The sequence below is a fragment of the Phoxinus phoxinus genome, assembly GCF_949152265.1.
Source record: "Phoxinus phoxinus genome assembly, chromosome: 1".
Taxonomy (NCBI): Eukaryota; Metazoa; Chordata; class Actinopteri; order Cypriniformes; family Leuciscidae; genus Phoxinus; species Phoxinus phoxinus.
In genome coordinates, this window is record NC_136876.1 from 3,974,116 (window position 1) to 4,118,294 (window position 144,179).

Genomic DNA, 144,179 nt, shown 5'->3' on the forward strand with positions numbered 1-144,179 from the left:
TTACTATGGTAATGGTTAGCGCGCATAGTCTTTTGCATCGCGTATTTATACTATATTAAATATTTCTACCTTATACAGAATTCACATCGGATCACAAACAGAAGGCATTCAAACATGAAAGTGAGTTAAATTATTTGAAAAGTCTTTAATGCTGACAGAATTATCAGGCGCTCCCGTCTCCCGACTCAGGGAAACCCCGCCTCTGCTTGTAGCCACTCCTCTAGCCCGAGCTGGCCCGCTTTGGACCAAGGTATTCGACGGGCCAGAAATCCTGGCCGCTGGCCTCGAGTAAGCCCCGATCAAGCCCCGGAAGTGGCAGTGGAAACGCGACTGGCCCTGGCACGCACTAGCCCGGCCCGGCCCGGCCCGACCCGACAGTGGAAACGCGGCTATTGATGCTTTTCTGTTCCATTTCGAATAACGTGGCGCTTCCATAACACGTTGTTTCCCATAACAGAGAAGTAAAGCGCTGTTTCTCTGGCTTTTTCCAAGGCTCATTAAAATTGTGGCTTGACTTGATACACAGTCTAGTGGTCTAATTCTAAAATAATCTAAATTTTAAAAATTGCTGTAGCAATTGTATGGGCCTTATGCGTATTCCTATTTGAGCCAATGCAGATGGGTGAGGAATGAGCAAAGTTATTTCAGAGCAAGATCACCCCGAGTGTAAAGCCAAACGTGATTGGTTGTAGCGAGAACGTGCTGCGATTGGCCAGCACAATGTGGCCGTTATCTGATTGGCTTGAGTACACTGAAAAAAGGGAGACTGGTCACCTGTTAGATTTATCCAATTATATTTAGTATGTTTTACTAAATGGTTTTATGTTCTTAAGTAAAACGTGATAGCATTGTGTTGACTAGACTTTATGTGCAGAAAGAGGGCACGAACATATTTTGCTCATGTTGGGATAAAGTGATTCAATCAAGTGAATACCAGTTCTCGTTTTATCTCACGATATTCACGCACGGGTGCAATGCATTTTGGGAAGAAAGAAAAGTTCGCGCATTTTTCAACGGTCCCAGACCCACTTGCAACTTCCAGCTCAACTTGCCCATTCCACCATCGTTCAGCTCAACTCTGTAAGTATGCTTTGCTTATAGCCTGCTGGTAACTGCAATTAAATAATGTGAGACCCCCATTTTCGAATAGAGAAAGAAAAAAAGCAGTTTTTACAAGATGAAAGTGTGAATGCGTGGACCGCAATGGTCGCTTGTTAAGCACCTGCAACAAACTTCAGATTAGCAGCTTAATTTACAGACAGTGGTTCGTTGCTGCAAAACTGAAATTTGTGAGGTTTTGGTAGGTTTTATTTGTTTTTTTGTCGAATTTGAATGAAGTGTGTTTTAACCATAGATATTATATAGAGTAACGTTAGGGCTGTCACTTTTATTCGATATTCGAATATACATTCGAAATATATGTAACGTTAATCGAACTATAAATAAACTATCCGGTTATTTTTAAAGTGACATGTAATGGCGCATTTTTACAGTCTATTGATTAGTTAATGCCATTTTCCCTCTCTGGCGGATACTCCGCTCTCCCTCCCCCCGGGGATTCCCCCTTTTTCCCTCTTGAACCATATTTTTTAACCGTTTTTGAACATCTTTGACGGATCGTGAGATAGGTGGGTTGAACTTGACACTAGTTAACTCTTTCCGTTATTGTGGTCCAAGCTTTGTGTTTTTTTTTGCTGTTGCGTTTGTAATCGTTAAATTTGTTCATTAAAGTTGATTTAGCAGCATTGTATTCCTCTAATATACAAATATTTTCCACAAAGGAAAACTCAAAGACTGTATAGAAGTGTGACGAGCTGAGCGCGAAATATCGGCCATTTTGTTTAAAGACCCACTCCGATGAAAATCATGTTTTTCTAGGTGTTAACATGTTCTTGTGGCATTTTTCTGATGTTAGAGGACATATCTTGAGAAAAATAAGCTCAAAGTTGTATTTCTGAGTATTTCTACATTCAAATGTCTGTGAATCAGTAGCAGACGCAAAAATGCCGTTTAAAATAGACTGGAGTTATGACGTAGTAACTCCACTGGGCGGGGCCACGAGCTCATACTCAAATTGGAACACATACTGTAACAAATAAGTCACTTTTCACCGTCTATTAATCGTCAAAACTAAAGTTTGGAGAGCACAGACTGATACCGTCAGTAATTACATCATTACATAAAGAGAGAGGGCAGCCAGCCTCCTCCAGCCAAGCAACAGGCGACATTCGTGCATGTGAAATTCCGCGCTCGTCCAAGTAGACTTGCACACGCCGGGTGGCGACGAGTTTCGCCTGTTGCAGTCGTTTGTCCTCTCGTGTGTCAAGCCCATCACTCGTGAGAGAGTCAGTCAGTTTTTCAGATATAGCGGTGACATTAGCATCATAATAATCCCGAAATTCCGAGCAATCCACTGATACTAAATATGTCCTGATTGATCACTGTGGGAGGGATGAAATATTGAGACGAAGTCGAGCTGTTTTTTACCGCGACGTCTCGGAGTGAAATAATGATCGGTGATCGGTGATAACTTTGATTAACTTCGGATAATAATAATTAACGTGTATATATAATACTGTAATGCTTCTCCGTGCCAACGGCTCCGCCCACAACGCAGAGGCGAATTGCTAATGAGCTACTGCCGCTCTGCTGAAGCGAAGTCCCAGAAAACGGCACAGGTTTTGAGATTTTGGCTAAAAATGGCATAATCATAATTTAAAGACCACTGGGAATGTTTCAAAATAGCTCAAAATATGATCGGAGTGGGACTTTATGTTGTTCAGTCTTATTTTTCCCTCAAAGAAAAGCGCAATGGTCTTTCTTCAGTGACTTTAGTTAGTCAGACTATTTCTTAGACAGTCTTAAGATGATGACTATGTTTATGCAACCTGCCCCAGTTCTGGAAGCCAGAGGTAACGTTAGGCTAATGTTACTTCATTTCAGAAAGTTCACAGTTGTAACGTTATTTCCTGTGATTTACTGGGTAAGTTAACCGTTTTAACTTTATACAGTCTATTGGTATACTTTGGGGGTGAGGTAGGCTACTTAGCCCCAGCCATGTTAACTTTTGTGGCGCAAACACCCAAAATACTGCTTTGCCAGGAACTACATTAATGTTTTAAGTTGTATGGTAACGTTACATTTTGAGTGAGTTTAACCTTTTAGAAAAAAACAAAGGGTCGCTTAATCTACAAAATGTGTTTTTAATAGTTCTTAGCTGTTCATCTTAAATAAGGAAGAGTTTAACTTGAAAGGCTTAGGATTTGACATTAACATATAATCTAGTTTGAACATTAACATTAATTTATGTTCTTGCTCTTTGTTGTTGCAGGTAAACACTAAACTCACACTCTGTATCTTCATGTGGAGTCAGCTTTTTCACTGTGGGCTCAGGTTTGTTTGGTGAGTAAAGTTAATGTTTAATTTTTTTTTTGCCTCACAGGGCAGGCTTCTGTAGTAGTTTATTTAACAGAATGTCATTCTAAAATGTTTAATTGCATTTTGCAACCATTTTTTGAGAGAGTGCCAGTAGTTTTTACAATTTGTGCAACCTACAAATTTGACTACTTTTTTTGATGTTTATTTCATTTTTAAAAACATGAGGGAGTCTAGGGCTGGACGATTTTGGCTATAATCATAATCACGATTAATCAAACAAGTTTATTTTATTTTAAAAAATCGTTCTCATATGTCATTTTGGCAAGGCTTATACTGTAAATATGTTCATGGTTATTTTTTACTCTCACGCATATTGGTTTTACACGCCACACCCCCGATTTTTCTCAAGCTGAATTGTCAACCCGGTCGGTCACATGCCTGAAAGATGAGTTTATATATAGATCTACCGGCTTCCTGATGCACGCATATCAGTTTAAATCTCCCGCAATCTAGAGCGCGCGCATGAAAGACAGAGACTGTCCTCTGCAGCGCACGTGCGCCAGAGAGGGAGAATGGCATTCAACTAATCATAGACTGTAAAATGCGCTATTACACGTCACTTTAAAAACCGAATAGTTTATTTATAGTTCGATTACGGATATCTCACGTCATGTTCGAATGTACATTCGAATATCGAATAAAAAGTGACAGCCCTAGTTAATTTTAATACTTAATAAAGCCAACATTGTTGTAGAGAATATTTAAGTAAAAATAGAATTCCACAGGCTTCATTAGACAGTAATTTGTTTCGGACTATACTGTGTCCATAGCCTGGGAAAACCCAGACCACTCTCAGTTGTAACTGAGTAAGGGTCTGGCAAAGCTCCATAGACAATTTATTTCCACAGGGGCGTCACCAACGGACGTCGGATAGATCTAAAACCAATCAGAGCGATGAATGACATGACGTATGCAGAGCGACGGAGAAACATCTCGAGACTCAGCAATTCTCTGTTTGTGTTAACGAAAATGACCATTTTAAATCGCTTGAAACAGACGCGATCGCTGATTCGAACGAGGGATGTTGTGATGTTCCACGGCGGCATCCATCTTTGTAATGTACAAAATCTGCGTCACCGTCTCTGCTCTGTCGTCATCGTGTAAAGCCCGCCCCAACGTTTCTGATTGGTGCCGCGATTTCGACGGATTGGAAATGGGTTTCAATGGGCTCTTTGCCAGACCCACTTGCAGAGCAAATCTAAATTAGCCGGAAGTGGTCTGGGTTTTCCCAGGCTACTGTGTCCAGGAAATGTTCATTGTCCCCCAAAATCCTGATAGGAGTACCCCTAGCATGTTTTGTTGTTGTTGTTGTTGTTTGATATTTCATAATTTGACTGCATGTTTATTTTTAATTAGAAATACCTGTATATGTGAAACTTTTCTTTGATTTATTCTTATTTATTTTATTTTTTATGTCTCTTTTTCAGTGACGAGTGATGCAGAAAATGCTTTGAATGTGGCGTTGCAAAGCCTGCCCCTCAGTTTTACCAAGTAGGTCCCATGTATTAAAGCATTATCGGGTAAAACATAGTTTTTATGGGAATAATAATAGATTTCCATGTGCATATGTAACCTGCCCGTGCACTTTTAGAACATGGAATGCACTTTTAATTCATTTGAATAGATTCCATGTGGCTGAAACCTCTCATCAAACAGATAGCTGTATATTTAGATGCCATTTATGTCTTTGTCAGGATCTTGTCTCTGAAAGGGATTACTGGGTTCACATTAATGCACACCTGAAGAAAAATGAGGTTGTAACTTGCATGTTTTTAGGTTGCGACTTTAAAACAAATATCTACGGAACATTTAGATCCCACAAGTGCAGAACACACAATTCCTATTCATTAACTGATTTTAAACCAGGCATTGTGACATCTACCAGCTTTGTTTCCCTAAATTCAGCTGAAAATACTTCAAACAATGATATAGGTGAGGTATACTTGGATGCACAACCAGGTTCAAGTGTAGATGCCCCAGAAGACCTTCCAAATGTAATCGAACGCACTTTTGCAGCAGCTCTGTTAAAGTTAGAACATTTTACTCATGTACCAAGCTCAGCAATCAGTGATTTTTTGTCGGACCTTAACCACTTAACTAGCTCTCTCTCAAGTTCCCACACTGATGGTGTTCTAGTTGATATTTTTCAGAAGCACAACCTTCAGGTTGACAGAGATGTCATAGAGGAAATAACCACTGCTTTATGCACAGGGAATCCTATAAATAAAGCCATAGCTAAGGATGGTACTTTGAGTTCTGCATATAAACGTAAGCAGTATTATAAGGCAAACTTTAATGTAATAGAACCAGTTGAATATATTTTGGATTCTAAAGAGAACAAAACCTTTCAGTATGTCCCCATTCTTGAATCCCTACAAGTGCTTTTGAATAGGCAAGATATCTTGGACAAGATAGTTTGTAATCACCAAACAGAAGCGGAGACTTCAGGTGAAATTGTGTACAGGTCTTTCAGGGACGGTCTGCACTTTAAGCAAAACACTTTTTTGTCAGGGGAGGAGTTAAGACTATCTTTAAGTTTGTATGTTGATGACTTTGAGGTCTGCAACCCTCTAGGCACCTCCCGTAAAACACACAAACTTTGTGCTGTGTATTGGGTGCTGAGCAACCTTCCTCCTGGGTGTAATTCGTCTTTGACCTCCATCTACTTAGCACTGTTGTGCAAAACAGACAATGTAAAGTGCTATGGCTATGACAAGGTTTTAGAACCACTTGTTAGAGATCTCAGGTCTTTGGAAGTTAATGGAATATTTGTTCCACATCTGGGCAGATCGCTTAAAGGTACAGTTCAATCAGTTGCTGCAGACAATTTAGGAGCTCACGGAATAGCAGGCTTTGTTGAGAGTTTTTCAGGCCCCTATTTTTGTCGTTTTTGTACTGCAACAGCCACAGAAATTGCATTGAATGAGGTGAGATCAGATACTTTTATCCTCAGAACAAAAGAAACACACGAGGCTCATGTCAAAGCAGCCTTAGATAGTGGCAGTAACTGTTTTGGAGTTAAACGAGCGTGTCCTTTGACTAAAGCCCTTTGTCATTTTCATGTTGTCAGTGGCTACCCTCCTGACATTGCCCATGACCTCTTTGAAGGCATTGTGCCTGTTGAAATTGCAAGTTGTCTCAACATACTAATATCAAAGAAGTATATCAGCTTGGGTGATATCAACAATTCCATTCTTCACTTTCCATACAAGTGGACAGACAAAACAAATAAGCCTCATGTTTTGCCACAAAATCTGTCAAGCAGGAAAACCATAGGCGGTAATGCCCATGAAAACTGGAACTTGCTAAGATTGCTCCCCTTTTTAATTGGGCCCCAAATTCCTGAGCATGATCCTGTATGGCAAGTTTTGTTGGATCTAAAACAGATTGTGGAGTTTGTGGTTGCCCCAGTCCACAACGATGATTCTATTGCATTCCTTGAAAGCAAAATTTCTGACCATAGACAAAGGCATCAAGAGGTGTTTCCACAGAATAGACTGCTGCCCAAACATCATTATCTAGAACATTATCCAAAACTAATAAAGTTGTTTGGACCTCTTGTGGGTCTTTGGACCATGAGGTTTGAGGCAAAGCACAGTTTCTTCAAAAGGGTAATTAAACACACCAGTTGCTTTAAAAATGTGCCCCTCTCTCTGGCTGTGAAACATCAGTATATGATTGGCTATCACTTGTCGTCTCCAAGTATTGATAAACCAATTCTGGATGTGTCAAATGCATCTCTTGTCCCATTAGGGTTTTTGAAGGAAGAGTTGGCTCAATCTTTCAAACTAAGATATCCTGATCTATCTGAAATACACCTTTCAAAAAATGTTTGGAGCAAGGGAATAAACTACAGGGCAGGTATGGTAGTTGTCCATGGGTCTGAAGGTGGACTGCCTGAGTTTGGGGAAATCCATCAAATATGCATTTTGCATTCAAACATTTTTTTTTGTTTTGAAACTGCTGTGTGGATGGTATAGAGAGCACTATGGAGCCTATGAGCTGACTCCATCTCCAGCACAAGAACTTGCTCTTGTTGAGGTCTCTGAACTGGTTGATGAGTATCCCTTGGCTGCCTATCTGGTTGGTTGTGTGCGGATGGTGACCTTGAAGAGATCCATCTGCGTTTAAAGCAAGGTAATAAGTTGGACATGATGATTGGATGCATAACATGAACATAACATCCTATTAAAACTAGAAAATACTAAACTATAATGACCTTGGTCTATATGTTTTTATGTCTTGGGTGTCTTTCCTCCTTAGCATGGTGTTTGACAAACTTGCATACTTGTACATTTGATCTCAACAGTTTACTCTTTCAGAGGACAAATATGTTATTGTTCTTTTTCTTAACAGACCATGACAGCGATTCTCAGAGTAATCCTGGGGCCAGACAGCTGCCAGAGGGTGGTGTTTCCTTCTGGTCTGCCGTCAACTGTAACTGACCTAGAGACTGAGATAAAGACTCAATGTAAAATAAACCAAGACTTTCGACTGCAGTTTATGGATACCCTTTTTGGCAACGACTTCATGAACCTAACTTCTATGGACGAAGTACAAGACAAAGCTACAGTCAAGGTCATATACACATTTTGCAGACCTTTCGATGGAGATCACTGTGCTGACGTTGACTCCCCAACCACTCACAATAATGACTCCTTATGTTCTTCTGGTGATAGCTCCATAATTCTCTCATCGCCACAGTCCACATCTTCAAGGTCTTTGTGGCCAGATTTTTTCAATATTCCTCGTTTTTCATTTGATGCAGAGTTAAAGCTTGAACAAGCCGACACAGCTTTCAGAGAAAAGGGGACCCTGCTCATTCCTGATCCAAAGCTGAAGTCCGATATACTAGAGGGGTTGATACAAGCGATAGTCCAGCACAAAGTCTATGTCACAGACAGGGAGTTTGACCAAGTTGCTGAGGCGCTCATCAAGAGGCATCCATGTTTACAAGAGAGAGGCTCAGCTACTGGTTATGGAGGATGGAAGACCAGCCTCAAATACAAGCTGTCCAATTACCGCACGCATCTCCGAAAAATAGGATGTCCTGAAGTGTGTGTAAATGCTTTGAAACATAAACCTGATGGTAAACGTAGTCCTGCCTTTGATGTTAAGAAACCAAAGAGGGGTGAAGTGGCCTACTATCCCTCCTTTCCACTTGGGGAGTGCGAAGAGTCCCTGGAGACGATGAGGGTTGAACTCATTTCAGATATCAAGCAGCGTAATAACAGAGAGACAGTTAGGGCTAAAATGGAGAAAACGTTTGCATTAAGAAGACAAGAAGTAATACGTTGTGCTCCGATGATCAGCGACTTTCAAGAGAGATGGCCAGCTCTATTTGATGTAATGGAGGCAAGTAAAAAAACGTATCAGGAAAATTGTGAAATCTTTGTGATAGATTAAGGTTAACTAACACTTGGCTCCACTTTGCATCCAATGATGTGGCTTGCAGGCTCATTTTAATGCTTACACAGGTTTATGTATTGTAGTTTGTCTGATGTGAAACTGTGGTGGGTGATGTAGTAAAAATTCTCTAAGAAAAGAAGCATGAAAATATAAAGATGGTATTTGACAAATGGAGGGATTGTTGCAGTTAAGAAATAATTATATAATAACTTTACATTTTTGTTGAATTCAGTTGAACCACAGGTAACACTTTAACTAATGTTTAATAAATTAACCTTATTGTAATGTATTAACTAACATGAACTAACAATGAGCAATACATTTGTTACAGTATTTATTAATCTGTTAATGTTAGTTAATAGAAATAAAGCTGTTCATGTTAGTTCACAATGCATTAATTCATGTTAACAAGATTTTAATAAAGTATTAGTAAATGTTGAAATTAACATTAACAAAGATGAATAAATGCTGTAATAAGTGCAGTTCATTATTAGTTAATGTTAACTAATGTAGTTAACTAACGAACCTTATTGTAAAGTGGAACCGAACCACATTTAAAGGGTTAGCCTAGTTCACTTTGAAATTAAATTTTGGTATGTTTTAGCTTACCTCAGGGCATCCAAGATGCCTGCGTCTTTGTTTTTGCAGTAGTTTAAATTTATATTTTTATGACTGACAGACAAGAACGGTTTGACCTAAAAATATCAAAATTGAAACTACTGCGGAAACAAAGACACTTACATCTTGGATGCCCTGAGGTAAGCTAAAACATACCAAAATTTTATTTCAAAGTGAACCATCCCTTTAAATTATACTTTTTTCCCAACCTCAGTTTTAGGTCTAACTAATATTTTGTACGCATGTCCCTGTACTGTTTCAGATAAATGCAGAGTTTAAACGGATCACCACAGTCCCATTACAGTCAAGGTTCCTCTCACAGCTGGACCTATTCACTGCAAATCTATTAAAAATGTTTGAAAAGAGATCGGGGCAGGCGGGAAGGAAACTTAGAGACATGTCTGCCATGATGACGGTAAGAATTCTAACTATTTAACTTTCAGTTGCATTTTTCCCATGTTGGGAATATGTTGGCAGAGGTGGGTAGAGAATAAAAAGCTTAAAGGTAGGGTAGGTCAGAATTGTCAAAAAATTGGTCGGTGTGGTATTTGTCCCGCCCCTCCTCCACAGTGATTGGTCGGTTGGGTAAAAAGTGACAGTGATGAGTGCTGCGTTTAACCCAAAGTTGAATTTTTTTTTTTAAACGCTCAGCGCATCACTACGCTCATGGCGTTTCAAAAACGCGGCGCTCCCATTTGAATCAATTGAAAAAAACACGCCAGCCACGTGAAAAACGCTTTGGTGGACACACGGCCTAAGTATGCCAATAAGTAATTATTAATTGAAATGTTCTTTTTGTCTACTGTAATTTATTATAAGGCAAACAAATTAAACAAACCTATGTATTATGTCCACTGGTAGTCAATTGATGATGAAGTGTCTTTACCTTTGCATTCAAATTAAACAACTATCTGTAACTTGGAACAGCTTTGTGTTAAAATGCAGTCATATGCTTTTGTTTTATTCTCTAAGGAAGACATTGATGCTGGTCGGGAATGTGTCATCAAAGGACTCTGCATTTACCTAAATGAAGATCCTGATGATCTTGTCCAGGAGTATGTGGTGAGTGTATAGTAAAGTAATAGTATAACATTGTTAGGCCCAGATCAGACAGTACTGTACTTTTTGTTGAAGCCTACTTTAAAAAAAATAAAGAGCAATTCATAGTTTTCAGTCATGTGACATGCACGGTGACCTGGAGGGCAAAACAACAGATCATCATAGCAGCTCACAAAGCGACCGCACAACCCCTATAATAATTAGCTGTAATTTTGCTGTTAATTGAAATTTCACATCTGAAAAAACATCTACATAAAAATAAATGAATGGGCAGAGAGAACTACAGAAGTTGAATAGTAGAAGATACTTTTTAATCTAAATGTAAAAATGTTAACTACAAATGTTTTATCTGCTTAAACAAAACAATACTACCGGTATTTAGCTTGCCCTTTAACTTAAAATAATGTAAATAAAATTAGGCCGTCTATCCCATGAAATTATTTTTGCCAGGGTAGCAAACAAAATCTTAAATATAAGTAAAAAGAAAAAAAATGGATCACAAAAGCCCTGGCACATTTCAACTGTAGCCATTTTTATACACTTTCACACCTACCAAACAGACTAAATTTGGTCAGACAAAAAGAGCCAACTAACCGAATGTATCAAAACATGACCCTTCATTCAGGTGTGAAAGCCGCCTTTAAAGGAACACTCCGACTTTTTGGGACTTTAGCCTATTCAACGTATCCCCCAGAGTTAGATAAGTCCATACATACCTTTTTCATCTCCGTGCGTGTTATAAGTCTGTTTGAAGAGAATATAGTTCCCAGTATTTATACGGTAAAATATGGCTGTGTCTCATTTGACTTTGTTTTTTGTACACTCTGTGACTATACAAATCACAACATGTAAATAGGAAAATGTTTGCGTTATTTTGTCACTTATTTGGATTAGTATGCTAGCTGCAACCATTTACATACAGTCTTTGTGCTAAGCTAGGCTAGCGGTGGGTGCGTCAAACAGACTCATAGCACGCACGGAGATGAAAAAGGTATGTATGGACTTATCTAACTCTGGGGGATAAGGTGAATAGGCTAAAGTCCCAAACAGTCGGAGTGTTCCTTTAAGAGTGTTCGCTATAGTTTGGGTACTGGTCATCTGGAATTCTGTATCAGTACCCAAACAGTAAATTTTAAGGTACTTAACTGTCTCTGTAATAACAAATGTAGTGTAATTTCAGATAATCAAAACATTAGTGTGTCTGCTGTTTCTTTATGCAAAAAGTAATGTTGAAAGTAATTTTGGTGTAGTTTAAAAGATGCTCTATGTCCTAATGAGGTCGCAGTTTAAATAATTGTGTCCTTTTCACCAGGAAATGTCTGAGACCAATTTCTTCGGTGCCATAGAGATGACGACAGTGGGGATCTATGTTGTGAAAGAAACTGCCAACAGCGAACCCTCTGACGTCGGAATAGTCATTGAGGGTGTGGTGGCACTTCGTGATCTTGAAAATGTAGCCCTTGCATCTGCAATGTTGTTTGGACTCTTTTATGCCTTGAACATGCAGTACCCTACAAAGCTCCGCTACACTTTTGAGGTAATTCAAAAGACAATCATGGAGACGGATGCAGGTGAACTGTCAGGAAAAGCTCAAAGCTTGAAAACTAAGCTCCACCAGTGAAGAGACCTCATTGTTCTTGAGTGATCTCTTCCAGTGATCCAGTGAAGTCCAGTGATTTTTCTTTTACAGTTGTGATTACTTCACAGTAAAGGAACATTTGCATTTTACCTTTCCATGTGTTGAAACATAATACATACCTGTAGTTCAAAAACATATTTTCCCATTGCACATTAGGAGTAAATTGTTTTATAAATGCAGTTTGCAGTTATAATTTATATTCCTTGATATGAGTGGTGTTGCAGCCTGGTTTTGTTATCACCTATCCGGTGATATTCAAGTTTGAAAAAGCTCTGGCATGTTTTAGCCAAACTAAGCTGATGGTACACACTGATGGTAAAGAAGCACATTATTCTTACATTGATTAGACCATTTGTTCTTTGATACAATATGCAGTACACACCAAGTGCACATCTTACATTGTTAACAAATCTTGACATCCCCATTGTACATTATGGTGAACTTTTAATTTAGGAAAACATTGTTTTCTAGCCATACCTGTGCAGTACATTCATTTGTTGAATAAAATGTCAGAATTGAACAGGCTTATCGTTTTTAATGAATAATTGTTGATAATTTTTACAATTGACAATATGTTTGTGAAGTCATCCAGGTAATGGTTATCCTAGAAATGTTGAAATCAATGGCAACTGGACTGATTAGGATTTCCTTGAAGACATTTCACTTCTCATCCAGGACCAAGAGGCTTCTTCAGTCGTGGCTGAATGACAGTTGTTCAGTCAGAAATGAGCCTCTCAAATGAGAAGCAAAACCCCTTCAAGATATCTTAACCAGTCCAGTTGCCCTTGATTTCCTTACCACTTTCCTTGGTTAACTGTAATTTATTTTATTAATACATATAGATTTAGAACATGTAAATTACAATTTAACCATGTAAAAAGAATATTGAAAACAAATTCCATAACACATTCCATTAACTTTATCAATATAAAGTACTTGTGTTGATTGAACATGAATAGTTTGCGTTGATTGAACATGATGGAACATGAATAGTTTGCGTTGATTGAACATGATGGAACATGAATAGTTTGCGTTGATTGAACATGAATAGTTTGCGTTGATTGAACATGATTGAACATGAATAGTTTGCGTTGATTGAACATGATTGAACATGAATACCCTTACGAAAATTAACCATGGTTTTACTACAGTAAAACTGTAGTTAACTATGACTGTAGTATTTCGTGGTATTTTGGTGCGAACCATGGTTTTTAAAAACCATGGTTTTGATACCATGGTTTTACTACAGTAAAATCATAGTAACCAAACCATGACTGTAGTAACTGGTATTTTTTAAAAACCATGGTTTTGATACCATGGTTTTACTACAGTAAAATCATAGTAACCATGACTGTAGTAACTGGTATTTTTAAAAACCATGGTTTTGATTCCATGGTTCTACTACAGTTATATTGTAGTAATACTATAGTAAAACTGCAGTTTTACTAAATTCTTGAAATTACATTTAAGCCATTCTGTCACAACAAACATCTACAAAATAACAACAGAAAGAAGATGATACAGATGAATTCAATGATATAGACTTTATTACAAAAATTACATAATCTGAAAGAAAATATAAACTTGCATTTGTTCTCACATGTGACAAAACAATAAACTACAAAGTTATAAAAAAAATTGGTGATAAAGTGGTGCTGTGCAATGGTTAAAAATTTAGTTTCTAATTTACAAATAAATAAATAGCAATTTGTTCCACTGTAATAATGATTTAGATACAAAAATAACATCTTGTACAAATAAACATGACTTAGAGCACCTTTAAATACACAGCATCTACCTCTAAAATGTCTATAACCTGTGAACAAGTGTCCAACACAAGCATGTTTGCAATTTATACTGTATATACATTAACACAATTACAACAATATTACTTCACAAGAACGATAAATACTATAAATTCAGAAGAAATGAGCAGTTCTTTCAAGAAAGTTTTAAATGATATCCACTCACAAGAGATGAAGACATTGAGTCTCCTCATGATGAATACTCCACACTTTAAATTCTAGGTGAAAGTTCTTGTTGAAAAGCATGTGATGCAGCATCCATGCCCGTAGTTGTCAGTGTGAAGTCTGTCATATGGCCAGTAGATTACAGTCCAGCTTTGGTTTGGTTCTGTCTCGACCTTCTGCCCAAATGAACGCAGGAGCTAAAATGAGAAGAACACACCACATTAACACACAAGCTGGAATACTCAACTGTTATTGGTCACTATACATCTTCGTCTAGTTTTTATTCGTTGACGAAAATGACAATAGATTTTTGTCATTCAAAACTAGTTTTTATAATTTACTTTATCGTTTCGTTTTCGTCTGAAAAATGTTGTTCATGAAAATAATGATTAGGTAATAAACCTAATGCGGTCTGTGTCCTTATATTGATCAAGCAACACAAGAAAACGAAAAGCATTAGCTTTAATATTAATAGCTTTAATAAGGATTAATTATATTGAATTCATTTAAATATGTCTGCTTGAAAGAATAAAGAATGATGTATGCAAGTAGTTATAAAGAATGCATATATCATTAATTGAAAAGAAGGCCGTGTTCTACTTTAGGAAAGGAAAACCTTTTAGAAAACCCTTTTCAGACCTTCTGAGTTTGCAGGTATGATTAATGAACATCAGAAGGAATGTGGTTTTAACCGCGTAAAGACGTCAGTACACTCCGCTTCTCAAGTTCAAATCCTCCCATGTTAATCGACCAAGTTAACTCTCCTGACTGCTTTGTCGGACAAAAATGGTGGATTCGGGAATGGAGTTGTGCAAACAGCTGGAAACTATATCTGTGCAGTGAGCATGTCAAAAAAAATCTATTCTGATTTGAAGCTTGTGACAAACACGCACAACAATCCGATCACGTGTTTAGCGTTCATGTAAACACTACATTCAGATTCATCAATCAAAATTAATTCAGTGCGTCATCAACACTCAATGTCCCTCAGCAGCAACATGTTTGTTGTAGCTCACTTTTTTTTTCTGCAGCAACTCTTCATATTCTTTATCCTGGCTGAAGCACTTTTTTCAATCTATAAGAATAATATAATCAATGTTAGCCTATAGCTTATTAACTTATGTTTATTTGACAGTGATTTTACATTTCTTGTATGAAGGCTAAATACAAATAAAATATTAACAATAATTTATTAATATATAATTATCATAAGTTTTATAGGTTTCAGAGACTTGGCAAATAATTTTTTCAGAAGTTTGTAGGTAGGCCTACAGACATTAATTGTGGACGTTCTTGGCAGTTTTTTCTGAGGCTTTTATATTGTTCATATCGATATCGGAATTATATCGTATTGACCGAAATGAATAAATATATTGTGATATAAATTTTGCCCATATCATCCAGCCCTATGTTCCACAGAGTCATAAAGGTCTGAAAAAACATGAGAGTACATGATAGATATAAAATATTTTTTGGTAAGTTATTTATCCCTTTAATGTTTACCATATTTTATTTGGGGAGTTATACTGACATTTGTTAGACAAAGATTAATTGGTTTGTAAATGTACTTACCACTAATACACTCGAATTGCCAATCACACACACACACACACGATTTTAAAAGAAAACAAATTGAGATATACAGTACATACCATATAATCATTATATGTTAATTAATGGTATTCACTACGACTTCACTATTTGCCTGGCAGCTGATGGTTTCACACTCTCTCTTGTCTGTATTAAAGAAGATTATAATTAGAAATTACATTTTTGTAATTTATCCACAATTCTGTGTGGATGTCAAAATATATTAACAATACAGAAGAAGATTTTAGATTCAAATTCAATTTGTATTGGTTATAGATCTGCCAGGTTCTCACACCAGCCAATCACAGCGCACTCCCTCTCCCACTTCGGTTCACCTTCGGAACACAAATGAAGAGGGCTTTGAATTCTGAGGGCTTTCTGTCCCTCCATTGGGAGCAATGCAACTAACCCATTCATGGCCCAGAACGATAGGAAAGACATCATTTAAGTAATCCATGTGACTGCAGTGGTTTAACCAATTTTATGAAGCGATGCGGGTGCTTTTTTTTTCAAATTTTCTTTTTTTTACCATTTTATTTAGGAAAATACTGACCTGCAATCCAGTAGGAGGAGCACTGTGGATTGTGTTGACTCAAGAACGGAAGTTGTTCCGTGAATGTGCTTTAGATAATATTAATTTGTACATAGAGGTAAATGATATTGTTGTTTTTTGCGCAAAACAAAGAACTTGCATCGCTTTATAAAATTGAAGTTAAACTACTGGAGTCACATGGATTACTTTAATGGTGTCGTTACTACCTTTCTGTGGCTTGAATTTATTAGTTGCGTAGGCTCCCAATGGAGGAACAGAAAGCTCTTGGAGTTCATCAAAAATATCTTCATTTGTGTTCCGAAGATAAACGAAGGTCTTACGGGTTTGGGCATGAGGGTGAATAATTAATGACAGAGTTTTCATTTTTAGCTGAACTATACCTTTAAGGAATCCTGGAAACACCTTAAATCAACCACAGCATGCACACGTCCATTTTCTGGAAGAACTGAAATTCAGAACTGAAAAAAGAGTTTCACAAAAAAAAAAGCATTTTTAAATGATTCACTTAAAGCTTCATATAGAGTACCCAGAAAAGTAAAATGTAGCTACAGCCCTGTTTTACAGTGTAAATCCTCCATACTTTGCACTTCTATGAGACGCTTGTTCCCATGTTTGAGAAATTGTGTTAACACAAATATATTTCACTTTAGCATAATTTAAGCATGGCCATTGTGAACAGGATTTATCATGCACTCTTCAATGTGCAAAGTAGAGCTAGGGCTACTGTATGGTGAAAGGCAAGATGTTCACTAAAAAATAAGATAAGTCATATGGACAATATTTTTGATACTTTCAGAATTTAAATTAGGTTAATAAAGGTTTAGTACACCCACAAATGGAAATTCTGTTATTAATTACTCACCCTCATGTAGTTTAAACGTGTAAGACTTTAGTTCATCGTTTGAACACAAATGAAGATCTTTTAATGATATGGGAGAGTTTTCTGTCCCTCCATTGACAGCTATGCAACTACCACTCTGACGCTTCAAAAAGTTCATAGAGATTGTAAAACTAATCCATTTGAATTAAGAGACTATACCCCTTTATATAATTGAATTAATATAAGATTGAATGTAGGATTTTATTCACATGTAAACATTGCCCAAATAGAAGCTCAACCGCACTTGCTTTGACAAGCGACAACAAACCTCATTGGTTCTTGCTGAACTCAAACGAGCTGTGAAACACACGAGAGTGAACCTCATCAGTTTACACACGTCAAGCAAACACGCTTGAGCTTCCGTTTACCACAACAACTGATGTGCGAATTGATGAATATGTGAATAAAAGCCTAAATTAAATCTGTTCATCACATAAAACGATTGTATCTCTACAGAAAAATGTTGACTAAACTGCTTGATTTAGATTATTTTACAATCTCTTTAGAATGGTAGCATACAGGTAGCAAAAGACTATTTGAAATGTAATATGTAAAATGGCAAAGTATTATTTAAATTAAAATTTTCCATACTATGCAATGTTTAGGGCAAAGTGACAATTCAAATTCAATAATATAATTAAATTAGCCATTTCCTACACTTGTTTTAACATATAATTTAAACATACATTTAAAAAAAAAAAGTTGTAAAATTAAAACAAAAATGTATTACAAAAATGATTAGAGATGTTTAAAGGCATAGTTCACCCAAAAATGAAAACTCTGTCATTAATTACTCACCCTCATGTCGTTCCAAACCTGTAAGACTTTCGTTCATCTTCAGAACACAAATGAAGATCTTTTTAATTAAATCAGAGAGCTTTCTGACCCCCCATAGACAGTTAAGCAACTACCACTTTAACGCTTTTAAAAGTTCATAAAGAGATTGTAAGACCAATCCATTTGAATAGAGCAGTTTAGTTAAAATTTTCTGAAGAGACACGATCGCTTTATATGATGAACAGATTTTTAATTTAGTCTTTTCTTCACATTTAAACAATGATCAGCGAACATAAACAGAAGCTCAACCGAACATGCTTGACAAGTGAGAACAAACCTCTTCCTCAAACGTGCTGCGCAACACACGAGAGTGAACCTCATTTGCGCTCGCATGTCAAGCGAACCTGCTTGAGCTTCCGTTTACCGTAACTGATGTGTGAATGTATTAATATTTATGTGAATAAAAGTCTAAATTCAACCTGTTCATCATAAAGGAAGCAATCATGTCTTCACAAAATTTAGACTAAACCATTCAATTCATATGGATTGGTTTTACAATCACTTTATGAACTTTTTAAAGTGATAAAGTAGTAGTAGCTTAGCTGTCTATGGGGGATCAGAAAGCTCTCATATTTCATTATTAAGATCTTCATTTGTGTTCCAAAGATGAACGAAAGTCTTACAGGTTTGGAACGACACGAGGGTGAATATTAATGAAATAATTTTTGGGTGAATTATGCCTTTAACATGTTCAAGCTAAAATTGTAGCAAAATGATAATTTAAATGCTTTTTTTTCTTAATTGCATTTACACTCACAGTTAAGACACTTACGATTACATTTTTATTAAATACCCGCGATGAACGTAGCAAAATTCAATGTGGATTTGAAAATGCAATCATTGCATCAAGCGCCTTAACTTTGAGTGTAAAAGCAACTAGGAAAAATAACTTAATTATCATTTTGCTACAATATTTGCTTGAACATGTTAAACATCTAATTTATGCAACACATTTTTTATGTAATTTTTAAAAACTTATAAAAATGTTCAGATGTATGTTTCAATTATATGTTAAAGCTATAGTGTAGTAATGCAAATTATTATATTATTGATTTATTATTATTATTATTTTTGCTCCAGATGTTGCGCATATACTATGGAAAATGTAAATGAATTGTACATGTTACATTTATATACTTTATAAATGTCAGAGTTTTATGTGAATATAATTAGGTGACAGAAATCTTTCAGATTTCATTTGAAGTGCAGTTTTACTGTGCTTTATCAAGATTTACATCACTCTGTCTTTATGGCAAACAAACTCTTAGGACTAAAAATTCAACCTCATCAGAAAAAATCATATCATAAGATTAAGAAACTAAAATAACTGATTGTACTGATAGCAAAAATAGTAACTTACTGATGCTACTTGACTCACAGCTGAGGATGCAGTCAGACTTTCAGATGTGTAATCAGTGAGACAGTTTACCCCATCATCTTCATGATCTAAAAATCAAAGACACATTTGCTGAGTTTCAACAAAGTTTTCTGATCAAATGAATGACATGTATATGACTTAGGGCAGAATCAGGTAACGTTAAGTTAATCGCATTCATTTAAGCACAGAGAACAGTGCACTGTTCGGTGGCGTTCAATCACGTTCTTCAACAACTGCATACAGTATTATGGACTAATGTAAAGTACATGGCACCTCTGGTTAAGCATTCGTTTTCAATAATTACGTATTAAATGTGTACGTTACTTATGACACATAAATTCAATAGCTTTAAAATATATTTTCAGACGGCTAATATCACTGGATTCGTAACTTACCTAACGTTAATTACGCTATTTACGCTCGCTAATGTCATGTTGAGTGGCTGTATAAAACGCTTTTTACTTTTTTTTATTTGGTTAAACATAAAACCCACCTTTGAATCTTCTCTTTGTCTTGTAATTCGAGTCCAAGCTCCAAAGTTCTTCTGGATAAAGAGGGCGACGCCATGGTGGTGCTCGTGCTCGGCTTCCCGCTCTCCGGTCTATTTGAAAATGCAGTAACAGCTGCAGCGACCCGGGCAATCAGTGTCATGTTGCTTGCTATACCTAATAGCAAAGCTAACAGTTAACAGTTATAGTGGACAATGGAGAACAAACGCCATATTATGTATACGCGATGACTAATACTAGTCAATAACTGCATTAAAAATATTAAAAAGTGTATACAAGTCAAATGGCTAAAAAGCATTTGATGCGAAGCTAATTTAATTCGCTAAATTAACGTTAAGTGGCTGAAACATTTATATTTTCGACTTGTGAACTAAATATAAACATAAATTATCAGAACTCACCTTTAAATTTGGTCTTCTTCAAGTTTGATATTTAAAATAAACCCTGCTTGGACCGCTGCAGTCGTGTAGCCTGCTTCCCGCTGTCAGCTCGGAAAATTCTACAGCTGAAGTGATTTCGACCAATCAGCGTCTTGTTGCTATGCCAAATACTCAACACAGCAACCAATCATGAATGAAACAGTAATTGCCTATCACTCTACCCTTGATGTGAGAACAATTATGTCCCTGTGAATTATGTACCTTCACTTCAGTTACCTTTTTTTTCTGAGAGTGAATTTTAACTAAATTAACCATGTTTTTTTTGAAAAGGTACAAAACTGTTATTTGAGGAACATTATTTGCACCATTTGGTACCTTTTTTTTCTGAGAGTGAATTTTAATAAAATTAATCATGTTTTTTTTGAAAAGGTACAAAACTGTTCTTTAAGGAACATTATTTGTGTACCTTTTTTCTGAGAGTGAATTTTAACAAAATGAACCATGGTTTTTACTATGGTAAAACCATGGTTAATTTTGTGGTTACTATGGCTTTACTACAAAAACCATGGTTAATTTTATCGTTACTATGGTTTTACCACAAAAACCATGTCTAAACCAAGGTTATTGTAATAAAACCATGGTTCATTTTGTAGTTACTACAAAAACCATAGTTAAACCATGGTTACTACAAAACAAACCATGGTTACTACAAAAAAACCATGGTTACTACAAAACAAACCATGGTTACTACAAAAAAACCATGGTTAAACCACGGTTATTGTAGTAAAACCGTGGTTCATTTACTAGTTACTATGGTTTTACTACAAAAACCATAGTTAAATCATGGTTACTACAAAAAAACCATAGTAACTACAAAAAAACCATGGTTAATTTTCGTAAGGGTAGTTTGCGTTGATTTAACATGAATAGTTTGGGTTGATTGAACATGAATTGTTTGCGTTGATTGAACATGAATAGTTTGCGTTGATTGAACATGAATAGTTTGTGTCGATTGAACACAATTGAATTGTGTGCAACCAATGTCCACTATTCAATTGAGTAAATCCAATGGATTATTTTTTTCAGTGTACGCGGTGGGTGGAGTCCACTTATTTGTGGATTTCTCTGCACGTGGACGCTAGAAGTGTTTCAAAATCCACAAATGCGTGCAGCTTTTTACAAATGCAAAGGTTCACAAATAAATGCCAGGCAGAGTTGTGTTTGTAAAATAATAAAACATTAATAAATATTTTTTTATCTGCAAATCTCATTTAATTTATTTGTGAATTTCATAATTTTTTGTGAAACTCTTTACATTTAGGCTATTTGTGGATCTTAATCTATTTATTTGTGAATTAGATTTGTGTGTGTGTGTGTGTGTGTGTGTGTGTGTGTGTGTGTGTGAGAGAGAGAGAAACTCTTTACATTCATTTGCAGGTCTTAATCTATTTATTTGTGAATTTGATACATTTTTGACTTTTTTAAACTTTAAAAAAGTTCCTTTCACCTTTAGTAACTGGAGTCACTTCAGTTCTAAAATAATAATAATGGAAGGCTACTAGTAAAGCTGAATCTGCGTGGCCCTGATTGGCTGCAGGGGTGTCCCGTGCGCGCGTGCGTTGGAGGCCGATGACGTCACCGCTCGCTCACGCCGACTCTTCAGCGTCGAGTCTTCTGAGGCGAGGAGAGCAGTTCACGGTATTTCTCATATTTACACACCCATCAAACACACTTTATACAGTTTGATTAAGTGACAGACTCATTTCTGTGTTGTTTTCATCGATCACAGCGATACTTGAGCGTCTTTTCTGGCGTCTTCCTTCTGAAATAAACATGTAGTGCAGCAGCAGCGAGCATGAGGAGAACACGTTGAGTTCATTCAGACCTGAGCGAGTGTGTGTTCGTTTGTGTGATTGTCTCGATGTTTGGACTGAAAACTGTTCCTGAATGTCAAGTCAAGAGGTAAAGTTTGAGATCTGTGAGGGGAATTGATGGGAAACGATCTCAAGTGTTACACTGATATAAGTTATTTACATTGAGCCTATAATGAGCAACGTGAGACATTTAAATCAACTCTTAAATGTTAATAAATGAATAGCGTTTTACTCTTGGAACAATATTGCTTTGTGATGCTATTTATTTTTAAACTTTTTATGATCGTTATCAGTTTCAGCGCCCATAAAATGTAATATTTTAATGATTTAGGCTAAGTACTTCGTGATTGTCATAAAATCTAACTATATTTAGATTCAAATGTACATATAATGCTGCTGTGATTATTTATCTGTAGTGGTTTTATGAAGATAAATATCATATTAGTGATTGATGTTTTATCAATGTCATATTTTTTCTTTCAGTAGAGCAGTTTTACAGGCTTTTATCATCTATCCTGACTCAAATAATGTGTTTCTAACAGCAAACACTCAGAATAAAGTGAGATGATCTGCTGATGATCCTGAATGGCTTGTTGATTGAGTGTTGATAGTCTGAGGCTCATCAATAGTAACAGGTCTGCTGAAAACACTCTGTATTTCATGACAATAGTTCCTGTTTTCTCATTTATTAGATCTCCTGAATCACATCTGTTTCATTCTATCCTTTAGCTATAAATAGAATGGACAGTTAACGCCAATATAGTTGCGTACACTTAATACAGTCTGTACTGCAACACTAACCATCCCAACAACATCATCAGTGAAGCTCCTCCAGCAATTCCCCAATAAATGCTGTAAATCCCCGTCAGCTACAAGTGAAGACGAGCATGAAAGCATCAGGAAGAGCTGAAATCTGCAGAGACTGAGTTTATTAAAGAGGACAGTGAGAACACGAGTGATCCAGAACCCTGCAGAATGAAACACACTGAAGATCCTGAAGAACAAAGAGGTTGGTGTTTATTCTTCATTCATTCATGATGCTGAAGAACATTCATGTTAGAAACATTCAAGCACTTCATCACATTTAGATAAACAGTTCAACTAATGGTACAGAATGTTCTGGGTTTTTCTTCAACAAATGGTCAGTAAAAGGGAGATTTGAGACATTTTTACATTGATTGTTAACATCAGATCAGGCTAAATACTATTTAACATTTATTTTATATCTGGTTTCCAATTTGCATCAGCATTACCAGAATTTTAGTCATTTTCAACATAATTTTTTATTTTTTTTAGGAATAATCAGTAAACACCAAGTTACTGATAAAGTTGTATTTGTCAAATATCATACAAGTTATTCATAGTTATAGAGATTCTTCTTACAGTAACTTTGGTAACAGGGTCGATGCATGTAGTCAATGCTACATGTAACCCGCAGCTACCCGTCTTATGGCGTAATAACTTGGGTACATGTGATCTATTTGTGTCTCGGACCAGATTACAGAAGGTAGGTTCGACTCACTGGAGTATAGGAAATTTATAACAGAAACTAAAGAAAGAAAGCAACTCAGACTCAAATGTAAATGTTAATTACTAAGAAATTAAATATATTGTTATTACGGAAAAAAATGAATTGAATCTTTTGACAAATAAAATGATATAAATAAACAAATAAACAGCAATAATAAACAGTAGTTCAGTTCACAATTGACACCTCAGTTCAATTTGGACATTTAGATTTCAAAAATCAAGATTTAAAACCAGATTTCACAATTCAAAAAACTGTGTCCAGATTAACAAAAGAAAAACAACTTCGGGAATCAGATTCAATGTTCAGCTGTCACTGAATATTTTTAGTTCAGTTCCGGTTCAATAGGAAAAATCCAACGATTGATCCAGGGAAAATCCAGAAGAGCAAAAAAAAACAATATAGCACAGTTCAGGGTGAGTATATTTTGTAGGGGTGGCTCTATACCACTTTTTCATGTCCGATACCGATACCACACACTTGAGTATCTGTCGATACCGATCTATACCGATACAATACCATATATTCCACACAGCTGACATGATAACTTAATAATTAAGTCCCTCCAGAAAAATGCTGAGTTTTTTTGTGATTGTTGCGGGCAAAAATCCTTGATTATGCGGCACGTTTTCTTGAAAAAATTGTGATGGAATATGCGGGATATTTATGCAATTTTATGCGATGAAATTGCGGGAACTTGCAAAAATTGCGGTTTGATGAAAAAGAGAGAAAAAAAATGTTCCCCCAACACCCTATTCATTAGGCTACTACTTTAATGTTAAGAGTCATTTCTTATTACATCCTATGATAAGCAAGCATACTACCTCACATAAAGTGCTGGGAATATTTCAGTTCTCATCTTGTTTTATTTCAGACCTTAATAAACACATGGCTCAAACTTACAAAACATTGATGAGTCGAACAAGTTCTGTAGCTTTACAAAATGAATATGCTACAACTTCTGTAAAAATGACAAAGTGGCAAAGTGGTTGTCCAGCGTCGACTTCCGCCTGTGGTCCGACACGCAGTTGCACGGGGTACAAAATAATTTGCCTTACGGGGTTTGCAGCTTTTCAATGATGTCGCGCAATTACATCACTTCATAACGTTCCCATGGCAACAAGGCAATGACTGCGCTTGTGTGAAGTAAACGCAACATTTTTCAACTTTCTGCTAAGATATGTGACTTTTTGCAACGAAAATGCTGGGATTATGAAATCATGCAAGCCCGCATATTTTGCGCGCGGAAATCTGCAATTTATGCGGCGAAAGTGCGGCGTATTTGAAAAAATGCACCCCCCGCATAAATATGCGGACTTTAACTGATTTTGCATTGAATCATGCGATCGCATAATCGCGTTTTTCCGGAGGGACAATTGCTGAGAGGGCTCGCTTACCTCACTCACCTCTAGCTACCGTTCACGTGATGCCAGTGTTGCCAAGTCCACGGTCTCTCCCACCCCGAAACGCGATTAGCTATTTTTAAGAAGCAATTGGGCGGGATTTGTATGTGAAAATCTGGCAACTTTTGGCCAGTATCGGACAGTTCAGCAAAACAATAGATGTTTTAATTTTCCAGGTACGCTCAAGTAGATGGTTGGCTCGCCATGTCCAAACCACAGACAGAACATCCACGGCAGGGACAGATCAGGACTCAATAGGCAACGATCTCGATGAATTCAGAAACAGAAGAAAAACGAGAGAAAACAAAAAAAACCTGGCCTTGCAGAAACAAAGCCAAAAATAATCATTATTCAGCTGTTCAATAAACTTTAGATTAAATAAATTGTCTGGTTTATCACTCAATTTCCTATTCACTTAACATACATGCTAATCAACCACATGTTCACTTTTAGTACATTGAAACCTATGTACACAGCTAGCAAAGCTAGCGTCCCATGTAACATGTCTTCATAAATAACATAACTACTTAAACAAATATACATAATAATATGAACCGTTAAACTTTATTTACACAGTTATCATGAAACCGTCTTTAGATGCATGTCTGTCACATTACATTTTAAATGATAACTTTCCATATTTCAAAACCACTTGATGTATGTATATATATATATATATATATATATATATATATATAGCCTACAATAGCAAAAATGGTACTCACCAAGGAAAAAGTAAGTGAAAGAGAAAAATAAAATAGTTTTCTTTTGGTTTGGCCTTAATCTAGATGGTTTCAGTCTTCTTTTAATGTGCGTTTCTAACTTTTCCCATTCGTCTCAATCTCTTCTTCTGTCGGCTTCCACTACATTTAAAGTGTGACTTGTAAGGATATTTTTCACTAAAATAATCTATTTTTAAAATTATTTTGATTTTCTTTCAGGAGTTATGAACAAGATGCACTGTCTTGCGTCAATCTGCGTCTTTTTCTCATTAGTCACACTCTCTGCTGCTCTCGTTTTGGTTTCTTCGCGCTGTAAAAACGAACTCACTTCCCGGAGGCGGGACTAACCTCCGACCTCATCCAATCAAATCTTTCTTTGGCCAATTTCTTTTTCTAGATTTACTTTTGTAATATCATATAATACTTAAATTATTTATCTGTGTTCTTTTGTTATTAATACTAAACAGATATTAATAGTCAAGTCAAGAATATTTGTATAGCGCTTTTCACAATACAGATTGTATCAAAGCAGCTTCACAGTATTAAATTAAAATAATAATAAAACGTCTATGTTTGGTAATGCTAATCAATAGTATTATTCATTGATTAATTAAATTGAATATCCCCAATAATAAAAATAAAATAATTATAATTACTTTTAATTTAGTCCGTGACCTGGGTTACATGCAATTTGTGTAAAATGGACTGAGATTATTTTCTTGTCTTCCCATCATGTATCAGAAAGAGCCCAGATGATGTCACTTCCTGAGTGTCACAGTTTTAAGAAATGCTCTGTTTTTGAAAAGAGGAAAATCATGCCAGGAGTAACAGTATTGAGTGGAACATGTAGGACTAACATGTTAATTTAAAACTAGTTAAAGCCACAGCCACTCACTTCGCTCTACACTTTGAGCATGTGAAGTTTTCTACAGACACTGCAATGATCGTGAAATTACGTCACATTCTGTGGCAGCTTTTTCACGAACATAAATTGAACGTATAATAATAATAATAAAAATAAACAATGCCACTTGAATGCTAAATGCTTGTTATTTCTCACAGGGTTATTCACTTGAGCTTGTGTTTCTGGTGTCCCACTTTCACATGCGCATGAATGGAAGTCTATGAAGGAAAAGTCTAGTGTGAACGACCATTAATAATTAAAACGTTTTTAGTAAAATAAATATCAATCTCAAAGTTGGTGTCAAAACATGGCAGTATTGTATATTTTAATGTTAATATGTTAGATAATTGTGTCATTGATCAAATATATTTAATAGTTCTTGCTAAAGAAACATGGGATCTGTGCCTATAATGTTTTAAAATTAATAATTGGAAGATAAATTTCCCTCATTCATGGAAAGTTTCAAGGACATATAATCAAATTATAAAAAGGCATGAAATTATCATAATTTATTATAACAGTTGTCTACTTTCTACCATTACATCAGGGCTCACTTTCATGTCCTTTTTACTTTATATTTCTCTCTTTGAAGATAATTATTTTGATGTACTAAAAATTAAATGTAAAACATTTTCTTTGATTTTAGACCTGATGGAAGTGAAGGAGGAGAGTGAAGAACTGAGAGAAGTGGAGGAGGAGAGTGAAGAACTGAGTGAAGTGAAGGAGGAGAGTGAAGAACTGAGAGAAGTGGAGGAGGAGAGTGAAGAACTGAGAGAAGTGAAGGAGGAACATCATGTCCAACCTGGAGAAAAACCTTTGAGTCGCTCAAAGACTAAACAGACTAAAAATACATTTCTAAAGAAAAGAAGAGCCAATAAATCTTTCACCTGCACTCAGTGTGGAAACAGTTTCACAGCCAAACAATGTCTTGAGAAACACATGAGGATCCACACCGGAGAGAAGCCGTTCCCATGTGATCAATGCGGGAAGAGATTCAGTCAATCATCACACCTTAATCTTCACATGAGGATCCACACTGGAGAGAAGCCGTTCACATGTGATCAGTGCGGGAAGAGTTTCAATCAATCATCATCCCTTAATCTTCACATGAGGATCCACACTGGAGAGAAGCCGTTCTCATGTGATCAGTGCGGGAAGAGTTTCAGTCGATCATCATCCCTTAATCTTCACATGAGGATCCACACTGGAGAGAAGCCGTTCACATGTGATCAATGCGGCAAAACATTTCTCTGTGCAGCAGCCCTGAAGATACACCTGACAGTTCATACGGAGGAGAAGCCGCATTCATGTTCTGTGTGTGGAAAGAGTTTTTCACGGCTGAACACTTTACGTGCACATGAGAAAACTCACACTGGTGTAAGAGAGTACATGTGCTTTGAGTGTGAGAATACTTTTACTACAGCAAACAGTTTAAAACAGCACCAGAGAATTCACACTGGAGAAAAACCTTACAAGTGTTCACACTGTGACAAGAGATTCAGTCGATCATCATCTCTGAAATCACATGAGATGATCCACACTGGAGAAAAACCTTACAAGTGTTCACACTGTGACATGAGATTTAGTGTGTCATCAACTCTGAAAACACATGAGAGGATCCACACTGGAAAAAAACCTTACAAGTGTTCACACTGTGACAATAGTTTCAGTGTGTCAGCACATCTGAAAACACATGAGAGGATCCACACTGGAGAAAAACCTTACAAGTGTTCACACTGTGACAATAGATTCAGTGTGTCAGCACATCTGAAAACACATGAGAGGATCCACACTGGAGAAAAACCTTACAAGTGTTCACACTGTGACAATAGATTCAGTCAGTCATCATCTCTGAAAAGACATGAGAGGATCCACACTGGAGAGAAACCTTACAAGTGTTCACACTGTGACAATAGATTCAGTCAATCATCATATCTGAAAACACATGAGAGGATCCACACTGGAGAGAAACCTTACAAGTGTTCACACTGTGACAATAGATTCAGTCAATCATCATATCTGAAAACACATGAGAGGATCCACACTGGAGAGAAGCCGCACACGTGTGATCAGTGTGGAAAGAGTTTCTCTATTAAAATGAACCTGAAGCGACACATGAAGATCCATACAGTGGAGAAACCACATAAGAACTACAACCTGGTTAAGAACTACAGGAAACTATGATCTCTGTAATTGCAAACAAAGGTTTCTGTAACAAATATTAAGTTCTGCTTTTCTGATGTATCAAATACTTGTGTCATGCAATAAAATGCAAATTAATTATTTAAAAATCATACAATGGGATTTTCTGGATTTTTGTTTTAGATTCCGTCTCTCACAGTTGAAGAGTACCTGTGATACAAATGACAGACCTCTACATGCTGTGTAAGTAGGAAAGCCTGCAAAATCCCCACTGTATTTGCTTGAATGTAAACCGGAGATTGTGATCAATAAACCGCAGGTTTTTGTTGTTTTGACTGCATCTCCGTGTGTGCTTTATGGACATGTGTATCGGGAGAGACTGCTCCGCTAACCTCAAAGGGCTAAAGAAAGTTTTAAAGAAGATTAGCCTCAACAATTATTGAAGAAAACTCGCACTAGAGATTGATCGACGAGATCAAAAGGACTGTACTATGAATTATCTTCTCAAGAAATCTTGGAAGCTGTGCTGTTCACAGCCGAAATGAATCGGCGATTTATGAATAAACAACGCATCAGCTGTGAGTACGAGAGTGTAAACAAGCAGCACAACTGATCAATGAATCTTTAGCCGCGTTTCCACCGAAATTACCCGGAACAATTTGTCCCAGGAACTTTTTTTTGCCCCAGACCGGTTGCCAGAAAGCACTCAATACTTAGTTGGGGCTCCTTTTGCCTGAATTACTGCAGCAATGCGGCGTGGCATGGGGTCGATCGGTCTGTGGCACTGCTCAGGTGTTAGGAGAGCCCAGGTTGCTCTGATAGTGGCCTTCAGCTCTTCTGCATTGTTGGGTCTGGCGTATCGCATCTTCCTCTTCACAATACCCCATAGATTTTCTATAGGGTTAAGGTCAGGTGAGTTTGCTGGCCAATTAAGAACAGGGGATACCATGGTCCTTCAACCATCAGGTACTGGTAGCTTTGGCACTGTGTGCAGGAACAGTCACAGTCACTGACTGTGGAAACTTTACACTGGACTTCAAGCAACGTGGATTGTGTGCCTCTCTATTCTTCCTCCGGACTCTGGGACCTTGGTTTCCAAATGAGATGCAAAATTTGCTCTCATCAGAAAAGAGGACTTTGGTCCACTGTGCTTTATTAAATCCAGAGTCAACGCAGCCGTCAACCAGGACATTTTCAGAGCACTTCATGCTTCCTTCATTTTCCAGCAGGATTTGCACCTGCCCACACTGCCCAAAGAACTAAAACCTGGTTCAATGACCATGGTATTACTGTGTAAGTACTGTGTGATTTCATGTAATATTCTAATTTTCTGGGATTTTCATTTTGTGGGTTTCATAAGCTGTAAGCCATAAACATCAAAATGATAACAAATAAAATTTTACGCCATCCAGTCTTCGGAGATATCAAAGATCCTACTCCTGCTAAAGGTACAGTTGTAAAATTCAGAGCAACCAGCGTGAGGATACCTACAAGGGGCAGCAGCTTCGTTACTACAGTGAAACGAGCCGATGACCAAACTAGCAGAGAGGCATCTAAAGTGTAGCTGCAAGCAGGCACCCATGTTGCTGTTTTGACCTCATGTAGTTTTTGCCAAGGTAACCATGCACTGACTGCAAAATACACACACACACACACACACACACACATAAATCTACATTTGAAAGAAACTACTTGTGGATTGATTGGAATAAATCAATGCGTGGGAATTGAAGCTGTCATGAACTCTTCTTGCTTACAAACCTTCTGATCGAGGTTGAGAATTAGATGTTGACAAACCAGTACATCAATGCACATACATCTTTACCATTGTCAATGGAAATTCAAAAAAGCAGATTTTGCAAACCCGAACTTCACAGAACCAAAAGAAACGCCAGTCAATAGTGGACTATTATCAGCTGATCGTGCAACAGGGGCCAGTTGGGAATGTGCACTAGAAATCGTGCCAGTCCAAGTTAAAGTTGCTAAAGGCAATAAGATCATCAAAACGTACGTCTTTCTTGATCCAGGCAGTTTGGTGACGTTCTGCACTGAGAATCTCATGAATCAGGTGAATGCCAAAGAACTGAAATTCTTCTGAGAACAAGCTGCACACAGGACAGGACTGCACACATTTTATACCCATTTCAAGGTCTTCAGTTGCTCTTCCTAGTAGTTTTCCACAGACCAAGAACCCATTACTGCTAGCTTTGATTTATCGCTAGCTGATCCTTAAGCCCCCTGAATATTTAGTCTTCAGCTGACATTTACCTTTTCTCCTCATAATCCTTTTCAGGAAAGTCATGATTATATTGCCTGATAAGCAGATCTTAAATATTTTAATTCCAAACAAGATTTCAATGTCAGCGTTGATTCTTTTCAGTTCGATTTCATTCAAATAAGGCCATTTTTCAAGATCATGGTGAGTGAGTAGGTTCTCTTTTGACACAGGGATCTTGGGTTGAGTGTATACTTTAGGCCAGGGGTCGGCAATATTTTCTGGCCCGCCGGATTATTTTGGAAGTCCGTTTTTATTATTTTTTATTTTATTTTATTTTTTTACTATAACGGTTTACAAATAGGCCCCGTGAATCAGTGATGCGCGGAATGATCCAAAATGAGCGACGAGTGCCTGCGGTCACCCGCGGTTATGAGTCATCCAAAAATATTTTTAATGATATTCGGGTCGCGGTCGGTCGGGTCGTTTGAAATAAAGATGCCAATTAAACCATTGTAATTTATATAGTACTAGACATAATGTTCTATGAAATACATAGGTCTACACTTTATTGGCTGAATAACTGCGCGAGGATGACGCACGAGCTCAGTCTGCAGAGATGACAGTGGGAAATCCTTATTTACCTGAATGTTGAGCGCGTTATTAACTTTTGAATAAGAGCTGAAGCGGGACAAAATGCCCGATTTCCCAAAACGTTGAACTGAGCAATGCCATTGTGCCATTTTAATAGGCTACTTTTAAACGCATATAGCTCAGTAATGCGAGTTTTATGTATTTTCTGAGAGGGGGCGGGGTTTTTGTTGGGAAATTCGGAGGAGAGACGCACACGTCGATTAGACTGGATAAACACATGCAGCATCTTAATTGTTAAGAAAATGAAACGAAATAAATGAATAAATCAAGCCTTTATTACAAAACACAGCATTCAGAAAAATGCGCACCCCTAGTTCCTCCGTCTATGGCCCAATATGCGGGCCAGGAAGCGGGTCGGGTACAATATTTTCTTTCTTTTGTTTGCGGTCTGAGTTGCGGGCGGGTTGAAAACGTCGGTCGGGTGCGGGTTGTTTATACATTGACCCGCGCATCACTGCCGTGTATCATTCGTTCAATCGTTTTTTTCCCCCCAAATTAAAACCAAAAATAAAAAAATGAAAAACGACTTGTTTTTGAGATTTTAGATTCTGAAAACGAGATCTAAATTTTTTAAAGCAGGTGAACACTTTTAAGCTTTTACTTTTAAGTATTTTAAGCGGTTGCTGAATTGAACCTTGTGGGAGCGGGACGGAAAAAAACAGTCCCGCGCAGACCTCTTGTGTCCTGAATAAATAATAATTTAAAAAAAGGAATAAAGTTCAAAAGTTGTACAGTCCATTGGTAATACAATGCTAAATCAGATATATGTACAATAACATGTCCAACAATCGATTTAAATAGTACATGGGGTTTAAGTGGGCATTTTCTCGTGTGCTTAAATGGTCCAGTGGTAGAACTTTCGTCAAGTGTGTAAAAGGTTCTGGGTTCTAATCTGCATTTGTATAGTTTTTTTTTTTTTTTCTTCTTCAAAACCGATTATGCTCATCAGTGGTTGTATATAAGTAGTAGGGACACGTTTGTGTGCATTATATTTTGTGATTTCACCGTAACGAATAGGCCTATTCCATGTAGCTGGCCCGCCATCTACTGGATAAAAATGTAAAATGTAAGTTTGGCCCGCGGCCAAAGTTACTTGCCGACCCCTGCTTTAGGCTATTTGGGTCTCACTCACTTCACAGTGTAATTTCTGTGTGGTAACGGGGAACTTCTTGCGAGAATAAATACTTTTATAAAAGACAATTTGACTCGGAGTGTCTCTTACGCAGTGATGATGATTAAGGGACCGTTCGGTATTTATGGAAGGGGCCACCGGAGGAAAATAGGGGAGGGTCATGACTTTTTTTTCTTTGTTGAGGGGAGGGTCATCCAACTTTTTTTTAGTCTAGGGGGAGGGTCACTCAACTTTTTTTATTCATGAAAAAATATAAAAAACATAAAAAAGTGGCTTGTTCAGTGCATATTTTCCATTTCCATGCAGCCCCCCTAGCAAAATGGTCTGACCCAATAAAAATCGCACCATCCCCCAACCCAATCACAACACCTGACCCCACCCCAATAATCACAGGTAGGCTAAGCGACTATGAACAACGAGCTAGCTCTTGTGAATGCGCTTTATTTCAAAATGGATCACAACAATCTGAGGACGAAAGTACGGACCGCTAGCTGGAATCACAAAAACCTAAGGGTTTCACTCCAGACGCTGTCGGGTGAGGAAACGTTAAACAAAATTAATTATTTTATAGATAAATTAGACAATCCAAAATTACGGGGAATCCAGAGAGTGTTGGAGGAGTTGCTGGTAACGTTACCCTATGAAGACAAGCCATGTGGTGTACTGCACATGGATTTTGCCTTCGAACTGTTTGGGTCATTTTTCGATAGACAAACAGTCGAAAAAGAATGGTTCCGGGACTGCATACTGAATCCCGATTATGGGATTCCTGTTTTAATATATAATCGATCGGGCAAGCAGTGGATTATATTGAACGACGGGTCGGCGTCAATGGAAAACATTTTCCTGCAGCTTGTCAAAGACGAGGACGAAAAACATGAGCAAGACATCGAGGACGTCAATACTGAAACGGTACGTACAGTTTGGTTTTGAGCTACGCATGTGTTTTGTTGAAGTTTCTGGTTGCGACTAGATCGCAGTATAACAGAACAGAATAGTATGCCTATTCCACACAGCCTATAGCCTAACGTTACCAGGTAGAAGTACATAGTACAAAACATAAGAGCCAGAGCTGCTGCTGATTCTGTTTACGTCGTACTCATCCAGGTTTGGTCAAAGTAAGAGACATTTGAAGGGAACTGACAGGTTGACCCCCAAAGGAATTGTAATATTTTATGTTTTCACTTTCATTTGTCGATTTCATGACACCAACATCCAGAAACGTATGGATGACGTATACAGCCTCAGTTTTCAGATATATGAAAATGGGGTGATTCGGGTGAAGAAATTTAAACAAATCCTTAAATGTATCCATGTATATAAAACTCTTGTGGGATCACATTCATTTTCATTTTAAGATGATTAAAAAGTGTGTGTGTGTCTGAGAGAGAATTGTGTGTATTCTATTTCACATCAAAACTGACATGTTCCTACAATATTACCATAAAACAGATACAGATTGTTTCCCTCCTTTCATGCCCTGTCTGTGTTGACACCTCTGCAGTTTTTTCTCCGCATTTGCATTTAGTATTAAAGCAGCTCAGCAAATACAAAAAAAAACACTTTTTCTATGCATAAAAACATCATGAAATTGTTTCTAGGATTTCAAACATGACAGAAATGAGTGACAGTGTGTGCTATTAAATCAGTGTACCGGTTTTACCTCTCTACCAAGTATCACAGCCTATTACAACGCAAGTGTTACACTGCATTCATACAATACTCAATATTGATATTGTTATTCTTTCCATTAGATACACCGGCTTATTGAATCAATGACCAATGAATATGATCGATGGGTTGCCTCTGCTCTGTTAGTCTGTGCTGGAAAAATGCATGGCATGACTACCAAGAGAGCGAGACGACTCTTGCAAGATCTTGAGGAACGACTGGACAAGTGGGAGGCCAGCAAATCAGCTGCAGAGGTCTTTGTCTCCCAGAGGCTTGATCACCGCATAGAGAACCTGGAGGCCAGGGTTAAAGCTTTGACGGAGCAGATACAAATAGCTTCCATAAGATGGACGCCAGAAAGGGTTGGTGATCTAGAGAATGAGAGGAGCTTTCTGCAGGAGTCATTAGAGAATGTGAAAAAACTCAAAGTGAGTAGCCTCCTATTTCAGAGACATTTAAAGTGGAATAATCAGCACTATTTCATAATGATGCCTATTGAATGTAATGTGTTCACTACAGCTTAAAGGTGATTCAATATAATAATAAATATTAAGCATTTGTGCTATTTTTCCATATACAGGCAGCTGAGACACCGTACACCAGACAGTGTTTGAAACAAGCTGTGAAAAGGAAGGCAGACCAGATTGCGGAAGACGAACACATTAAGAAGAGGGCACGTGGTGCGGGTCACACAACCATGATGGATGAGGAGGATGAGAAGTGGCTGGCTCAGTGTATAGGTAAGTAAATTACATGCATACTTGTTTTGTTTTTTCCAAATAAATGTAAACCTTTATCATTATACTGTTTTTATAGTGAACTATGGCTATTGAAAACTTAGCAACCAGGATTTTTGTATTCTCTGCTATTTTCAGAGGACAAAACTACAGTTCATGGTCGTCGGCATGAAAGCGTACTCTACACCCATCATAGAGTGAAGTCCCGGGATCTGCTGAAACTGGCAAACTACAGAAGGCTGAGACTAGGTCTGCCGTTGATTCGTGCTGTGTCCACAGTGCATAGCAGAGCAAGAGCAAGACGTCTAAAATCCCTTCAGAGCAGGAGACATGTAGGTCTCAATATACATTTCTAGGGCTTTATTGTGTGCACATGTGACTGCAGTTTCGTGTGAGTCAGTGTTAGTGCATGTGTGGTTTGCATTTAAATGTATTCATTTAAATTATTGATGTATGCCACTATTTTTCATTAAACTATGTAATGTTTAATTCTTTACAGATAAATATGATAGTATATTTTTGTTTTAATGTTTTCTTCAGAAGGGTTTAGGACTCTGGTGCTCAAAGAAACCTCCGAAAACCGAGGAAAGAGATAACGAATGCACTCATCATCAGAGGAAACACGTTTCTCTTGCCAAAGAACATCTGTTTGGAGTTGAGGCTGGGGAAAGGAGAAAGTTTGCTCTGGCCATCAGCATGGACGACAAGGCTTACCTTCGCCCTGGAACCTCAGGTTTGTTGCTATGTTGAAACGGTATTATTAATGTGCACCATTGTAAATGGGTGGGTGAATCACACAACTATTTATATTTTCAGAGGGATTTCATGGGTCAAGGAGACAATCGGTTCTCCAACCCACAGATGATCAGGTTGCAAAAAGGCTACCAGTTCATGACTTCCCAGAGCCTTCCATGTACATCACACCCTCTGCTTTTCGTCTGCTCAAGAAAGAACCTTCTCAGTTGGAGGCCACTACCTTGGTATCTTCAGATGATTCCAGTATTGCAGTAGTCCACCCAAAGGCCTACATCGGGACCCATGGGACAACTTGGGCCTCCAATTATATGCGTCTCAGGAGGGAGTGCCCGGATGATTTTGAGGTTCCTGGTACAGCGGTCCATAAGGATGTGAGAAAGCTCTTCTGTCGGACCAGAGATGCCACAAAATACTTCCTTGACACCGCAATGGAAGCTGATGTAAAGTGTGTTACAGAGAGACCAGACTGCCCTTTCCGCTCATACACCAACCTGCAATTGAAGTCATTTGAACAGCAACTGGAAAAAGGCACACAGGACTGGTTTCAAGTCAAAGACTGTCTGTCTGCTGCTTACATTGCATTAGGGAGTGAGGTCATTAGTCAGGTATCTGGTGTAGTGACTGCAGTTGAGAATGCTGTAGCGACACTGGCTTGCAGTTCAAAAAAGAATGCATGGGACTGCTACAAGCCATTAATGAAGTCCTGCCAAGATTTGCTGAAACATCTGGATATCACCCCAATGCCCATGGTTTGTCCCCAGATCATTGAGCTGACAGATGCTGGACCTGGAGTTGGTGTTTCAAATTTTGAGGTACATTTTTCAGTCAACAGACTACAGAAAGATTTATTTAATATTTTATCTGTCTGTGAAAATGTCCTCAATACAAATATTGACAGTTTGAAAATGGAAATGTCTTTCAGGTACGTTTCAGAGCAGCAGAAAAAATCCGGATTCATTCAACGGACCTATTGTGTCGAATTCACAGAGCTCGGGAGGATTCTGGGCAAAATGAAGCTGAAAGGCTGAATGCTTGCCTGGGTAAATGTGCTATAGTCATATCCTACAAAACTCATTTCATCCTGATGGACTTTCAAGCAACAGTGCCCATCTATACTCAGCCGGCCCTTCACAAATTTCCTTTACAAACTGCTCCCTGAGACCAAGGGGGAATTCATTGTTTGTGGAGGGAAAGAGGCGTAGTGGGCAGAAGAGGGTAGAGGGAATAAAAGTACATTTGTGAGTGAACTGGCTTATTATTTTTTAATTGTTAATTTCAGGTGAAGCGATATGTGATGGAGGTACAATCCAGTGGCAGATCTTTTCTGAGACCCATGGTTTGACAGAAACTGACATATCCACAATGACCAGATCAGCCCTTGAGGATCATGCACAGAAGATGATGGAAAACAATGCTTGGGCTGTGGCAGAAGAAGTCAGACTCAGAATCGACCAGTCACCTGCCCCAGCAGGATTTACCAGAGCATTAACTGTGGAAAAAACAGGTACGTGGTTCATTAATTCCCATTTCTGCATTTTTTTCCAAAAGGAAAATAAACCTTGGAGGTACACTGCGCTTCAGCCTTGATTAACAGATAAGTTTGGTGCTCACGTTGGAGCTATAAAGTAATAAAAGCTCAAACAGTAGAGCGTTGGCGTTTGCAAGGTCATGGGTTCAATTCCCAGGGAAAGCAAGAACTGATAAGAACATAAAATGTGTACGTTGAAATGCAATGTAAGACGCTTTGGATAAAAGCGTCTCCCAAATGCGTAAATGTAAAACCTGGGCTTTTCAGCTCACTGACTACCAAAGTAAAAGTCTGGGGCAATCTGCAACAATCTGCTATTCATTCTTGAACCGATGTATTGACTGTGAGAAGTTAAAGGACCAATATGTGTGTACATCTTTTTCAGAACTACAGTTCTTTTACAACCGTGAGTATCTACAGCGGTACATGACAAGTGGCAAGACCCAGAGATCAGCTGTTCCAGGGCATAATTACTTTCAGAAGATAGAAAGCTTCATTGACAGACATTTTGAGATTGGTGAACTGTACATGGAGTTCCTCAAGGGAAGTTGCAAAGGTGAGTTTGCTGCATAATTTCATTTGGCTGAATGTTGCGGAGTCCATTATTGGCTTTTTCTAGAATTCCATTGTCAAGGGACCAGAAGTGGCATTGTTTATTTACTGCCAAATGCTTATCTAACATTGTAGCTAGAAACCAAACAAGGCCTATTCTATATTGTCATAATGAAAATAGATGGGGGTTAAATCTGACCCACGTCTGTGCTGCAGCATCTTCCCATCCCTGTCTCTTGTTTGCTATCTCTTCCTCTTGACACAATTTACAATCTTGGGGGAAAAAATGAATTGGTTTATAAATCAGATGGAAAACACTGTAGGACATGAGTTTTGTAAAGGGAATGTTATACTGACATTTGCTTTTCCCCAATCCTCAGGCTCAGGGGCTCTCTGTGACTTCTGCTCTTCAAATCCCCTCTCTGGACCACCAATTACAAGGATCCCTAGACCTTATCCAGACCACCAACAACTTCCAGCTCTGAAGTACTGCCCTTACAACAGAACCCCAGTTGATGGTCGACTTCCAGATGACTTTCAACCGCGTGCTCAACTTAAGAAGGCTGTTGGACGCAGGGATGTCCAGCTAGACAATCCAGTCTCCATCTCAGAATTCTCACAGAAGTATGTGGTCAATGAGCGTTGTGTACGTGAATATGTGCAGCACATGAAACGTATGGACTTGATGAAAGCCAAGCGATCTGCTGAAATAGACGACAGAAAAGTGCAGTCAAATGCGAAAACATATGATGACTATGACTGGGAGGAACTATACAGACAGGGTCAGTTATCCAAACTGCGTGTTTCAGACTTGGACAAGTATTTGTCCAAACACGGGTTGCAGCAGACTTGCAGAAAGGGCATCAAGCTAGAGATGGTGGGAGCTCACATAGGCAAAACTGTTTGCTCAAGTGTTCTCAGTGATCTTGCAGCTCTTCCAACCGATGACCCTGCCTCAGACACTGAGTCAGAGATAGACTTGTCTAGTGACGAGATTGAAGATGAAGTAGTTTTAGAGGTTGGCGACAGTGATGCTGCTGATGTTGACTGTGATGTTGGAGAAAAGGAGCCAAATGTATCAAGATTTGGTAGACTGAGGCAGAAGGTAGTGAACACAGATTATATCTTTTTCTAAGTTTTTTTGAGACCTCTTATAATGCCCTCAAAATTTAAAAAAAATATGTTAAATTAAAGGGATAGTTCACTTTAAAATTAAAATGATGTCATCATATATTCACCCTCAAGTTGTTTCAAACCTGTATGAGTTTCTTTATTCTGCTGAACACAAAGGAAGATATTTTGAAGAATGTCAGTAACCAAACAGTTAACTGGTCCCATTGACTGCCATAGTATTTTCTTTTCTACTATGGCAGTCAATGGGACCAGTTAACTGTTTGGTTACTGACATTCTTCAAAATATCTTTCTTTGTGTTCAGCAGAAGAAAGAAACTCATACAAGTTTGAAACAACTTGAGGGTGAGTATATGATGACATCATTTTCATTTAAAAATTAACTGTCCCTTTAAGAACTTTTGTGCATTGTGCACTAATGTTGTATTGTTCATTACGTACCTGCTGTGTTTGTGAACACATTTGTCTGTATTTCTACAGATCTTCTTTCCCAGACATGCATAACCTCTTAATAAAACTATATGCTTTACTGCACTACTGTTTCCCAATAGTTATTTGTGCTGTATGAGATATTTGAACACTTGCTGTGTATTGTAGTAATGTTTGTATACTATTTTTGCTAGATTTTTCCAAGACTGTTAACCAGAACATGTCTCCATCTGCACTGTCCCTATACATTCCCAAACTAAAACATATTTGTACAGTAGATAAAAAGCTTGCTAGGTTCTGGCAGAATCTGTGCATGCCAATGGAGGAGCAACAATACTCTTGTTTTTTCACTGTGAAGCCAGGCTTTCCATCTCTGATTGCCCGATGTATAGACATAAGGAGCAGACCATATTTATGGCATACAAAGAAATTTTCATACTGCCACAAGTCTCACAACAGAAAGTGATGAGGCCTCTCACACAACTAAAGGATAAGGCATACAGATGCATGACATTTGGCTTTAATCAACCATTTGTGCAAAAAGGTGACTGGTGATTTATAAAACAAAAGAACATTTTGTCTGTTAGACCATCTTCATTTTTACTATCACAAAAATACAACTTTAATAACAATGAACATTGCTTTGGGCTTTGTCTCGCTGGCCCACTACTTTGGGCTCGTCTGGTTTCCCTCTCATTTTTTTTAAACTCTAAATATAAAGTGCAGCACTGTAAACAGTGTATCATTCAAATGAACGAAAAGACATTAACAAAAACACAAATGCTGAAACATTAACCCTGACAAAACTTGAGTTTAGAGTGCATTGATTAACTGTTCTACTTCCTCTGCAAAGCAACCTACTGAAAGTAGATGGGCTAATTCTGCGGTGCTCTCTGTAGTCTCAAATACCTCTCTGTCCAGTTCTGCCATACCCAGCTGTGGCAAGCCTGTAGCAGAGGGAGCATACATGTTCCGGTGAGTCTGGCCCCCAAGGCTGCGGAAAAGAGCTGCAGCCCTTTCAAAGAAGGGACAGTCTTCAGACTCACACTCTCCCGTACATGTTGCATGGTAACTGAGATGAGTCACCTGGTAGCCTTGTCTACCTGTCTTGCTAAGGTTGGTCAGGATCATGGCATGGGCTTCTGTAGTGATGTTTAACTTTTTCAGCAGACTGTAGAGGAGAGTGCCTTGCTGGTGGTTCAGCGCAGCCACAGCGCCTACGTACACCTGCTGAACACCAGGGTCAGACGCTTCCGGAAAAATGGCCTCGATCAACATCTTCTCCTGTTTCTCCCTCCGCAGAGCCTTCTTCTTCTCTGCCTTCTTCTTGGCTTGCTTCTTCATTCTTTTCATTCGAGATAGATCCCTGTCCTCAGAGCGGAAGAAGGTCTTGAGTCTCTGCAGTGCAGCCTCCAACCTTGCCCGGTCACTTTCGGCACAGGAAATCAGGCTTGTCATCCTGGCCTTGGCTTGGATATTGTACGCATGCTTGCTCTCTTGCCCTGCTTTGAGTCCTATCCCATCCTGTCTGAATAGTGAATTGTCATGAACCTGAATGTGCTGTCTGTCGTATTTTATTTCTGATATAACTCTGTCCATTTTGTCTAAATTATTCTCACAGGTGACCAAGTCATGCCTAGACTTAATGTTGAAGTCAGTTTTAAGGAAGCGGCCCCCGGCAGCAGGATTATTTCCTCTGATGAACGAGAGTCTGCTCTCATGTTTATCTAGGTTTTCTAATATTTCAAAAGCTCGATTGCGTTCAATGATAAAATCCTTTTTGAAAAGCTTGTCGTCAGGAACAGGGTATGAAGCTTCGTAGAGGGCTGGCAGGATCTCGTTGTTAAAACGGGTCTTTGCTGCCTTGGGGTGGGGAACCCATCCCAAAGATAGCTTCCTCTTTTCAGAGAGCTGTGAAAAGAATAGACCAAATAATTTAAATGATCTAAAAACACTTTTTTTATTGCCTTTTTGGGGAACAGCAATACAGCATTTCTTGTTAAATTCTACATTCTATATAATCCAAACATTGCAACAGGAAACCAAATGAGGGATTTTTGGAATTGTTACATTGTCACAATGAAAAAGTATTCATGTCCATATTCAACAGGATGCTCAGTCAATGGGAAAACTAGTCCAGTTGCCATATAGCAACAGAGCATAGGCCACACAGCTGTTTTGAAAATAAACATTCCATGTAGGCACTTAACATGCACCGCTATAGAGTTTTGAAAATCAATATTCTATGAACAGGTCTACTAAACTTTTTAGTTAACTTTTTTGCACATAGCACTGGTGCTACAGAGGATACAAGTTTTGTAGCACAGGCCAAACAGTTGTAGCACAAGAAGAGGGTTGGGTGATATGGCAAAAATATCACATCACGATAGTTTTCAGACGATTATTTTTCATGATGGTTTAACTATTTTGTAAGTGACTGAGCAAGACAGCCAAAATAATTTCCCTATTTTAAAAAACAAAACGTATACAAAATATATAATAAAAAAGAATGGCAGACATTTAGGCCAAAGTGGGCGAAGATAAACATCTCTGTCATTATATTTTATCTTTGTTTTTAAAAATAAGAACAAAGATACACAACATAATATACAAATAAAATAAACTGCTTTTTTTCAGCTACATGAGATGTATTTAACAGTAGCATTTAAGAAAGAAATGTATGAACAATATAAAAATAAAACGCTACACTTCACTGTATACATGATACATTGGCAGGACCCTTTTTAATGAACATTTGGTGTAGGTCTACTAGGCATAGAGATAGGCCTTCAACATGAAAGCAACACGATTTTGGAGTTGCTTTCTTTGAGAATGCAACAAATTGTGCCACCTGTTTCTGAAGTATCATCACTGACATGACGCTGGAATGTAGCTGACTAGCTCAAAGGTTTCACGTTGCCTAGCAACAATTCCTTTAAAGCTTCAAACCAACAGCAGAAACGTTAGAAACATAAACCATCTCAAATGTAGACAATACCTGGTCGAATTTCTGGCAACTTTCACATTTCTGACCCAACTCGGTCTCTGGGACTTGAAGGTGGTGTACTGGTGTGCATCCACAGTAGCTGCAGGCATTGCCCTGTGCTGGCAGGTCGTAATCGTCGCATTCTTCACACTTCAGGCACCTACCCCTCTGCACACCACGTTTATCCTTCATTTCCTTTTTTCTGGAAGAGTAGGGGGAGTAAAATAAAGGCCTCGCGCTGTGGGTTTCGAGTGGTGAGACTGCGCGCGATTACGCGCGACCCTCGGAGAAAAAAAAAAATAGGTCGCCAGTGATTTTTTTTCAAATGTTTTAATTCCGTTTTTTAATAACAATAGTATTGATAATATTAACTTTGAATAGTTTTGATTAATCAGCTCGTAAAAAAAAAAAAAGGTCGCCCTAGAAAAAGTTTGAAAACCATTGAGAGGGCACTAGCAGCAAAGAGCGAATGTGATTTCTGGCGCCAATACGTAGGCAACTCTTCAAATATCCTTTCGGTCCCGGTGATTTGAAATCGTGCAAACGACAGCCTTTTCAAGGCATTTTTTGAGAAGGAAAGAGTGGAACATGCAAGCTCCCAAATTGACGCTCGTCTGAGAAAATTGAGTTTTGGATAATGTTCAGCTTCGGCAGCTTTTAAAGGTAGGCTATACATATGCTCAAATGTACAATGACTGAGGAAGCCTAGTGACGAGTCCATAGCAACCAGTTGTGTTGAATTTATTATAGCCACTGTGCTTTGTTGAATGGTCTCAATGTTTTATTGTTATATTTCATGTGAATACTATAACGTTTATGAGGAGTATGCAAATGGCCACAGAGTGTGATGTGTAACGTACGCAGAGGTTTGTCATAGTTGTAAAAAAAAACAATGGCTTCTGAACATCTTTGCCAAGCGCAAGCCAGTACAGAAATCAACAAATTATCGGGGAGGGTCATGCATTTTTTCGCAATCATTTTGGAGGGTCATAGAAAAATTTATTGCTGGCGAAGGGAGGGTCAAGTCTTTTTTGACAACAGATCTCAAAACTCCTCCGGTGGCCCCTTAAATAAATAACGAACAGTCCCTAAAGACAAAGTTTTTGCCACAACAGGCTTGCTAAGTCTGGACTTTCTGATGGCCTTCAGTGTTATTGACTCGACCACACTTATTGCTCTAAGTTTCAAATTGATTCAAATCTACATTAAAAACTTGGCACAATATTTTAAAGTGGGGAATATGTTTATCAGACACCTAAAGCATTACAAATATATAACAGTTTGAAAAAGACATTTGTCATTACATAATGTACATGTAATTATGTAAAGATTATGTAAATGTTCTTTTTTGCTTTTTTGGAAATCCAGGGAGGCAAACAATATAGCCAGAAAAGACATACATGTGAGAATATTTCAGTTGGGGATCATCAACGTTTGTTTATTAGACATCTTACAGCCTAAAAATACAAAAGTTAGAAAACATATATTAATAGGGTCCATAGGGGAGGAGTTCAAGTGATCCAATGTCACCATTTTTTTAAATTGTTTGGTGTTTATTTGAGTTTTTATGCACTATACATCATCTAATCATGACAATCCTCATATCTATCAATGCAAAGATGAAGATAAAATGGGGTGGATTGTGTCCAGGATGTACTGTTCAGATTCTATGTAGATTTAAAGTTTTAATTTTTCACAGCCGAAAATCAAGCACGGACAAAAAAGATGATACAAAAAATCACATATGGGGCAATAATTTGCGTGGGGAACATCAAAATTTTCTATATCATTTTCTAGACACCTTAAAGGAGAACTCCGGTGCAAAATGAACCTTTGGTCTAATTACACATTATTACCTAGTCAACCGTTATCTGAGATTTGTTTTCATGATTATCGAATGTAAATAGTTTTATCTCTAAAAACAGTTTAGCCTATAACGCTAGTATAACGCTAGTATATGGGGCATGGAGTAATGACAAATAAAAATCGCTTGTTAATACCACTAACAAGGCTCAAAATAGCCCCACACTAACACGGTAGCATAATGAGGGTCCCTACATGCAAACCGAAGCATTGAGAACTGTGTAAGTGTCCAGACAGTTTAATAAGAAGATATTTTATACATACAGTCAACTTCACGTATATAAGCAGAATCCATCTTTGAAAAACAGACTCTATCAGTCGATCTACGAACCACCGATCCAAATGCGCTGGACCATATGAGATTCTACATAGTTCAGCGCATTTGGATCGGTGGTTCGTAGATCGAACCCTCTGTTTGATTGACAAAAAACCCCTTTGTTTGCCCTAGACGGTAGTTCCCTCTGTCTGTTGACAAAAAAAACCTTTGTTTGCCCTAGACGGTAGTTCCCTTCCTAGGGTACAGAAGAGGACTTCTCCATTGACTCTTACTGTTTCAGGAAATCACAGAGAGACTATTTCTTTTCTTATTTTCCATTCCCCTTTTTCTCCGGTGGTATTAGGCCACCCGTGGTTAGTTCTCCACAACCCCCAGCTTAACTGGGCAGATGGAGCTATTCTGTCTTGGAAATTGTCTTGTCATGTTGATTGTTTGTCTTCTGCTGTGCCCCCTGTCTCGTCAGTAACTGTTTTTCAGGAGGAGCCAGGTGATTTGTCTGGAGTACCGGAGGAGTATCGCGATTTGCGGGAGGTTTTCAGCCGTTCCCGGGCCGCTTCTCTCCCCCCTCATCGCCCATATGACTGTTGTATAGATCTTCTCTCGGGAACCACGCCCCCCCGGGGAAGACTATACTCGTTATCCGCTCCCGAACGGGAGGCGCTCGAGACATATCTTTCTGACTCACTCAACGCCGGTACTATCGTTCCATCCTCGTCTCCTGCGGGAGCCGGTTTCTTCTTTGTTAAAAAGAAAGACGGCTCCCTGCGTCCCTGTATAGACTATCGGGGGTTAAATGATATCACGGTCAAGAATCGTTATCCTTTGCCACTGATGTCATCTGCCTTCGAAGTCTTACAGGGAGCAAAGGTTTTTACGAAACTCGATTTACGCAACGCCTATCACCTGGTGCGTATAAGAGAGGGGGATGAATGGAAGACCGCGTTTAATACGCCCCTCGGGCACTTTGAATACCGGGTCCTTCCTTTCGGACTAGTAAACGCCCCCGCGGTTTTTCAAGCCTTAGTCAATGACGTCCTACGGGACATGCTCAACGTCTTTGTGTTTGTCTACCTCGACGATATTTTGATCTTTTCGCCATCTCTCCAGGTGCACGTCCAACATGTTCGTCGTGTCCTTCAGCGCCTTCTTGAGAATCGACTTTTTGTAAAGGCAGAGAAATGCTCTTTCCACGCCCCCTCAGTAACGTTTCTCGGTTCGGTCATCTCGGCAGAGGGGATCAATATGGACCCGGCTAAGGTTCAGGCGGTCACTGACTGGCCCGTTCCCGAGTCTCGCCTCGCGTTACAACGTTTTCTCGGTTTTGCAAATTTTTACCGTCGTTTTATTCGAGGTTTCAGTCAAGTGGCCGCTCCCCTTACAGCTCTGACCTCAGTAAAGTCTCAGTTTAAGTGGTCAGAATCTACACAGACTGCGTTTGACGTTCTGAAGTCTCTTTTCACTACCGCGCCTATCCTCCTCACTCCTGATTTCACTAAACAATTTATAGACGAGGTCGACGCCTCTGAGGTGGGGGTCGGGGCTGTTCTTCCCCAGCGTTCCACCACTGATGGAAAGATACATCCCTGCGCTTTTTTTTCTCACCGTCTTTCCCCCGCTGAGCGCAATTACGACGTGGGCAACCGCGAATTGCTCGCCATCCGTCTAGCTTTAGGCGAGTGGCGACAGTGGCTAGAGGGAGCTCCCGTTCCTTTTATTGTTTGGACAGATCACCGAAACCTAGAATATATCCGTAAGGCCAAGAGACTTAACGCTCGTCAAGCCCGCTGGGCTCTGTTCTTTACCCGTTTCGATTTTACCATCTCGTATCGCCCGGGGTCCAAGAACGTCAAGCCTGACGCGTTATCTCGTCTTTTTGATTCCTCTTCATCGACTGAACCTGAGGAGATTATTCCCCCGGGTCGTGTTGTTTGCACGACCGTCTGGGGAATAGAGAAGCAGGTTAAGCGTTCTCTTTCTCGAGCCATAGTCCCGCGCTATTGTCCTAAGGGGCTTCTTTTTGTTCCCGTATCCGCGCGTCGTGCTGTCCTTCAGTGGGGACACACCTCTAAATTGACTGCCCATCCCGGCGTTCGGGGCACCCTCGCTTTCATCCGTCAGCGCTTTTGGTGGTCCTCTTTGGAACGAGATGTGCGGCGGTTTATTGCCTCTTGCGTTACGTGCGCGCAAACTAAAGCTGGCAATTCCCCTCCAGCCGGTCTGCTTCGTCCGTTACCGGTTCCTACACGTCCGTGGTCTCACTTAGCTCTCGACTTTATCACTGGGCTCCCTCCCTCGGCGGGTAACACCGTTATATTGACCGTGGTAGATCGTTTTTCTAAGTCGGCCCATTTTATCCCGCTCGCTAAACTCCCCTCTGCCAAGGAGACCGCACAGATCATGGTTGATCATGTTTTTAAGCTACATGGTTTACCAACTGATATCGTGTCTGATAGAGGCCCCCAATTTTCTTCTCAATTCTGGAAGGAGTTTTGTCGCCTGATTGGGGCTTCCGTTAGCCTCTCGTCCGGTTATCACCCCCAAACGAACGGTCAAGCAGAACGGACCAATCAAATTGTCGCCCGCATCCTTCGCAGTCTCACTCATCAGAATCCCGCGTCCTGGTCACAGCACCTTTCCTGGGCTGAATACGCTCATAATTCGCTTCCGTCCTCTGCCACCGGTCTTTCACCCTTCCATTGCTGCCTTGGCTATCAACCTCAGTTATTTGAGTCCCAAGACTCTGAGTCAAATGTTCCGTCAATACAAGCTTTTGTTAGCCGTTGTAAGCGCACCTGGAAGAGAGTGCGGTCTGCTCTCTGTTGAGCTAGAAAGCGCATGACATTTGCGGCCAATAAGCGCAGAATTAGAAGCCCTCGCTATGTTCGCGGTCAGAGAGTGTGGTTATCCACTTCAAATTTACCTCTCCAGTCCGAATCACGCAAGCTGTCTCCCCGTTTTATTGGACCATTCCGCATTTTAAGGGTTTTGAATCCTGTCACTGTAAGGCTTCGCCTTCCGCCTAACCTACGCCGGGTCCATCCCGTGTTTCATGTCTCCTGCGTCAAACCAGTTATCCGTCCCCCTTCCCGCCCGGTTCGCGCTCCTTGTCTTGTCAATGACACCCCTATCTACAGGGTTCGTCGGATTCTCAACTGGCGCTCGTTGAGAGAGGGGTACTGTCATGATCCTGGGTTCTTTCTTCTTTCTCTGTCTCCCTCTTGTGGTCACACACACACTCACACACGCACACTCATCTTCTCCTTCACTCATTATCCCCTACAGCTGTTTCCCCTTTCGTTCCTGTTTCCTCGCCTGTTCCCTCTTTTCCTCTTGATTATCTCAGTCTCTTATTCCCTCTTCCTAGCCCTGTCTTGTTGTCGGATTATTCGATGTCTTCACGTGTGAAACGTCTGTGCTCGCACTTCTCGTCTTGTCTTGTCCTGTCCTGTGTCATCAGCTAGAAGTGATACTATTTATTCTACTGTGAGTTTTGCTATCTTCAGACTGTGTATTATCCAGCTGTGCCTGTTTGCAGAGTACCTGTTCAGCGTCTGCTCTCGGCTGATCATCCTCCCTGCTGTCATCACAAGCCCTGACTGGCTCAGCGTCTCGCTGTTCCCGGACCGCCGTCCTCGTGGGAGTTTGTGTTTACCTGTTATCCAGTGATCTGGCAGTTTCTGTTCTGGCGCTGATTAATGCCTGAGATTTGTGTTCTGTTTCTTCATTGAGGACTATCTTCCTTTATTCATTAAAGACTGTAAACTGCACTCCGCCCTGGTCTTCCATAATTCATACTCCCTAACAACTTCTTCAGTCGCGTCTGTTTCTGTTTATTTGGTAGTTACAGTCACATTTAGAAAGAATGATAATTTCTACAAATATATGCCACCAAAAATACGAGCTGAGGAGCTTTAGCACTCTCTCCCAGTAGGCTACAGATATATCCAGTCAGAGAAACAGAGGAAGCTCCCCAAAAAAAATGTTGCTTTATTTTATGATTTTATTTTATTTTATTTTATGATAGTCCGGCATAACGAGATGAGTAGGCTACTGACAGATAAAATAAAAACATGATTGTGATGGCCTTCATGATTGGTCTGATTTCAAGCGTTCACTGTTTTTTTTACTATGCGTATATTGAAGCGTTTACTATGGTAATGGTTAGCGCGCATAGTCTTTTGCATCGCGTATTTATACTATATTAAAGGGCACCTATTATGGAATTTTGAAATTTACCTTTCATGTAGTGTGTAACATAGATCTAAGTGAACAAAAACATCCTGCAAAGTTTGAAATATGAAAGTGCACCGTATATAAAGTTATTGTCTTTCAAAAGTGAGAGTCGACTCTGAGTCATTTTTATGAATCGTTAGAAGACCGAAGCTTTTTCTCTGACTAGATGACGTCAACTTGTCAAGTTATTTGAATACGATACGCCCACTTATTGCTCTCCAAGGCCAGGGGAAAATATCATGGCGACGAGACGCTGTGTTCTGAAATGCGGCTCAAAAGCAAACTTTTTTCATCTGCCCAAGGAGGAGCATTTGAAGACTAAGTGGCTACAATTCATATATACAACTATACCACAGAAGTATTAGTCCGAGCCTTGTGCTTTGTTCGCGTCATTTTGAAGACGATTGCTTTTTAAATGCAATCAAACTTGGATTCGCGAGCTGGCTGATATTGAAGGAAGGTTCAGTTCCAAGTGTATTTGCATCAGCTTCCTCCTCCGTATCACAACCTGTAAGTGTTATTAATAATTTTTGCTTTTATATTTTATGTAGCATGCTTAATAATTATTTTGTTTGTTGTGTAAGCACCGTTTAGCTTCTAGGTCTTCAATGACAATTGTATTGAGATATGTGAAGTGTTTGTCGTTGTTTTCGGAGTTGTCTAAAGAATAGAGTAATAACTGTAACGTAACTGCATTTTTTTTGTAAAAACGTTATGTTTATGCATCGGGCTAACGCAAACAAAGACTGATTGTGCTTTTACAATATGAACTCTGGGCTATGCTCGCTAACATAACATTAAATTATTTATCTTATTTTTCGTTTTTTACTACAAACTATAAAGCAGTGGACTATAATCATTATTATAATACAATTTAATTGATAAAAGCATCATTGTACTCCGTGTTAAAAATAAGTATTATCTCTGTAAACACTGCTGGGTCATCTGACCAATCAACGCAGATTAGCGTCGCGCAAAGGAGGGGTTTGAAAAACGAGTCGTTAAACGAATCATTTGGGAGTCGGTGAGCAAATCAGGTAAAAATAAATGCATATTATACGAAAACAAAAGTGTTTTTTGTCATTGCATGCATGTAAAACTGTTGTTGGGGACTCCCTAAACAACATTAGGAACATTTTAAATGTCATAATAGGTGCCCTTTAAATATTTCTACCTTATACAGAATCCACATCGGATCACAAACAGAAGGCATTCAAACATGAAAGTGAGTTAAATTATTTGAAAAGTCTTTAATGCTGACAGAATTATCAGGCGCTCCCGTCTCCCGACTCAGGGAAACCCCGCCTCTGCTTGTAGCCACTCCTCTAGCCCGAGCTGGCCCGCTTTGGACCAAGGTATTCGACGGGCCGCTGGCCTCGAGTAAGCCCGATCAAACCCCGGAAGTGGCAGTGGAAACGCAACTGGCCCTGGCACGCATTAGCACGGCCCGGCCCGACAGTGGAAACACGGCTATTGATGCTTTTCTATCTTAAATAACGTGGCGTTTCCATAACACGTTGTTTCCCATAACAGAGAAGTAAAGCGCTGTTGCTCTGGCTTTTTCCAAGGCTCATTAAAATTGTGGCTTGACTTGATACACAGTCTAATGGTCTAATTCTAAAATAATCAAAATTTTCAAAATTGCTGTAGCAATTGTATGGGCCTTATGCGTATTCCTATTTGAGCCAATGCAGATGGATGAGGAATGAGCAAAGTTATTTCAGAGCAAGATCACCCCGAGTGTAAAGCCAAACGTGATTGGTTGTAGCGAGAACGTGCTGCGATTGGCCAGCTCAATGTGGCCGTTATCTGATTGGCTTGAGTACGCGGTGGGTGGAGTCCACTTATTTGTGGATTTCTCTGCACGTGGACGCTAGAAGTGTTTCAAAATCCACAAATGCGTGCAGCTTTTTACAAATGCACAGGTTCACAAATAAATGCCAGGCAGAGTTGTGTTTGTAAAATAATAAAACATTAATAAATATTTTTTTATCTGCAAATCTCATTTAATTTATTTGTGAATTTCATATTTTTTTGTGAAACTCTTTACATTTGTTTGTGGATCTTAATCTATTTATTTGTGAATTAGATTTTTTTTTGTGTGTGTTGTGTGTGTGTGTGTGTGTGTGTGTGTGTGTGTGTGTGTGTGTGTGTGTGTGTGTGTGTGTGTGTGTGTGTGTGTGTGTGAGAAACTCTTTACATTCATTTGCAGGTCTTAATCTATTTATTTGTGAATTTGATACATTTTTGACTTTTTAAACTTTAAAAAAGTTCCTTTCACCTTTAGTAACTGGAGTCACTTCAGTTCTAAAATAATAATAATGGAAGGCTACTAGTAAAGCTGAATCTGCGTGGCCCTGATTGGCTGCAGGGGTGTCCCGTGCGCGCGTGCGTTGGAGGCTGATGACGTCACTGCTCGCTCACGCCGACTCTTCAGCGTCGAGACTTCTGAGGTGAGGAGAGCAGTTCACGGTATTTCTCATATTTACCAGTGTTGTAATGTAACGGAGTACAAATACTTCGTTACTGTACTTAAGTAGAAATTTCACGTATCTGTACTTTACTTCGCTATTTAAATTTATGTCAACTTTTACTTTTACTTCACTACATTTCCTAGATAAAATGTATACTTTTACTCCGCTACATTTCCACTAAGCATCTTCGTTACTCGTTACTACAAAATAAAATCAAAAGAAATGTGGGTTTGAGGTTTGGCGAATCACTGCTCCTAGATTGCATGACGCACGCTCTATTTCAGCGTAAAGCTTGTTTGTTGCCATGGAGGAGGATGCACAACTGAACCCGTGGAAGCGGAGCCGCGGCCGCGCGCGAATCCCAAACGCGACGCTTCACGAGATAAGATGCAAGTGGCTAAACTAAACCGCTGATTTACGATAGAAGTTTTAAACGACCGACATAAATAATCAGTTTGCAAAGCTCATCTTCGGTAAGGGGAGATTTACAGGTAAAGATAAAGAGACTGAGGGAAGAAGAACGAGAGATGGAGATGAGAAAGGAGAGCAGGTAGAGCAATAGCCTTTTGCATACTGTGCCCAGAATGAGAATAACTTTATTACAATATATTCCTATTTAACACAGATATACAAATGTTTTTTGCCAATGACAGTGGAAAAATAATATGCCCCCGAACGCCCTAGCAAGATCACTTTTGGGACCTCTGTATTTATAAAACCCTGTGTACGGCTATTGCACTGAATATAACATTATATTTTTGAAAAATACAATGAATTATAAGGCTGTACAGAACAGTGCACTATTGCAGACTGATTTTTTCTTAGTAGAGCAGCTAACTTAAAGTAGGCCTATATGCAGTGCGAGATAAACGATAACAGAAGTACAGTAGGCTACAGGCTACAAAACACAAACAACAGCAGGTTGTACCAGTTAATAGTATGCCTAGTATAAGAAATCCACAATAAAGTTCACAATCAAAGTTAACCGCTTGCTTTAAAAAAAAAAAAAACTTTTTACTTTTACTTAAAATACTTAAGTACATTAAATATCAGAAAATTACTTTTCATACTTAAGTACAGTATAAATCAGATACTTTAAGACTTTTACTTAAGTAATATTCTAAAAGGTAACTTTTACTTCTACCAAAGTCTTTTTCTAGTACCATACTTGTACTTTTACTCAAGTATTGCTTTCTAGTACTTTATACAACACTGATATTTACACACCCATCAAACACACTTTATACAGTTTGTTTAAGCGACAGACTCATTTCTGTATTGTTTTCATCGATCACAGCGATACTTGAGCGTCTTTTCTGGCGTCTTCCTTCTGAAATAAACATGTAGTTCAGCAGCAGCGAGCATGAGGAGAACATGTCGAGTTCATTCAGACCTGAGCGAGTGTGTGTTCGTTTGTGTGATTGTCTCGATGTTTGGACTGAAAACTGTTCCTGAATGTCAAGAAAAGAGGTAAAGTTTGAGATCTGTGAGGGGAATTGATGGGAAACGATCTCAAGTGTTACACTGATATAAGTTATTTACATTGATTGAGCCAACGTGAGACATTTAAATCAACTCTTAAATGTTAATAAATGAATAGCGTTTTACTCTTGGAACAATATTGCTTTGTGATGCTATTCATTTTTAAACGTTTTATGATCGTTATCAGTTTCAGCGCCCATAAAATGTAATATTTTAATGATTTAAGTACTTCGTGATTGTCATACAATCTAACTATATTTAGATTCAAATGTACATATTATGCTGCTGTGATTATTTATCTGTAGTGGTTTATGAAGATAAATATCATATTAGTGATTGATGTTTTATCAATGTCATATTTTTTCTTTCAGTAGAGCAGTTTTACAGGCTTTTATCATCTATCCTGACTCAAATAATGTGTTTCTAACAGCAAACACTCAGAATAAAGTGAGATGATCTGCTGATGATCCTGAATGGCTTGTTGAATGAGTGTTGATTGAGTGTTGATAGTCTGAGGCTCATCAATATTAACAGATCTGATGAAAACACTCTTTATTTCATGACAATAGTTTATGTTTTCACCTCATTTATTATGCTGATGTCTTCAGATCTCCTGTAAATTGTCACTTAAAGCTCATTTCATTGGTGTCAGCAGACTGAGGGGATTTGTTGGCTACTGTATACGTTTATTTCTGTGTGTTTTCTTACTAATACTGAGTGTTGGCTACTATGTACGTTTATGTTTTTAACTGTTTTTCTTACCATTATTTATATTTGGAAGAATTTAAATTATTTATTATTTTCTATATTTCTAGACACCTGTATTTTAATGAAGAAGCAGAATAAAGTTAGGATTAGCAATAAAAATAATGAATTAATTGGCATCACTGTGTATGATGAATAGATAGACAGAGATAAATGCTTAGAAGTGTAATTTATTATAAAAACAAACTCAGTGATTTATATTTTTGATTTTGGCAGATCAGCTCCTCCCACACTGGAATTCATTATCAGTGAAGCTCCTCCCTCTGTAATTCATCATCAGTGAAGCTCCTCCCACAGTAATTCTCCAATAAATGCTGTAAATTCCCGTCAGCTACAAGTGGAGACGAGCATGAAAGCATCAGGAAGAGCTGAAATCTGCAGAGACTGAGTTTATTAAAGAGGACAGTGAGAACACGAGTGATCCAGAACCCTGCAGAATGAAACACACTGAAGATCCTGAAGAACAAAGAGGTTGGTGTTTATTCTTCATTCGTTCATGATGCTGCAGAACATTCATGTTAGAAACATTCAAGCACTTCATCACATTTAGATAAACAGTTCAACTAATGGTACAGAATGTTCTGAGTTTTTCTTCAACAAATGGTCCGAAAAAGGGAGATTTGAGACATTTTTATATTGATTGTCAATATCAGATCAAGCTAAATACTATTTTACATTTATTTTATATCTGGTTTCCAATTTGCAACAGCATTACCAGAATTTTAGTCATTTTCAACATTATTTTTTATTTTTTTTAGGAACAATCAGTAAACACCAAGTTACTGATAAAGTTGTATTTGTCAAATATCATACAAGTTATTCATAGTTATAGAGATTCTTCTTACAGTAACTTTGGTAACAGGGTCGATGCATGTAGTCAATGCTACATGTAACCCGCAGCTACCCGTTTTATGGCGTAATAACTTGGGTACATGTGATCTATTTGTGTCTCGGACCAGATTACAGAAGGTAGGTTCGACTCACTGGAGTATAGGAAATTTATAACAGAAACTAAAGAAAGAAAGCAACTCAGACTCAAATGTAAATGTTAATTACTAAGAAATTAAATATATTGTTATTACGGAAAAAAATGAATTGAATCTTTTGACAAATAAAATGATATAAATAAACAAATAAACAGCAATAATAAACAGTAGTTCAGTTCACAATTGACACCTCAGTTCAATTTGGACATTTAGATTTCAAAAATCAAGATTTAAAACCAGATTTCACAATTCAAAAAACTGTGTCCAGATTAACAAAAGAAAAACAACTTTGGGAATCAGATTCAATGTTCAGCTGTCACTGAATATTTTTAGTTCAGTTCCGGTTCAATAGGAAAAATCCAACGATTGATCCAGGGAAAATCCAGAAGAGCAAAAAAACAATATAGCACAGTTCAGGGTGAGTATATTTTGCAGGGGTGGCTCTATACCACTTTTTCATGTCCGATACCGATACCACACACTTGAGTATCTGTCGATACCGATCTATACCGATACAATACCATATATTCCACACAGCTGACATGATAACTTAATAATTAAGTCCCTCCAGAAAAATGCTGAGTTTTTTTGTGATTGTTGCGGGCAAAAATCCTTGATTATGCGGCTTGTTTTCTTGAAAAAATTGTGATGGAATATGCGGGATATTTATGCAATTTTATGCGATGAAATTGCGGGAACTTGCAAAAATTGCGGTTTGATGAAAAAGAGAGAAAAAAAATGTTCCCCCAACACCCTATTCACTAGGCTACTACTTTAATGTTAAGAGTAATTTCTTATTACATCCTATGATGAGCAAGCATACTACCTCACATAAAGTGCTGGGAATATTTCAGTTCTCATCTTGTTTTATTTCAGACCTTAATAAACACATGGCTCAAACTTACAAAACATTGATGAGTCGAACAAGTTCTGTAGCTTTACAAAATGAATATGCTACAACTTCTGTAAAAATGACAAAGTGGCAAAGTGGTTGTCCAGCGTCGACTTCCGCCTGTGGTCCGACACGCAGTTGCACGGGGTACAAAATAATTTGCCCCCACTGTCATGTGACACACTGGGAAACTGCTTTGCGCGGTCTTATGCGTTTATGTTTGTTGGCAAATGAGAATGATTTGCGGGCTTCATCATGGTTTCATCAGCATTACGGGGTTTGCAGCTTTTCAATGATGTCGCGCAATTACATCACTTCATAACGTTCCCATGGCAACAAGGCAATGACTGCGCTTGTGTGAAGTAAACGCAACACTTTTCAACTTTCTGCTAAGATATGTGACTTTTTGCAACGAAAATGCGGGGATTATGAAATCATGCAAGCCCGCATATTTTGCGCGCGGAAATCTGCAATTTATGCGGCGAAAGTGCGGCGTATTTGAAAAAATGCACCCCCCGCATAAATATGCGGACTTTAACTGATTTTGCATTGAATCATGCGATCGCATAATCGCGTTTTTCCGGAGGGACAATTGCTGAGAGGGCTCGCTTACCTCACTCACCTCTAGCTACCGTTCACGTGATGCCAGTGTTGCCAAGTCCGCGGTCTCTCCCACCCCGAAACGCGATTAGCTATTTTTAAGAAGCAATTGGGCGGGATTTGTATGTGAAAATCTGGCAACTTTTGGCCAGTATCGGTCATCGGACTAATACCGATACCGAATATCGGATCGGCGCACCCCTAATATTTTGTCCTACCAGTTCAGCAAAACAATAGGTTTTTTAATTTTCCAGGTACGCTCAAGTAGATGGTTGGCTCGCCATGTCCAAACCACAGACAGAACATCCACGGCAGGGACAGATCAGGACTCAATAGGCAACGATCTCGATGAATTCAGAAACAGAAGAAAAACGAGAGAAAACAAAAAAAACCTGGCCTTGCAGAAACAAAGCCAAAAATAATCATTATTCAGCTGTTCAATAAACTTTAGATTAAATAAATTGTCTGGTTTATCACTCAATTTCCTATGCACTTAACATATATGCTAATCAACCACATGTTCACTTTTAGTACATTGAAACCTATGTACACAGCTAGCAAAGCTAGCGGCCCATGTAACATGTCTTCATAAATAACATAACTACTTGAACAAATATACATAATAATATGAACCGTTAAACATTATTTACACAGTTATCATGAAACCGTCTTTAGATGCATGTCTGTCACATTACATTTCAAATGATAACTTTCCATATTTCAAAACCACTTGATATATATATATATAGCCTACAATAGCAAAAATGGTACTCACGAAGGAAAAAGTGAAAGAGAAAAATAAAATAGTTTTCTTTTGGTTTGGCCTTAATCTAGATGGTTTCAGTCTTCTTTTAATGTGCGTTTCTAACTTTTCCCATTCGTCTCGATCTCTTCTTCTGTCGGCTTCCACTACATTTAAAGTGTGACTTGTAAGGATATTTTTCACTAAAATAATCTATTTTTAAAATTATTTTGATTGTCTTTCAGGAGTTATGAAGAAGATGCACTGTCTTGCGTCAATCTGCGTCTTTTTCTCATTAGTCACAGTCTCTGCTGCTCTCGTTTTGGTTTCTTCGCGCTGTAAAAACGAACTCACTTCCCGGAGGCGTGACTAACCTCCGACCTCATCCATTCAAATCTTTCTTTGGCCAATTTCTTTTTCTAGATTTACTTTTGTAATATAATATAAAACTTAAATTTCTTATCTGTGTTCTTTTGTTATTAATACTAAACAGATATTAATAGACAAGTCAAGAATATTTGTATAGCGCTTTTCACAATACAGATTGTATCAAAGCAGCTTCACAGTATTAAATTAAAATAATAATAAAACGTCCATGTTTGGTAATGCTAATCAATAGTATTATTCATTGATTAATTAAAATTGAATATCCCCAATAATAAAAATAAAATAATTATAATTACTTTTAATTTAGTCCGTGACCTGGGTTACATGCAATTTGTGTAAAATGGACTGAGATTATTTTCTTGTCTTCCCATCATGCATCAGAAAGAGCCCAGATGATGTCACTTCCTGAGTGTCACAGTTTTAAGAAATGCTCTGTTTTTGAAAAGAGGAAAATCATGCCAGGAGTAACAGTGTTGAGTGGAACATGTAGGACTAACATGTTCATTTAAAACTAGTTAAAGCCACAGCCACTCACTTCGCTCTACACTTTGAGCATGTGAAGTTTTCTACAGACACTGCAATGATCGTGAAATGACGTCACATTCTGTGGCAGCTTTTTCACGAACATAAATTGAACGTATAATAATAATAAAAATAAACAATGCCACTTGAATGCTAAATGCTTGTTATTTCTCACAGGGTTATTCACTTGAGCTTGTGTTTCTGGTGTCCCACTTTCACATGCGCATGAATGGAAGTCTATGAAGGAAAAGTCTAGTGTGAACGACCATTAATAATAAAAACGTTTTTAGTAAAATAAATATCAATCTCAAAGTTGGTGTCAAAATATGGCAGTAATATGTTAGATAATTGTGTCATTGATCAAATATATTTAATAGTTCTTGCTAAAGAAACATGGGATCTGTGCCTATAATGTTTTACAAATAATAATTGGAAGATAAATTACCCTCATTCATGGAAAGTTTCAAGGACATATAATCAATTTATAAAAAGGCATGAAATTATCATAATTTATTATAACAGTTGTCTACTTTCTACCATTACATCAGGGCTCACTTTCATGTCCTTTCACTTTATATTTCTCTCTTTGAAGATAATTATTTTGATGTACTAAAAATTAAATGTAAAACATTTTCTTTGATTTTAGACCTGATGGAAGTGAAGGAGGAGAGTGAAGAACTGAGAGAAGTGAAGGAGGAGAGTGAAGAACTGAGAGAAGTGAAGGAGGAGAGTGAAGAACTGAGAGAAGTGGAGGAGGAGAGTGAAGAACTGAGCGAAGTGAAGGAGGAGAGTGAAGAACTGAGAGAAGTGAAGGAGGAGAGTGAACTGAGAGAAGTGAAGGAGGAAAATGAAGAACTGAGAGAAGTGGAGGAGGAGAGTGAAGAACTGAGAGAAGTGGAGGAGGAGAGTGAAGAACTGAGAGAAGTGGAGGAGGAGAGTGAAGAACTGAGAGAAGTGAAGGAGGAACATCATGTCCAACCTGGAGGAAAACCTTTGAGTCGCTCAAAGACTAAACGGACTAAAAATAAATTTCTAAAGAAAAGAAGAGCCAAGAAATCTTTCACCTGCACTCAGTGTGGAAACAGTTTCACAACCAAACAAAATCTTGCACGTCACATGAGGATCCACACCGGAGAGAAGCCGTTCACATGTGATCAGTGCGGGAAGAGTTTCAGTCAATCATCAAACCTTAATTTTCACGTGAGGATCCACACTGGAGAGAAGCCGTTCTCATGTGATCAATGCGGGAAGAGTTTCAGTCAATCATCATCCTTTAATCTTCACATGATGATCCACACCGGAGAGAAGCCGTTCTCATGTGATCAATGCGGGAAGAGTTTCAGTCAATCATCATCCCTTAATCTTCACATGAGGATCCACACTGGAGAGAAGCCGTTCTCATGTGATCAATGCGGCAAAACATTTATTAGGGCATCAGCCCTGCAGAGACACCTGACAGTTCATACAGAGGAGAAGCCGCATTCGTGTTCTGTGTGTGGAAAGAGTTTTTCACGGCTGAACACTTTACGTGCACATGAGAAAACTCACACTGGTGTGAGAGAGTACATGTGCTTTGAGTGTGAGAAGACTTTTACTACAGCAAACAGTTTAAAACTGCACCAGAGAATTCACACTGGAGAAAAACCTTACAAGTGTTCACACTGTGACAAGAGATTCAGTCGATCATCAGATCTGAAAACACATGAGAGGATCCACACTGGAGAGAAACCTTACAAGTGTTCACACTGTGACAAGAGATTCAGTCGATCATCAGATCTGAAAACACATGAGATGATCCACACTGGAGAGAAACCTTACAAGTGTTCACACTGTGACAAGAGATTCAGTCAGTCATCAACTCTGAAATCACATGAGAGGATCCACACTGGAGAGAAACCTTACAAGTGTTCACACTGTGACATGAGATTCAGTCAGTCATCATATCTGAAAACACATGAGAGGATCCACACTGGAGAGAAGCCGCACACGTGTGATCAGTGCGGGATGAGTTTCTCTATTAAAATGAACCTGAAGCTACACATGAAGATCCATACAGTGGAGAAACCACATAAGAACTACAACCTGGTTAAGAACTACAGGAAACTATGATCTCTGTAATTGCAAACAAAGGTTTCTGTAACAAATATTAAGTTCTGCTTTTCTGATGTATCAAATACTTGTGTCATGCAATAAAATGCAAATTAATTATTTAAAAATCATAGAATGGGATTTTCTGGATTTTTGTTTTAGATTCCGTCTCTCACAGTTGAAGAGTACCTGTGATACAAATGACAGACCTCTACATGCTATGTAAGTAGGAAAGCCTGCAAAATCCCCACTGTATTTGCTTGAATGTAAACCGGAGATTGTGATCAATAAACCGCAGGTTTTTGTTGTTTTGACTGCATCTCCGTGCATGCTTTATGGACATGTGTATCGGGAGAGACTCCTCCGCTAACCTCAAGGGCTAAAGAAAGTTTTAAAGAAGATTAGCCTCAACAATTATTGAAGAAAACTCGCACTAGAGATCGATCGACGAGATCGAAAGGACTGTACTATGAATTATCTTCTCAAGAAATCTTGGAAGCTGTGCTGTTCACAGCCGAAATGAATCGGCGATTTATGAATAAACAACGCATCAGCTGTGAGTATGAGAGTGTAAACAAGCAGCACAACTGATCAATGAATCTTTAGCCGCGTTTCCACCGAAATTACCCGGAACAATTTGTCCCAGGAACTTTTTTTTGCCCCAGACCGGTTGCCAGAAAGCACTCAATACTTAGTTGGGGCTCCTTTTGCCTGAATTACTGCAGCAATGCGGCGTGGCATGGAGTCGATCGGTCTGTGGCACTGCTCAGGTGTTAGGAGAGCCCAGGTTGCTCTGATATACCCCTTTTCCACCAAGGCAGATCTGGTGCTGGTTCGGAGCCAGAGCCTAGTTTCAAATCGGTTCTTTGTTTTTCCACCGCCAAAGCACCAGCTCCGAACCAGTAAAACTGGTTCTTAAGTAGCACCAAATCATTGCAGGGTCTAGAACGGAGCCAAGTAAGAACCGCTTGCGTCAGGGGCTGGGGGCGGGGTTACCGTGACCAACACGACGAATAGAAACTTGTGACCGCCATTTTTAAATAGCAGCTAGTCGAGCTAATAGCAGCTCGATTATAATATACGTCTATGTAAGTTACGGCGCGCTGCACGGACGCGTTGGATTCCGATGTATTTTTGCAATCCCATGAGCATCCATAGTATTGCAACGTCCGTTATTGTTGATGGCTTGTTCGAGATGCATCGGAGCGGCGAGGACCGATCGGAGCTGCGGTAGTGTTTGGAGAGTATAGGACTCCTTGTGCTTTTAGATCGCTATCGCAGTGCTTTGATGTCGATTCTGCAAGAAGCCGATGCATCTCGAACAAGCCTGGCGTGTTTGTGTTTGGCGCTACCGCACTAGCGGTTGCTGGGCAACATGAGACGTATACAGTGACGTAAGATCTGGCTCTGTTGTGGCTCTCTAGCCGGTGGAAAGGCAAACCGGTTCTTAGTAAGCTCGTCAGTCGAACCAACTCTGAACCAGCTCTGGCTCTGGCTCTGAACCAGCACCCGGTTCTTGTTGGTGGAAAAGGGGTAATAGTGGCCTTCAGCTCTTCTGCATTGTTAGGTCTGGCGTATCGCATCTTCCTCTTCACAATACCCCATAGATTTTCTATAGGGTTAAGGTCAGGCGAGTTTGCTGGCCAATTAAGAACAGGGATACCATGGTCCTTAAACCATCAGGTACTGGTAGCTTTGGCACTGTGTGCAGGAACAGTCACAGTCACTGACTGTGGAAACTTTACACTGGACTTCAAGCAACGTGGATTGTGTGCCTCTCTATTCTTCCTCCGGACTCTGGGACCTTGGTTTCCAAATGAGATGCAAAATTTGCTCTCATCAGAAAAGAGGACTTTGGTCCACTGTGCTTTATTAAATCCAGAGTCAACGCAGCCGTCAACCAGGACATTTTCAGAGCACTTCATGCTTCCTTCATTTTCCAGCAGGATTTGCACCTGCCCACACTGCCCAAAGAACTAAAACCTGGTTCAATGACCATGGTATTACTGTGTAAGTACTGTGTGATTTCATGTAATATTCTAATTTTCTGGGATTTTCATTTCGTGGGTTTCAGAAGCTGTAAGCCATAAACATCAAAATGATAACAAATAAAGGCTTGATATATCTCACTTTGCATGTAATGAATATAATATATTAGTTTCACCTGTTAAGTTGAATTCTTGAAATAAATCAACTTTTTGATGATATTCTAATTTCATGACCAGCACCTGTACATGGTTGAACTGGACCTTGTATCAAACTTGAAATTGATTGTATCCAAACTCCCATACAAGCTCCGCAAAGGTGGCGGACAGTAACTTTTGAGTCATTCCAAAGAATGAATACTCATATTAGATTTCTAAATCTTGTAGAATTTCTGGAAATTCAGTCTGAGAATTTACGCCATCCAGTCTTCGGAGATATCAAAGATCCTACTCCTGCTAAAGGTACAGTTGTAAAATTCAGAGCAACCAGCGTGAGGATACCTACAAGGGGCAGCAGCTTCGTTACTACAGTGAAACAAGCCGATGACCAAACTAGCAGAGAGGCATCTAAAGTGTAGCTGCAAGCAGGCACCCATGTTGCTGTTTTGACCTCATGTAGTTTTTGCCAAGGTAACCATGCACTAACTGACTGCAAAATACACACACACACACACACACACACATAAATCTACATTTGAAAGAAACTACTTGTGGATTGATTGGAATAAATCAATGCGTGGGAACTGAAGCTGTCATGAACTCTTCTTGCTTACAAACCTTCTGATCGAGGTTGAGGATTACATGTTGACAAACCAGTACATCTATGCACATACATCTTTACCATTGTCAATGGAAATTCAAAAAAGCAGATTTTGCAAACCCGAACTTCACAGAACCAAAAGAAACGCCAGTCAATAGTGCACTATTATCAGCTGATCGTGCAACAGGGGCCAGTTGGGAATGTGCACTAGAAATCGTGCCAGTCCAAGTTAAAGTTGCTAAAGGCAATAAGATCATCAAAACTTACGTCTTTCTTGATCCAGGCAGTTTGGTGACGTTCTGCACTGAGAATCTCATGAATCAGCTGAATGCCAAAGAACTGAAATTCTTCTGAGAACAAGCTATGAGCTCACAGGACTGCGCACATTTTATACCCATTTCAAGGTCTTCAGTTGCTCTTCCTAGTAGTTTTCCACAGACCAAGAACCCATTACTGCTAGCTTTGATTTATCGCTAGCTGATCCTTAAGCCCCCTGAATATTTAGTCTTCAGCTGACATTTACCTTTTCTCCTCATAATCCTTTTCAGGAAAGTCATGATTATATTGCCTGATAAGCAGATCTTAAATATTTTAATTCCAAACAAGATTTCAATGTCAGCGTTGATTCTTTTCAGTTCGATTTCATTCAAATAAGGCCATTTTTCAAGATCATGGTGAGTGAGTAGGTTCTCTTTTGACACAGGGATCTTGGGTTGAGTGTATACTTTAGGCTATTTGGGTCTCACTCACTTCACATCGTAATTTCTGTGTGGTAACGGGGAACTTCTTGCGAGAATAAATACTTTTATAAAAGACAATTTGACTCGGAGTGTCTCTTACGCAGTGATGATGATTAAAGACAAAGTTTTTGCCACAACAGGCTTGCTAAGACTTTCTGATGGCCTTCAGTGTTATTGACTCGACCACACTTATTGCTCTAAGTTTCAAATTGATTCAAATCTAAATTAAAAACTTGGCACAATATTTTAAAGTGGGAAATATGTTTATCAGACACCTAAAGCATTACAAATATATAACAGTTTGAAAAAGACATTTGTCATTACATAATGTACAGAGTCATGTAATTATGTAAAGATTATGTAAATGTTCTTTTTTGCTTTTTTGGAAATCCAGGGAGGCAAACAATATAGCCAGAAAAGACATACATGTGAGAATATTTCAGTTGGGGATCATCAACGTTTGTTTATTAGACATCTTACAGCCTAAAAATACAAAAGTTAGAAAACATATATTAATAGGGTCCATAGGGGAGGAGTTCAAGTGATCCAATGTCACCATTTTTTCAAATTGTTTGGTGTTTATTTGAGTTTTTATGCACTATACATCATCTAATCATGACAATCCTCATATCTATCAATGCAAAGATGAAGATAAAATGGGGTGGATTGTGTCTAGGATGTATTGTTCAGATTCTATGTAGATTTAAAGTTTTAATTTTTCACAGCCGAAAATCAAGCACGGACAAAAAAGATGATACAAAAAAATCACATATGAGGCAATAATTTGTGTGGGGAACATCAAAATTCATTTTCTAGACCTTAGGGATTACAAAAAAAATAATCTTGCAAATCTGCCAAACCAGCGTCCACTGCTTCCCTGAAATCTGTTTCACGATTAAGTGAACTTTCCACAGACTGTTTAACGAAAAAAGTGATGATGACGATGACGAAAGCTGTGGATTGAAGGTTAATGTTGTACAAACAATGCACACAGAAATTGATTAACTAAAGGTGGATTTATTGGCCCTTAGTTCAAAAGTACAGTCTAATGAACAGGATGTCATCATCAGAAATATACATGGAACTTAGCATAGATGTTATTTCAAGAGCTGGATTGCGTCTAGTGACAAATGGGCCCGCTGTGAAATCTGCTGCTTGGGTCTTATCAGACTTAGACCTTAAATCAGGTACATCATTATCCGTCAGAGATGCTCACAAGTCTCTGAGCTAGAGTCCATGTCAAGTTCAAGTCTTTGACCTTGAGTCCAAGTCAAGTCTCAAGTCTCTGAGCTCGAGTCCAAGTCAAGTCTCAAGTCTCTGAGCTCGAGTCCAAGTCAAGTCTCAAGTCTCTGAGCTCGAGTCCAAGTCAAGTTCAAGTCCAAGTCTCTGAGCTAGAGTCCAAGTCAAGTCTCAAGTCTCTGAGCTAGAGTCCAAGTCAAGTCTCAAGTCTCTGAGCTAGAGTCCAAGTCAAGTTCAAGTCTTTGACCTTGAGTCCAAGTCAAGTCTCTGAGCTCGAGTCCAAGTCAAGTCTCTGAGCTCGAGTCCAAGTCAAGTCTCAAGTCTCAAGTCTCTGAGCTCGAGTCCAAGTCAAGTCTCAAGTCTCTGAGCTAGAGTCCAAGTCAAGTCTCTGAGCTAGAGTCCAAGTCAAGTCTCAAGTCTCTGAGCTAGAGTCCAAGTCAAGTTCAAGTCTTTGAGCTAGAGTCCAAGTCAAGTCTCTGAGCTTGAGTCCAAGTCAAGTTCAAGTCTTTGACCTTGAGTCCAAGTCAAGTCTCAAGTCTCTGAGCTAGAGTCCAAGTCAAGTTCAAGTCTTTGAGCTAGAGTCCAAGTCAAGTCTCTGAGCTTGAGTCCAAGTCAAGTCCAAGTCTTTGACCTTGAGTCCAAGTCAAGTCTCAAGTCTCTGAGCTCGAGTCCAAGTCAAGTCTCAAGTCTCTGAGCTAGAGTCCAAGCCAAGTCTCAAGTCTCTGAGCTCGAGTCCAAGTCAAGTCTCAAGTCTCTGAGCTAGAGTCCAAGTCAAGTCTCAAGTCTCTGAGCTAGAGTCCAAGTCAAGTCTCTGAGCTAGAGTCCAAGTCAAGTCTCTAAGCTAGAGTCCAAGTCAAGTCTCAAGTCTCTGAGCTAGAGTCCAAGTCAAGTTCAAGTCCAAGTCTCTGAGCTAGAGTCCAAGTCAAGTCTCAAGTCTCTGAGCTAGAGTCCAAGTCAAGTCTCAAGTCTCTGAGCTAGAGTCCAAGTCAAGTTCAAGTCTTTGACCTTGAGTCCAAGTCAAGTCTCAAGTCTCTGAGCTCGAGTCCAAGTCAAGTCTCTGAGCTCGAGTCCAAGTCAAGTCTCAAGTCTCAAGTCTCTGAGCTCGAGTCCAAGTCAAGTCTCAAGTCTCTGAGCTAGAGTCCAAGTCAAGTCTCTGAGCTAGAGTCCAAGTCAAGTCTCAAGTCTCTGAGCTAGAGTCCAAGTCAAGTTCAAGTCTTTGAGCTAGAGTCCAAGTCAAGTCTCTGAGCTTGAGTCCAAGTCAAGTTCAAGTCTTTGACCTTGAGTCCAAGTCAAGTCTCAAGTCTCTGAGCTAGAGTCCAAGTCAAGTTCAAGTCTTTGAGCTAGAGTCCAAGTCAAGTCTCTGAGCTTGAGTCCAAGTCAAGTCCAAGTCTTTGACCTTGAGTCCAAGTCAAGTCTCAAGTCTCTGAGCTCGAGTCCAAGTCAAGTCTCAAGTCTCTGAGCTAGAGTCCAAGTCAAGTCTCAAGTCTCTGAGCTCGAGTCCAAGTCAAGTCTCAAGTCTCTGAGCTAGAGTCCAAGTCAAGTCTCAAGTCTCTGAGCTAGAGTCCAAGTCAAGTCCAAGTCTCTGAGCTAGAGTCCAAGTCAAGTCTCAAGTCTCTGAGCTAGAGTCCAAGTCAAGTCTCAAGTCTCTGAGCTAGAGTCCAAGTCAAATCCAAGTCTCTGAGCTAGAGTCCAAGTCAAGTTCAAGTCTCAAGTCTCTGAGCTAGAGTCCAAGTCAAGTCCAAGTCTCTGAGCTAGAGTCCAAGTCAAGTCTCAAGTCTCTGAGCTAGAGTCCAAGTCAAGTTCAAGTCCAAGTCTCTGAGCTAGAGTCCAAGTCAAGTTCAAGTCCAAGTCTCTGAGCTAGAGTCCAAGTCAAGTTCAAGTCCAAGTCTCTGAGCTAGAGTCCAAGTCAAGTTCAAGTCTCTGAGCTAGAGTCCAAGTCAAGTCTCAAGTCTCTGAGCTAGAGTCCAAGTCAAGTCTCAAGTCTCTGAGCTAGAGTCCAAGTCAAGTTAAAGTCTCAAGTCTCAGAGCTAGAGTCCAAGTCAAGTTCAAGTCTCTGAGCTAGAGTCCAAGTCAAGTCTCAAGTCTCTAAGCTAGAGTCCAAGTCAAGTCTCAAGTCTCTTTATTTTAATAAGTCTCTGGTTATAATAAGTGTTGCATCACGTACAGCGGCCCATCCAGGCTGCTTAGAACACTCCATAGCTATATATAGGAATTCAAAGCATGTACTACGTTATTATGACTCCTTTATCTATTAGCATACAGTATCAGCTTTGATTTTGGTATATAATGAAACAAAACTCACTTTTGCACTCACTCACACACACACACACACACACGCGTGGTTTACTGGCTGTGCCGCCGCTCCCACGCGCTGTGCGTAAACCCTCATTTACACTGCATACGTGTGCGGCGCATCATGGCTCCGACATGGTTTTATTCCGTCCTCTTTATTCCGAGTTGTTGGTGTGACAACTCACACCAGGAGAATTTCAGAAGCGAAGCGACTGGATGCGCGAGACCACGTGATTTGCCTGTCCGACGTGTTTTTTCTTGATTTTTGTGTTTCCACCAAGGATATATTGGTATGTAATACAATTGGGAGTCTGCAAAGGGTGTTTATTTTGAAATTGACAGGGTTTTCTTACTTTTATTTAGTATTTCCGGTGCGACTTGGGCGCGCGTCCGTCAAAAATAGACTAGGCGCCTACATTTAGCGATGTGGCGCGGAGAGCCGCTTCTGGGAAGCTTCTGAAGCGCGCCGCGTCGCGGCCGGTGTAAACACAAGCATTGACTAGAATTGGCGCGATCAGCTCCGGTAGCCGTGTTGCAGCCGTAATGCGCCGTAGACGTGTGCAGTGTAAATGAAGTGGCGCGTTTCAGAAGCTTCCCAGAAATGGCTCTCCGCGCCGCTTCGCTAAATATAGGCGCCTAGTCTATTTTTGTCCAAGTCGCACCGTAAATACAAAATAAAAGTTTAAAAAACCTGTCAATTTCAAAATAAACACCCTGTGCAGACTCCCAATTGTATTGCACACCAATATCCTTGGTAGAAATCATAGACTGTAAGGTAGAAACCCTAAAATCAAGAGAAAACACGTCGGACAGGCAAATCACGTGGTCTCGCGCTTCGCTTCTGAAATGCTCCTGGTGTGAGTTGGCACTGCTTGGAGGACGGAATAAAACCTTGTCGGAGTCGTAATGTGCCGCAGACGTGTGCAGTGTAAATGAGGGGTAAGGCACCGAGTGCTGAGGGGGCACCAAAAAATAGCCTAATGAAAAATCTAAAATTATATTGTAAAAATTATATTAAATAGTGCAATATTATTGAATTTTATAGAAATACATGAAGTTACGGGAGTCTCCCGCATATTGATATGCTCACTGAAGTCCGCAAATTAGTTAAAATCTCCAGGAATCTAGAGCGAGCGCGCCCGCGAGACAGAGACTGCACGGCAGAGAGGGAGAGAGAGCAAGAGACTGCGCGCGTGTGCCTCATGAAGCACATGTAAAGCGGTCGGTGCAGTCGACATGTTTGTTCGTTGTCCTCTCATGTGTGGCCGCGCGCAGCAGATAGTAGTACGTCACGTGTTACGTGGGCAGGTTATAGGTAACGGAGAGAGGGGAATAACAGCGAGCTCATCAGACGTTTCCTAAAAATAAACATTGTTCACGAGTCCCGTAGCTCGAGTCTGAGTCGAGTCTGAAGTCTTTCGAGGACGAGTCTGAGTCGAGTCTGAAGTCACTGTGTGTACGACTTAAGTTGCACTCGAGTCCGAGTCTCAAACTCCAGTCCACATTTCTGTTATCCGTGTCGTCAGTATTCACAGTTGGAGTAATCTTTTCCACATTTACTTTAGTCTCTTCCTCCATATGTATGGATATGTAAGACTGGAAAAACCAGTGGAGATACCACTCCTCAAGTAGACGAAGGACATTGCTGCAAATTAACATTTGAACTCCCCCCTCATGCAGTCTCACCTAATCTACATTTCATTCTCTCTCATACACATCTAAAACTCACACAAGAATATAAATAGGGTTTAATGTGAATGATTATCATTGAGTATTATGTTTAGTATCATTTGAAATTTCTCAGAGTGAGTTCATAGGTTTAGTTACCTATGATCACGCGCGTGAACTCGACAATCGACTACTGTGGACTTCGACCGAAAACAGGATGTAAAATACAGGTATGTGCGCTGGCTGAAATAACATCATTTTTATCCATATCTTTCAAATCTACTGCAGTCAGATTCACTCGTGTTCACTCTGAAGGAATCACTCAACATGGCTGGGCACTTGTAATGACACATCAAGGATGATAAGAGAAATAAAAGCAGGTTTAAAATTTGCCCCATTCAAGTCAATCGGGTGCAAATTTAAAAATAGGATAATAGGATTTTTGTCGTTGTTCTCTGTATTGACAGCACTCCAAATTTACTAAAAATGGAGCTCAATGTTAAAATTGACCGGAGTTCTCCCTTAAGGCTGATGCCGGGCTAATAGCCTCGGGCCAGTAGCACCGGGCCTGCGTTTCCACTGTCGGGCCAGAAGCTCCACAGCGCTTCACTAAAACACGCCCGTAACACGCCTCTCTGGGACAACGGCACACTAACCCATCATTTCACCAACAAATGCAAGTTTTATCAGAAAACTAATCAGAAAGAAATCACTGGAAACCGCGTGCAGCGCAAAACAAACATGATAAAAGCGTTTTTGTTGTTTACTTGAATATTTAAAACCCAAGCATGTTTTACCACAAGTTTACAATAAAAAGAGTTTTTGCACATTATTGCACATTAGTCACACAGAAATAAATTACCGTTTGGTCTATTTCACAAAAGAAAGAGGACACACTTAGCTACTTCTTCAGTCGCGTCTGTTTCTGTTTATTTGGTAGTTACAGTCACATTTAGAAAGAATTATAATTTCTACAAATACATGCCACCAAAAATACGAGCTGAGGAGCTTTAGCACTCTCTCCCAGTAGGCTACAGATATCTCCAGTCAGAGAAACAGAGGAAGCTCCCAAAAAAAAATGTTGCTTTATTTTATTATTTTATTTTATTTTATTTTATGATAGTCCGGCATAACGAGATGAGTAGGCTACTGACAGATAAAATAAAACCATGATTGTGATGGCCTTCATGATTGGTCTGATTTCAAGCGTTCACTGTTTTTTTACTACGCGTATATTCAAGCGTTTACTATGGTAATGGTTAGCGTGCATAGTCTTTTGCATCGCGTATTTATACTATATTAAATATTTCTACTGTACTGTTCTCTCTATATGTTTGCTTTCGAAGCGTGAATATAGATAAACAGCAAGCCAAACTCTGTTCAAGAGCCAGGATATGAGCGTCTTGCTCCTTTAATGGTACAACATGTATTGCAGTTTACATGGCAAAACACCGGCCATTGAACCGAGTAAAACTGTAAATAAATGAAAGAAATATGGAAAACTTATTAGAAATCAAAATGACACACTTATTAACAGTGTAACAAGTAAAATGTATATAGATACATTGCTAACTTAGGTTAGAAACATTATCAATACAGCGCACTAGCGCCAATCCGCAATAAAAACATCTTTAATATCGTCACGTTTTAACTCCTGCAATATACACTAGACAGATAAATGATTCAAGTTAACTTACAGCCAATGCTTACGGCAGGGTTTAGAAGAAAGATCGATTCAGATGCAACACAAACATCTCGAGCGTTCACTGCACCATGAGCTCGTTATTTCCGGTTACCCGATGCGCATTGCTCGTGGAAGAACGTCAAAATAAAAGTCCTCACATAGGAACTTGCATAATAGCGGCAGGGAAAAATTTACTTATACAGAATATTAAACAATCACGAAATTATAATATTTATAAATGTAAATGTCCATCGTAAATTATACACAGCCTCTAACAGAGGCAGAACACTCCCCACCTGGCATTACTAATGCCACTATAACAGTCCGTGTTTTTAGTCTTAGTCCTCTTTAGCTAGGAGTAAGATCACATCAGAAATAGGTCGTAAGAATGTTTTCACGTTACCACCTGAGGTTGTTTTAACTTCTATCTTGCGGACCTTTCCATCACTGCTCGGGAAGACGGATGTGATTAAGCCCAAAGGCCAGTCATTCCTTGAAGACTGAACTTGTTTCAACAACACAACATCTCCAATGTGCAAGTTTCGGTGAGTTTCATGCCACTTCCGTCGAGGTTGGAGTGTACTGATGTATTCTTTTCGCCATCGGCTCCAAAACTCGTTGGCCAATGCGTTTACTTGTCTCCACTGACATCTTAGGAGATCCTTTTCAGTGCAGTTCTCAATTGTGACGGGTACTCCTGGCTTTTGGGTAAGGAGCATTGCTGGAGTGAGTACACATGGAGAATAGGGATCTGAAGAGACGGGAATCAGAGGTCTAGCGTTTATGATTGCGGACACCTCTGCCATCAGAGTGCAAAGTACCTCATGAGTCAAGTGAGCATGTTTCTTTTGCAACAGCATACCATCTAGAATCCTGCGGCTCACGCCGATTATGCGTTCCCACACTCCCCCCATGTGGGAAGCGTGTGGAGGATTGAATTCCCACGTACAGTCATTCTCATGGAGGTATTTCAGAAGACTAGGCTGATTTTCTTTTGTTGGCTGCATGCCCAATTCCTGGCTAGCTCCGACAAAGTTGGTTCCTCTGTCCGATCTGAGCTGTTTTGCAGGTCCCCTCACAGCGAAAAACCGTCGCAGAGCGTTGATGCAACTGGCAGTGTTCATGGACTCAATAACTTCTATGTGTACTGCTCGTATACTCATACACGTAAAGAGTATAGCCCACCTTTTGTTTTCAGCTACCCCACCTCTGGACCAAAAACATCTAACCCCACGTAGGTAAATGGAGGAGATGTACTGAGGCGCTCAGGAGGCAGATCTGCCATCTTCTGGACTTCCTGCTTTCCTCTGAGTCTGAGGCATGTCACACAACGATGAAGAATGGAGTTTATCAGTCTTTTCCCTCCTAAAATCCACAACCCAGCCGATCTGATTGCTCCTTCTGTAATATGTCGACCTTGATGGTGCACTTTGGAATGATAGTAACTCACCAACAATTTGGCAACATGACTTTGCTTTGGGAGGATGATTGGATTCTTCACCTCTGATTCAAGAGAGGCGTGTCTCAGACGTCCACCAACCCTCAAAAGATCGTCGTAGATGTAGGGGTCGAGATTCCGCAGCCCACTTGAATGAAAAACTTGTTCGTTCCTCTGCAGAGCAGCATACTCCTCTGGATATAGGTCTTTCTGAACATGTAGAAGAATTAGTCTCTTTGCGGTTGCCTGCTCTTCAGGAGTGCGTATTTTGCTGCACTGATGCCATCCTTTGCACGCATGTGATGTGCTGATGGAACCTGACGTGTGAGAACGTGCTTGATGAATCAGAAAGGAAACGGCTCTTAGCAAAGATTCCCAGGTTGAAAAGCGCTGAAACCGCTCTGAGAAGTGTCTTCTGTCAATTTGTGTAACGAAGCTGGTAACACAAGGTCTGATTTCTGCATCCGCTTTAGGATTCACCAGTTCGAATAACTCACATTCTTGCGCTTGGGGCAGTTTGTAGAGAAAGCTGGGTCCTGTGAACCATATAGTGTCATTAAGCTTTGATGCAACCACAGATCTTGTCGCTAGATCAGCTGGAATCTGGTCCGTAGGCACATAATTCCACTGATCTGGAGAAGTTGACTGACGTATCCGTTGAACACGGTTGTGCACATAAACGAAGAAGCGTCTGGACTCATTGTAGATATATCCTAGGACTACTTTGCTGTCACAATAGAACTTAACAGCATTCGGCTTGTAGTCTAGTTCGTCAAGGATATGTTCAGCCATCTCTACAGCCAGCACCGCTCCACACAGCTCTAAGCGAGGGATGGAAGGCTCAGGACGAGGTGATAGCTTTGCCTTGCCCAGCACAAATCCCACTTTGGCCTCGCCTTCATCAGTCAGAGCCCAGTTTGAGGCATCTGAAAAGACACACAACTCAGTGTATGAAGTGTTAGAGAGTGAATGATGTAGGTACGTGCGTGTGATGTGAATGTTGCTAAGCTTTTGAAGTGAGGTTCTCCATTCTTCCCACTTGTTTCTTTTTTCTTCAGGAAGGGCTGTGTCCCAGTCATACACCTCTTTAGCCAGCTCACGTACTAGCGCTCTGCCTTGGATTGTCACTGGTGCCACCAAGCCCAAAGGGTCGAAGATGCTGTTCACAGTGGAGAGCACTCCGCGGTGAGTGTAGGGCTGGTTGTTAGTTGCAACTTTGAAGGTGAAGGTATCTGTTTTTATGTCCCAGTATAAACCCAGGCTTCTTTGAGTGGGCCAAATCTCATTTCCAAAATTCAGATCCTGGAGGCCAGAAGCCAGGTCTTCTGGTGGGAAAGCTTGCATCACTTTGACACTGTTTGACACTATTTTGTGGAGCTTAAGGTTAGACTTGGAAAGCGATTCTTGAGTGCGCTTGAGCAGGTCGATCGCTTCAGCTTCTGTGGGAAAGGACATGAGCCCGTCATCCACGTAGAAATGTCGGTTGACAAAGTGTGAAGTGTCAGTTCCGTACTCTTGCTCACTTTGCTGTGCAGCTAACCGTAGACCGTGGATGGCCACTGCTGGAGAAGGGCTGTTCCCGAAAACATGTAACCTCATACGGTATTCTACCACTTCTTTGCTCAAGTCACTGTCCCTGTACCAGAGGAATCTCAAATAGTTTCTGTGATCCTTTTTCACCAAGAAACCATAGAACATTTGCTGAATGTCCGCCATAATTGCAATGAGATCTTTCCTGAACCGTAAAAGCACACCTAACAGGGAGTTGTTTTGGTCAGGGCCTGAGAGGAGCACATTGTTCAGAGAAATACCTTGGTGTTGCGCACTGGAATCAAATACCACCCGTATCTGTCCTGTTTTTTGCGGATGATACACTCCAAAGATGGGCAAGTACCAACATTCTTCATCCTCGTGGATAGGTGGCGCTCTTTCTGCATGATGGTTCTGAAAGAGCTTCTCCATGAAGGCAGAAAACTGTTCCTTCATCTCAGGTTTTCTGCTCAGTGTGCGACGCAAAGAATTAAGGCGAGACAAAGCTTGTTCCCGATTATTTGGGAGTAATGGTCTGGGTGACCGAAAGGGCAAAGGAGCGACCCAGTTTTTCTGTTCATCTTGTTGGAACTCTGTTTGCATGATTTTCAAGAAGGTCTCGTCCTCAAAGGACATGGCAGGTTTGTTATCATTTTTTGTTCTCTCAAATACCTTGAGCCCAAGTTCGTCTTTGTCTTGCATGCAATGAGTAGCATCATTAAACGAATGGGAAAAAACAACAGACTTATGCTCCCCACCATGACACAATTTCTCTTTCACTTTGAGGTGGCTCTGACATGGAGTGAAAAGAGATGGACGATAGTGATGCGCGGGTCGGCTTTTTTTCCAACCCGCGGGTCCGCATTTATGAAATTATTTGGCCCGCCCCAGCCCGCCCCGCACCACTGTATCTATTTTTACAACCCGCCCCGCCCCGCACCCGCGACCATAAAATAGACATGCGTTGTAATGGAAATGAAAACAGCCTTTATTACAGCCTGAAAGTGCAGAAACATCGCCATGTTAACTGACAACAACAGACGATTATGAATATGAATGAAATGAACCATAAATAAGGTCATGTGATAAACATTTTAAACATTTACAAAGCACTTCACGTAGCCGAAACTGCTGTTGTCTCCTGCTGCAACTATTTCTGAGAACCGGTCCCAAACATTAGATTTAGCAGCCTGACCTTCTTTTCTTTTAATTATGTAAATTCCCGACCTCAATATCTCCCTCACCTCGTCTTCCATCTCCACTTTTATTTCTCCTTATTTTGTAGCTGGCTGTGGGAGCGAGCTGTTTGGCGCGCCGCTTTCGTGACATCACGTGACGCCTCGCCTGGGCACATCACGCAATAGGCTATACGTTGCTGCGATCTTCATATTGTAACCTTATCAAATAACCTAATAGAATATGAAAATATATATTCCCAAATATTTAATATAGGCTGACATTTTTGTTTTTGTTTTTAATGACCCGCCCCAACCCGCCCCGCAAATAAAGTGACAATTTCTTTACCCGCCCCAACCCGACCCGCGGGCAACCCGCGGGGTCCGCGGGTTATGAGACGACCCGCGCATCACTAATGGACGACCATTCTCCAGGATGTTAGTTTTAAAGACACTCACCATCGGCTTATGAGCTTTGTCAATGCAGACATCACCTACAATCACCCAGCCTAAATCCAACCGCTGTGCAAAGGGTGCATTGTGAGGCCCATTAATTTGTTGTCTCACTTTGTGTACACGGATCATGTCTCGTCCCAGCAATATTAAGATCTGAGCATCAGGATCTAGCTTTGGGATGAACTGTGCCAAAGGTTTCAAGTGTGGATGAACAAGGGCGACCTCTGGAGTCGGAATTTCTGATCTGCTGCTCATTATCTCGTTACACTCTATTAGTGGAGGGAGATCAAGACACATCTTACCATCCAGCGTCTCTATTTGGAAGCTGACTGCTTTTCTTCCAGACATTTCTATGGAACCAGCATATGTTCTCAACAAATATGGAGAGGGGTTACTCTGGACTCCAAACAGACGAAAGAAATCTCCTTTGGCCAGTGAGCGGTTGCTCTGGTCATCAATGATGACATACATCTTGATGGCTCGTCCTTGCTGTCCTTGAGGAAATACACGGACCAAGCACATTTTTGCACAGGATCGCATTGGAGTACTTTCTCCACAAATTTCTGTGCACCTTGAAGTTACCTCTGGGGTTGTGTTGACCTGTTCTGTGTTTGGTTCTTGCATCAGAGGTGTAGAGAGGGGCGGGGCTATGTCAGGATGCATAACTGTGCAATGTCTGTCAGAATCACACTCTGAGCATTTGAGGATCATGAGACATTCTCTGGCTACATGACTCGGAGAGCAACACCTGAAACATCTTTTATGTTCTTTCAGCAGGTTCTTGCGTTCCATCAATGATCTTTTTCTGAAGGCTCTGCATTTTGACAGAGGATGCAATTTGTTATGAATAGGGCAGTACTTTGTCAAGTCTCTCTTGATAGTGTCTTTCACATTAACTGAGTAAGACTCATCGTTTGTGGACACATCTGTCTTGTGCACTGACACTGGAACTCTGCTAGTACCATGTTTATAAAAGGGTTTTTCGTTTCTGATGGGTGTATAACTACTGTTTGAGAGCTTAAAACTAGGATCATTCCTGGCTTTAGCTTCGCTGCAAACGAAATGAGTGAAGAACGAGAATGGGGGAAAACTGACCTTTTTCTCTTCTTTGAAACGTGAACCAGCAAACAGCCATTTTTCTTTCAAACTTACTGGTAACTTCTGTTAATGACTTTGTCATATTGTTTGCTTTATTTTGTATGGTATTTATTTATTTTTATTTGTGTTTTGGTAACGGAGGTCTTTTATTTTGGCGCTCACTCGCGTGAGCGGATATAATACGCATATCCAAACTTTTCAGTTTGGAACGAGACTCAGACATGCATGTCATGATGGCATGGTGTCCACGGTTTTGCAAGGAGTCTTAAAAGGATTTAGCTCCCGGTTTAAATGGAGAACAAGGTATGGTTAGACTTCCTGTTATCTGTACGATTTTGTTTTGATTTTTTTTCTTTGTGTCAAACTTACTTGTTGGTTGTTGCTTTGTATGATGTTTTGGTATGTTTTGAGTCATTAATCTAATTCATTCGGTTTTTGTGTATGTTTATTAATTTTGGTGTTTTGTTTTCTTTTGTACAAGCTCTTACGTTGATTCTCAACGTGTCATGATGATGTAAAGCGTCTTATGGCGTTTGACGGTGCTTTTTATCTGTGACGACGGACCTCGAAATAAAGTGTGGGAATCATCAGTCGGAGAGTCGAAACCTTATTGAGCCGGGCAGCTACAGTAAGAGCTTACCATCATCGCCACACCGCTGTGTTGCCTCAAGGCGCCGTGGTCGAAGGAGGAACTTTGATATCGGCGCGCGCGTTGTGGACTAGGTGATTGCATGGATTAGCCTAAGTTTCAAGTGAAGTTCCAGCGGACGGCTCGACAAATCTACGGGAAGCGGTTGGACTGATTAATGAACTAAACAGAAGTGAGCAGTTTCAAATTGTTCGGTGGATCGCAGTGAGTACCAAAGGCAAAGAAATGAAATTAATTCCAAAGACATCTTTTCTCATTCATTTTACATGATTTAAAAGGTTGATGGACATTGTTGCGTGTAAATCACCTACTGATGGACTAAAGTGCATTGAATGAGCCTCACGTTTAAGAGAAATGTTAAAATGATGTTATGTAATTGGTGAACTGCAGACATATAAGAAAAATGTTAGAATCAGATGCAGGGGCAAAAGGGGCAGAGATGGAAGCTGATAGCCATCATGCAGGAACCCAAAGTGAGAGTGCACGTCGTTCAAAGCGCACGCCTGTTCCTACTGAAAAAATGTTAGCGTATCAGCAGGAAGGGCTGCAAAAAAAGGAGAAAAAGGTTGTATCTTTATATAATCAATGGAAAATAGAAGCTCGTAGTGCACGTGAGCACCTTAAATCAGATGCGCTAGTGACTCAGCTAGCTATTCTGGTTGACACTTTGGAAGAGGCCAAAAACAAAGTTTTGAGTGCGTACAATGATGTTAGAGAGCGTGAATCACCTACTATTGAAATGAGGATGTAGTGGCGGTTTTATGATATTCATTGATCTTTAGTAAAATATAGATGATTCAAAGAATGTCACATGTGTGACTCTCACTTGTTAGTGTGAGAAGATTATGTTTATGTACCTGGGAAGGCAGAAGGGAGAGGCACTCCAGAGAACAGACGAACAAGGACCTCTGACCTAGATGTCAGAAGGCCATTTGATGTAGGGGGGGGGCTTAGTGACGAATCTAAACTAGTGTTATGGCTTCCTTGTCTATGGAAAATTACTGAATGGAAGACTACTGGGAGGATGGCTCTGGCAAGAAGACCTTGGAAGAGCCAGGAGATAAAAGCAGGTTCAGTCTGTCTGGGGGTGTGTCACTCTTCTGCACAGGGTAACAGCTGTGTATTAGACTGCTCCTTCTTGCAAGAATAAATACTTTAATTTTATAATTTGACTCTGAGTCTCCCTTACGCAGTGATGTTTGTTTGATGAATTTTTGCCACAACAATTTGGTGTCAGAAGTGGGATTCCTTGGACGATGCCTCCTGGACCTGAGATCGGACGGTGTTTGGCCACCTGGACTGAGTAAGTTCCAGCTCTACCTCGTAAACTTGAGAGAGAGAGGCCGGCCGATGTCAGAGCCCCGGGAGGATCGACCACTGGAAATCAAAAGAACTCAAGGTGGCACAGAACAACATCTCTGAGTAAGGTAATTAAATTCAGTTTAATTGGGGGAAGAGTGAAATTGAACCATATTGGCTGAGAACTGTTTTCTGTGGTACGTAATCTGAAATTAATTGATCTACGTACAGATCAAGATATTTCAAACAGATACGAGGGAAAATAATCTGAAATTAATTGAGGTCTGTGACAGAACAAGATATTTCAAGCAGATAAATAATCTGGAATTAATTGAGAACTGTGACAGACCAAGACATTTCACACAGATAGGTACCTGAAAATTAATTGTTCCACCACGGAGCGAACTATTTTTGGGTGCTGAGACTAATTGGGGGAACCAAGACAATCGTAACAGATTTTTGGGTGAACCATAATTAGGGCACTGATAGTGCAACCCAACCGACTTGGGTTAAAAGAAAAGATCGGGTTTGTTTCAGAGACGTCTGACAAATAAAGAGAACGCGCGCAAAGGAAAATCCACAGAAGACAGTGAAAACAGCCAAAGTATGGGGATGTTTTAAAAGCAAGCTTGCGAAATTTGGTACACCGGTGTTTTGTCAAATGAGATAAAAATTAAGTGCAGAAATGTATGATATTGAGCGCCACAAGATGGTGCGGGAATCAGTTGAACAGGGCAGTGAGAAACAGAAAGGTTGTTGTGTCTGCGTTCAACGTGTGTAAAAGAGTGAAAAGACAATGAGTTGTTTGGCTTGAAGCAGATAAAAGAGAACAGAGTTGGCTAGAATGTATTGCCATATAGTAAGATTGAATATAACTGATAAAAGGGTTTTTATTTTTCATCCATTAGATGGATGCATGACATTAGATGTCAGAAGATTTTTTTGTAACAAAAGTTGATCCTCTTTGTGAAGGATTGAGATTTGAGTAATATGATATTTTGGTTTCTGTAAAAAACAGTAAGTAGGATAAGTGGGACAGAGACAGTAATGATAATACTTGTTGAATCTGCAGACTAACCATTTTGAGAAGAAAACAACTGTAGAAAATGTATGTTATGAAAATAACATTTCTGATAAAATTTATGGAACTATATATGAACGCCTGTTAAGTCAGATTAAGAAATGGTATGAAAAGTGAGGTTCAGATTAAAAATAATAAGGTATTGAGTATGATTAACAGGGATTAACATGATATAAAGATAATGAATGTTTCATTAAGCAAAATGGGGAACAATTCTATATTTTAATGGTAAAATAAAGAGTGAAATTATGTTTATTTTTGGTTTGACAACCATTATCTTTTGAACCTAAAGACTCCAGCTGGGAGTACAGCAACAGCGCGTGCTTATTCAGCCCGGCTTCCGGATGTTAAATGTGTACTTGCTATTGTAATCACTGTTGTTGATGATAATACCGAATTAGAGAAATGTAAAGACAGATTTTGGAATTAAATAATGTAAAATGTCGGATATTTTGTTGATATTAAGTCATTGAGGGAAAAAAAGACATTGTCTGTTTTATAAAGGAAATTATGGGTCGGGGATAATTTCCCTGGACAAGTGTTAAAGTTAAACAGAAACTTTGTGAAAACTTTGTTAAAACAATTTATGGATTTCCGTGCAGTTTATGAAAATTAATGTTCTGCCAATAATAATGATGAAGATTATGATTTGGCTAGTGTGATCCGCCACTGGTGGACTGTAAGAAGAATAGAGAGAACTGCTTATCAGCTGTGTTTACATTCTGATTGGGACACACTGCTTCAAGGGTGTCAGTAAGCTGGAGCTGCTAGAAAGCTCAAGGTAATCGAACTATAGGCAAGGGGACAGAGAATGTTTTAATTGTGGTCAGCTGCGTTTAGCAGTAACTGTAAATGACCACTCAGAAAGGTGGAAAAGAAAGTTGATAGATGGAAGTCGTAAGTAGATTGAAAGAGAAAAGAAAGTTGATAGATGGAAGTCGTAAGTAGATTGAAAGAGAAAAGAAAGTTGAAAGATTTAAGTTGTAAGGAAATCCTTTTAAAAGGAAAGAACTAAAGTACCAGTAGATGTAAATTGCAGATAAGCAAAATATTTGTAAAAGTAAAGGTAACTAAAAATATGATTGTCTTATAATGAAACGCTTAAAAAAAAGGTTTTGGAAGATCCTAATTGTAGATTGGTAAACCCCTAGAAGAGAAAATATGGAAAATATTGTCAGATAAAGTTGTAATTGAAAACCTGACAACTAAAATGTAGATGTTTTAATGAAACGTTATTGAGAAATAGAATAACTATTTGTTGCTAAATCGTCCCCTTGGAATTATAAGGTTCTATCTGCGTTCTGAGCAGTTTTGAGATATTGAGCTTCAAAGTTTTTGCATTACATATAGGAAAATTTATATAGGGAACAAGTTTCTTTCAAACATGAAAATAACAGGGACCCTAAATGTATTCTAAATATACAATATCAAAATCCTCTCAAATTTGTAAATGGGGATTTTTGGAATGGGTTAAATGCAGATAGAACCTTCTAATTCTAAAAAAACACTTTTCGCTTAGAATTATAAAGTTCTATCTGCCAAAACGTTATTTGAACATTAAATATAAAATGAATGTTGTAACAATGTCTCAACATGTGTTAGAAAGTAAAATGTTATCCTTTCTATGACACTTATTTCATATTTTTAGCACTTCCATGTATTTAGGACATTTCAAATTAAGCAAGGTATAGGTCTAAATATTTTGTCCAGTGCAGATGTTAATTTTTGGTACCAATCTGAGCAGGACTTTATTCCACCTAAAGTGAGCCAGGTAAAATGGCTTTCTCTCTAGACATCAGTATGGCTGAAATAACATGCTAATGTTTATTGTAGTAATTAAGAACCCATAAATTAAATTGTTGACTATTTGACCTTTAAGGCTCAATATTGTAAAAATTAAGACATTTTAAGACTTTAAAAACTGCAAGAAAACAGACATGCTTCAGGAAATTAATTCATAAAGTTTAATAATCATTGAAAAATGATTCACTGACCATATAATCACAAAAAAAATTCAGACTCAACATACATTACTATAATACTCTCTGTGACTTTTTTTTTTAAAACTCAGACTTATACAATCTAGGACTAATTTTTTAAAACTCAGACTTATACAATCTAGGACTCATTTTTTAAAACACAGACTTATACAATCTAGGACTCATTTTTTAAAACTCAGACTTGTACAATCTAGGACTCATTTTTTAAAACTCAGACTTATACAATCTAGGACTCATTTTTTAAAACTCAGACTTATACAATCTAGGACTCATTTTTTAAAAGACAGACTTATAGTACTCTCTATCTACTAGTGGCATGAATTTAAACATGGACTTAATGTCACTCATCTTCGCCTCTGAGATGATGCTCTGTTTGGAGAGTACCCTTGGTTTGGGTAAGATGGATGTAGGTGCCAGGCTTCTCGTGTGTTTGCTTGGTCCTCTTATGTCTACTTTAACTCTTGGCTCTGCATGTGATTTTGTGTACTGAAGAGTATATGGACACTGATCAAACACAAGCTGTGACACTTCAAAAAATGGAACCTGTTTGTACTGAAACAGCTTGGAACATGCCTGAAAGTCATAGAAATCTATTCTCTTCATCTGTATGATTTCATATGGGTTGTTCCTGTTTACCTTCAGTAAAATGCGCAAGAAAGACAGTGGTGAATAGAATTCAGACGCTGCCATTGCCTTTTCAATATGGCTGTGCATATTGTCTACCTCCTGCACTGCGGAGTGGCCTGGAGTAGAGTATTTCATTGTTATCTTTTTAATTTGAGGATGCCTTGTCAGGAAATCTGCCATAGCAAAGGCTATTATGGAATTTCTGTTCTGAGGCACACAACTATCACTCCATGTAATCATCTCAGTGGCATGTGGATGATCACGTACAACGCGTTCTAATATTTTCATTAGTGCACTTGCAACATCATTTCCTCCCCTACCTGACATTGCCTCTGTCCACAAAGCACAGTAGCCTTTTTTAGTCTGCGAACAGTGAGCAGTAAGATTATACAAGTTAAGTTTCCGCTTGTAGAAAAAAGAGCTAATTTCGGCACGAGGACATGAAATAACATTCTGTAGGTCAAAACAGACTGTTAGAGTATCTTTATCTTCTCTGTCTTTTTGGCGCTCTTGGCGCATTGCAGTCTTGTCAGCTATATGCTTTGTTTGATGGTATTCATTACTTTGGCCTACCATGTTTTGCTTTACGGCAGTCTCATATGCTTCACACTGATCACACCGATCCTTTTTACGGGTGTGAAAGCTAAGGTTGAATTCTGTGTTGAATATGAATCGGTAATAAGATTCTTTCACAGGTGTATTTCCATTCTCGTTGCATTTAAGTCTGTAAAGATCATACATCCTTGAAATATTGAGTACCGATTCAAGGTACTGTCTTTCTGTGCTGGCACGACAGTAATGTGACTCAACAACAGGAAATGAACTGATGTGTGCCTTTACCTGCTCTTTCTGATTTTCATCTATGCATTTTTTTGCATGCTTTCCCCTTGCATCTGATTTTGGCATGCTAGTCGTCTGATTTTTCTTCATGTGTGTATTGTACACAGGTTTCTGGCTGATGGCAAGTGTGCCCAGATAAAACTGCTTACAGACTCTCACCTTTTCACCCTCTACGTTTAGATAGTACTTAAATGAGTAGGTACGCTTTCTGTGTGGTTCATCACAGGTTTGTCTTTCTTTTTCTGTGCAGTCTGTAGTCATGGCTATAAAGTCATATTTCCTGTTTTGACTCAACTGGTAGTACTGTGTAAAGCATTTCTCCCTTTCAGCTGGGGTTACTTTCTTTGCACATTTGTATTTACATGACATACTACAGTTCTTCAAAGTTCTCACTTGTTTGGCAGAAGCCTTTTTATTTGCAGAGTTGACATGTTCCTTGCCCTCCTGATAAAGTTTCTTGCGGGTACATGCTTTCCATGTTGAAGGATTTGAAACACATCTCCTGTTTCTTCTTTTCTGAGTAGCCCCCAGCTCTCTAATTTGTAAACTGGTAGGTGCAGTCACTGGCTCGGTCACTGGCTCTACTGGCTCGGTCACTGGCTCCACTGGTGCGGTCACTGGCTCTACTGGCTCGGTCACTGGCTCTACTGGTGCGGTCACTGGCTCGGTCACTGGCTCCACTGGTGCGGTCACTGGCTCGGTCACTGGCTCTACTGGTGCGGTCACTGGCTCGGTCACTGGCTCCACTGGTGCGGTCACTGGCTCTACTGGTGCGGTCACTGGCTCGGTCACTGGCTCCACTGGTGCGGTCACTGGCTCGGTCACTGGCTCCACTGGTGCGGTCACTGGCTCCACTGGTTTGCCTGGTAAGACCCTAGGCCCTGCTGCATCTACCTTGACACCTGCCTGGAGAAAAAAATACATTTGAAAAAATATAGATTTAAACATAATATTTAAATACACAATGTAAAAAATAGGCATCCAATAAATTCAGAAAAGTTTCTTATTATTAGCTCACTGACATTACCTCTGTAGCTCAAAACTAACCAATTCTGACTGACTGATTCTTACCTTTCCTCTCTCTGTTGTTCTCTGTCTTGGTGTTACTGGACTGCTTGTTTCTCCCTCTGTCTCTAAAAGTCTGATTTTGCATTCCTTTACAACATTAATCCTTCCCTCTTCTGCCTCAGTTTCTCTCCCATTCTCTGATGATGCCTTTTTCATATTTTCTTTGCCTGGTGTTCTCTTTTTCGTTCTCCTGCTGTTGTTTTTAGCATTATTTTTCCCCCTCCTGGATGTCAGGTTCATTACAAAAACTTTTTTAGCATAGTATACCATTGAGTAGCTACAGGCTAACAGTTACAATCATTCTGAAATCATTTTAATACTGAGGTAAAGTTAACTGCTTTAACTATCTTTCACATGTTCACATTTTCACATAACGATCATAACTTACTGTAACTGCACTATTTTGAGTAGGATAGGTTCGTTTGTTTTTTCTGTATTTTTTTTTTTTATCTTAGTGCTTGCCTCTTAATATCAGGAACTATGAAGCTAGCGCTGCTGGCTAGTGTAACTATGAAAACAATATCCTCAGCAAGACCTAAAACAAAAGAAGAAAAATATTGAACTTGCCTGGAATTCGGGCTGCTGTCCATAACAAGATCTTCAATAAAATTGTCGATCTTGAGGTTTCTTAAAAACTTCGCGTTGCGTGCCATAATCCTCACAGATATTGTGCGATATGCGATCTTTCCTGTCTTCAAGGAAAAAGCCGGCGACACGACATATAAAGTTGATCCTGATTGGTCCTCTTCTGTGCATTCGAAGTGCTGATTGGCTCACGCAGATAGAACCTTATAGAGCCAAGTTAGAGTTCGACTTTGTAGATAGAACCTTTTTGTTTTTTAAATAAAAAGTCCCAAAATGTATACAACTTAAAAAAAAACATCATATAATGTAAATAAGTTGTCACAGAATAAGATTATGTGAATAACTCAATTTTGACAAAAATGTCAGATAGAACCTTATAATTCCAAGGGGACGAAATGTAAAAATGTAGAAAGGGATCTGATTAAACAAACAGCTTGGTAGTGTTGACCATGAAGCAGCTAGAAGATGTTTTGGTTTCAAAAGATAAGATTGGGACTTGGCTGAAACTGACTCAATATGAGTGGAAATGTGTAATGTCTAAATTCCCTGATGTATGGGCAAAAGACAACTATAAAATTATATTAATATTAAAAGCGTATGTAATTTCTGGCAAAGGTGCCTTAAGCTGGGCTATAGAGTTAAAAGATAAAGTAGAGAATGTTTAGTATGACAAAAAGTGTACCAAGTCCTGAAGGCCTCAGAGTCTCGGTCTCATTCAATGTCAGAAGGCTGTTATCTTAGCCTGTCATGACGATAAGTAAAGCACAGTGTTTCAGTTGAAAATTATAGACACAGATGTTAAAGGAAATCATTGCCATTCAGAGGGCAATTAGTACTTAAATATTTTAGATTGTAAAACGGAATGACTTTAAAGAAGTCTTTGAAATAATAATGTAGACCTGAATGACAGAAGTGACATTTTTGTACTTTGTTATTTTAGGACCAGTAACGTATTTGTCTGATCTTAGCCTTCACCATGACACAGGACCTATGACCATGGCTATAGATGTACATTGAATAGACGTGAATAAAGTTCACTGAGATTTTGTTGATTCGGACAGGTCTAACAGATTTGTTATTAAATACTGTTGTTATTAACCTGTCTCCCTTAACACTAGAGGCAGTCCAGATGGAGGTGACTCTTGAATGTGTCTTTCCTAAGCTCCAGAGAAAAAAAAACAGCTGAGTTCCGTTGAAGAAACTGATTGTGTGATGCGAGCGGGTCACCAGTGGGTACGTGACTACTCAAAGACGGGATGATTTTCCTGGCCAGGAAACAGCCTAACGCAGGGGGTCCCGGACACTGCATCTCCGGATGGAGGTGTTATATGTGAGAAGGTATGAGAGTTGAGCGCTGATTACCAGAGGCCACTGGGGTCAGCATATCATTGGGAGGTCAGATGCTGTGTGAGGAATCGCGACGGTCTGACCCGAGAGAATGTAAGTTCCTCTATACCACTCACCAGAGAAAACCCCGCAATTCACTGTATGGCTTGTTTTCAATTGTGACAAGTCTGATGGAAATTATAGATAAAGAGCTAATGTGAAATGTGCTTTCAAGAGTCAGCTGAGACCATGAGGTGATTGTCCTTATTTGTTGGGGAGACAGTAACATAACTTATTAATTTATATCAGGAACATGTTGCCTTATGGGCAAGGAAAATTAAAGAAGTTGATTTTGAACTAATATGTCTATAGGATGGTTTTAACTCCTGAAGGTTAGACATGGTGCTGGTTAAAGATTAAGACAGTTTTTGTAAGAGTTTGGATAACAAAGGTTAGGTGAATTGAGAATTTATACAAGTATTCAAACTAAAGATAACCTTATAAATACTCAGAGCATAATGTATTTTAGATTATTGTAATGGTTCTAATTTGAGTTAAACATTTGTATATTAACATTTATGAACTATTAAGGGTTCTATGATTAATTAAGTTTCAGTCTTAGGAGGCTGTTTGAAAAGATTATTTGTGTAAGAGAGACTGCTGAGTGGAGGAAGGGATTGGGACGCTGTTTGTCTTTCTGTTATCAGGCCTGGTAAGGCAAGCTTAAACAAAATAATGATAATGAACCAAAACAACCCAGTTGACTTTTCTAAAGAAAAAATTAATAATGAACAGATAGAACATTTGAAACGGTTTGAAAGGCCATGTAAAATTATATAAAAGCTACAGAAAGATGTGAAGTTTAAATCTTATTTAAACCTTAAATATTATACTTTTAGAGTTAATATAAAAAAAAAAAGCGAACATTGTAAATGAGCAGTTAACATGCTGTATGTGTGTCTAGCATAAGTGTGTGTGATGGGGACAGCACTTTATGTCTTGTGTTAGTTTAGGGCAGCTATTCCGCCTGAATAGTGAGTATATTGTGTCTTTAACCTCTGGAGAGTGTTTTTTCATTACAGATGTGTTAAGGCAAGAGACAAATTGTAAAGAAGGCAAATGCTGAGTGAATCTGATGAGAAGATGATAGAGAACATGGGACGAGCTTTAAGATCACGCTCCGTCTGGTAGTAATTACTTTTGTCATTTATGATGTGGATTTGAATTACTTTTGGATAAGTTTAGGTATTTATATAAATTGGAATTGTGGAGTTGTAGATCATGGGTTGAAATAAAAGAAGATGTTATAGATTTGACAGCAACAACAAAGATGTGACACATTGGCTAAGTCAATATCAAATTATGCAGAGAGCCATATATGATTATCGTAAACAGGAGGAGAATGTTTTTTTGACTGACATTGACCAAGTCTGTACAGCACGACCTGACTTTTAAAAATGGTTGCGAGACAAAACAACAGGCCTGAAAAGCAGGATACGCGGTTAGACTGAGGGCCGTTGCCCTTCAAATACTTCGATAAGAAAAATGAAATTGTGACTTTTAAGTGAAGAATGTAATATTTTGTTTCAGAGGCAGAGAAAGATGCCTGGAGGAAGTTTGTCTGAGGGACAACGTTTGGGTTAGTGTTGATGGCAGACTTTGTCTGAAGACACTATGTTAAATGTTATGTTAAATTGATGATCGAGTTGTGTCGACCATCAAAAGGGGGATGCTTTAGGTTTTATATTCTTTATGGAATAAATGTTGGGAGAACACTAGGGTAATTGGGTAAAAGCCCTGAAAGAAGCCTTTCTTCTGCCTAACAAAATTGCTGTCTGGATTGTTTTCAACAGGAAAGCAAGGGCATCCAAGGCCGTGGCAGCACGTACTTTACTATCTGACAATAACCTCAAAATTTGTTTTTCTTTACAGAGAACATGCAGGTTTGGGAGACAATTAATTTTGCTAACTCTCCTGGCCTGGGTTATTATTGTGGCAGAAAGGTGCTACACCTTAACCTAAAATTTTCCTTTTGCAGAATGTCAGGATGGATTGCATCGAGCTGAACTGATTCTGCTTCCAAATGTATGAATATTGACTTGTGAACGATATGTGTTTTTCAGGGGAAAAGGACTCTGACTTTATTAAGAAATGTCTAATGATAATATGTTTCAGTTTGTAACCAGATGGTGAAAATTCCACAGGTCACACCAAAAGGGATGAGAGGGAAAGACAAGCGGTCACTAACAAAATACTTAAAGTCTCCATTCACAGGTGACAGTAAGCAGGAAATGGTTCATTCCATTGGGGGTGTGGTGGTGATCCCATTAGTCCATGGGGCAAACGAGATGATCAACACGCCTGGAGGAGGATGTGGACCAACTAATGGTTTAAGAATGTGGTTTTGTGATGATTTTGAGGACTTTATTTGAGCTTAGTATTGATATTGGTATATGACAAATGATTTGATTGGTTACTGATTAATTAGAAAATATTTAAGGCAAAGGTTTTCAGGAAGAGAAGATCTAGTAATTAATGTAAATTATGGGGATTATTGTTGAAGCTGAGTAAGTAGAACCACTGCCTGATTGAATTAAAGGTAAAAGAACAAAATATGGGGAAAATGTTGAATGTGTAGGAGTTATGATTGTATGTGTTATGCTGATAATTTTGTTATTCATGGGTGAATATGAGAAAACTGGAATGTCTGTTCAATTGAAAATGACAGTCTATCTGAATGATGATGGGGATGAACAAAATTATGCAGATGATTCAAGTAGAGATTACAGTTAAATGTGTTGATGTTTTCTTTTTCTTTCTGAGAACAATTGATATGTAAAGAGGGTTAAAAGTAGCAGTCATCCGTGTTACGAGATGGCGTACAAGGACAGGGTTTGAAACTGAGGGATTTTTTTATTTTTTTATTTTTATTTATTTATTTATTATCTGTTTGTTTTCCTACTGTGCTATAATCTTTTTCCTTACTAGTGTGACTGCGGTAGTGAGCCCGGCATTAGTAAATTGTTTACTTGCTTGCTAAATAATTAATGGGGCTTTCCCCCACAAAAAACAGCCTTATGCTTCTTCATTCTAAACTTTTTCTTCACAGGTTCAAGGAGAGTGATCTTTTATGATGTGTGATGTAATGACTTGAACTTGCATTTATTATTGTTGTTATTATTATTATTATGTTTGATTAATAATGATAAAAAGTGAGGAGTTGTAGTGGCGGTTTTATGATATTCATTGATCTTTAGTAAAATATAGATGATTCAAAGAATGTCACATGTGTGACTCTCACTTGTTAGTGTGAGAAGATTATGTTTATGTACCTGGGAAGGCAGAAGGGAGAGGCACTCCAGAGAACAGACGAACAAGGACCTCTGACCTAGATGTCAGAAGGCCATTTGATGTAGGGGGGGGGCTTAGTGACGAATCTAAACTAGTGTTATGGCTTCCTTGTCTATGGAAAATTACTGAATGGAAGACTACTGGGAGGATGGCTCTGGCAAGAAGACCTTGGAAGAGCCAGGAGATAAAAGCAGGTTCAGTCTGTCTGGGGGTGTGTCACTCTTCTGCACAGGGTAACAGCTGTGTATTAGACTGCTCCTTCTTGCAAGAATAAATACTTTAATTTTATAATTTGACTCTGAGTCTCCCTTACGCAGTGATGTTTGTTTGATTAATTTTTGCCACAACAAGGAGAAAAATGGACGCTTGTGAAGCAGTTACAGCCGACATCACTAAAATAATTTATGAAAGAATAACGGGTTTAGATGATTTTGATGGTGAAAGAGAGAGAAGCCGTCTTCGTACCTTATTAGACCATCAATATGCCCATTCAATCTTTGGTTCAACCGCCTCACGAGTTAGTCGGAAAGCTAGTAATCACTCCAGTCATCACTCTGTTGTATCAAGTTTAGAAGCCAAACGTGTAGACGCCGCAGCAGAAGTGGCAGCTAAGCAAGCTGCATACAACGTTCTATTAGAAGAATCAGAGCAAAGGGAAAAGATAAAGCAGTTGGAAGAACGACATAAAAGGGCTGTTGACGTCGAGTTGAAGGAACTAGAACAAATTCAAGCACAAAGACATCTGAAAGCAGCTCAAGCTAAACTAGAAGTCTACAATCAAGAGATTGATAAAGAAAAGACTAATTTGTCCCAAGAATGTAGTAGCGCAAGCGAATCCGATTCCGATTTCTCTCAAATAAATGTGAAAAGGCAAGAAACGTTTCAAAGGGTGCATCATAAATTTAAAAGGGAGAGAGTTAAAGCATCAGCGACTGACGCTACTCTTCTTGTTCAAGCATTCCAAGATGGCCTGACCATGAGCAAGCTGCCAGTGCCAGAGCCTCCTGTTTTTGATGGTGACCCCATTCATTTCATTGAGTTTAAGCAAACCTTTGCAGCGCTTATTGACAAGAAAACTCTTTCTCCTGCTGATAAGATGTTTTATCTCAAGAAATATGTGAGTGGTCCTGCTAGAAAAGCTTTAGAAGGAACTTTCTTCAGAACCGATGATGAAGCCTATCAAGATGCGTGGGGCAGACTGAACAATCGTTATGGCCAACCATTTGTGATACAAAAAGCGTTCAGAGAAAGGCTGGCAAGCTGGCTTAAAATTCACCCCAAGGATGCCATTGGTCTTCAAACTTTCTCTGACTTCTTAAATGCATGCCAAAGTGCCATGCCACATGTCAAAGGTCTTCACATTTTAAATGATTACCAAGAAAATCAGAAACTTGTGCTGAAATTACCTGATTGGGCAATTGGCAGATGGAATCGTCAAGTCACCCGATCTCTTTCTGAAAATCACGAGTATCCCACTTTTAAAGAATTTGCTGCCTTTGTGTCTACTGAAGCAGAGGTTGCTTGCAACCCAGTTACCTCGTTTTATGCTCTTCATGTTGCAGAACCTGTCACTGGAAAGGCCAATCTGAAAGAGACCACGAGAAACAGAGTAAGAGTTTTCACCACTCAGACGAACGTCGAGAGTCGAAAGGCGGCCAAACCAGCGAATACAATTCTGTGTATACTTTGCCAGAGAGACAACCACCAACTTGACAGCTGTTTCAGTTTTCTCAGCAAACCATTAGAAGAGCGACGAAAGTTTATCCAAGAGAAGAGGCTTTGCTATGGATGCTTGAAGTCTGGTCACAATGCAAGAGAGTGTCGTTATCATCTCACTTGTAATGCCTGCAAAAGGAAGCATCCGACTAGTCTACATGATGACAATTTTGTGAAAATGGTAAGGACTTTATCTTCTGCTGTTCCGACTCAAAACGATCCTGATAGGACGATGAATGCAGTGGCCTTGAGTGTAAATGGGGAAGAGCGAAATGCGTATACTTCAATGATTGTACCTGTCTGGGTATCTGTGAAGCAAAATCCAAGTTGTGAGAAACTGGTGTATGCGCTGTTGGATTCACAGAGTGATACTACGTTTATTGACAAAGGAGTGACTGATGCTCTACAGGCAACAACGTTTCCAGTTAAATTGAAGCTTACCACCATGCTGGGAAAAGACACTATTCTGCAGAGTGAAAGAGTACCAGGACTTCAAGTGAGAGCATACAAGTCTGGTGATTATATTAATTTACCACCTACTTACACCAAAGACTGCATACCGGTTAATCGTAGTCACATTCCTACTTGTGAAGTCGCTAAAAACTGGAATCATCTTACAGTCATTGTGGATAAGATACCCCCATTGCAGGACTGTGATGTTGCTCTTTTAATAGGCTACAATTGTTCAAGGTCAATGACACCCAGAGAAGTAATAGCAGGAGGAGATGATGAACCCTACGCTATTCGGACGGACTTAGGATGGAGTATAGTGGGTTGTTCTTCACCATACTCTGCTCTGCCTGGAGTCAGTAGATTGTGTCACCGCATTGCGGTCAAGGAGCTTCCTTCCATCACACCAGGTGATGTCATTCGTGTCCTTGAGAGTGATTTTAAAGATACTGAAGAAGAGAGCGCAAAGATTTCCCAGGATGATGTTCTTTTTCTTGAGAAGTTAAAGGAAGGTATACGGAGGAATGTTCATGGCCATTATCAAATGCCGCTTCCTTTTAAACTGAGACCCAACTTGCCAAGCAATAAAAAATGTGTTATGGTCAGACTCGACCATCTCAAGAGAAGAATGACGAAGGATGAGTTGTATAAGAAACGGTACAATGAATTCATGAGTGAAATCTTGCAGAGAGGAGACGCTGAGGAGGTATATCACGATGGCAAGGAAGGAGAGATATGGTACTTACCTCATCACGGTGTTTTCCATCCGAAGAAGGCAGACAAATTGCGTGTGGTCTTCGATTGCTCTGCAAGACATGCAGGTTACTCCTTAAACGATCACTTACTTCAAGGTCCTGATTTGATAAACAGTTTAAATGGAATCTTAATTCGATTTCGTCAACACCCCATCGCACTCATGTGTGATGTAGAGAAAATGTACCATCAGTTTCATGTCAACGAATCTGATCGAGACTTTCTGCGCTTCCTATGGTGGAAGGATGGCAATCTTAGCCACCCCGTGAGTGAATTCCGCATGAAAGTTCATCTCTTTGGTGCAATTTCATCCTCCGGGTGTGCAAATTATGGCTTGAAACATCTTGCAACGGAAAACAGCGAACTGTATCCACTAGGTTCACAGTTTGTGATAAGAAATTTCTATGTGGATGATGGAGTGATCAGTGTAGAAAATGCTGAAGAAGCTATTAAAGTTGCAGATGAGGCACGAAAGCTCTGTGCTATAGGTGGTCTACGGCTCCACAAATTTGTGTCAAATAGCAAAATAGTGCTGGAAGGCATTCCCACTTCAGAGAAGAGTCCTGACATGAAAAATTGTGACCTTTCATTTGATGAGCTACCCTTGGAAAGAACTCTTGGGATACAGTGGGAAAGAGAATCGGACTGTTTCAAGTTCAAAGTTCAGTTGAAAGATCAACCTGTTACTCGACGTGGCATCTTGTCTACTGTTGCTTCCGTTTATGATCCTTTGGGACTGATTGCACCTGTGCTGTTGAGTGGAAAAGGAATACTGCAGGATGTGTGTAAGCGTGGCAGCGGATGGGATGACCTTCTTTCAGATGAACTTAATCTAAGGTGGGAGCGATGGAGACAAGAGTTAAACCATCTGCAGAGAATAGATGTACCGCGAACATATGCACCATCTGGTTTTGGAAAAGCTGTTCGAGTTGAATTGCATCACTTCTCTGACGCTAGTGCCCATGGATATGGTCAATGTTCATATTTGAGACTCAAAAATGAGGAAGGAGACATTCGTTGCGCACTGGTGATGGCAAAATCAAGAGTTGCACCTCTTAAAATTACAACAATCTCCAGATTAGAGTTAACGGCTGCCGTTATTTCCGTCAAAGCAAGCAGTGTGCTCAAGAGAGAATTACACTATACTGTTTTTGAGGAGACGTTTTGGACAGACTCCAAAGTAGTACTGGGATACATAAGTAATGAAGCACGCAGATTTCATACTTTCGTCGCTAATCGCGTACAACGAATACATCTCAGTACAACTCCCCAGCAGTGGAGGTATGTTCCAACGGAGGAGAACCCTGCTGATCATGCATCAAGGGGTTTGACCGCGAAGGAGTTACTCACCTCAAACTGGTTCACCGGCCCTAAGTTCTTGTGGGACAAAGAAACATCTGCATTAGAAGAACATGTTCCTGAACTTCTGCTTGGAGATCCAGAGGTAAAACTATGTTATACTTTGAAGACTAATTGCACAAAAAATCCGAGCTTGATAGATCTTCTTTTAAAGTTTTCTTCCTGGTCGAAAGCAATCAGAGCGGTGGCTCGTCTTTTAAGGAGAGCTAATAAAGACAAATCTAACCATCTCAGTACTGTGTCTGAGCGACAAAGGGCAGAACTTCATGTAATAAAAATGTCTGCAAGACAGTTCCTACGAAGATGATCTGAGAGAGATAAAGAGTGGAAAAGGTGTCTCGTCTCGCAGTACATTGTACTCTCTCGACCCTTTCATGGATGAAGATGGTGTGATGCGGGTGGGAGGTAGACTTTGCCAGTCAACCTTTCCAGACTCTGTGAAACATCCCATAGTAATTCCAAGAAATCATCGGATCACAGAAATGATTGTCACTCACTTTCACAACAAAGTTGCGCACCAAGGGAAAGGATTCACTGTGAATGAGATAAGATCTAATGGATTTTGGATACCAGGAATTAACAGAATTGTGACAGCCTGTATTAGGAGCTGTATTGTTTGCAGAAAGCACAGGCGACCTGTTGAAGAACAGAGAATGGCTGACTTTCCCATGGAGAGAGTGGTTCCATCACCTCCATTTACATTTACTGGTATGGACTACTTTGGCCCATTCTCTATCAAGCAGAACAGAAGTATCCATAAACGGTATGGTCTTCTTTTCACTTGTTTCAGTTCCCGTGCTATACACATTGAGATGCTTACTGATATGACGGCAGATTCTTTCATCAACGCTCTGCGTTGTTTTATTGCCATAAGGGGTACTGTGCAGCAGATAAGGTCCGATCAAGGAAGTAACTTTGTGGGAGCAAAAAACGAGTTGAAAAATGCACTTAAGGAAATGGATGTGGAAAGAGTGAAAACCTTCTTATCAGAGAAGCAGTGCGAATTCACCTTCAATGCACCACATGCAAGTCATGCCGGTGGCGTGTGGGAACGTCAAATTAGAACAGTAAGATCTGTACTAAACGCCACTCTTGCACTTCATCCAGGAAGGTTAAATGATTCTTCGTTGCGGGCTTTTTTGTATGAAGCGATGGCCATTGTGAATAGTAGACCGCTTACTGTTGATTGTCTGACTGATCCTCAAAGTCTAGCGCCTATCACTCCAAATCATCTGCTGACGTTAAAGTCAACGACTGCTTTGCCTCCACCAGGAAATTTCGTCAGAGAGGATGTATTTGCACGGAAAAGATGGAGACATGTGCAGTATTTGGCGGAGCAATTTTGGAGTCGCTGGCGCACAGAATATCTTGCAAATATAACCGCCCGACAGAAGTGGAACGTGTCTAAGAGAAATCTTCAAGTTGATGATCTTGTTATTGTCAAAGAAGAAGGAATGCCTAGGAACGAATGGAGGCTTGGCAGAGTAAAGGAAGTAATTTCTAGTGACGATGGGCTTGTGAGAAGAGCCCAGATTCTTCTGGGGGACCCGAAGCTTAATGCAAAGGGCGAGCGTATTAACAAACCGTCCATAATTGAAAGACCAGTGCAGAAACTAATTTTATTAATGGAGGGACATTAGTGTTTTTGTATTTGAAAGTTTTGTATTGAGATTTGAAAGGTCCAAAGAGTATCATTTTAATTTTTTCTGAACTCATGGTTTAGAATTTTTAATGTTGTTTGAGGTCATATTGTAAAAAAAAAAAAAAAAAAAAAAAAAGGGAAAAAGGGGGAATTATTCGTGCTTGTACATTTGGTGTGAGATTTGCACTCATAATTTGGTGGGAGTGTTAATGACTTTGTCATATTGTTTGCTTTATTTTGTATGGTATTTATTTATTTTTATTTGTGTTTTGGTAACGGAGGTCTTTTATTTTGGCGCTCACTCGCGTGAGCGGATATAATACGCATATCCAAACTTTTCAGTTTGGAACGAGACTCAGACATGCATGTCATGATGGCATGGTGTCCACGGTTTTGCAAGGAGTCTTAAAAGGATTTAGCTCCCGGTTTAAATGGAGAACAAGGTATGGTTAGACTTCCTGTTATCTGTACGATTTTGTTTTGATTTTTTTTCTTTGTGTCAAACTTACTTGTTGGTTGTTGCTTTGTATGATGTTTTGGTATGTTTTGAGTCATTAATCTAATTCATTCGGTTTTTGTGTATGTTTATTAATTTTGGTGTTTTGTTTTCTTTTGTACAAGCTCTTACGTTGATTCTCAACGTGTCATGATGATGTAAAGCGTCTTATGGCGTTTGACGGTGCTTTTTATCTGTGACGACGGACCTCGAAATAAAGTGTGGGAATCATCAGTCGGAGAGTCGAAACCTTATTGAGCCGGGCAGCTACAACTTCTCCACTATGGGATTGATACCACGAGAGGTATCGAGATAAGCTAACCCCGGTAAGTATGCGTCTTCTTTAGCTGCAAGGAGCTCCATGAGCAGGTCTGCGAGTTCCCTGAGTTTTGTGCTGTCTTTTGTAGATAGACGTGGAAAGTCATCCAAGCGCTTAAATAAAGCACTTTCTATCACTTCAGGAGTAGCATAACATTCTTGAAGTCTCATCCAAGACAGTTGAATAGCAGCTTGTGGATTAGTAACATACACAGCTTGAATCCTTCTCACATGATCCGACGATTCCTTCCCCAGCCACTTGACTAATAAGTCTAATTCTTCACTGCCTGAGAGCTGTAAGTCTTGTGTAGCATTAACAAATGAAGACTCCCATGCTCTGAAGTTCTCTGGGTTATCATCAAACTTAGTAAGTCCTGTGGTGACTAGCTCTCTACGCGCTACGAATCTAGCAAAGTCTAACATAGGCACGGCTTGACTTTGAGAGAAATGCTGCATATCTGGATGGACTGCGTACCTTTGTGAAGCAGGATCTTGATATGGAGATGCTTTAGATGCAGTATTTGGTATGGAATGAGGCAGATTATACAGTGACTCTGCATGTCTTGCTCGCTGCTGACGTTCACCTTGACAGATTCTGCTCCGCTCCTGAACAGCGTCTGTGCCGCCGTCGTATGCAGCGTTCATGCTCTCAGATTTTCTTATCACAGATGGCGTCGGTTCCTTCACACAGGTTAACAAAGAGCTATTCAGAGGTAAGGTAGCAAAGTCAGGGCTCACCTGAGACTGGTGTTTCACATATTCTTCTGTTCTCATTGAAATCACATGTGATGAAAGTATGCTCTTTTCGCTGCGATTGTCGTCACGTTCCATTGCTACTGCTGTCTCTAACGCTTCGGCCTCTGCCAGAGCAGCGGCAGCTTCTTTTTCAACTTCCAATGCTTCTAAACGCGCTTCCACCATAGCTCTCTCCTGATCCAGTCTGGCTTTCTCTTGCTTCATTTCAAGCTGTCTTTTTGCAAACGCCATCTTGGCACGTGCAGCTTCTGCTGATGCTCTAGCTTTAACGGCAGCACTGGCAACAGAACACTTGGAAGAAGATGATGAGCGTTTAGAACTGACCTCTGAAGATGCCTTTTCTTTTCCTCCACTTTCCATGATTACATCTGTAACTTCTTTTCCTCCACTTTCCATGATTACATCTGTAACTTCTTTTCCTCCACTTTCCATGATTACATCTGTAACTTCTTCTTGCACCTGCTGATCCATGGCTTTTTACTGTACTGTTCTCTCTATATGTTTGCTTTCGAAGCGTGAATATAGATAAACAGCAAGCCAAACTCTGTTCAAGAGCCAGGATATGAGCGTCTTGCTCCTTTAATGGTACAACATGTATTGCAGTTTACATGGCAAAACACCGGCCATTGAACCGAGTAAAACTGTAAATAAATGAAAGAAATATGGAAAACTTATTAGAAATCAAAATGACACACTTATTAACAGTGTAACAAGTAAAATGTATATAGATACATTGCTAACTTAGGTTAGAAACATTATCAATACAGCGCACTAGCGCCAATCCGCAATAAAAACATCTTTAATATCGTCACGTTTTAACTCCTGCAATATACACTAGACAGATAAATGATTCAAGTTAACTTACAGCCAATGCTTACGGCAGGGTTTAGAAGAAAGATCGATTCAGATGCAACACAAACATCTCGAGCGTTCACTGCACCATGAGCTCGTTATTTCCGGTTACCCGATGCGCATTGCTCGTGGAAGAACGTCAAAATAAAAGTCCTCACATAGGAACTTGCATAATAGCGGCAGGGAAAAATTAACTTATACAGAATATTAAACAATCACGAAATTATAATATTTATAAATGTAAATGTCCATCGTAAATTATACACAGCCTCTAACAGAGGCAGAACATCTACCTTATACAGAATCCACATCGGATCACAAACAGAAGGCATTCAAACATGAAAGTGAGTTAAATTATTTGAAAAGTCTTTTAATGCTGACATAATTATCTGGCGCTCCCGTCTCCCGACTCAGGGAAACCCCGCCTCTGCTTGTAGCCACTCCTCTAGCCCGAGCTGGCCCGCTTTGGACCAAGGTATTCGACGGGCCGCTGGCCTCGAGTAAGCCCGGAAGTGGCAGTGGAAACCCAACTGGCCCTGGCACGCATTAGCACGGCCCGGCCCGACAGTGGAAACGCGGCTATTGATGCTTTTCTATCTTAAATAACGTGGCGTTTCCATAACACGTTGTTTCCCATAACAGAGAAGTAAAGCGCTGTTGCTCTGGCTTTTTCCAAGGCTCATTAAAATTGTGGCTTGACTTGATACACAGTCTAATGGTCTAATTCTAAAATAATCAACATTTTTAAAATTGCTGTAGCAATTGTATGGGCCTTATGCGTATTCCTATTTGAGCCAATGCAGATGGATGAGGAATGAGCAAAGTTATTTCAGAGCAAGATCACCCCGAGTGTAAAGCCAAACGTGATTGGTTGTAGCGAGAACGTGCTGCGATTGGCCAGCTCAATGTGGCCGTTATCTGATTGGCTTGAGTACGCGGTGGGTGGAGTCCACTTATTTGTGGATTTCTCTGCACGTGGACGCTAGAAGTGTTTCAAAATCCACAAATGCGTGCAGCTTTTTACAAATGCACAGGTTCACAAATAAATGCCAGGCAGAGTTGTGTTTGTAAAATAATAAAACATTAATAAATATTTTTTTATCTGCAAATCTCATTTAATTTATTTGTGAATTTCATAATTTTTTGTGAAACTCTTTACATTTATTTGTGGATCTTAACCCTTTATATTCGCACCGGCCCGCCGGCGGGCCCGCGGCCATTATATATTTTAAACAGTAATATCCTATACTAAACCTAAACCAATCTTGACAAACTATATGTCATTTGAAAGCTTAAAATATCTAGTTTTCATTTGTGGTGACTGATTTTTAAAATACATTACAGAGAAGCCGTAATTTATCAATTTGCAACAAGAATATTTTCATACTCCTAAGGCGTGTTCAGACCTTTATTTTGAAATAGTGATGAACATGAAAAATCATGAAAGAATGGTAGAAACCTCAGTTTGTTTTCATGCCAAGAGTTCAAAAGATAGCATCCATTCAATTGTTTTAGAAAAAAAGGTCTGAAAATGTTTTAAATATAAATAAAAAAATTATAGATTTACTATTTGTGATTCACCATTCGTGGCAGCGAGCTATAATGCACATACGTGCTCTTTTTGTGTTTCTTAGAGGTTGAATTCATTAAAAAATCTGCCAAACTTCCAACACTACTTCTGAATAGGATTTCTACTTCATAAATTGTATGAAAATTGTAAAAATAATGGTTCAGATCACTCAAACAACATATGGAAATGGAGGCGCCCTTATATGGGCAGTAATGTCAACTAGTGAAAAAGTTTGGTACTGCGCCCAAACAAAATCTCACTGAAAGCTTATTTTTTTAGATATCAACCTAAAATTTTAAACACAACTTGTTCAGATTTTTGCCTTTGATTTTTTTGCATTTTTAGAGTCCTCCAGGTTTTGAAAATATATATTTTATATAAAATATGAATAATTACATTTTTAACGTTGTACATTTTCATAAACTCAAACTTCTATAACTTTTTTTCTGTTTAACTTTCTTAATTTATTTCTCTTCTACAAAAATCTGCCAAATGTCTTCTTAAAAACAAGACCAATCTTACATCTATACTCCAAAGCATTCTTGAATTACAACCATTTAAGTTCGGAATGTGCATTTTCATGTATATTCAAAAAAAGGGGGGCGCTTGTTAATCTATTTATTTGTGAATTAGATGTGTGTGTGTGTGTGTGTGTGTGTGTGTGTGTGTGTGTGTGTGTGTGTGTGTGTGTGTGTGTGTGTGTGTGTGTGTGTGTGTGTGAGAAACTCTTTACATTCATTTGCAGGTCTTAATCTATTTATTTGTGAATTTGATACATTTTTGACTTTTTAAACTTTAAAAAAGTTCCTTTCACCTTTAGTAACTGGAGTCACTTCAGTTCTAAAATAATAATAATGGAAGGCTACTAGTAAAGCTGAATCTGCGTGGCCCTGATTGGCTGCAGGGGTGTCCCGTGCGCGCGTGCGTTGGAGGCCGATGACGTCACCGCTCGCTCACGCCGACTCTTCAGCGTCGAGACTTCTGAGGCGAGGAGAGCAGTTCACGGTATTTCTCATCTTTACACAACCATCAAACACACTTTATACAGTTTGATTAAGCGACAGACTAATTTCTGTGTTGTTTTCATCGATCACAGCGATACTTGAGCGTCTTTTCTGGCGTCTTCTCACTGAAATAAACATGTAGTGCAGCAGCAGCGAGCATGAGGAGAACATGTTGAGTTCATTCAGTCCTGAGCGAGTTTGTGTTCGTTTGTGTGATTGTTTCGGTGTTTGGACTGAAAACTGTTCATGAATGTCAAGTGAAGAGGTAAAGTTTGAGATCTGTGAGGGGAATTGATGGAAAACGATCTCAAGTGTTACACTGATATAAGTTATTTACATTGATTGAGCCAACGTGAGACATTTAAATCAACTCTTAAATGTTAATATTAATAAATGAATAACGTTTTACTCTTGGAACAATATTGCTTTGTGATGCTATTTATTTTTAAACTTTTTATGATCGTTATCAATTTCAGCGCCCATAAAATGTAATATTTTAATGATTTAGGCTAAGTACTTCGTGATTGTCATAAAATCTAACTATATTTAGATTCAAATTTACATATTATGCTGCTGTGGTTATTTATCTGTAGTGGTTTATGAAGATAAATATCATATTAGTGATTGATGTTTTATCAATGTCATATTTTTTCTTTCAGTATAGCAGTTTTACAGGCTTTTATCATGTATCCTGACTCAAATAATGTGTTTCTAACAGCAAACACTCAGAATAAAGTGAGATGATCTGCTGATGATCCTGAATGGCTTGTTGAATGAGTGTTGATAGTCTGAGGCTCATCAATATTAACAGATCTGCTGAAAACACTCTTTATTTCATGACAATAGTTCCTGTTTTCACCTCATTTATTATGCTGATGTCTCCAGATCTCCTGTAAATTGTCACTTAAAGCTCATTTCATTGGTGTCAGCAGACTGAGGGGATTTGTTTGCTACTGTATACGTTTATTTCTGTGTTTTCTTACTAATACTGAGTGTTGGCTACTATGTACGTTTATGTTTTTAACTGTTTTTCTTACCATTATTTATATTTGGAAGAATTTAAATTATTTATTATTTTCTATATTTCTAGACACCTGTATTTTAATGAAGAAGCAGAATAAAGTTAGGATTAGCAATAAAAATAATGAATTAATTGGCATCACTGTGTACGATGAATAGATAGACAGAGATAAATGCTTAGAAGTGTAATTTATTATAAAAACAAACTCAGTGATTTATATTTTTGATTTTGGCAGATCAGCTCCTCCCACACTGGAATTTATCATCAGTGAAGCTCCTCCCTCTGTAATTCATCATCAGTGAAGCTCCTCCCACAGTAATTCATCATCAGTGAAGCTCCTCCCACTGTAATTCCCCAATAAATGCTGTAAATTCCCGTCAGCTACAAGTGGAGACGAGCATGAAAGCATCAGGAAGAGCTGAAATCTGCAGAGACTGAGTTTATTAAAGAGGACAGTGAGAACACGAGTGATCCAGAACCCTGCAGAATGAAACACACTGAAGATCCTGAAGAACAAAGAGGTTGGTGTTTATTCTTCATTCATTCATGATGCTGAACAACATTCATGTTAGAAACATTCAAGCACTTCATCACATTTAGATAAACAGTTCAACTAATGGTACAGAATGTTCTGAGTTTTTCTTCAACAAATGGTCAGTAAAAGGGAGATTTGAGACATTTTTACATTGATTGTTAACATCAGATCAGGCTAAATACTATTTAACATTTATTTTATATCTGGTTTCCAATTTGCATCAGCATTACCAGAATTGTATAGCCTGGGTTTCCCCAGACTGCCTTTGCACAGCGCGATTTTATTCTCGCTGAAAGGCAGTCTGGAAACCATGGACCTGATTTTCGCCTCGTTTAGGGAACCAATCACAGAACGGGGAGGGAGCAGCAAGACGATGACGACATCTATGCAACACAACTAAGCAGTTTGTTTATTGCTTAGATATTGTTCTAAGTAGTTTAGAACGCAAGTTTATTTTGAAAAAAGAGCAGCTTTTGGCGTCTCTACATACGTCATCTGGTATAATGGAAACGATTGGCTACGTACAGGCGCATTTGATAGACATTCTTAGCACCCAATAAACGGCGCCGGGCATTCGTAAACCACGCCTCAAATACGAGAAAATGCGCATGTGGTTCCCAGACCCAAGTCTCAACGAGAATTGGGTCTGGCGTCAGCCAGGCTAAGAATTTTAGTCATTTTCAATATAATTTTTTATTTTTTTTAGGAACAATCAGTAAACACCAAGTTACTGATGAAGTTGTATTTGTCAAATATCATACAAGTTATTCATAGTTATAGAGATTCTTCTTACAGTAACTTTGGTAACAGGGTCGATGCATGTAGTCAATGCTACATGTAACCCGCAGCTACCCGTTTTATGGCGTAATAACTTGGGTACATGTGATCTATTTGTGTCTCGGACCAGATTACAGAAGGTAGGTTCGACTCACTGGAGTATAGGAAATTTATAACAGAAACTAACGAAAGAAAGCAACTCAGACTCAAATGTAAATGTTAATTACTAAGAAATTAAATATATTGTTATTACGGAAAAAAATGAATTGAATCTTTTGACAAATAAAATGATATAAATAAACAAATAAACAGCAATAATAAACAGTAGTTCAGTTCACAATTGACACCTCAGTTCAATTTGGACATTTAGATTTCAAAAATCAAGATTTAAAACCAGATTTCACAATTCAAAAAACAGTGTCCAGATTAACAAAAGAAAAACAACTTCGGGAATCAGATTCAATGTTCAGCTGTCACTGAATATTTTTAGTTCAGTTCCGGTTCAATAGGAAAAATCCAACGATTGATCCAGGGAAAATCCAGAAGAGCAAAAAAACAATATAGCACAGTTCAGGGTGAGTATATTTTGCAGGGGTGGCTCTATACCACTTTTTCATGTCCGATACCGATACCACACAGTTGAGTATCTGTCGATACCGATCTATACCGATACAATACCATATATTCCACACAGCTGACATGATAACTTAATAATTAAGTCCCTCCAGAAAAATGCTGAGTTTTTTTGTGATTGTTGCGGGCAAAAATCCTTGATTATGCGGCACGTTTTCTTGAAAAAAATGTGATGGAATATGCGGGATATTTATGCAATTTTATGCGATGAAATTGCGGGAACTTGCAAAAATTGCGGTTTGATGAAAAAGAGAGAAAAAAAATGTTCCCCCAACACCCTATTCATTAGGCTACTACTTTAATGTAAAGAGTAATTTCTTATTACATCCTATGATAAGCAAGCATACTACCTCACATAAAGTGCTGGGAATATTTCAGTTCTCATCTTGTTTTATTTCAGACCTTAATAAACACATGGCTCAAACTTACAAAACATTGATGAGTCGAACAAGTTCTGTAGCTTTACAAAATGAATATGCTACAACTTCTGTAAAAATGACAGTCTTTTGCGTTTATGTTTGTTGGCAAATGAGAATGATTTGCGGGCTTCATCATGGTTTCATCTGCATCGCGGGGTTTGCAGCTTTTCAATGATGTCGCGCAATTACATCACTTCATAACGTTCCCATGGCAACAGGGCAAAAAAAAATATGCGGACTTTAACTGATTTTGCATTGAATCATGCGATCGCATAATCGGGTTTTTCTGGAGGGACAATTGCTGAGAGTGCTCGCTTACCTCACTCACCTCTAGCTACCGCTATTAGCTATTTTTAAGAAGCAATTGGGTGGGATTTGTATGTGAAAATCTGGCAACCCTGATGTTGCTCATATCTCTTTACGGCATGTCTCTCAGGTGTTGTTAAGCATTTGTATGACAATTTAGGACTAAGGGACGTGATCGGGTTATACTCCCGCGATTCATGCAATATCCGATCCAGTGATTTTGGCCAGTATCGGACTAATACCGAATATCGAATATCGGATCGGCGCACCCCTAATATTTTGTCCTATCAGTTCAGCAAAACAATAGATGTTTTAATTTTCCAGGTACGCTCAAGTAGATGGTTGGCTCGCCATGTCCAAACCACAGACGCCTGTCCACGGCAGGGACAGATCAGGACTCAATAGGCAACGATCTCGATGAATTCAGAAACAGAAGAAAAACGAGAGAAAACAAAAAAAACCTGGCCTTGCAGAAACAAAGCCAAAAATAATCATTATTCAGCAGTTCAATAAACTTTAGATTAAATAAATTGTCTGGTTTATCACTCAATTTCCTATGCACTTAACATACATGCTAATCAACCATACGTTCACTTTTAGTACATTGAAACCTATGTACACAGCTAGCAAAGCTAGCGGCCCATGTAACATGTCTTCATAAATAACATAACTACTTAAACAAATATACATAATAATATGAACCGTTAAACTTTATTTACACAGTTATCATGAAACCGTCTTTAGATGCATGTCTGTCACATTACATTTTAAATGATAACTTTCCATATTTCAAAACCACTTGATGTATGTATATATATATATATATATATATATATATATATATATATATATATATATATATATATATATATATATAGCCTATAATAGCAAAAATGGTACTCACCAAGGAAAAAGTAAGTGAAAGAGAAAAATAAAATAGTTTTCTTTTGGTTTGGCCTTAAAGCTACAGTGTGTGATTTTTACCCCCATCTAGCGGTGAAAAGGTATATGACCATCCAGTGAATATTAGTTTCTGTTCCTCTCAATTCCGATTTTGTTTTAACTCCTACGGTGGCCAATGTAGTCCAAGATTAACATGGCTTCCAGTTCGACCTCGTCCATGAGTGTTCCTTCAAGTGATGAGGTTACTTTAGAAAACTATTATAATTTGCAGTAATTTAATTTGTCAGTTAACATATAGCCTAGGTTATCTATGTAAAATGAATAATAGTTTTATGTTTTCGTTATTTTTTTACCATTTCATTGCTAACATCAGCTATCAGATAACTATTGGAAACTATGATAAACATTTTCATGATTCTTTGATGAATAAAAAATTAAAAAGAAAAGCATTTATTTAAAAACGAAATATTTTTTAACATTACACACGTTTTAATGTCACCATTGATAACTTTAATGCATCCTTACTGAAAAAAATAATCTGACTAACCAACACATTTTTGAACAGCCGTGTACGTAGGCCTACATTCAGTAGGTTATTATTTATTGCAATATAAACACTGGAGTGATCAACAAGGTATCTCTTCATTTACCAGTCGAATACGGAGCAACTTTCTGAACTCATTCAAACCCCTCACCCGTATGTATTTTCAATGGCATATTATACACTCACGAGAATACTTTATTACTTGAACGAAGTAAATATACATTAATGAGCACATATATTTTTGAAAAAACTAAGTGTTTTTAGCTAAGAATAAACTAAAAAAGTTACACAGTGTAGCTTTAATCTAGATGGTTTCAGTCTTCTTTTAATGTTTGTTTCTAACTTTTCCCATTCGTCTCGATCTCTTCTTCTGTCGGCTTCCACTACATTTAAAGTGTGACTTGTAAGGATATTTTTCACTAAAATAATCTATTTTTAAAATTATTTTGATTGTCTTTCAGGAGTTATGAACAAGATGCACTGTCTTGCGTCGATCTGCGTCTTTTTCTCATTAGTCACACTCTCTGCTGCTCTCGTTTTGGTTTCTTCGCGCTGTAAAAACGAACTCACTTCCCGGAGGCGGGACTAACCTCCGACCTCATCCAATCAAATCTTTCTTTGGCCAATTTCTTTTTCTAGATTTACTTTTGTAATATCATATAAAACTTAAATTTCTTATCTGTGTTCTTTTGTTATTAATACTAAACAGATATTAATAGTCAAGTCAAGAATATTTGTATAGTGCTTTTCACAATACAGATTGTATCAAAGCAGCTTCACAGTATTAAATTAAAATAATAATAAAACGTCCATGTTTGGTAATGCTAATCAATAGTATTATTCATTGATTAATTAAATTGAATATCCCCAATAATAAAAATAAAATAATTATAATTACTTTTAATTTAGTCCGTGACCTGGGTTACATGCAATTTGTGTAAAATGGACTGAGATTATTTTCTTGTCTTCCCATCATGCATCAGAAAGAGCCCAGATGATGTCACTTCCTGAATGTCACAGTTTTAAGAAATGCTCTGTTTTTGAAAAGAGGAAAATCATGTCAGGAGTAACAGTATTGAGTGGAACATGTAGGACTAACATGTTCATTTAAAACTAGTTAAAGCCACAGCCACTCACTTCATAAAAAGGCATGAAATTATCATAATTTATTATAGCAGTTGTCTACTTTCTACCATTACATCAGGGCTCACTTTCATGTCCTTTCACTTTATATTTCTCTCTTTGAAGATAATTATTTTGATGTACTAAAAATTAAATGTAAAACATTTTCTTTGATTTTAGACCTGATGGAAGTGAAGGAGGAGAGTGAAGAACTGAGAGAAGTGAAGGAGGAGAGTGAAGAACTGAGAGAAGTGAAGGAGGAGAGTGAAGAACTGAGAGAAGTGAAGGAGGAGAGTGAAGAACTGAGTGAACTGAAGGAGGAGAGTGAAGAACTGATGGAAGTGAAGGAGGAGAGTGAAGAACTGAGAGAAGTGAAGGAGGAGAGTGAAGAACTGAGAGAAGTGAAGGAGGAGAGTGAAGAACTGAGAGAAGTGGAGGAGGAGAGTGAAGAACTGAGAGAAGTGGAGGAGGAGAGTGAAGAACTGAGTGAAGTGAAGGAGGAGAGTGAAGAACTGATGGAAGTGAAGGAGGAGAGTGAAGAACTGAGAGAAGTGAAGGAGGAGAGTGAAGAACTGAGAGAAGTGAAGGAGGAGAGTGAAGAACTGAGAGAAGTGAAGGAGGAGAGTGAAGAACTGATGGAAGTGAAGGAGGAGAGTGAAGAACTGAGAGAAGTGAAGGAGGAGAGTGAAGAAGTGAAGGAGGAGAGTGAAGAACTGATGGAAGTGAAGGAGGAGAGTGAAGAACTGAGAGAAGTGAAGGAGGAGAGTGAAGAACTGAGAGAAGTGAAGGAGGAGAGTGAAGAAGTGAAGGAGGAGAGTGAAGAACTGAGAGAAGTGAAGGAGGAGAGTGAAGAACTGAGAGAAGTGGAGGAGGAACATCATGTCCAACCTGGAGAAAAACCTTTGAGTCGCTCAAAGACTAAACGGACTAAAAATACATTTCTAAAGAAAAGAAGAGCCAATAAATCTTTCACCTGCACTCAGTGTGGAAACAGTTTCACAACCAAACAAAGTCTTGAGATTCACATGAGGATCCACACCGGAGAGAAGCCGTTCACATGTGATCAGTGCGGGAAGAGTTTCAGTCAATCATCATCCCTTAATCTTCACATGAGGATCCACACCGGAGAGAAGCCGTTCTCATGTGATCAATGCGGCAAAACATTTCTCCGTGCATCAGTCCTGAAGAAACACCTGACAGTTCATACAAAGGAGAAGCCGCATTCATGTTCTGTGTGTGGAAAGAGTTTTTCACAGCTGAACACTTTACATAAACATCAGAAAATTCACACTGGTGTGAGAGAGTACATGTGCTTTGAGTGTGAGAAGACTTTTACTACAGCGAGCGATTTAAAACAGCACCAGAGGATCCACACTGGAGAAAAACCTTACAAGTGTTCACACTGTGACAAGAGATTCAGTGTGTCATCATCTCTGAAAACACATGAGAGGATCCACACTGGAGAGAAACCTTACAAGTGTTCACACTGTGACAATAGATTCAGTCAGTCAGCACATCTGAAAATACATGAGATGATCCACACTGGAGAAAAACCTTACAAGTGTTCACACTGTGACAAGAGATTCAGTCACTCATCATCTCTGAAAACACATGAGATGATCCACACTGGAGAGAAACCTTACAAGTGTTCACACTGTGACAATAGATTCAGTCAGTCAGCACATCTGAAAACACATGAGAGGATCCACACTGGAGAAAAACCTTACAAGTGTTCACACTGTGACAAGAGATTCAGTCAGTCATCACATCTGAAAACACATGAGATGATCCACACTGGAGAAAAACCTTACAAGTGTTCACACTGTGACATGAGATTCAGTCAGTCATCATATCTGAAAACACATGAGATGATCCACACTGGAGAGAAGCCGCACACGTGTGATCAGTGCGGGACGAGTTTCTCTATTAAAATGAACCTGAAGCTACACATGAAGATCCATACAGTGGAGAAACCACATAAGAACTACAACCTGGTTAAGAACTACAGGAAACTATGATCTCTGTAATTGCAAACAAAGGTTTCTGTAACAAATATTAAGTTCTGCTTTTCTGATGTATCAAATACTTGTCATGCAATAAAATGCAAATTAATTAATTAAAAATAATACAATGTGATTTTCTGGATTTTTGTTTTAGATTCCGTCTCTCACGGTTGAAGAGTACCTATGATACAAATGACAGACCTCTACATGCTGTGTAAGTAGGAAAGCCTGCAAAATCCCCACTGTATTTGCTTGAATGTAAACCGGAGATTGTGATCAATAAACCGCAGGTTTTTGTTGTTTTGACTGCATCTCAGTGTGTGCTTTATGGACGTGTATCGGGAGAGACTGCTCCGCTAACCTCAAGGCCTAAAGAAAGTTTTAAAGAAGATTAGCCTCAACAATTATTGAAGAAAACTCGCACTAGAGATCGATCGACGAGATCGAAAGGACTGTACTATGAATTATCTTCTCAAGAAATCTTGGAAGCTGTGCTGTTCACAGCCGAAATGAATCGGCGATTTATGAATAAACAACGCATCAGCTGTGAGTACGAGAGAGTAAACAAGCAGCACAACTGATCAATGAATCTTTAGCCGCGTTTCCACCGAAATTACCCGGAACAATTTGTCCCAGGAACTTTTTTTTGCCCCAGACCGGTTGCCAGAAAGCACTCAATACTTAGTTGGGGCTCCTTTTGCCTGAATTACTGCAGCAATGCGGCGTGGCATGGAGTCGATCGGTCTGTGGCACTGCTCAGGTGTTAGGAGAGCCCAGGTTGCTCTGATATACCCCTTTTCCACCAAGGCAGAGCTGGTGCTGGTTCGGAGCCAGAGCCTAGTTTCAAATCGGTTCTTTGTTTTTCCACCGCCAAAGCACCAGCTCCGAACCAGTAAAACTGGTTCTTAAGTAGCACCAAATCATTGCAGGGTCTAGAACGGAGCCAAGTAAGAACCGCTTGCGTCAGGGGCTGGGGGCGGGGTTACCGTGACCAACACGACGAATAGAAACTTGAGACCGCCATTTTTAAATAGCAGCTAGTCGAGCTAATAGCAGCTCGATTATAATATACGTCTATGTAAGTTACGGCGCGCTGCACGGACGCGTTTGATTCCGATGTATTTTTGCAATCCCATGAGCATCCATAGTATTGCAACGTCCGTTATTGTTGATTGCTTGTTCGAGATGCATCGGAGCGGCGAGGACCGATCGGAGCTGCGGTAGTGTTTGGAGAGCATAGGACTCCTTGTGCTTTTAGATCGCTATCGCAGTGCTTTGATGTCGATTCTGCAAGAAGCCGATGCATCTCGAACAAGCCTGGCGTGTTTGTGTTTGGCGCTACCGCACTAGCGGTTGCTGGGCAACATGAGACGTATACAGTGACGTAAGATCTGGCTCTGTTGTGGCTCTCTAGCCGGTGGAAAGGCAAACCGGTTCTTAGTAAGCTCGTCAGTCGAACCAACTCTGAACCAGCTCTGGCTCTGGCTCTGAACCAGCACCCGGTTCTTGTTGGTGGAAAAGGGGTAATAGTGGCCTTCAGCTCTTCTGCATTGTTAGGTCTGGCGTATCGCATCTTCCTCTTCACAATACCCCATAGATTTTCTATAGGGTTAAGGTCAGGCGAGTTTGCTGGCCAATTAAGAACAGGGATACCATGGTCCTTAAACCATCAGGTACTGGTAGCTTTGGCACTATGTGCAGGAACAGTCACAGTCACTGACTGTGGAAACTTTACACTGGACTTCAAGCAACGTGGATTGTGTGCCTCTCTATTCTTCCTCCGGACTCTGGGACCTTGGTTTCCAAATGAGATGCAAAATTTGCTCTCATCAGAAAAGAGGACTTTGGTCAACTGTGCTTTATTAAATCCAGAGTCAACGCAGCCGTCAACCAGGACATTTTCAGAGCACTTCATGCTTCCTTCATTTTCCAGCAGGATTTGCACCTGCCCACACTGCCCAAAGAACTAAAACCTGGTTCAATGACCATGGTATTACTGTGTAAGTACTGTGTGATTTCATGTAATATTCTAATTTTCTGGGATTTTCATTTCATGGGTTTCATAAGCTGTAAGCCATAAACATCAAAATGATAACAAATAAAGGCTTGATATATATCACTTTGCATGTAATGAATATAATATATTAGTTTCACCTGTTAAGTTGAATTCTTGAAATAAATCAACTTTTTGATGAAATTCTAATTTCATGACCAGCACCTGTACATGGTTGAACTGGACCTTGTATCAAACTTGAAATTGATTGTATCCAAACTCCCATACAAGCTCCGCAAAGGTGGCGGACAGTAACTTTTGAGTCATTCCAAAGAATGAATACTCATATTAGATTTCTAAATCTTGTAGAATTTCTGGAAATTCAGTCTGAGATTTTACGCCATCCAGTCTTCGGAGATATCAAAGATCCTACTCCTGCTAAAGGTACAGTTGTAAAATTCAGAGCAACCAGCGTGAGGATACCTACAAGGGGCAGCAGCTTTGTTACTACAGTGAAACAAGCCGATGACCAAACTAGCAGAGAGGCATCTAAAGTGTAGCTGCAAGCAGGCACCCATGTTGCTGTTTTGACCTCATGTAGTTTTTGCCAAGGTAACCATGCACTAACTGACTGCAAAATACACACACACACACACATAAATCTACATTTGAAAGAAACTACTTGTGGATTGATTGGAATAAATCAATGCGTGGGAACTGAAGCTGTCATGAACTCTTCTTGCTTACAAACCTTCTGATCGAGGTTGAGGATTACATGTTGACAAACCAGTACATCTATGCACATACATCTTTACCATTGTCAATGGAAATTCAAAAAAGCAGATTTTGCAAACCCGAACTTCACAGAACCAAAAGAAACGCCAGTCAATAGTGGACTATTATCAGCTGATCGTGCAACAGGGGCCAGTTGGGAACGTGCACTAGAAATCGTGCCAGTCCAAGTTAAAGTTGCTAAAGGCAATAAAATCATCAAAACTTACGTCTTTCTTGATCCAGGCAGTTTGGTGACGTTCTCCACTGAGAATCTCATGAATCAGCTGAATGCCAAAGAACTGAAATTCTTCTGAGAACAAGCTATGAGCTCACAGGACTGCGCACATTTTATACCCATTTCAAGGTCTTCAGTTGCTCTTCCTGGTAGTTTTCCACAGACCAAGAACCCATTACTGCTAGCTTTGATTTATCGCTAGCTGATCCTTAAGCCCCCTGAATATTTAGTCTTCAGCTGACATTTACCTTTTCTCCTCATAATCCTTTTCAGGAAAGTCATGATTATATTGGCTGATAAGCAGATCTTAAATATTTCAATTCCAAACAAGATTTCAATGGCAGCGTTGATTCTTTTCAGTTCAATTTAATTCAAATTAGGCCATTTTTCATGATCATGGTGAGTGAGTAGGTTCTCTTTTGACACAGGGATCTTGGGTTGAGTGTATACTTTAGGCTATTTGGGTCTCACTCACTTCACAGTGTAATTTCTGTGTGGTAAGAATAAATACTTTTATAAAAGACAATTTGACTCGGAGTGTCTCTTACGCAGTGATGATGATTAAAGACAAAGTTTTTGCCACAACAGGCTTGCTAAGTCTGGACTTTCTGATGGCCTTCAGTGTTATTGACTCGACCACACTTATTGCTCTAAGTTTCAAATTGATTCAAATCTAAATTAAAAACTTGGCACAATATTTTAAAGTGGGGAATATGTTTATCAGACACCTAAAGCATTACAAATATATAACAGTTTGAAAAAGACATTTGTCATTACATAATGTACAGAGTCATGTAATTATGTAAAGATTATGTAAATGTTCTTTTTTGCTTTTTTGGAAATCCAGGGAGGCAAACAATATAGCCAGAAAAGACATACATGTGAGAATATTTCAGTTGGGGATCATCAACGTTTGTTTATTAGACATCTTACAGCCTACAAAAACAAAAGTTAGAAAACATATATTAATAGGGTCCATAGGGGAGGAGTTCAAGTGATCCAATGTCACCATTTTTTAAAATTGTTTGGTGTTTATTTGAGTTTTTATGCACTATACATCATCTAATCATGACAATCCTCATATCTATCAATGCAAAGATGAAGATAAAATGGGGTGGATTGTGTCTAGGATGTATTGTTCAGATTCTATGTAGATTTAAAGTTTTAATTTTTCACAGCCAAAAATCAAGCACGGACAAAAAAGATGATACAAAAAATCACATATGGGGCAATAATTTGTGTGGGGAACATCAAAATTCATTTTCTAGACACCTTAGGGATTACAAAAAAAATAATCTTGCAAATCTGCCAAACCAGCGTCCAGTGCATCCCTGAAATCTGTTTAACGATTAAGTGAACTTTCCACAGACTGTTTAACATCCTGTTCATTAGACTGTACTTTTGAACTAAGGGCCAATAAATCCACCTTTAGTTAATCAATTTCTGTGTGCATTGTTTGTACAACATTAACCTTCAATCCACAGCTTTCATCATCGTCATCGTCTTCATCACTTTTTTCGTCATCATCAGAAATATACATGGAACTTAGCATAGATGTTATTTCAGGAGCTGGATTGCGTCTAGTGACAAATGGGCCCGCTGTCAAATCTGCTGCTTGGGTCTTATCAGACTTAGACCTTAAATCAGGTACATCATTATCCGTCAGAGATGCTCACAAGTCTCTGAGCTAGAGTCCAAGTCAAGTTCAAGTCTTTGACCTTGAGTCCAAGTCGTCTCAAGTCTCTGAGCTCGAGTCCAAGTCAAGTCTCTGAGCTCGAGTCCAAGTCAAGTTCAAGTCTTTGACCTTGAGTCCAAGTCAAGTCTCAAGTCTCTGAGCTCGAGTCCAAGTCAAGTCTCAAGTCTCTGAGCTCGAGTCCAAGTCAAGTCTCTGAGCTCGAGTCCAAGTCAAGTCTCAAGTCTCTGAGTTAGAGTCCAAGTCAAATCTCAAGTCTCTGAGCTAGAGTCCAAGTCTCAAGTCTCTGAGCTAGAGTCCAAGTCAAGTTCAAGTCCAAGTCTCTGAGCTAGAGTCCAAGTCAAGTTCAAGTCTCTGAGCTAGAGTCCAAGTCAAGTTCAAGTCCAAGTCTCTGAGCTAGAGTCCAAGTCAAGTTCAAATCTCAAGTCTCTGAGCTAGAGTTCAAGTCAAGTCTCAAGTCTCTGAGCTCGAGTCCAAGTCAAGTCTCTGAGCTCGAGTCCAAGTCAAGTCTCAAGTCTCTGAGTTAGAGTCCAAGTCAAATCTCAAGTCTCTGAGCTAGAGTCCAAGTCAAGTCTCAAGTCTCTGAGCTAGAGTCCAAGTCAAGTTCAAGTCCAAGTCTCTGAGCTAGAGTCCAAGTCAAGTTCAAGTCTCTGAGCTAGAGTCTGTTGTGGCAAAAATTCATCAAACAAACATCACTGCGTAAGGGAGACTCAGAGTCAAATTATAAAAATTTAAAGTATTTATTCTTGCAAGAATAGGAGCAGTCTAATACACAGCTGTTACCCTGTGCAGAAGAGTGACACACCCCCAGACAGACTGAACCAGCTTTTATCTAAGATTCAAGGTCTTCTTCTTCAGAGCCCTCCTCCCACAGTAGTTTTCCATCCAGTGGTTTTCCATAGACAAGGAAGCCATAACACTAGTTTCGATTCGTCACTAGAGCCAACTCCCCCCTGCATCAAATGGCCTTCTGACATCTAGGTCAGAGGTCCTCGTTCGTCTGTTCTCTGGAGTGTCTCTCCCTTCTGCCTTCCCAGGTACATAAACAGAATCTTCTCACACTAACAAGTGAGAGTCACACATGTGACATTCTTTGAATCATCTATATTTTACTAAAGATCAATGAATATCATAAAACCGCCACCACAACTCCTCACTTTTTATCATTATTAATCAAACATAATAATAATAATAACAACAATAATAAATGCAAGTTCAAGTCATTACATCATAAAAATCAGTCTCCTTGAACCTGTGAAGAAAAAGTTTAGAATGAAGAAGCATAAGGCTGTTTTTTGTGGGGGAAAGCCCCATTAATTATTTAGCAAGCAAGTAAACAATTTACTAATGCCGGGCTCACTACCGCAGTCACACTAGTAAGGAAAAAGATTATAGCACAGTGGGAAAACAAACAGATAATAAATAAATAAATAAAAAAAAATAAAAAAAAATAAAAAAGAAATCCCTCAGTTTCAAACCCTGTCCTTGTACGCCATCTCGTAACACGGATGACTGCTGCTTTTAACTCTCTTTACATATCAATCGTTCTCAGAAAGAAAAAGAAAACATCAACACATTTAACTGTAATCTCTACTTGAATCATCTGCATAATTTTGTTCATCATCATCCAGATAGACTGTCATTTTCAATTGAACAGACATTCCAGTTTTCTCATATTCACCCATGAATAACAAAATTATCAGCATAACACATACAATCATAACTCCTGCACATTCAACATTTTCCCCATATCCATTTCCCTAACCATATTTTGTTCTTTTACCTTTAATTCAATCAGGCAGTGGTTCTACTTAATAAGCTTCAACAATAATCCCTATAATTTAAATTAATTAATGGATCTTCTCTTCCTCAAAACATTTGCCTTAAATATTTTCTAATGAATCAGTAACCAATCAAATAATTTGTCATATACCAATATCAATACTAAGCTCTATTTCAATATAATCAGATAAAATCCTCAAAATCTTCACAAAACCACATTCTTAAACCATTAGTTGGTCCACATCCTCCTCCAGGCGTGTTGATCATCTCGTTTGCCCCATGGACTAACGGGATCACCACCACACCCCCAATGGAATGAACCATTTCCTGCTTACTGTCACCTGTGAATGGAGACTTTAAGTATTTTGTTAGTGACCGCTTGTCTTTCCCTCTCATCCCTTTTGGTGTGACCTGTGGAATTTTCACCATCTGTTTACAAACTGAAACATATTATCATTAGACATTTCTTGCTTATTAGAGTCAGAGTCCTTTTCCCCTGAAAAACACATATCCACGTTAACAAGTCAATATTCATACATTTGGAAAAAGAATCAGTTCAGCTTGATGCAATCCATCCTGACATTCTGCAAAAGGAAAATTTTAGGTTATGCTCTCTACAAGGTGTAGCACTTTTCTGCCACCATAATAACAATCAGGCCAGGACAGTTAGCAAAATTCATCCATAGCCATTATTCAACACATTTTGCCCTGTCTCCCAATTCTGCATGCTCTCTGTAAAGCAAAACAAATTTTGAGGTTATTGTCAGATAGTAAAGTACGTACTGCCACGGCCTTGGATGCCCTTGCTTTCCTGTTGAAACAATCCAGACAGCAATTTTGTTAGGCAGAAAAATGGCTTCTTTCAGGGCTTTTACCCAATTACCCCTAGTGTTCTCCCAACATTTATTCCTAATAAAACATAAAGCATCCCCCTTTTGATGGTCGACACAACTCGATCATCAATTTAACATAACATTTAACATAGTGTCTTCGATAAAGTCTGCCATCAACACTAACCCAAACGTTGTCCCTCAGACAAACTTCCTCCAGGCATCTTTCTCTGCCTCTGAAACAAAATATTACATTCTTCACTTAACAGTCACAATCTCATTTTCTTATCGAAGTATTTGAAGGGCAACGGCCCTCAGTCTCGCCACGTATCCTGCTTTTTCAGGTCTGTTGTTTGGTCTTGCAACCATTTTTAAAAGTCAGGTCGTGCTGTACAGACTTGGTCAATGTCAGTCAAAAAAAAACATTTTCCTCTTGTTTACGATAATCATAAATGGCTCTCTCTGGATAATTTTATATTGACTTAGCCAATGTGTCCCTTTGTTGTTGCCGTCAAATCTATAACTGTACAACTCCACAATTCCAATTTATATAAATACCTAAACTTATCCAAAAGTAATTCAAATCCACATCATAAATGACAAAAGTAATTACTACCAGACGGAGCGTGATCTTAAAGCTCGTCCCATGTTCTCTATCATCTTCTCATCAGATTCACTCAGCATTTGCCTTCTTTACAATTTGTCACTTGCCTTAACTCATCTGTAATGATAAAACACTCTCGAGAGGTTAAAGACACAATATACTCACTATTCAGGCGGAATAGCTGCCCTAAACTAACACAAGACATAAAGTGCTGTCACCCTCACACACACTTATGCTAGACACAGTGGCGCCGCCAGGGGGTGGCCAGGGGTGGCCGTGGCCACCCTTGGCCGACTCCTGGCCACCCCACTGGCCACCCCACTGGCCAGTATACATTTTAGTAGCATCAGTTATGCATTTCATCCCTAATGCACAGCCAGGCAGGCAAGCCGCTCTAGACTTACGATCGCACACAGTAGCCCGCCCCTCCCCCGCCCCTCCGTACATGCCGCTGTTGCTACAGCAACAGCTCAGCGCGTGCACGTCGGTCAAAAATTTTAAAAGAAGAAGACGAAGACTACCGGTAAGTAAATAAGTAAAACATATTCTTTAGTAAAAGAAGACGGGGAATTATGTGTCGTGACGTGCTTTTTAAGTGCCAAATGGTTACAGTATACTGTTACAACAGCTTTTTGATGCGTCTTTGACATGTTTTGACAAGAGTTACCTAGCTAACGTCGTTAGCTGGTGCATGTATATGTGTAACAGAGTTTAAATAATGCTGTTAAATTCATGCATTAATTGGGAAAACTCGACATTGGCTGTTGCATCACTCGCATTTGTGTGCGTGATATTGCGGGCGGATCTACGTCACCACCAGCAGTCTCACATCTCTCGCTGCTGGTAAGTCGCATCAATAAGAGCTGCGAAATAAAAACAGAGTTTAGATTGTTTTCAAGTGCAAGGTTGGACTTTATAAACTACACACAAGTTTACTTCATGTGTCTGTTAGTTCCAAGTTCTGTCAGTCGAGTCATATGTGTTATTTGTAATGATGAAATGGAGTGTGTGTATGTATTAACCTGCTTGTGAACTCTGTTTATTTCATTTAAGAAATTCATGCAACGTGATGCACTGTCCGTTAAATATAACACAATAAACCCAAGTATATCAGTAGGAGTTTCCTTAAGTCTTTCTGATAGTTTTCTTCAGGCTAGTTTTCTACAGGCCGGTTTACTACAACAGTAGAATACAATTCTGAAATTATGGTTTATTGTTTTGGTGTGCCACCCCAATATTTTAAGTGGCCCCATCTGGCCACCCCTATGAAAAATTTCTGGAGGCGCCACTGGCTAGACACACATACAGCATGTTAACTGCTCATTTACAATATTCGCTTTTTTTTTTATATTAACTCTAAAAGTATAATATTTAAGGTTTAAATAAGATTTAACCTTCACATCTTTCATTTTGCTTTTATATAATTTTACATGGCCTTTCAAACCGTTTCAAATGTTCTATCTGTTCATTATTCATTTTTTCTTTAGAAAAGTCAACTGGGTTGTTTTGGTTCATTATCATTATTTTGTTTAAACTTGCCTTACCAGGCCTGATAACAGAAAGACAAACAGCGTCCCAATCCCTTCCTCCACTCAGCAGTCTCTCTTACACAAATAATCTTTTCAAACAGCCTCCTAAGACTGAAACTTAATTAATCATAGAACCCTTAATAGTTCATAAATGTTATTATACAAATGTTTAACTCAAATTAGAACCATTACAATAATCTAAAATACATTATGCTCTGAGTATTTATAAGGTTATCTTTAGTTTGAATACTTGTATAAATTCTCAATTCACCTTTGTTATCCAAACTCTACAAAAACTGTCTTAATCTTTAACTATCACCATGTCTAACCTTCAGGAGTTAAAACCATCTTATAGACATATTAGTTCAAAATCAACTTCTTTAATTTTCCTTGCCCATAAGGCAACCAACATGTTCCTGATATAAATTAATAAGTTATGTTACTGTCTCCCCAACAAATAATGACAATCAGATGGCCTCAGCTGGCTCTCGAAAGCACATCTCCCATCAGCTCTTTATCTATAATTTCCATCAGACTTGTCACAGTTGAAAACAAGCCATACAGTGAATTGCGAGGGGGGGTTTTCTCTGGTGAGTGGTATAGAGGAACTCACATTTTCTCGGTCAAACAATGCTCTGCTGACCCCACAATGCTCTGCTGACCCCAGTGGCCTCTGGTAATCAGCGCTCAACTCTCATACCTTCTCACATATAACACCTCCATCCGGAGATGCAGTGTCCGGGACCCCCTGCATTAGAATGTCTCCTGGCCAGGAAAATCATCCCGTCTTTGAGTAGCCACGTACCCACTGGTGACCCGCTCGCATCACACAATCAGTTTCTTCAACAGAACTCAGCTGTTTTTCTGGAGCTTAGGAAAGACACATTCAAGAGTCACCTGGACATCTGGACTGCCTAATATTGTTAAGGGAGACAGGTTAACAACAACAGTATTTAATCACATGTCCGAATCAACAAAATCACAGTGAACTTTATTCACATCCATCTGTTCAGTGTACATCTATAGCATGGTGATAGGTCCTGTGTCCCTGTCATGGTGAAGGCCAAGATCAGACAAAGACGTTACTGGTCCTAAAATAACAAAGTACAAAAATGTCACTTCTGTCATTCAGGTCTACATTACTATTTCAAAGACTTCTTTAAAGTCATTCCGTTTTACAATCTAAAATATTTAAGTACTAATTGCCCTCTGAATGGCAATGATTTCCTTTAACATGATTTCTTTTAACATCTGTGTCTATAATTTTCAACTGAAACACTGTGCTTTACTAAATAGCTTATTGTCATGACAGGCTAAGATAACAGCCTTCTGACATTGAATGAGACAGAGACTCTGAGGCCTTCAGGACTTGATACACTTTTTGTCATACTAAACATTCTCAACTTTATCTTTTAACTCTATAGCCCAGCTTAAGGCACCTTTGCCAGAAATTACATACGCTTTTAATATTAATATAATTTTATAGTTGTCTTTTGCCCATACATCAGGGAATTAAGACATTAAAAATTCCACTCATATTGAGACTGTCATACAGTTTCAGTCAAGTCCCAAGCTTATCTTTTGAAACCAAAACATCAGCTTCTTCCTTCATGGTCAATTTCCAAGCTGTTTGTTTAATCAGATCCATTTCTACAAAATTGTTTTTACATTTAGCAACAAATAGTTATTCTATTTCTCAATAACGTTTCATTAAAACATCTACATTTTAGTTGTCAGGTTTTCAATTACAACTTTATCTGACAATATTTTCCATATTTTCTCTTCTAGGGGTTTACCAATCTACAATTAGGATCTTCCAAAACCTTTTTTTAAGCGTTTCATTATAAGACAATCATATTTTTAGTTACCTTTACTTTTACAAATATTTTGCTTATCTGCAATTTACATCTACTGGTACTTTAGTTCTTTCCTTTTAAAAGGATTTCCTTACAACTTAAATCTTTCAACTTTCTTTTCTCTTTCAATCTACTTACGACTTCCATCTATCAACTTTCTTTTACACCTTACTGAGTGGGCATTTACAGTTACTGCTAAATGCAGCTGACCACAATTAAAACACTCTCTGTCCCCTTGCCTATAGTTCGATCACCTTGAGCTTTCTAGCAGCTCCAACTTACTGCACACTTGAAGCAGTGTGTCCCAATCAGAATGTAAACACAGCTGATAAGCAGTTCTCTCTATTCTTTGACAGTCCACCAGTGGCGGATTCAGTCACACTAGCCAAATCATAATTTTCATCATTATTGGCAGAACATTAATTTTCTGCACGGAAATGCATAAATTGTTTTAACAAAGTTTTCACAAAGTTTCTGTTTAACTTTAACACTTGTCCAGGGAAATTATCCCCGACCCATAATTTCCTTTATAAAACAGACAATGTCTTTTGCCTTCAATGACTTAATATCAACCAAATATCTGACATTTTACATTATTGAATTTCAAAATCTGTCTTTACATCTCTCTAATTCGGTATTATCATCAACAACAGTGATTACAATAGCAAGTACACATTTAACACCCAGAAGCCGGGCTGAATAAGCACGCGCTGTTGCTGTACTCCCAGCATAGCTGGAGTCTTTAGGTTCAAAAGATAATGGTTGTCAAACCAAAAGTAAACATAATTTCACTCTTTATTTTACCACTAAAATATAGAATTGTTCCCCATTTTGCTTAATGAAACATTCATTATCTTAAATCAGGTTAATCCCTGTTAATCATACTCAATACCTTATCATTATTATTTTTAATCTGAACCTCACTTTTCATACCATTCCTTAATCTGACTTAACAGCCGTTCATAAATAGTTCCATAAATTTTATCAGAAATGTTATTTTCATAACATACATTTTCTACAGTTGTTTTCTTCTCAAAATGGTTAGTCTGCAGATTCAACAAGTATTATCATTACTGTCTCTGTCCCACTTATCCTACTTACTGTTTTTACAGAAACCAAAATATCATATTACTCAAATCTCAATCCTTCACAAAGACAGCCTTATTGCTGCTTGCTACTTCAACTTTTGTTACAAACAAAATCTTCTGACATCTAATGTCCTAAAAAATAAAAACCTTTTATCAGTTATGTTCAATCTTACTATATGGAAATACTGTTTCTCACTGCCCTGTTCAACTGATTCCCGCACCATCTTTAATCTTTTGTTTCTCAATATCATACAATATCATACATTTCTGCCCTTAATTTCTATCTCATTTGACAAAACACCGGTGTACCAAATTTCGCAAGCTTGCTTTTGAGACTTCCCCATATTGCTGCTCTCTGTTCTCTGTGGATTTCTCTTTGCGCGCGTTCTCTTTATTTGTCAGACGTCTCTGAAACAAACCCGATCTTTTCTTTTAACCCAAGTCGGTTGGGTTTGCACTATTAGTGTCACTATTAGTGCTCTCCTAATTATGGTTTACCAAAAAATCTGTTACGATTTTCTTGGCTCCCCCAATTAGTCTCAGCACCCAAAAATAACTTGCTCCGTGGTGGAACAATTAATTTTCAGGTACCTATCTGTATGAAATGTCTTGGTCTGTCACAGTTCTCAATTAATTCCAGATTATTTATCTGCTTGAAATATCTTGTTCTGTCACAGACCTCAATTAATTTCAGATTATTACCACAGAAAACAGTTCCCAGCCAACATGGTTCAGTTTCACTCTTCCCCCAATTAAACTTAATTTCATTATACATTACCCAGAGATGTGTTGTTCTGAGCCACCTGAGTTCTTTGATTCCAGTGTCCGATCCTCCCGGGCTCTGACATCGGCCGGCCTCTCTCTCTTAAGTTTACGAGGTAGAGCTGGAACTTACTCAGTCCAGGTGGCCAAACACCGTCCGATCTCAGGTCCAGGAGGCATCGTCCAAGGAATCTCACTTCTGACACCAAATTGTTGTGGCAAAAATTCATCAAACAAACATCACTGCGTAAGGGAGACTCAGAGTCAAATTATAAAAATTTAAAGTATTTATTCTTGCAAGAATAGGAGCAGTCTAATACACAGCTGTTACCCTGTGCAGAAGAGTGACACACCCCCAGACAGACTGAACCAGCTTTTATCTAAGATTCAAGGTCTTCTTCTTCAGAGCCCTCCTCCCACAGTAGTTTTCCATCCAGTGGTTTTCCATAGACAAGGAAGCCATAACACTAGTTTCGATTCGTCACTAGAGCCAACTCCCCCCTGCATCAAATGGCCTTCTGACATCTAGGTCAGAGGTCCTCGTTCGTCTGTTCTCTGGAGTGTCTCTCCCTTCTGCCTTCCCAGGTACATAAACAGAATCTTCTCACACTAACAAGTGAGAGTCACACATGTGACATTCTTTGAATCATCTATATTTTACTAAAGATCAATGAATATCATAAAACCGCCACCACAACTCCAAGTCAAGTTCAAGTCTCTGAGCTAGAGTCCAAGTCAAGTTCAAGTCTCTGAGCTAGAGTCCAAGTCAAGTCTCAAGTCTCTTTATTATAATAAGTCTCTGGTTATAATAAGTGTTGCATCACGTACAGCGGCCCATCCAGGCTGCTTAGAACACTGATTAGCTATATATAGGAATTCAAAGCATGTAATACGTTATTATGACTCCTTTATCTATTAGCATACAGTATCAGCTTTGATTTTGGTATATAATGAAACAAAACTCACTTTTGCACTCTCTCACACGCACGCACACACACACGCGTGGTTTACTGGCTGCGCCATCGCTCACACGCGCTGTGCGTAAACCCTCATTTACACTGCATACGTGTGCGGCGCATTACGGCTCCGACATGGTTTTATTCCGTCCTCCACGCGGTGACAACTCACACCAGGAGAATTTCAGAAGCGAAGTGACTGGATGCGCGAGATCACGTGATTTGTCTGTCCGACGTGTTTTTTCTTGATTTTTGGGTTTCTACCTTACAGTCAATGGTTTCTACCAAGGATATATTGGTATGCAATACAATTGGGAGTCTGCATAGGGTGTTTATTTTGAAATTGACAGGGTTTTCTTACTTTTATTTTGTATTTCCGGTGCGACTTGGACGCGTGTCCGTCAAAAATAGACTAGGCGCCTATATTTAGCGATGCGGCGTGGAGAGCTGCTTCTGAAGCACGCCGCGTCGCGGCCGGTGTAAACACAAGCATTGATTAGAATGGGCGCGATCAGCTCCGGTAGCCGTGTCGCATCCGTAATGCGCCGAAGACGTGTGCAGTGTAAATGAGGGGTGCGGAGACGTGTGCAGTGTAAACGAAGCGGCGCGTTTCAGAAGCTTCCCAGAAACGGCTCTCTGCGCCGCTTCGCTAAATATAGGTGCCTAGTCGCACCGTAAATACAAAATAAAAGTAAAAAAAATGTCAAAATAAACACCCTGTGCAGACTCCCAATTGTATTGCACACCAATATCCTTGGTAGAAATCATAGACTGTAAGGTAGAAACCCAAAAATCAAGAAAAACACGTCGGACAGGTAAATCACGTGGTCTCGCGCTTCGCTTCTGAAATGCTCCTGGTGTGAGTTGGCACTGCTTTTGAGGACGGAATAAAACCTTGTCGGAGTCGTAATGTGCCGCAGACGTGTGCAGTGAAAATGAGGGGTAAGCACTGAGTGCTGAGTGGGCACCAAAAAATAGCCTAATGAAAAATCTTAAATTATATTGTAAAAATGATATTAAATAGTGCAATATTATTTCAATATAGAAATACATGAAGTTCCGGGAGTCTCCCGCATATTGATAGGCTCACTGAAGTCCGCAAATTAGTTAAAATCTCCAGGAATCTAGAGCGAGCGCGCCCGCGAGACAGAGACTGCACGGCAGAGAGGGAGAGAGAGCAAGAGACTGCGCGCGTGTGCCTCATGAAGCACATGTAAAGCGGTCGGTGCAGTCGACATGTTTGTTCGTTGTCCTCTCATGTGTGGCCGCGCGCAGCAGATAGTAGTACGTCACGTGTTACGTGGGCAGGTTATAGGTAACGGAGAGAAGGGAATAACAGCGAGCTCATCAGACGTTTCCTAAAAATAAACATTGTTCACGAGTCCCGTAGCTCGAGTCTGAGTCGAGTCTGAAGTCACTGTGTGTGCGACTTAAGTTGCACTCGAGTCCGAGTCTCAAACTCCAGTCCCTATCTCTGTTATCCGTGTCGTCAGTATTTACAGTTGGAGTAATCTTTTCCACATTTACTTTAGTCTCTTCCTCCATGTGTATGGATATGTAAGACTGGAAAAACCAGTGGAGATACCCAGGGGTGCTGCCAGAAATTCTGGGCCCTATGGAAACCAAAATTTCTGGGCCCCCTACATTTTTTACAGATAAAATTTAACCCAATAAACATGCCCTGTATACTTTTAAATATATACTTAGCACATTGCACAGTTAAAATCTCTAAAGATGAGTACAAAGCCTACAAACACAAGAAAACAATATAGAAATATGTACTTGTTTACATAAAAGGGAGAACATGTATTATCTCAATTGCAATTGCAAGCACAACAGAACATAATGTACACATATTGACATATGCTTTACATGAACAAGCTTTAGCTGGGTCAAACTGCTCAATCAGGAAACATCATCTAGGCCAAAAGGGCTCAAAATCAAGACACACACACACACACACACACACACACACACACACACACGTAATACCCATATTATTTTGATTGGCCTATTTAGTTTTCTTAATATATAATATTATTAAGTATGTAATATACCTAATATTATAAGTAAGTAGTATAAGTAAGTATTAAATATATTTGTAAACTCATTATAGCCAATGGTTACTACAGACACATGTTTTATTCAATTTTATATTATTTTTTCCTGGGGCATTCATAATAAGAACGTCAAGTTTGACAGCATTGATCGTAGCAGCAGCACTGTCTGTCACTTCACAGAACACACGACACGGCAAACTGATTTTGTCATTTTTGAAGCGTGTAGATTACTTTTTGTTTTGTAAAGTTATCATCATGTGGCGAACACAGTAGATAAGACGTGTTTAGAGGCTTCAATCTTCGTGAAGTTTCGAGCTCAGGCTCACCGTGTTCGGCTGAGGCGGGGACGGGGGACGTGGACGCGGGTGCGCAACAGACGCTGAATCTGTGTCGACTACGAGACATGATAACCCGGAGACAGCAGATATGTTATTATTGTTGAATGTAAATCATAATTAAGTAATTATTTTACTAAGCTAGCTAGATAAAAGCAGGTCATGTAGCAACAAAAATAAGTAACTCTGAAAGTTTTGGAATACATGAATAGGCTACCTTTCTTTTTGAAAAACTGTGTGACATACTGTCGACTTCGGCGTTCTCTGTCTTCTCTTTCCGTTTTTGATGCCCTGACTTTTGATGTGACATGCCTGCGTGTGTCTGCGCTGCATCATAGCAAGTGCAATAAGCAGACGCTCACGCACACGCTACACTAGCGATCGTAGCTTGGACAGCGGGAATGAACCATTGTGAGAGGGAGGCAGTGGCGTAAGTTTGATTTTGAAATTGGTGGGGACGGAGACATATATTTTAAGGTTTGATCAAAATTATTGCTAGGGATATATCAGTGTCACTGGATATTGGTAGGGACACGTCCCTAGCGTCCCTACTAAATTCTACGCCCCTGGAGGGAGGGGTGTGTCTGAAACAGTAAATACATTATTTGTTTTTTAAATATTAAATATATGGTAAAAACGGACAAAATACACATTTAGTGCATGAGGGGCCCTAGCATATTTAATTCAATTCAATTCAATTCAAGTTTATTTGTATAGCGCTTTTCACAATACACATTGTTTCAAAGCAGCTTTACAGAAAATGCATTTCAAAAATATACATACAAAAATACAGTTAGTTAATCATGAAATTTAGGGCATAACATATCGCCGGCGTTGGGTCGTCTCTTCACAGGCGTCGAGTCGTCTCATCACAGGCGTTGGGGCATCTGAAGTCTCCATGAGAGGCTGGATACTAACTGGAGCTGACAAACTCTATTTGAGTTATAGGGACAGGCGTCCCGAGATAACAACAAAAAAGGCAGATGGGAAATAATTAGCGTAGCTGCTGTTCTTAATATGAATGCATTTGATCTGATTTAACTGTAGTATAAAAGGTATGAGATGCATCATGTGAATGCTTGGCTAAAGAGATGCGTCTTTAATCTAGTTTTAAACTGGTAGAGCGAGTCTGAGCCTCGGACAGTATCAGGAAGGCTATTCCAGAGTTTAGGAGCTAGATGTGAAAACGCCCTCCCTCCTTTAGTGGACTTAGATATCCTAGGTACGACCAGAAGCCTCGAATTTAGCGATCTTAAAGAGCGCGATGGAATATATGGCGATAGAAGATCTCTTAAATACACAGGAGCTAAACCATTTAGGGCTTTATAGGTCAGTAACAATACTTTGTAATTGATACGGAACTTAATAGGTAACCAGTGTAGAGATGATAAAATTGGTGTTATATGATCATATTTTCTTGACCTAGTAAGAACTCTAGCGGCTGCATTTTGGACTAACTGTAGCTTGTTTACGGAGGATGCAGGACAACCAGCTAATAAAGCATTACAGTAATCTAGTCTCGAGGTCATGAATGCATGAACTAACTTTTCTGCATCAGAAACTGATAGCATATTACGTAGCTTAGCAATGTTTCTAAGGTGGAAAAAGGCTGTTCTTGTGACATTTGAAATATGATTTTCAAAAGACAAGTTGCGGTCTAGTATAACACCCAGGTCTTTTACTGTAGAGGATAAAGTAACAGGACGTCCATCTAGATTAAGGTTGTATTGTAAGAGGTTTTGTGGGCAGTTTTTTGGACCAATCAGTAATACCTCCGTTTTATCTGAATTTAATAGAAGAAAATTACACGTCATCCAATATTTTATATCTTTAACACACTCTGTCATTTCAGATAATTTAGTGTTATCATCTGGTCTAGATGAAATATATAATTGAGTGTCATCAGCATAACAGTGGAAACTTATTCCATGTTTTCTTATAATATTACCAAGTGGCAGCATATAAATTGAGAATAGCAGGGGGCCTAATACAGATCCCTGCGGCACTCCATAATTTACTGACGTTATCTTTGATTTTTCCCCATTTAAATGGACAAAATGGTAACGGTCTGATAGGTACGATCTAAACCAGCTTAATGCCTGTCCCTGAACACCAGTGTAATTTTGAAGTCGATCTAAGAGTATTTTATGATCTATAGTGTCAAACGCAGCACTAAGATTGAGTAAAACTAGTATTGAGATACAGCCTTGGTCAGAAGCTAAAAGTAAATCATTTGTAATTTTAACCAGCGCAGTTTCTGTGCTATGATGTGGCCTGAATCCTGACTGAAACTTTTCATAGATATCGTTTTCTTGCAAGAAAGAGCACAATTGAGCGGACACAACTTTTTCTAGTATTTTAGACATAAATGGAAGATTTGAAATGGGTCTGTAATTTGCTAGGTTATTTGGATCTAATTGTGGTTTCTTAATAAGAGGTTTTATAACTGCCAGCTTGAATGTTTTTGGAACATGTCCTAAAGATAGAGACGAGTTAATAATATTGAGAAGAGGCTCTTCCACTACAGGTAACACTTCTTTCAGTAGTTTAGTGGGTATTGGATCTAATAAACATGTTGTTGGTTTAGATGCAGTGATAAGTTTATTTAGCTCTTCCTGTCCTATAGTTGTAAAGCGCTGTAGTTGTTGTTGAGGGGCGATAATTGAGGCTGAATCATAAGACGCTGTCAAAGATTGTACATTTACAATTGTGTTTCTGATGCTTTCTATTTTCTCAGTGAAGAAATTCATGAAATCATTACTATTAAAATGTAACAGAATATTTTGTTCAGGTGATGTCTGTTTATTTGTTAATCTAGCCACGGTGTTAAATAAAAACCTTGGATTGTTTTGGTTATTTTCTATTAGTTTGCGTAGATGCTCAGACCTGGCTGCTTTTAGAGCCTTTTTATAACGTGACATACTGTCTTTCCACGCGATTCTAAAGACCTCTAAATTAGTTTGTTTCCATTTGCGCTCTAAGTTACGAGTTTCTCTCTTTGTTGGAGCTATTTTTCGCTTTGTTTATTTTAGGCTTAAGTTAATTTATAGCTTAATTTATTTTCTTTATTTTCTTGTTACAGTTAATTTGTTTATGTTGTATTTATGCTTATTTTTTGTTTCTTATGTTGTTGTTTATTGGTCACATGGTGCTACGTTAATTTGCATAAATAGGTCAAGGTGGGAGGGTCCTCAGGCTGCGAGGGCATATGGTTTTTTACCAGCGTAAGAGAGGCAGCAGAAAATGTCTGTGAGCTTGCTTATATTGTGTGAATAAACCTCCTCAAACTCATTTTTGCTATGGACATTAGTTCACTTTGGCACCTCTAAAACCTGCGTAAAGCCTAAACCCATGACGTAGCCGCAGTGGCCATTTGAAAAGTTTGATATTATTTATTTTGTTTAAGTTTATGGACAAATAGCCACTACATAAGTAAAAAACCTGCCCCTGGATGTAGATCGTTGGTTTACGTGGAAATTGGATTCGTTGTTTGCTGGATTACCTTTTCGAAAGTGGATTACTCACCTGGATGCGGGGACAAAGTCAAGCCATGGGCCTAGAAGTGGCGGAGGCGTGGGCTGGATACAGTGCAAACATCAAATAATACGACCCATCCGACAGTGTAAAGCTTCCCTGGACACCGTACTGGATAACGGTGACGCTACTGGAGCGCTGAAGCTGCATTTACGGAGTGGAGGATTAATATTTGTTGCAATTTGGATTCGCAAACGCCCAAAGCCTTCACAGCCAGTCGCGCACGGCCGCGCCCGCGCGCAACAACAACAATCACTGCGCGCATCCAACTCCGTGCGCAACCACCGCTGCAAACAAAGTTCCACAAGGTACGTGCTTCATTCAACTTTTGCAAATAACTGTATGTGCGCATGACCAACATCAATAAAAAGTAAAATGTCTGACGTGGCATCCAAAACCAGAAGTGAAACGGCGCTTTCCACAAGAAGGCGCACAAGTTTCACTGCTAAAGGAATGATGTTTTTCATGCAAACGTGTCAGGAAAAGAGATCGACGAAATGCAGACGAGCCAAATCGTATATGAATGAAATGGATAAATTGATGCATTCTGCAGACAATATTGATGCAGTCAAGTCTCTTTTGGATCAAATGATAACATGTGTTGATGAGGCAAAACAACATCATTTGTCATTTGTTTCTCTGAACATACCTCAGGATGAAAAGGAAAAACAAAATAAATATTTTGAACAAAAGGAAAATTGTTTTTCAAACTTTATTGATGATACCAAGGGGTGGTTATCAAATATAGGCCATTCATATGAACTTCCAATCAAGCCATCTGATAATCAACCTGATATTGGGCCTAAGGACAGTGTATCCAATAAAGGTTCTGCAGCGCGCTCAAAGGCTGGCTCTAAACTGTCAAGGATTTCATCCAGTGCATCTGCAAAATTATTAGCACAAGCAGAGAAAGCAGCATTACAGGAGCGCATGGCTGCTCTAAAACAAAAGCACAGTTTGGAGGCGCAGGAGGAACAAATAAAACTTGAACAAGAGGAATTACGGAAGAAACAGGAACATTTAAGGAGAGAAAAGGAACAACTTGCTCTGGAGGCAGAATTAAAGGTGACAAATGCAAAATTGGAGGTTCTGAAAGTGAGCTCAAAGTGTGGCTCTAAAGTGTCAAGATGTGCATCTAAACCATCAGATGGCATGAACTCTTACTTGGAAAGGTTAGAAACTCAAGGGACATATGAACTAAATCCAAACGCTGAACGTTTTGTGCCCAACAATACAATCTCTGATCCTCCCTCCAGTCGCTTATTAAATTCTGTCCCTGTTGTTGTTGAACCCAAACCTGTTGTAATACAACCACCCATACCTAATGTCATTCCTGTTTCTCAAATAAAAGGTATACAAGCACTGGTTTTGCAAAATGCTCATGACAATAATCAATCCACCAATTCTCCGGACATTTTGAACATCATGCAGCGTCAAAATGAAATGACTGCCCTGTTGGTCCAGCAAAACACAGCCTCTGCTCTGCCTATGAGAAATATACCTGTATTTGATGGTGATCCCCTGTATTTCAAATCTTTTCTCAGAGCTTTTGAAAATTGTATTGAGGATAAAACTCAAAATTTCAGTGATTGTTTGTACTTCCTAGAACAGTACACTAGGGGGCAACCGAGAGACATTGTAAGAAGTTGTCAGCATATGCCCTCTGAACCGGGTTACCAAAGAGCAAAAACACTTTTGATTGAACATTTTGGCAGTGAACACAAAATCTCCTCTGCTTATATGGACAAAATCAACAACTGGCCCTCAATTAAACCTGAGGATGTTAACGCTCTGCAGTCATTTGCTTTGTTCCTTCGAGGTTGCTCCAATATGGTACATCAAATAAAGTACATGAAGGAGTTGGACATGCCAGCTAACCTCAGGACAATCCTAATGAAACTCCCATACAAGCTGAGGGAAAAGTGGAGAAATTTGGCATGTGACATACTGGAACAAACTGGAAGCAGAGCAGTGTTTGTTGATTTTGTAAATTTTATTGAAAAACAAGTCAAAATTGTTTCAGACCCGCTGTTTGGAAACATTAATGATGTTCTCTTCACCAGCCACACAAAGCCATCCATTCAAGTTAAGCAGAAAAGGAAAAGCGGTACCTTTGCCACCAGCATCAATGCAATAAAGGATGGACATAAAGAAAAGGAAAATTTAACCGCTCACAGTAACCAGCTAAAATGTCTGTTCTGCTATCTCACCAATCACACTCTGGAAAAATGCTTTCAGTTCAGAAGAAAGACACAACAGGACAAGATTCACTTCCTAAAGGAGAAAGGCATTTGTTTTGGGTGCTTGAAATATGGACACACAAGCAAAGATTGTAGGAGTCGCTTGGATTGTGAAGTATGTCACAGGAAACACCCATCTGTCCTGCATGTGGAGAAGGAGGATACTACAAGGATAACCTCCAAAGAAACTGTGAGCACTGTATCCGGGCAGCAGCAGACGTGTGGTCATGTTGGGGCTGGTGAAGAGGATACTGCTGTCTTCTCCATTGTGGCCGTGCAGGTGAAAAGTCAGAAAAGTAATAAAGTTGTGCACACTTACGCTTTCCTGGACCCTGGGAGCTCTGGCACCTTCTGCACTACAAGTATGGCTGAACGGCTGGGAGTATCAGGCAAAACCTGTAATATACTACTGAGGACAATGGGGCAGACTAAAACCATTAATACTACCGTGATAACTGGTCTGGAGGTGTCTGGTTTTGACACCGAGGACTTTATTGAGCTGCCATCTGTTCTGACACAAACAAAAATGCCTGTATCTAAAGTTAATGTGCCGTGTCAGGATGATGTTGCCAAATGGGCGTATTTGAGCAGCATTAGGCTACAGGAAGTAGATGCAGATGTGGACTTGCTCATTGGAACTGACTCTCCCAAAGTTTTGGAGCCATGGGAACTAATAAACAGTCAATGTGGTGGACCGTATGCAGTGAGGACCAGAGTTGGCTGGGTCATAAACGGGCCTCTTCGTGCTGGAGACTCTGGAGGTGCTGGTGTCAAATCAGGATGCGCTGTTGTAACTGCTAATCACATATCTGTGGAGCACTTGGAAAATATGTTGATGCAGCAGTATAATCATGACTTTACTGAAAGAACAAATGATGAACAACTTGAGATGTCAAGAGAAGACATTAAATTCATGAAAATTGTGAAGGATACAACAGTGCTTCTCAATGAACATTATTGTATTGACTTACCTTTCAGAGTTGAAGATCCTGTTTTGCCAAATAATCGCTGCATTGCATTACAAAGACTCCAAAGCCTGAAGAGGAGATTTAATAGAGATATTTCATTCAAAGCTGAATATATCGATTTCCTTAACAACATGTTGGAGCAAGGATATGCAGAGAAGGTTCCCACAAATGAGCCCACTCCAAAACAAGGAAAGGTGTGGTACATTCCCCACCATGGTGTACATCATCCAACCAAAGGAAAGTTGCGTGTTGTGTTCGATTGTGGCTGTACTTACAAAGGTACATCATTAAACAGCCAGCTCCTGCAGGGCCCAGACTTCACTAACACGCTAATTGGTGTCCTCCTCCGGTTTAGAGAAGAGCCCATCGCTGTTATGGCTGATATCAACGCCATGTTCCATCAGGTCCGGGTCCCATATAAGCACGTTAACTTCCTGCGCTTTTTATGGTGGCCCAATGGAGACACTACAACGGAGCCAGAGGAATACAGGATGTGCGTGCATTTGTTTGGAGCTGTATCCTCTCCAAGCTGCTCAAACTATGCACTGAGAAGAACTGCTGAGGATAATGCACTGCAATACTCACCCGATGTCCTCAGCACAGTCAAAACAAATTTCTATGTGGATGACTGTCTTAAGTCCACTGTGACAGAGGAAGATGCAGTGAAGCTTGTATATGGACTAACATCTCTCTGTAAAAGAGGTGGCTTCCATCTCCAAAAGTGGGTCACAAATAGCCCAAATGTGTTTGTACTTATTCCCAGCAACATCAGAGCAGTGTGTTTGGAGAACATGGATTTGGACAGGGACCAAATCCCTGTGGAAAGAGCTCTGGGGATGCAATGGTGTGTTCAAGGAGATACGTTCAGCTTCAGGACTGCAGTGCAGGAACGTCCACACACCAGGAGGGGCATCCTCTCTGTGGTGAGCTCTCTTTATGACCCGCTGGGTTTTCTGTCTCCTTTTATAATTCCTGCCAAGATTTTGTTACAGGAGCTGTGCAGAATGAACCTCAAATGGGATGAGCCAGTCCCCAGTGGCGTCTCCAGACATTGGTCTGAGTGGCTCTCTGAACTTCAGCAAATGAGTGGATTTAAAGTGGAACGGTGCATCAAACCCAAGAACTTTGGAACACTAGTGAAAGCAGAACTGCATATTTTTTCAGATGCCAGTCAAACAGGATACGGCACTGTTTCATACTTGAGATTGGAGAGCACTGACAATGTGCATGTTTCATTCATCACGGGCAAGGCTCGTGTTGCTCCTCTAAAGCAACTAACCATCCCACGCCTGGAGCTTGCTGCAGCCGTGCTTGCTGTTCGAGTGAATGCAATGCTGATGAAGGAGCTACAGTTGCCATTGCAAAGGTCATTTTTTTGGACTGATAGCACTACTGTTCTCAAGTACATCTTCAATGAAACAAAGCGCTTTCACACATATGTTGCCAATCGTGTCGGCACCATAAGAGAAGCCACAGACAAAGATCAGTGGAGGTATGTAAACACCAAAGATAATCCTGCAGATGAAGCATCTCGAGGACTAAGAGCTCAGGAGTTTGGGGAAGGAAAATGGCTAAAAGGACCAGACTTTTTGCACTTACCTCCCACCAAATGGCCAAAACTCAACTTGGACTCCTCCTCCATTCCATCTGATGATGCAGAGGTGAAAAAAGAACTTAAAGTGAATGTTGTTACAATACACAGTGACAATCCCCTCAGTCAGCTCGTTCACTATTTTTCATCCTGGAGAAAGCTTAAAACATCAGTGGCCTGGTTGTTGGAGTTGAAAGAAAGACTTTTACTTTTGAGCCGAAAGAGAAAAGAATATGTGGTCAAGCAGAATGAAAATGTGGAAAAGGAGCTTAAAAAATTCAAGGCCACACTTGGAAAATCCAGCTTGACACCAGAGCGCTTGGAGGAAGCCGAAAAGGCAATAATTCAGTTTGCTCAAGGCCAAAGATTCAGCACTGAAATTTCCTCGCTGAAACATGACCCAAAGACTGTTTCCAAAGACAGCCCTCTGTATCGCCTCGACCCCTTCATCGAAGATGGCATCCTCAGAGTTGGTGGACGCCTGTTTAAATCTGCTTTGCCGTGGGAGGTAAAACATCCTGTGATTTTGTCAAAGGATCTGCATGTTTCCCAGCTCATATTACGTTACATCCATTACCAACTTGGACATGCTGGACGCAATCACATGCTGCACAGATTGAGACAGAAGTATTGGATCATAAATGCCAACTCTGCGGCCAGGAAGATTCTCTCACAATGTACAGTGTGCAGAAGGTACAGAGGAAAACTTGGAGAACAAAAAATGTCCGACTTACCAGAGGAACGAGTTGTGCCCGATAACGCACCCTTTACAAATGCGGGAGTGGACTATTTTGGACCACTGGATGTGAGGAGAGGGAGAAGTGTGCTGAAGCGATACGGAGTGATATTTACCTGTATGAGCAGCCGCGCAATACACCTTGAGGTGGCGCACTCCCTCGACACAGACTCCTGCATCAATGCTGTGCGCAGATTTATCTGCAGAAGAGGACCTGTGACAAGTATAAGGTCAGATAATGGCACAAATTTTATCGGTGCGAAGAATGAACTGAGGCAGGCTCTGGCTGCTTTAAATCACTCTAAAATTGAAAGGACCTTTGTGCAGGAAGGAGTGACGTGGAGTTTTAACACCCCAGCTGCTTCTCACCAAGGTGGTGTTTGGGAGCGTCTGATTCGCTCTGTGCGCAGTGTACTTACCTCTGTTGTTGGACATCAACTGCTGGACGATGAAGGCCTGCAAACACTGTTTTGTGAGGTAGAAGCAATACTCAATGACCGGCCAATAACTAAGGTTTCAGAAGATCCCAATGACTTAGAAGCGCTCACTCCAAATCACATTCTCCTGCTAAAAGGCAAGCCCATTCTGCCATTAGGTCTGTTCGAAAAATCTGACCTGTACATTAAGAGGAGATGGAGACAAGTGCAGTACATTGCGGAGCTTTTCTGGAAAAGGTGGACAGCAGAGTATTTGCTTGTAATGCAAGAAAGGCAAAAATGGACAAAGCAGAAAAGAAACTTCATTACAGGAGATATTGTCATAATCGCTGATGCCACAGCTCCAAGAGGCTCATGGATGATGGGCAGAGTTCTAAGCACCACGGCTGACTCCAGAGGACTGGTTCGCTCCGTGAAGGTCCAAACGAAGATCAGCATCCTGGACAGACCAATAACCAAGCTCTGTCTTCTCTTGGAGGCCGACAAATGACCATCTCTTTCTCTCCCCTATCTCTGTCTTCCATCTATTTGTTTCTTTCAGGCATGGAGAATCTGAAGATGCAAAGATTTTAGCTTAATGCTTAGGCTACAGTTAGGAAATAGCTCCTTTGTGCTAAAGCTAAGGTTAATTGTGGGTAAGGTACCATTACAATTAGGGGCTGGGATGTTGGAGCTATTTTTCGCTTTGTTTATTTTAGGCTTAAGTTAATTTATAGCTTAATTTATTTTCTTTATTTTCTTGTTACAGTTAATTTGTTTATGTTGTATTTATGCTTATTTTTTGTTTCTTATGTTGTTGTTTATTGGTCACATGGTGCTACGTTAATTTGCATAAATAGGTCAAGGTGGGAGGGTCCTCAGGCTGCGAGGGCATATGGTTTTTTACCAGCGTAAGAGAGGCAGCAGAAAATGTCTGTGAGCTTGCTTATATTGTGTGAATAAACCTCCTCAAACTCATTTTTGCTATGGACATTAGTTCACTTTGGCACCTCTAAAACCTGCGTAAAGCCTAAACCCATGACGTAGCCGCAGTGGCAGTGTTGTATAAAGTACTAGAAAGCAATACTTGAGTAAAAGTACAAGTATGGTACTAGAAAAAGACTTTGGTAGAAGTAAAAGTTACCTTTTAGAATATTACTTAAGTAAAAGTCTTAAAGTATCTGATTTATTTTGTACTTAAGTATGAAAAGTAATTTTCTGATATTTAATGTACTTAAGTATTTTAAGTAAAAGTAAAAAGTTTTTTTATTTTTTATTAAAGCAAGCGGTTAACTTTGTTTGTGAACTTTATTGTGGATTTCTTATACTAGGCATACTATTAACTGGTACAACCTGCTGTTGTTTGTGTTTTGTAGCCTGTACTGTACTTGTGTTATCGTTTATCTCCCACTGCATGTAGCCTACCTTAAGTTAGCTGCTCTACTAAGAAAAAATCAGTCTGCAATAGTGCACTGTTCTGTACAGCCTTATAATTCATTGTATTTTTCAAAAATATAATTTTATATTCAGTGCAATAGCCGTATACGGGGTTTTATAAATACAGAGGTCCCAAAAGTGATCTTGCTAGGGGGTTCGGGGGCATATTATTTTTCCACTGTCATTGGCAAAAAACATATGTATATCTGTGTTAAATAGGAATCCATTGTAATAAAGTTATTCTCATTCTGGGCACAGTATGCAAAAGGCTATTGCTCTACCTGCTCCCCTCTCTCATCTCCATCTCTCGTTCTTCTTCTCTCAGTCTCTTTATCTTTACCTGTACATCTCCCCTTCCCGAAGCTGAGCTTTGCAAACTGATTATTTATGTCGGTCGTTTAAAACTTCTATTGTAAATCAGCGGTTTAGTTTAGCCACTTGCATCTTATCTCGTGAAGCGTCGCGTTGGGATTCGCGCGCGGCCGCGGCTCGCGCTTCCATGGCAACAAACAAGCTTGACGCTGAAATAGAGTGTGCGCAATGCAATCTAGGAGCAGTGATTCGCCAAACCTCAAACCACATTTCTTCTGATTTTATTTTGTAGTAACGAGTAACGAAGATGCTTAGTGGAAATGTAGCGGAGTAAAAGTATACATTTAATCTAGGAAATGTAGTGAAGTAAAAGTAAAAGTTGACATAAATTTAAATAGCGAAGTAAAGTACAGATACGTGAAATTTCTACTTAAGTACAGTAACGAAGTATTTGTACTTCGTTACATTACAACACTGCGCAGTGGCCATTTGAAAAGTTTGATATTATTTATTTTGTTTAAGTTTATGGACAAATAGCCACTACACTCTTGATAACATGCGTAGCACTGTTGTACCATGGTGCTTTAGTTTTCTCTCTAACCTTTTTTAATCTAATTGGTGCAACAATTTCTAATGTACTAGAGAAAATGGTGCTCATACTGCTAGTCATTTCCTCTAGCTCATCTGTTTGTTTGGGTTCACTGAGGAGCGGAGATAGATCAGGTAAGCTATTCAAGAATCTATCTATAGTGGTTGGAAGGATTGTTCTGCCTGGTCGATAACGTGGCGCAACATGACACATTTCAGCCGTACGTAGTATGCAAGTTACCATGTAATGATCAGTGACATCATCACTTTGCGGTATAATATCTATATCGGTTGGATCGATTCCATATGATATAATTAAATCTAGAGTATGATTAAGACGATGAGTGGGACCACTAACGTTTTGCTTGACCCCAAAGGAGTTTAATAAATCTGTAAACGCAGCTCCTAACGCATCATTTGTGTTATCAACGTGTATGTTGAAATCTCCAACAATTATTGCCTTATCGGCATTGACCAATAGATCTGAGAGAAAATCTGCAAACTCTTTTAGGAAATCAGCGTAAGGCCCTGGCGGTCTATATACGGTAGCCAAGGCTAGAGATAATAGGGATTTCTTTCTTACATCTAGGAGCGTAACATTTAGCACAAGTACTTCAAACGAATTAAACCTGTGGCCTGTTTTCTGAGTAACATTAAGAATATCTCTATAGATTGTTGCAACACCGCCGCCACGACCAATCAGACGGGGCTCATGCTTATAACCGTATCCTGGTGGAGTGGACTCATTAAGACCGAAATAATTATTTGGTTTAAGCCAGGTTTCAGTAAGGCAGAGTACATCGAAGCTGTTATCAGTGACCATTTCATTTACAATAACCGCCTTAGGTGTAAGCGATCTAATGTTTAGAAGACCTAGCTTTAGAAATTGTTTTTGTTCACTAATATTGAGATTTTCTGGTTTAATCACAATTAGATTTTTCTTAGATCCTGCAGTAGATTTATTGTTTGGCCTCACTAAACGAGGAATAGACACAGTTTCTATATAGTGTTCTACACTGGTACTTATATCAATTAATTTGGGACAGCAAAGAATGTGATTTGGACTTTGACTTACTAGTCATATGGTGTGTAACGTCTTGGAGATGTTGTCCGACAGAACAGCCGCTCCGATTCTGCTGGGGTGCAGGCCATCAGCACGGTAGAGCCTAGGTCACTCCCAAAACAGATTCCAATTATTTACAAAGAGCAGTCTCTGTTCATTACACCATGACATCAACCATTCATTTAGTGCAAACAATCTACTGAACCTTTCTTGTCCTTGTCGGTACGTGGGAAGCGGTCCAGACACGACGATCTTTGCTTCAGGCGATGTTCTGCGTACCGTCTCGATCAGGCTCCTGTAGTCCCTCTTCAGAACCTCCGTCTGCCGCAGCCTGATGTCGTTCACCCCCGCGTGCAGCACGACAGCTCCGACGCGCTCGTCACCGTTCAGGATCTCGGGGACCTGCGCAGCGACATCGAGAACACGAGCACCAGGAAAGCAGTGAGTGCGCACCATACCTTTACCTGAGGTAGCGCGGACATGCCGGACCATGGAACTGCCGATGATCACAGCGTCGTCGCGTTCCGTCTCGCGAAGAGGGGAGAAGCGGTTCCGGGTGGAGATCTCGAAGACCGGGAGGGGCGGAGAGGTCCTTGCTCTGGTCCTGGCTCGTGTCTTCCGCTGTGGCATCATCCAGGGTCCATGGTGCTGTGTCGGTGTCGGGGTAAACGAAACCAGGGGTGCTCGGGTCCTGTGCAGAGAAATACACGGAGTAGAGGAGGCCGGAGTCGAAAAGTTACTAACCACTGACTTGTGAGCATCGGCGCGTGATGCTTCAAGCGCTGATCGTCGGTCTCGCAGCTCGGCCTGCCTCCCCAGCGGATCACGGATCTGCTTCTCCACGGACTCCAGCTCCAACCGCACCGAATGCAGCTCAAACGTGTCCTCACCTGCACTCAGAGGTAGACACACATCCGATATATTCGCCATTATGACAGATGAACAATAAATTAGCAGTGATGCTACCAATATCACTACTAATTTAGGACTGAAATCATGGATAGAACCCGTATCCTTCCAGTGATTCGAGTGTAAATAAGACGGTCGATAGGCGAGACCACGCGTGCAAATGCTAGCGGGCTAACTTAACGTTAGAGATAGTAACGGAAGTTTGGAAAGTTGGATATAACCAGCGATATCAAAGCAATCCGATTGTTTTTTTTTTTATAGAGAGTAACGTTAGTATCGGAGATATGTTCACATGCTCACAAACTAACAGTTAAGCGATTCGAAACACAAACTCCAAACACAACCAAAGCGGTTCGAACACAGACACAAACTTCAAACACAAACAAGCGATTCGAAGCACAAGCACAAACACAAACTCCAACACAAACAGAGCGATTTCAGTGATTCGAGTGTAAATAATACGGTCGATAGGCGAGGCCACGCGTGCAATGCTAGCGGGCTATCGTTAGAGATAGTAACGGAAGTTCGGGAAGTTGGATATAACTAGCGATATCAAAGCAATCCGATTGTTTTTTATAGAGAGTAGTATCGGAGATATGTTCACACGCTCACAAACTAACGTTAACGTTAACAGTTAAGCGATTCGAACACAAACTCCAAACACAACCAAAGCGGTTCGACCACAGACACAAACTTCAAACACAAACAAGCGATTCGAAGCACAAGCACAAACACAAACTTCAAACACAACAAGCGATTCGAAGCACAAGCACAAACTTCAAACACAACAAGCGATTCAAAGCACAAGCACAAACACAAACTCCAACACAAACAGAGCGATTTCAGTGATTCGAGTGTAAATAAGACGGTCGATAGGCGAGGCCACGCGAGCAATGCTAGCGGGCTATCGTTAGAGATAGTAACGGAAGTTCGGAAAGTTGGATATAACTAGCGATATCAAAGCAATCCGATTGTTTTTTATAGAGAGTAGTATCGGAGATATGTTCACACGCTGGAAAAATAGAAAATGCTCGTTTCTAAATTAGTGTAAAGAACAAAATCAACGATTTATGAATCAAGTCGACGGAGCTTCAAACACAAACACCTTAATGTATGTATAAAAAAGAGAAAAGAAATAAGAAAAGAAAAAGGGGGTCTGCTCTTCTGGGCCCTAAATCAGCCTGGGCCCTTAGAATCGTCCTAACCTTCCACCCCTTTACGGCGCCCTTGATACCACTCCTCAAGTAGACATTGCTGCAAATGAACATTTGAACTCCCCCCTCATGCAAGCTGTGTCCCAATGTGAAGACTGCATCCTCCGAAGGCCGAATTTGAAGGCGATTGCGTCACAGCGGCGCAACCAAGGCTGTCCCAATTCAAACACTGAACCCTTCGAAGGCTGCATTATAAGGCAGATTGCGTCACAGCAGTGCTAAGAAGGCTGTCCCAATTCAAACTCTACACGCTTGGAAGGCCGATTGCGTCACCGCGGCGCGTCGAAGGCTGCCCCAGTTTGGTATGTCATTCAAATGCGACCCCTAATGCGCCCTTCGTTTCTTGGACAAACGAAGTGTACAAAAATGGACACTTCGCGGCCTACCCTTCCCCAGAATTCGTAGCGCGCCGGTGACGACGCAAGTTTATTCAAAATAATGGCGGGTGTTAGTTGTGTGGTGGCCGAGGAATTCACGTATAAATGTAAGTATGGTGTTTTAATTGATTAAAATAGCTAGCGAAACAAGTGTTAAAGGCATAAATATGGACCAAGCACTGAATCCCTGTGGGAAAACAATCCACTGAGTTAAATGAAGCAAATACTAAATGAAATATCAACAAAATGCTTTTCTTGCTTAGGCTTTTGGTCTTGTTTCTAGTATAAATATCAAACAATTCTTACATTAAGGAGCATTTACTTGACAAGCCAAAGTTATTGTATTGTTTTGGGAACAAAATAACTAAATTAAGTGATTTTTTGCTTAAAATAAGATAAATAATCTGCCAAATGGGGTAAGTAAAATAATGTTCTGTTTGATTTGAGATTATTTTACTTAACCCATTAGCAGATTATTTTATTGTTTTAAGCAAAAACTCACCTAATATTAAGTATTTTTTTTCCCCAAAACAAGAAATGTTTTACTTGTCTAGTAGACTAAATGCTTCTTGATTTAAGAATTTTTAGATGTTTGAACTAGAAACAAGACAAAATATTAAGAAAAGCTTTTTTTGCAGTGAATTTCAAGTAGGAGGGTATATTCAAGTAAATAAAACAGCAGTACAAATATACCTGAAAAACATAGCGGTGTCTGCAATTCTTTAATTTACCCGAAATAGCTAGCGAAACAAGTGTTAAAAGCCAGGGGTGTTTCTTAAAAAACCTGAACTTAAACAAAAAAACTGCAGCTTCATTTATCAGGTGGTCTGAGGCAAAACCTGTTGTAATTCTTTTTGTTTCAGGGACCAAGGAGCAGACGGCTGAATTTATTAAATTACGGGCCGAAAATGATCACCTATTTACAGGGGCCAAAAACTCGGCCACTGTGGCTTGGAGGTAAAGTCATTAACCATTTGTAATATTTCCACTAGCTGCCTCTTGTATACAAAAATTATCCCTCACTCTATACAAAGCCTACATCAATGAGACAACAACTAATTAAGGCAATAGTCTTTCACTTACTTGTTTTTTGTAGTGTTTTGTCAACAAACGTTTTAAGAAAACTTGCGGATCCAGGAATATAATTTCTGGAGTATTTTGTATGCATGTACTGCTGTGTGATTTTTCTAATGTTAAGATTGCACCCCTGTCTTAATATTTTTCGTAAGTTATTCCTCTTTCTCCTTTTTTTAGGAGAATTCTGGAGAAAATGGATCTGCTGGGGAAGGTCACACCCTTGCAGGCCAAAAGAAAATGGGACAACTTAAAAAAAAAAAACAAAGCAAGTTAATTGACACCTCTTTGATTAAATGTATTGTGGTGTTTTTGTTAACAACGGGTGTATTTGCTCTGCCTTAGGATTGCAAGTGTCCTGGGACAGGTGAGGGGGTGAGCGGGAAATCCACTGCTGCAACTTGGCCGTGGTTTGTCCTCATGGATGAGGTTTTGGGACAGAGGCCTTCCAACAACCCCCCTGTCCTAATTGCCTCCATCCCTGAGAACAAACCAGGGCCAAGTTCAGCAGCCCCAGCCGCCCCAGCAGCCCCAGCCGCCCCAGCAGCCCCAGCCGCCCCAGCAGCCCCAGCCAACAGAAAAAGAGGCAGTGACGAGCTCATTGAGCTAATGAGGGAGGACATGAGGTTTCAAAGGGAAACGGAGGAGAGGAGAGCACAAGAGAGCAGGGGGAGAATGGACAGACTTTTTTCTCTCCTTGAGAGAATGATAGAGAAAAAATAATATAATTTACATTTGGTTAATGCAATTTTTTTTTTTTTGTCACTTTAGTACATGAAAAACTGTTGTGTTATGTAAGTTAAAACTGATATATGGAATTTAAGTTATTTGTAAATGAGGCAAGGCAATTTTTGTACATTGTTTATTTTTGAAATACAAGTTTACATTTGGAAATACAACAAGTAATTGTTCTGGACATTGTTGACTTCTATACATGTTTTTTTAGCATGTAAAATGAAAATGATTTAAAGTATTTTTTACAAATATTTCCAACAACAGGAAACAATTCAAATTAACGGTACATAAAACAGATTGACAAATTATAATAATGTATGTAGGCTGAACAGGGAGAACCCTGATGGTCCTGCTGGTCCGGGATGGGCTCCACAATAGAGACCCTGGTAAGGCCTCCTGCTGGTGGGACATCATCTGATGGTCTCCAGAGTGTTTGACTGCATATTTCCACTGTCCACTGTCTTGTCTACCAACAGGTTTGCAGGGCTGACTCAATCAACGGCTGCCATGTCACTGAGATATTTTCAGAAAGAGGGAAGAGTAAAATAAATAAACCCACATCCTCAAATCAAACCAAAAAAATATTTATATCATACAACAACATTCAACTTTTTTTCTTATGCATTGTAACTTTACAATTCTCTTACTTGTCTGTTACAAATAGTCGTGGTCAACAGGAACCTCCTCCAGGGCAGACACCTCTGCAGACAGCTGGTCACGCCAAGGAGCACCACTGACTGTCTCCAAAACATGCTCCCCCTCATCCTCTGCATCATCCTCCTCGTGCTCATCCTCCGGGGCCATGATGTCACCAACCCCAAGACAGATGTTGTGGAGGATGGCACAGGCTGTTATGACCTGAAATGGAATTAAGGAATAAATAAATATATATTTTTTTAACAGATTGAGTTTATTATTTTGCAGTATTTTTAATTCACTTACGTGAGGTACAAAGGTGTGGTGCACCTCCAGCGCTTGCAGGAAGATGGCCCTAAACCTGGTCTTCATCATCCCAAAAGCTCGCTCTATAATGGAGCGTGCCCTGGAATGATGAACATTAAAGCGCTGGGCTCCCACACCTCGTACTGGTCTCTTGTAGGGAGTGATGAGGGAGAGTGGGTGTCGGAGACATGGGTACCCTCCCTCCGTCTGCGAGGATGAAGTGCCCTGGAGGAGGGTACATTGACCTCCTGTACAGTGGGCTGTACCGAAGCACTCGTGCGTCATGCACTGACCCAGGCCAGCCCACGTAGGTGTCAATGAAGCGGCCCTGATGGTCACACACCGCCTGCAGGATGATGGAAGGGAACAGTTTCCTGTTCCTGTAACACTGACCATCAGGGCCGCTTGGAGGCTTGATGCGGACATGGCAGCCGTCAATTGCTCCTGCAGCTTTCAAGAAAGCCCTGTGTCTGGCCAGCCCTGCAAACCCACGGCAAACTGCCTCCAGCTCCTCTGGGGTGTTCGGGAGGTGAATGACTTGGTGGCGAATGGCCACCACCTCCTCAGCAACACGGTGGACAATGCGGTGGACAGTGGAACGAGGTATATCAAATGCTCTGGACACGACCCTGTATGATGTACCACACGCCAGCCAGAAAAGAAATACCAGGGTCTCTATTGTGGAACCCCATCCGTGTTGCCGTTCACTTCTCAACAGGTCCAGCAGCACTCTCAGGGCCTCCCTGCTCAGCCGAAAATCAGGCCGTGTATCAGAGTCACTGAAAAACCTGTCCAGCACTGGAACGTTCAGGTTTATCCTGCAGTACAAGGGTCTGGTCTTAATCAGGGGAAAAAGGAAAAGAGAAATTGTGTACCACATAGGGGAAAACTAGTCATATAAAACCTTAGTTAAGTAAATGTGTTATTTTGCATACTCTAATGCATCAAGAGTAAAAGTAAAGGTATGTATTCTGCAGAAGATTTTATATATATATATATATATATATATATATATATATATATATATATGATGGTTTTGCATCAATATTACTGCTATGTTGCATTTTACTTCTGAATATGTTGAAGGTTGTTAAATTTAAAGTAATTTTATATACTGTTGGGTAGTTTAATTTACAACAATACATCATATTGTAAAAGACTGTCGTGTGAGGGGGGAAAGTACTATACATTTGTACGTGAATGCTTAACGAATGTAGTTCCTAACAGTCCACCATCACATTATTAACAAATTGTTGCTAACTAACCTATATGGAGGTCTTGTTGCCTAGCAACTGTGACAGCTGCCAATGACTAGTTGCGGTAAAGTTTTTTTTATTTTACTTTTTTTTTTAAATGTTTTATGTTTCAACTGTGTAAAAACAAAACTGGGTTAAAAACCTGTCAAAATATGTTCACCATGGTCAAAAGAATAAACTATAAAATCGAATCTTGGTAAGATTTAAGTCAACATTCAAACCGCTTTGTGTATTTTATATTTATATTCATATTTACCTGCCCATGGTCTTGGCAAAGCCTGAGAT

At 39.6% G+C, this 144,179-nt stretch overlaps 7 protein-coding genes and 1 long non-coding RNA gene across 22 annotated transcripts in view; 5 read left to right on the plus strand and 3 right to left on the minus strand.

The window, feature by feature from the left end:
* The first annotated feature begins 9,801 nt into the window (after positions 1 to 9,801).
* On the plus strand, positions 9,802 to 12,406 carry LOC306999789 (uncharacterized protein). Its single transcript, XM_079614774.1, has 3 exons — positions 9,802 to 9,880; positions 10,438 to 10,527; positions 11,837 to 12,406. Exons 1-3 carry the CDS (start codon positions 9,818 to 9,820, stop codon positions 12,143 to 12,145), a joined length of 462 nt encoding a protein of 153 aa, XP_079470900.1. The 5' UTR covers positions 9,802 to 9,817; the 3' UTR covers positions 12,146 to 12,406.
* Positions 12,407 to 15,842: 3,436 nt separating this feature from the next.
* LOC306999800 lies at positions 15,843 to 20,373 on the minus strand. Of its 2 annotated transcripts, none has more exons than XR_013797922.1 (4): positions 19,865 to 20,373; positions 19,372 to 19,439; positions 16,657 to 16,721; positions 15,843 to 15,870 (listed from the first exon to the last, which is right to left on the minus strand). It is a non-coding gene; the product is annotated as an uncharacterized lncRNA (long non-coding RNA). The 2 variants fall into 2 exon arrangements; XR_013797923.1 differs by having other exon boundaries at positions 15,861 to 15,870; positions 19,354 to 19,439.
* A 1,531-nt stretch (positions 20,374 to 21,904) lies between these two features.
* LOC306999648 (uncharacterized protein) lies at positions 21,905 to 60,245 on the plus strand. The gene is made up of 3 exons (XM_079614521.1): positions 21,905 to 21,958; positions 53,935 to 54,189; positions 58,494 to 60,245. Exons 2-3 carry the CDS (start codon positions 54,156 to 54,158, stop codon positions 59,954 to 59,956), a joined length of 1,497 nt encoding a protein of 498 aa, XP_079470647.1. The 5' UTR covers positions 21,905 to 21,958; positions 53,935 to 54,155; the 3' UTR covers positions 59,957 to 60,245.
* LOC306999612 (uncharacterized protein) lies at positions 22,952 to 30,243 on the plus strand. 3 transcript variants are annotated; one of them, XM_079614439.1, is made up of 3 exons: positions 22,952 to 23,143; positions 27,338 to 28,896; positions 29,017 to 30,243. In XM_079614439.1, exons 1-2 carry the CDS (start codon positions 23,110 to 23,112, stop codon positions 28,873 to 28,875), a joined length of 1,572 nt encoding a protein of 523 aa, XP_079470565.1. In that variant the 5' UTR covers positions 22,952 to 23,109; the 3' UTR covers positions 28,876 to 28,896; positions 29,017 to 30,243. The 3 variants fall into 3 exon arrangements, with proteins under 3 accessions (XP_079470565.1, XP_079470564.1, XP_079470566.1); XM_079614438.1 differs by lacking the exon at positions 29,017 to 30,243 and having other exon boundaries at positions 27,338 to 28,988; XM_079614440.1 differs by lacking the exon at positions 29,017 to 30,243 and having other exon boundaries at positions 27,368 to 28,988.
* LOC307003229 (uncharacterized protein) lies at positions 33,666 to 39,234 on the plus strand (the record flags this gene model as incomplete). Its single annotated transcript, XM_079621417.1, has 10 exons — positions 33,666 to 33,746; positions 34,589 to 34,933; positions 35,086 to 35,245; positions 35,381 to 35,574; positions 35,783 to 35,975; positions 36,059 to 36,810; positions 36,921 to 37,038; positions 37,278 to 37,502; positions 37,912 to 38,082; positions 38,459 to 39,234. The coding sequence occupies 10 exons, from the start codon at positions 33,666 to 33,668 to the stop codon at positions 39,211 to 39,213; spliced, it is 2,994 nt and encodes a 997-aa protein (XP_079477543.1). The 3' UTR covers positions 39,214 to 39,234.
* Positions 53,628 to 97,338, minus strand: LOC306999762 (uncharacterized protein; the record flags this gene model as incomplete). 5 transcript variants are annotated; one of them, XM_079614715.1, is made up of 3 exons in its annotated part: positions 97,182 to 97,338; positions 96,036 to 96,957; positions 53,964 to 54,102 (listed from the first exon to the last, which is right to left on the minus strand). In XM_079614715.1, exons 2-3 carry the CDS (start codon positions 96,785 to 96,787, stop codon positions 53,964 to 53,966), a joined length of 891 nt encoding a protein of 296 aa, XP_079470841.1. In that variant the 5' UTR covers positions 96,788 to 96,957; positions 97,182 to 97,338. The 5 variants fall into 5 exon arrangements, with proteins under 5 accessions (XP_079470843.1, XP_079470841.1, XP_079470844.1 ...); XM_079614718.1 differs by having other exon boundaries at positions 96,036 to 96,241; positions 96,641 to 97,338; XM_079614717.1 differs by having other exon boundaries at positions 53,628 to 54,049; positions 96,036 to 97,338.
* Positions 97,339 to 99,675: 2,337 nt separating this feature from the next.
* LOC306996785 (uncharacterized protein) overlaps positions 99,676 to 144,179 on the plus strand; it is a 58,975-nt gene continuing 14,471 nt past the window's right edge. Inside the window, exons 1-4 of one of the 5 annotated variants that reach the window (XM_079609674.1) lie at positions 99,678 to 99,743; positions 100,999 to 101,284; positions 106,183 to 108,041; positions 108,160 to 110,211. In XM_079609674.1, the coding sequence (XP_079465800.1) occupies positions 101,251 to 101,284; positions 106,183 to 108,020 (1,872 nt within the window). In that variant the 5' untranslated portion in view covers positions 99,678 to 99,743; positions 100,999 to 101,250 and the 3' untranslated portion in view covers positions 108,021 to 108,041; positions 108,160 to 110,211. Of the gene's footprint in view, positions 99,744 to 100,998; positions 101,285 to 106,182; positions 110,212 to 144,179 lie in introns of those variants that run through there. The other 4 variants (XM_079609676.1, XM_079609673.1, XM_079609675.1 and 1 more) reach the window with 4 other exon arrangements.
* LOC307001518 (uncharacterized protein) overlaps positions 141,766 to 144,179 on the minus strand; it is a 2,518-nt gene continuing 104 nt past the window's right edge. The window contains exons 1-4 of one of the 4 annotated variants that reach the window (XR_013798260.1): positions 144,151 to 144,179; positions 142,639 to 143,476; positions 142,344 to 142,554; positions 142,135 to 142,209 (exon numbers count right to left, since the gene is read on the minus strand). The exon at positions 144,151 to 144,179 is cut by the window's right edge and continues 104 nt beyond it. Coding sequence is in view for 2 of the 4 variants with exons in the window: in XM_079618139.1 (XP_079474265.1) it covers positions 142,351 to 142,554; positions 142,639 to 143,064 (630 nt within the window). In the remaining 2 variants the exon portion in view is untranslated. Of the gene's footprint in view, positions 142,555 to 142,638; positions 143,555 to 144,150 lie in introns of those variants that run through there. The other 3 variants (XR_013798259.1, XM_079618140.1, XM_079618139.1) reach the window with 3 other exon arrangements.

What these genes read in the sequence shown, in the direction of transcription:
- LOC306999612 (XM_079614439.1), top strand. Translation starts at nt 23,110, where the DNA reads ATGAAACACACTGAAGATCCTGAAGAACAAAGAG. An exon ending in AGATCCTGAAGAACAAAGAG is followed by an intron (nt 23,144 to 27,337) that starts GTTGGTGTTTAT and finishes CTTTGATTTTAG; the next exon opens with ACCTGATGGAAGTGAAGGAG.
- LOC306999648 (XM_079614521.1), top strand. Translation starts at nt 54,156, where the DNA reads ATGAAACACACTGAAGATCCTGAAGAACAAAGAG. An exon ending in AGATCCTGAAGAACAAAGAG is followed by an intron (nt 54,190 to 58,493) that starts GTTGGTGTTTAT and finishes CTTTGATTTTAG; the next exon opens with ACCTGATGGAAGTGAAGGAG.
- LOC306999789 (XM_079614774.1), top strand. Translation starts at nt 9,818, where the DNA reads ATGTTTGAAAAGAGATCGGGGCAGGCGGGAAGGAAACTTAGAGACATG. An exon ending in ACATGTCTGCCATGATGACG is followed by an intron (nt 9,881 to 10,437) that starts GTAAGAATTCTA and finishes TTATTCTCTAAG; the next exon opens with GAAGACATTGATGCTGGTCG. An exon ending in ATCTTGTCCAGGAGTATGTG is followed by an intron (nt 10,528 to 11,836) that starts GTGAGTGTATAG and finishes CCTTTTCACCAG; the next exon opens with GAAATGTCTGAGACCAATTT.